We start from the raw sequence: 144,179 nt of genomic DNA, 5'->3' as shown, positions 1-144,179 counted from the left end.
TCTTCCTGGAGCTTCTCAACACCCTGATAGACATGACCACTAAAGACCTGGCCTCAATGGAGCGGGCCAAGTATGAGACACTGATAACCATCCATGTTCACCAGAGGGACATCTTTGATGACCTGGTGAGTGGACTGGAATCACAAACTGACTCAGTGGCTAAAATAGTCTTTCAACCCCAAAGGTCCCTTTCAGTATATAAACTGAAGGTAATAATAGCTGTTGTGTAACATATTTGTGAACTTTTGGCAAACTGTTCCACCAAATATTTTCTGATTAGGGCATGGTAGAGTGAGAATTTCAATTTGAGTTTCCCCTGGTATTCAAATCACATTTGACAAATCATTTGCGGTTTTAGGAATTTCATAGGCTTTGGCAATGCTTTGTTTCCAGAATGGTTTCTCTTTCCCCCTGCTCTCCCCTCAGTGTCGGCTGCATATCAAAAGCCCTACAGACTTTGAGTGGCTGAAGCAGTGTCGTTTCTACTTCAATGAGGACTCTGACAAAATGATCATCAACATGACTGACGTAGGCTTCATCTATCAGAATGAGTTCCTGGGCTGCACTGACAGACTGGTCATCACCCCTCTCACTGACAGGTAAGGACTAACTAGTCATCACCCCTCTCACTGACAGGTAAGGACTAACTACTCATCACCACTCTCACTGACAGGTAAGGACTAACTAGTCATCACCCCTCTCACTGACAGGTAAGGACTAACTAGTCATCACCCTTCTCACTGACAGGTAAGGACTAACTAGTCATCACCATTCTCACTGACAGGTAAGGACTAACTAGTCATCACCCCTCTCACTGACAGGTAAGGACTAACTAGTCATCACCCCTCTCACTGACAGGTAAGGACTAACTAGTCATCACCCCTCTCACTGACAGGTAAGGACTAACTAGTCATCACCCCTCTCACTGACAGGTAAGGACTAACTAGTCATCACCCCTCTCACTGACAGGTAAGGACTAAGAAGTGGCTCCACCTCCACTCTAATAGCTTAACCAGTTATCATGCATTTTGGGCTAAAAGTGCACCATTCACTTGTGGCACTAAAAATGTACAGTTTTTTTTGACAAACTATTGCCAGGAAACACTAGAGTGCAGTGTTGCACACACATTGCAGTAACCAGTCTACCATTACCACAGCCCAGCCTAACTATTTAGTGCCCACAAGTGTATGGTGTATCACATTGAATATCTTTGGGTGATTATCCTTGATATATATTTTCCTTGGTGTGTGTTTGTCCCAGGTGCTACATCACACTGGCCCAGGCTCTGGGGATGAGTATGGGAGGAGCCCCAGCCGGCCCTGCAGGGACAGGGAAGACTGAGACCACTAAAGACATGGGCCGCTGCCTGGGGAAGTACGTGGTGGTCTTCAACTGCTCCGACCAGATGGACTTCAGAGGACTGGGGAGGATCTTTAAAGGTAGGAGCTTCTACTCATATTGCCTGGTCCCAAATACACGTGTGCTCTCTTGCCAACTCCTGTTACATTTGCATGACAATGACCATAGGAGTTGGATATATGTATATGATTTTGGGGGATTATAGGCTATATAAGATGTCACTCATATTACTGTGAAGTGAATGATGATCTCAACCTGAACCTAATGAACAGTGTAATGTTGTGTGTCTTTGTGTTGATGTGCAGGTCAGGCTCTTGGGGTTGTTTTGAATGAGGAGTTTAATGTGAAGAGTGATGTGTAATGTTGTGTTGATGTGCAGGTCAGGCTCTTGGGGTTGTTTTGAATGAGGAGTTTAATGTGAAGAGTGATGTGTAATGTTGTGTTGATTGACAGGTCAGGCTCTTGGGGTTGTTTTGAATGAGGAGTTTAATGTGAAGAGTGATGTGTAATGTTGTGTTGATTGACAGGTCAGGCTCTTGGGGTTGTTTTGAATGAGGAGTTTAATGTGAAGAGTGATGTGTAATGTTGTGTTGATTGACAGGTCAGGCTCTTGGGGTTGTTTTGAATGAGGAGTTTAATGTGAAGAGTGATGTGTAATGTTGTGTTGATTGACAGGCCTAGCCCAGTCGGGCTCGTGGGGCTGTTTTGATGAGTTCAACCGTATTGACCTATCAGTGCTCTCCGTGGCGGCCCAGCAGATCGCCATCGTGCTTACCTGCAAGAAGGAGCGCCGCAAGAACTTCATCTTCACCGACGGAGACAACGTGGAAATGAATCCCGAATTCGGCATCTTCCTGACTATGGTTATTATTATTATTAGCAGTCTATAAACTACTCACTGTAGAAACCCCTTCACAAACGCTTTGTCAAGTGGAGCATTCATTTAAAGTACTTCTGAAAGGAATAGTGAATTCTTGTCTTAAAGAAGATTAACTGAAACTAGTCCGAATCAGACAAGGTTTATTATTACTTTGAGGATGTTAGTCATAGACTTTGTTTTGCATTTTCATAACATCAATCATCTGCAGTACACTATGTTCATGGCAGGTCATCATTGTAAATAAGAAATTATTCTTAACAGACTCACCTGGTTAAATAAAGATTTGATTATTAAGTGTTTTTGCCCCCCATTAGAACCCGGGCTACGCAGGTCGTCAGGAGCTTCCAGAGAACCTGAAGATCAACTTCCGCTCGGTGGCCATGATGGTCCCAGACCGTCAGATCATCATCCGGGTCAAGCTGGCCAGCTGTGGCTTCATAGACAACATAGAGCTGGCCAGGAAGTTTTTCACCCTCTACAAACTGTGTGAGGAGCAGCTCTCCAAGCAGGTCAGCTATGAAATGAAATGTAACTACTGTAGATATTTCACTGAGAGCTGAACATGCGAAGATATACGTTTAATGTAGTTCCATATAAGTAAACAATCAAGTCAAGTGAAATGTTATTTAACGTGTATCATCACAGTCGCAAATCAATTTTTTTAACCCCAATTTTGTGGTATCCAATTGGTAGTTGCAGTCTTGTCTCATTGCTGCAACTCCCGTACGGACTCGGGAGAGGCGAAGGTCGAGAGCCGTGCGTTCTCTGAAACACAACCCAGACAAGCCGCACCGCTTCTTGACACAATGCCCACTTAACCCAGAAGCAGCCGCACCAATGTGTCGGAGGAAACACCGTACACCTGGTGACCGTGTCAGCGTGCACTGCACCCGATCCGCCACAGGAGTCGCTAGTGCTCGATGGGACAAGGACATCCCTGCCGGCCAAACCCTCCCCTAACCCGGAAAATGACAATTGTGCACCGCCCCATGGGTCTCCCGGTCGCGGCTGTATGTGACAGAGCCTGGACTCAAACCCAGAATCTCTAGTGGCACAGATAGCACTACGCCTTAGACCACTGCACCACTCGGGAGGCCTCAAATCACTTTATAGGGAATTAATATACCACCTGTCAGGTGGATAGATTATCTTGGCAAAGGTGAAATGGTCACTAACAGGGATGTAAACAAATGTGTGCTCAAATGGGAGAGAAATACGTTTTTTTGTGTGTATGGACAATTTCTGAGATCTTTTATTTCAGCTCATGAAACATGGAACCAACACTTTACATGTTGCGTTTATATTTTTTGTTCAGTATAAAAACAACCAAACTGTCCATGTATGTGTTGATTATGATCTTTGTGTAGTTCATAGTTCTATTTCCATACAGTTCATGTTGGGTTCACTCTCTGTTTTTAAGGTGCATTACGACTTTGGACTCCGAAACATTTTGTCAGTTCTGCGAACACTGGGGGCGGTGAAACGAGCGAACCCCAACGACACAGAATCTACCATCGTCATGAGGGTTCTCAGAGATATGAACCTGTCCAAGCTGGTGAGTACAGTCACTTAGATATACAGGACATTCTCCTCAAAATCAACTGCCATTTTAGAAAAGCCATTTTTTTAAGCACCATTAAGTGTTACAGATTGTTATTTTTTTCATATACTATTCTATAATACATGAATAATGATTTCATCTTCAGTGAGGTGCAATACAACACAAGTGGTATCATGGTTAACTTCACTTACATAATACTATTTGTGTTGACAGATAGATGAAGACGAACCGTTGTTCCTCAGCCTGATAGAGGACCTCTTCCCCGGGATCCAGCTAGATAAAGCAGGCTACCCAGAGCTGGAGACAGCTATCGACAAACAGGTGAGAGGACATTTTATATAAGATAATCCCTTTACAGTTAGTTAGACTTCAGTGACACAGAGAATTTTCTATCTACATGTAGTTTCTCACAACCCTCCTCCTCACACTGCTTATCTTCTCTCCTGTCTCTTCTCCTTTCCCCTACAGTACATTTGACATTTTAGCCATTTAGCTCTTATACAGGGCGACTTACATGAGCAATTAGGGTTAAGTGCCTTGCTCAAGGGCACATTGACATATTTTTCACCTAGTCACCTCAGGGATGCGAACCAGCGACGTTTTGGTTACTGCCCCAACGGTCTTAAGCGCAAGGCTACATGCCGCTCCTACAGTAAAATACAGAGTTTAAGGGATGAATCTCGTCTTGGTATTAGCCTTAATACCATAGTAGCATAAAACCTTTTTTCGATCTATATGTGAGGTAAGGATTTATTTGTGTTAACATGAAGAGTTCACCTCACTCTTCCATTGTTCTCCATATTGTAGGTGGAGGAGTCTGGTCTCAAAACATGAAGAGTTCCCCTCACTCTCTTCCATTATTCTCCATATTGTAGGTGGAGGAGTCTGGTCTCAAAACATGAAGAGTTTCTCTTATCCCTATGTGTTCCATACTGTAGGTGGCAGAGGCAGGTCTGATCAGCCATCCTCCATGGAAGCTGAAGGTGATTCAGCTGTTTGAGACCCAGAGGGTCCGCCATGGCATGATGGCCCTGGGGCCCAGCGGAGCAGGGAAAACCACCTGCATTCACACCCTGATGAGATCCATGACAGGTGAGAAACATCCCCATCAAAACACTGGACTTATTTGACCTTATTTGCTACCTCATGGCAGTCATACTAAACTAAAATGCACAGACATTAACATGCACTAGAAAAAAATTTAAAGTCGTGTTAAGTTAATTTGTCTGTGTGTTTGCACCCACAGACTGCGGTCAGCCACACAGAGAGATGCGTATGAACCCCAAAGCGATCACCGCCCCTCAGATGTTTGGCCGTCTAGATGTAGCTACCAATGACTGGACTGACGGCATCTTCTCTACCCTGTGGAGGAAGACCCTGAGAGCCAAGAAAGGTGAGACAGACACCTCTTATTTCATATTTTTATATCTTGTGTGTTTTTGTTCTACCTTGTTATTGTGAGTATTGCATTGTTATTGATTACTGCATTGTTGGGGTTAGAGCTTGCGAGAAATGCATTTCACTGTACTTGAAAGAAATACGCATGCAAAGTTACTCATGCATTACACCTGCTAGAGCATGAACCCACATATAGTGCATCCCGTATAGTCTCTATGGAATTCATATAGAACAATGGGGCAGACCATTTTCCCCCATCTCTATTTCCATGTGTTTTCAATATTCTCATATCTTTCTATTCATTTCTCTATCTTTTTACTAAAAGTGATTTTCTAATACTTTTCTCTGACCTCCATAGTTGATTTTGATTAGTTTAATAAGCAGACTGGTTCTAATGTCTCTCTCCTCTGCAGGGGAGCACATCTGGATAGTACTAGATGGACCAGTAGATGCTATCTGGATAGAGAACCTCAACTCTGTACTGGATGACAACAGGACTCTGACCCTGGCCAATGGAGACAGGATCCCCATGGCTCCCAACTGCAAGATTGTTTTTGAGCCTCACAACATCGACAACGCCTCGCCTGCCACCGTGTCTCGTAATGGAATGGTGTTCATGAGCTCTTCTGTGCTCAACTGGAGCCCCATTCTGGAGGTGGGCACAGGAACATTCGCTCACTCTTTATCAGTGGATGAAAATGTGTGAGTGCGTGTGTGTGTGTGTGTGTGTGTGTGTGTGTGTGTGTGTGTGTGTGTGTGTGTGTGTGTGTGTGTGTGTGTGTGTGTGTGTGTGTGTGTGTGTGTGTGTGTGTGTGTGTGTGTGTGTGTGTGTGTGTGTGTGTGTGTGTGTGTGTGTATATGCATGTGTGTATGTTTTTCTGTGTGTCTGCATATTTGTGTGTGTGTGTGTGTCTTTGTCTACATGTATACATGTGTGTTTGTCCCCATGCAGGGCTGGCTGAAGAAGCGTTCCCGTCAGGAGGGAGAGATGCTGAGAGAGCTGTTCTCCTCTTCCTTCCCAGAGCTCTACCGGTTCACTGTTCACTGTCTGGAGTACAAGATTGACATGCTGGAGGCCTTCGTCATCATGCAGAGCATCAACATGCTGCAGGGCCTCATCCCCGCCAAGGTAGGCACCTGAAACCTCCATACTCCAACCATATTAAAAACCCTGCAGAAGGGGGATAATATCCGTACATCACTGAGCTCTATGAATACTGTTGAAGTGAATTGCCCCACATTCCTCATAGAAGCAAAATGGAATGTTCTAATGCCTAACTAATTGAATTCATCCTGTCATTGTGATTCCTGAAGCACTCTGATTTTCAATTACTGTTGGACTATAACTCTCTGGACTCTGCATCTATAGTGGCTTGCGAAAGTATTCACCTCCTTGGCATTTTTCCTATTTCGATGCCTTACAACCTGGATTTAAAATAGATTTTTTTGTGGGTTTGAATCATTTGATTTACACAACATGCCCACCACTTTGAAGATGCAAAATATTTTTTATTGTGTGACAATAAATAAGACAAAAAAACAGAAAACTTGAGCATGCGCAACTATTCACCCCCCCAAAGTCGATACTTTATAAAGCTACCGTTCGCAGCAATTACAGCTGCAAATCTCTTGAGGTATGTATCTATAAGCTTACACATCTAGCCACTGGGATTCTTGCCCATTCTTAAAGGCAAAACTGCTCCAGCTCCTTCAAGTTGGATGGGTTCCGCTGGTGTACAGCAATCTTTAAGTCCTACAACAGATTCTCAGTTGGATTGAGTTCTGGGCTTTGACTAGGCCATTCCAAAACATTTAAATGTTTCCCCTAAAATCACTTGATCTAGTATGCTTAAGGTCATTGTCCTGATGGAAGGTGAACCTCCGTCCCAGTCTCAAATCTCTGAAAGACTGACACAGGTTTCCCTCAAGAATTTCCCTGTATTTAGCGCCATCCACCGTTCCTTCCATTCTGACCAGTTTCCCAGTCCCTGCCGATGGAAAAACATCCCCACGGCATGATGCTGCCACCACCATGCTTCACAGTGGGGATAGGGTTCTCGGGGTGATGAGAGGTGTTGGATTTGCACCAGACATAGCGTTTTCCTTGATGGCCAAAAAGCTCAATTTTAGTCTCATCTGACCAGAGTACCTTCTTCCATATGTTTGGGGAGTCTCTCACCTGCCTTTTGGTGAACACCAAACGGGTTTGCTTATTTCTTTCTTTAAGCAATAGCTTTTTTCTGGCCACTCTTCCGTAAAGCCCAGCTCTGTGGAGTGTACCGCTTAAAGTGGTCTGTGGGACAAATACTCCAATCTCTGCTGTGAAGCTTTGCAGCTCCTTCAGGGTTATTTTTGCTCTCTTTGTTGCCTCTCTGATTAATGCCCTCCTTGCCTGGTTAGTTTTGGTGGGTGGCCCTCTCTTTGCAGGTTTGTTGTGGTGCCATATTCTTTCCATTTTTTAATAATGGATTTAATGGTGCTCTTTGGGATGTTCAAAGTTTCAAATATTTTTTATAACCCAACCCTGATCTGTACTTCTCCACAACTTTGTCCCTGACTTGTTTGGAGAGCTCTTTGGTCTTCATGGTGCTTCTTGCTTGGTGGTGCCCCTTGCTTAGTGGTGTTGCAGACTCTGGGGCCTTTCAGAACAGGTGTATATATACAGAGATCATGTGACAGATCATGTGACACTTAGATTGCACACAGGTGGACTTTATTTAACTAATTATGTGACTTCTGAAGGTAGTTGGTTGCACCAGATCTTATTTTCGGGGCTTCATAGCAAAGGGGGTGAATATATATGTACGCCCCACTTTTCGTTTTTTTCAAATGATTTGAAACAAGTAATTTTTTTCATTTCTCTTCACCAATTTGGACTATTTTGTGTATGTCCATTACATGAAATCCAAATAAAAATATATTTAAATTACAGGTTGTAATGCAACAAAATAGGAAAAATGCCAAGGGGGATGAATACTTTCGCAAGGCACTGTATGTGAGGGTGGAATTCCATTTCCCTTTACTGTAGGTGACTGATTCATTTGAGTGCCAAGTATGTAGATAAAGCTGTAGAAGGGTTTTGGTACAGTATGTTGTGTTGATAGGGACTTTTGTTGTGTTCCAGGAGCAGTGTGGGGAGGTGTCCAGGCAGCATGTGGAGCGTCTCTATGTGTTTGCTCTCATGTGGAGCATCGGAGCTTTACTGGAGCTGGAAGACAGGAGGAAGATGGAGAGCTGGCTCCGTGGCAACGACAACATCCATCTGGACCTCCCAGATATACCATCAGACAGCGAGGACACCATGTTCGACTACCACGTCACTACAGACGGTAAGGGGTAGATGTTCAGTAGACAGACTCCACAAAATCACAACACACACTCAGTCCTCTTTTTACTGTTATGGAAGATGCAGTGAACAAAAATATAAACACAACATGTAAAGTGTTGGTCCCATGTTTCATGAGCTGAAATAAAAGATCCCAGTGATGTTTCATATGCACAAAAATCTTAAGTTTACATCTCTGTTAGTGAGCATTTCTCCTTTGCCAAGATAATCCATCCACCTGACAGTTGTGGCATATCAAGAAGCTGAATAAAGAGCATGATCCTTACACAGGTGCACCTTGTGCTGGGTACAATAAAAGGCCACTCTAAAATGTGCAGTTTTATCACACAACACAATGCCACCGATGTCTCAAATTTTGAGGGAGTGTGCAATTGGCATGCTGACTGCAGGAATGCCAGAGCTGCCAGAGAATTGAATGTTCATACCATACTGTACCATAAGCTGCCTCAAACGTCATTTTAGAGAATTTGGCAGTACGTCCAACTGGCCTCCCAACCATATACCACGTGTAACCACGCCAGCGCAGGGCCTCCTCATCCGTCTTCTTCACCTGCGGGATCGTCTGAGACCAGCCACCTGGACAGCTGATAAAACTGTGGGTTTGCACAACCTAAGAATTTCTGCATAAACAGTCAGTAATCATCCCAGGGAAGCTCATCTGCATGCTCGCTGTCCTCACCAGGGTCTTGACATGACTGCAGTTTGGCGCCGTAACCGAGTTCAGTGGACAAATGCTCACCTTCGGTGGCCACTGGCACACTGGAGAAGTGTGCTCTTCACGGATGAATCCCGGTTTCAACCCTACCGGGTAGATGGCAGACAGCGTGTATGGCGTTGTGTGGGCGAGCCATGTCAACGTCGTGAACAGAGTGCCCAATTGTGGCAGTGGGCTTATAGTATGGGCAGGGATAAGCTACGGACAACGAACACAATTGCATTTTATCGATGGCGATTTGAATCCACAGAGATACTGTGACGAGATCCTGAGGCCCATTGTCGTGCCATTCATCTGCTGCCATCACCCCTTGTTTCAGCATGATAATGCATGACCCTATGTCGAAAGGATCTGTACAACATTCCTGGAAGCTGAAAATGGCCCAGTTCTTCCATGGCCTGCATACTCACTAGACATGTCACCCATTGAGAAAGTTTGGGATGCTCTGGATCGACGTGTACAACAGCGTGTTCCAGTTCCCGCCAGCAACTTCACACAGCCATTGAAGATGAGTGGGACAACATTCCACAGGCCACAATCAACAGCCTGATCAACTCTATGCAAATGAGATACTGTATGTCGCTCCGCATCTGGTCACCAGATTCTGACTGGTTTTCTGATCCACGCCCCTCCTTTTTTTTAAGGTATCTGTTACCAACAGATATATATCTGTATTCCCAGTCATGTGAAATCCATAGATTAGGGCCTACTGAATGTATTTCAACTGACTGATTTCCTTATATGAACTGTAACTCAGGAAAATCTTTGAAATTGTTGCATGTGTTTATGTTTTTGTTCAGTGTAGATCATAAGATCATATTGATCTTTCACAGTGCTCTTGCTCAATTAAAAATATCACCATCAGATCTCTCATTAAACCATCAATATGCGTTAAATTCACCTGCACAGCTGATGTTGGTGTTACCTTAGTCCTGCTTACTACCAGTCTTTCATGATATGTTCACCCTCCGGTGGGTATTATCATCAGAAAAATGTTGTCCTTTTTGAACAGACTAAGGGTCATTTATCTATTTGACAGTCATTCCGTACAACTGAACTAAAGTATTTCCAGCTGAGGACATCGTGGATGGTGTTCATGATGCTCATATTATTTGTATTTCAATTACTTATTCTTGTATGTCCTCCTGTGTGTGCAGGTCAGTGGGTCCACTGGAACACACGGGTAGAGGAGTACGTCTACCCATCAGACCTCACCCCAGAGTACGGATCCATCCTGGTCCCCAACGTAGACAATGTCCGCACTGACTACCTCATCCAGACCATCGCCAAACAGGGCAAGGTGGGTGTCCATATTCACAAAGGGACTCAGAGTAGTAGTGCTGATCTAGGATCAAGTCCCCTTTGTACACTATACAAAAGTATGTGGACACCCCTTCAAATAGGTGGATCCGGCTATTTCAGCCACACCCATTGTTGACAGGTGTATAAAATTGAGCACACAGCCATGAAATCTCCATCGACAAACATTGGCAGTAAAATGGCCTTACGGAAGAGCACAGTGACTTTCAACGTGGCACCGCCATAGGATGCCACCTTTCCAACAAGTCAGTTCGTCAAATGTCCGGTCAACTGAAAGGGCTGTTATTGTGAAGTGGAAATGTCTAGGAGCAACAATGGCACAGCCACGAAGTGGTAGGCCACATAAGCTCACAGAACGGGACCGGCACGTGCTGAAGCTCATAAATATTGTCTGTCCTCTGTTGCAACACTCACTACTGAGTTCCAAACTGCCTCTGGAACCAATGTCAGCACAATAACTTAGTTGGGAACTTCATGAAATGGTATTCCTTGGCCAAGCAGTGTTGTAAAGCTCGCCGCCAGTGGAAAGGCGTCACCATCTGGCAGTCAGACAGACTATTCTGGGTTTGGCCGAATGCATCGTGCCAACTGTAAAGTTTGGTGGAGGAGGAATATTGGTCTGGGGCTGTTTTTCATGGTTCGGGCTAGACCCCTTAGTTCCAGTGAGGGGAAATCTTAACGCTACAGTATACAATGACATTCTAGACGATTCTGTGCTTCCAACTTTGTGGCAACAGTTTGGGGAAGACCCTTTCCTGTTTCAGCATGACAATGCCCTCGTGCACAAAGCGAGGTCCATACAGAAATGGTTTGTTGAGATCGGTGTTGAAGTAGTTGACTGGGCTACATGGAGCACTAACCTCAACCCCATCGATCACCCTTGGGATGAATTGAAATGCCGACTGTGAGCAAGGCCTAATCGCCCAACATCAGTGCCCGACCTCACTAATGCTCTTGTAGCTGAAATCCCTGCAGCAATGTTCCAACATCTAGTGGAAAGCCTTCCCAGAAGAGTGGAGGCTGTTATAGCAGCAAAGGGGAACCAACTCCATATTAATGCCCATGATTTCGGAAGGAAATGTTCAATGAGCAGGTGCCCACATACTTTTGGTCATGTAGTGTATATACAGTACATTCTGAAAGTATTCAGACCCCTTACCTTTTTCACATTCTGTTACGTTACAGCCTTATTCTAAAATATATCAAATGCATTGTTTTCCTCATCAATCTACATACAATACCGCGTAATGACAAAGCGAAAAGAGGTTTTTAGAAATGTTTAGAAATGTATTAAAACAATAAAACAGAAATACCTATATTTACATAAGTATTCAGACCCTTTGCTATGAGACTCGAAATTGAGCTCAAGTGCATCTTGTTTCCATTGATCATCCTTTCGATTTTTCTACAACTGATTGGAGTCTGTCCACCTGTGGTAAATTTAATTGATTGGACATGATTTGGAAACGCACACATCTGTCTATATAAGGTCCCACAAAAACTAAGCCATGAGGTCGAAGGAATTGTCCGTAGAGCTCAGAGACAGGATTGTGTCAAGGTACAGGTCTGGAGAAGGGTACCAAAAAATGTCTGCAGCATTGAAGGTCCCCAAGAACACAGTGGCCTCCATCATTCTTAAATAAAAAAGTTTGGAACTGCCAAGACTCTTCCTAGAGCTGGCCACCCGGCCAAACTGATCAATTAGGGGAGAAGGCCCATGATCAGGGAGGTGACCAAGACCCCGATGCTCACTGACAGAGCTCCAGAGTTCCTCTGTGGAGATGGGATAATCTTCCAGAAGGACAACCATCTCTGCAGCACTCCACCAATCAGGCCTTTATGGTAGAGTGGCCAGACGGAAGCCACTCCTCAGTAAAAGGCACATGACAGCCCGCTTGGAGTTTGCCAAAAGGCACCTAAAGGACTCTCAGACCATGACAAACAAGATTTTCTGGTCTGATGAAACCAAGATTGAACTCTGGCTCCATCCCTACGGTGAAGCATGGTGGTTGCAGCATCATGCTGTGGGGATGTTTTTCACCGGCAGGGACTAGGAGACTCGTCAGGATCGAGGGAACGATGAACAGAGCAAAGTACAGAGAGATCCTGTGCTCAGAGTGCTCAGGACCTCAGACCTAAGACCACACAGCCAAGACCACACAGCCATGACAACGCAGGTGTCGCTTCGGTACATGTCTCTGAATGTCCTTGAGTGGCCCAGCCAGAGCCCGGACTTGAACACGATCGATCATCTTTGGAGAGACGTGAAAATAGCTGTGCAGCGACGCTCCCCATCCAACCTGACAGAGCTTGAGAGGATCTGCGGACAAGAATGGGAGAAACTCCCGAAATACAGGTGTGCCAAGCTTGTAGCGTCATACCCAAGAAGACTCAAGGCTATAATCGCTGCCAAAGTTGCTTCAACAAAGTACTGAGTAAAGGGTCTGAATACTTAAGTAAATTTGATATATCAGTTTTCATTTTTAATACATTTGCAAAAAAAATCGAAACTGTTTTTGCTTTGTTATTATGGGGTATTGTGTCCCTTTTATATTAAGGCTGTAACGTAACAAAATGTGAATCAAGTCAAGGGGTCTGAATACTTTCCGAAAGCACTGTATATTCTTATTATAATCTAAACTGATCCTATATTAGCAATCCTGTTCTGAGTGGACACGTATTGTTAATTAGGCTTGTACGTGGAGGATAAATTACCCCCTAGCCATGTGATCTTGGTCAGATCCTCAAGAGTAATTCCTTCCTCGTTTTGTCGCAGGCTGTGTTGTTGATCGGAGAGCAAGGCACAGCCAAGACTGTCATCATCAAGGGATACATGTCAAAGTACGACCCCGAAACTCACATGGCCAAGAGTCTCAACTTCTCCTCCGCCACAACTCCACTCATGTTCCAGGTATTACACCTCCAAAACAACACCACACACTTTCTGCTCTTTACTCTAACTTTTCAAATTTTAGATGGGTAGGACTTTCTAAGATCAGTTGTGAATGAATGAAAATGTTTTCCAGTCACTTTTCAGTAAGTTTATCTGACTACTTCAGGTCTATGCGCCATTTATTTACAGTAACAATACTACAAATGTGTGTTTTGTTCTCTTATTCACTGTCTGTAAAGATGAAACGGCCAATCTTTCTTTCCTTCTCTCCAGCGGACTGTGGAGAGCTATGTGGACAAGCGGATGGGCACCACCTATGGCCCTCCTGCAGGGAAGAAGATGTCCATCTTTGTGGACGACATCAACATGCCAGTCATCAACGAATGGGGAGATCAGGTCGGACTCAAACTCAGCACTCTTTAAATCACCATAACGAAAGCCCAAAAATTACAGTTTTCCCATTTGTTTTCCTGGGAAACCTTACCATATGAAATTGCAATGAATTTTTCAATTTCATAGATTAGATTAAACCATATGAAATTCCAGATTATTCAGCCATTTTACCTAATAATTTGACTCACCCTGCTTTAGGTTACCAATGAGATAGTCCGCCAGCTGATGGAACAGAACGGGTTCTTCAATCTGGAGAAGCCGGGGGAGTTCACCAATGTAGTGGACATCCAGTTCCTGGCAGCGATGATCCACCCAGGGGGAGGCCGTAACGACATCCCCCAGAGACTGAAGAGGCAGTTCTCCATCTTCAACTGCACCCTGCCCTCCAACGCATCCATCGACAAGATATTTGGTGGGTTTGGCTCCTTTAAAAACTCTAGAATTCCATCTCTGTGGAGACTCTATGGTTTATCTTCTTGATCAGTTTCCCTCTCCCCCTCTAGCATATTTAAAAAAGAAATTGTATGAATACCATGTAATTTGAGTTACCTGTACTACTTCTCATCCATTTACACTGGGCTTGTTTGAATTTTGACTATATTAGATATCTATATATACATATATAATAACACCATTATATCTCTCAACAAAAAACACAATTTTCTTTCACTTATTTACCTCAATGCTTCGACCACCTTCACGTCGTCAACCCCTTTTCCCCTCATCTCATTCCTTTCCCTGACCAGGAGTCATCGGGACAGGACACTACTGTGCCCGGCGAGGCTTCACAGAAGAGGTGCGTGGAACTGTGGCCAAGCTGGTGCCGCTGACCCGTCGGCTGTGGCAAATGACCAAGGTCAAGATGCTGCCCACTCCGGCCAAGTTCCACTACATCTTCAACCTCAGAGACTTGTCCAGAGTCTGGCAGGGCATGCTCAACCCAACCGCTGAGGTGGTCAACTCTCTTACTGTGAGTCCATAAAAAATTACCCTTACCCTTACCCTAATTCTAAACCTAACCCTTACTGTAACCTTAGCAAGCAGCTGCTTATCACCAGATAGTTTGTTGATAATTTGACATGCTCTACAGATGGACTATCCGGACTATCCAAATAAAGTGTGACTGAATTTCCTTTTGAAAGACATTAACATAATCAATCAATCAGTCAATCCAATACAACTAGAGGAATAAATATCAAAAGGCTTCTCACTGGATCCAAAGGTCTGAATGAACTGAGAAAAATAGCTATGACTTCTGTCCTAAGTTACATTAACATTCTAGACATTTAATCAGCAGTCGTTCTGTGAATGTAGACTTAACATTTCCATGAGATAAAGTTTGTTTTATTTTGACCCTGTATGCTGTAGGTGTTGCTTCAGCTGTGGAAGCATGAGTGTAAGCGTGTGATCGCAGACCGGTTTACCATGCCAGAAGATGTAACCTGGTTCGACAGGGCCCTGGCCAAGCTAGTAGAGGAGGAGCTAGGAGAGGAAGAGAGGGCTGTGGTCGACTTCGGAGTAGACGGCTACTTTGTTGACTTCCTAAGAGATGCTCCTGAAGCTACAGGTATAGCCAGAGCACCAGGTACTGTATAGCCTCTTCACATACATACACTGTATCTATCACATGATCCTGCATGAGATAAGTCATTTACAGTTTCTGAACCCATATTGTATATATTAAATATGTGCTGTATTTTTCTACCCTGTATTAAGGATTCAAACAGTACATTCTAAGATGGTGTGTTTAGCTTTATTATTATGTTGTATACATTGCAGTTTAAAATTGCAGGGTATGTGAATAAATACAATAATTATAAGGATATTAAATGAATATATATATATATATATATTCATATTCATATATATATATATATATACAAAAGAAACGTTTTATTTACATTCACATTTCTTAAATATTGCCAAATCAACCAAACTAGCTACGTGCTACATTAGCAGAGAGTTGGATCATTTGAATGAATAATCTGGTATTGACAATGACAAAAAATTATTTCCCACCAGGTGAGGAGCCAGAGGATACAGACTTTGAGATGCCCAAAGTGTATGAGCCCATCGAGTCGCTTGAGAGCCTGATGGACAGGCTCAACATGTTTCTTGGCCAGTACAACGAGAGCATCAGAGGAGCTGGCATGGACATGGTGTTCTTCAGAGATGCTATGATACACCTTGTCAAGGTAGAGGGAAACTGTCATTATGTTCCCATTTAGGTGTTCATGAGCAAGTATTACCACCTTTGTCATGCATTATAGTGCATTGTGTATAGATCATAAGTTATTTTAAAACATGCTTAAATCACATTACAAAGAGGGTGTTCATAAAAAGTATGACTAAACATTCACATTGGAAGCTTTTGAAAGGCTTAGCTATCGTAAAGTCAGTCCCCAATGAGTGTACGCATCAAATCACTTGATATAAGAACGGAAAAGGTCTCTCCCACTCTAACACTCCGCCTGTCTGTCTGTCTGTAGATCTCCAGGATCATCCGCACCCCCAGAGGGAATGCCCTTCTGGTAGGAGTGGGGGGATCAGGCAAGCAGAGCCTGACTAAACTGGCTTCCTTCATCGCCGGCTACAAGACCTTTCAGATCACACTAACACGGTACAGACACACCCTCCAATGTCTATACTAGTATACTACTACATACTTCATACTAAGTAGTATGCTAGGAAGGGCATTGGAACAGACACACGGTCTCATATAGTCCGTCTACAACTGTAACAGGTGTTTATCATGTATTGAATGTGGTCATGCAGTTATGTTGTCCTCCTGTAGATGGTAGCTTTGCTTGCATTTCTGCAAGTGCACAGTGACTCTCTGCTAATTTGTCTTTCCTCGATTCCTCACGCCCCTGTTTTCGCCTCCTTCTCGAAACGCATTAGAGGAATGGAGGAAATACTCATTGAGAAAGAGCTGAGAAAGATAGAAAAATATGTATTTTCACTCCTTTGCTATCACCTGTAACATCCCTGTGTTCTGTCCTCAGTTCGTACAACACTGCTAACCTGATGGAGGATCTGAAGGGTCTGTACAGGACAGCAGGCCAGCAGGGAAAAGGCATCAGCTTCATCTTCACTGATAACGAGATCAAGGACGAGTCTTTCCTGGAGTACATGAATAATGTGTTATCATCTGGGGAGGTCAGCACGTTGATCACATGAACACACGTAAAACATTAGAGCATTTTCAACAAGTTGTGTCAATCTGTGTTTCAGAAAAGAATATTGCACTCCATTATAACTTGGATAACTGTTGTTATATATTGTGCTGGTTTATCAGGTGTCGAACTTGTTTGCTCGAGACGAAATTGACGAGATCATCAGTGACCTCATACCAGTCATGAAAAGAGAGTTTCCTCGGCGACCACCGACCAATGAGAACCTCCATGACTATTTCATGAGCAGGGTCAGACAGAACCTACACGTGGTTCTCTGCTTCTCTCCTGTTGGGGAAAAGTTCCGGAACAGAGCCCTGAAGTTCCCTGCCCTCATCTCCGGCTGCACCATGGACTGGTTCAGCCGCTGGCCCAAAGATGCTCTGATCGCAGGTGTGTGTGTGTGTGTGTGTGTGTGTGTGTGTGTGTGTGTGTGTGTGTGTGTGTGTGTGTGTGTGTGTGTGTGTGTGTGTGTGTGTGTGTGTGTGTGTGTGTGTGTGTGTGTGTGTGTGTGTGTGTGTGTGTGTGTGTCCGTTGGTGTCCGTTTGTGGGTATGCATGTGTTTTTGTCTCTGTGTATGCACACATACAGTATAAATGTATACTGCACACTTTAATAGTGATTTGCTTCAATCTCCAATCTGTTTACTCTCCAGTGTCAGAGCACTTCCTGTCCACCTATGACATTGACTGTTCGACCGTGGTGAAGGGGGAGGTGGTGCAGTGTATGGGCTCCTTCCAGGACGGCGTGGCAGAGAAGTGTGTAGATTACTTCCAGAGGTACCGCCGCGCCACGCATGTCACTCCTAAGTCCTACCTCTCCTTCATCCAGGGATACAAGACCATCTATAAGGAGAAGCACTCTGAGGTGCAGACACTGGCACACAGGTAATTACAGTACTTCCTTACTCTCTTAATGCTCTTCGTTCCTATGTGGAACATACGGCTTCACAGTACACCATGGTCTAAAGAAATTGTAGATGGTTATCACAGGTTTTACCACAGCATGCTGTGTGTCTATCACGTGATTTAATATAATACTAGTATTATATAGTATTCTATATACCAATATATGGTGTATACTGTACTATATCGCTCTTTTAGTATTCTGCCTTTCAGCCATCCTTTTACTCATTAGACCGAACTTACCTGGTATACGGGTATAATACAATGATTTCTGATCCCATTCCGTTTCCCCATCAGGATGAACACAGGTCTTCAGAAGCTGAGGGAGGCCTCTGTGTCTGTAGCATTACTCAGCAAAGAGCTGGAGGTCAAAGAGAAGGAGCTGCAGATCGCCCACGAGAAGGCAGACATGGTGTGTGTGTGTGTGTGTCTGTTTGGTGTATGCTACTCCTCTATCTCTTGTTTCCCAGCAACAGACTTACCAAATACCAATACCAGAACTTTGAAGTGTACATATACTGAACAAAAATATAAACGCAACATTCAAAGAGTTTACTAAGTTACAGTTCATATAAGGAAATCAGTAAATTTGGAGAGCATTGGCCCACCCACTGGGGAGCCAGGCCCAGCCAATCAGAATTAGTTTTTCCCCACAAAAGGGCTTTATTACAGATATAAATACTCCCCCCCCCCACTTCCCACCCCCTCAGAAGAATCTGGATGTGGCGGTCCTGGGCTGGAGTGGTTAAGATTGTGAGGCCGGTTGGACGTACTGCCAAATTCTCTAAAAGGCAGCTTATGTAGAGAAATGAACATTCAATTCTCTGGCAACAGCTCTGGTGGACATTCCTGCAGTCAGCATGCCAATTGCACACTCCCTCAAAACTTGAGACATCGGTGGCATTGTTGTATGACAAAACTGCACATTTTAAAGTGGCCTTTTATTGTCCCCAGCACAAGGTGCACCTGTTTGATCATGCTGTTTAATCAGCTTCTTGGTGTGCCACACCTGTCAGGTGGATGGATTAACTTGGCAAAGGAGAAATGTTTACTAACATAGATGTAAACAAATTTGTGCTCAACATTTTTGAGAAATACGTTTGTTGTGCGTATGGATAAAAAAAAAAAAATCTTTATTTCAGTTCATAAAACATGGGACCAACACTCTTCATATTGCATATTAACTGTTGCTTTATGCAAACCAAAAGATGCACCTCACTTCCTGTCTCTCTTGTGATGGTTTGTTGTGTCTCAGGTGTTGAAGGTGGTGACAGTGAAGGCCCAGGCAGCAGAGAAGGTCAAGGTGGAGGTCCAGAAGGTCAAGGATAAGGCTCAAGCCATAGTGGACAGCATCTCTGTGGACAAGGCCTTCGCTGAGGAGAAGCTGGAGGCTGCCAAGCCAGCCCTGGAGGAGGCTGAGGGTGCACTGCAGGTCAGTTGGGAGGGGGGGGGGGGGGGTCTTGTCCCTCAACATCAGGGGTTGGCAACATACGAGCCCATTCATAGTGGCCCAGGGGGGGTTGGAGTAAAAACATGTTTTATGATTATCTTGGGTTAAAAAACACTCCAGGCCACTCTTGAATGTCAAACAATATAGAAAGTATGTACAAAATATAATGGACTAGTATGTTTTCAATAACTGCCCATTTTTAAATTGCCCTCGGCTGAATTTTGAAATCCCGACGTGGCCCTCGAGCTGAAATGATTGCCCACCCCTCCCCTCCTCAACATGGTAGTTCTCTCTCTGTACATCAGGTGAGAATATTTAATGAACGCTCCCTCAGTTACTCATGTCGTTGTATTCCTTCCTCATGTATTCATCAGACCATCAAGCCGTCGGACATTGCCACGGTGCGGACCCTGGGTCGGCCTCCCCACCTCATCATGAGGATCATGGACTGTGTTCTGCTGCTGTTCCAGAGGAGGGTGAACACGGTGAAGATCGACCCGGAGAAGAACTGCACCATGCCCTCCTGGCAGGAGTCCCTCAAACTCATGACTGCTGGGAACTTCCTGGGCAGTCTGCAGGTAGGAAACAGATGGCCAGCATCTAAGTAATATTGCTTAGATAAGCAAATCAAGTATTACAGTATGCAGGTACAACATCTACATCCTGTAACCAGACTACACTGTGCATTTCTACAGTAACATACTAAAATATAGACTCTACACTATAATAGGTACAGTTGAATTTAGAAGTTTACATACACCTTAGCCAAATACATTTTTCACAGATCTTGACATTTAATCCAAGTAAAAATTCCCTGTCTTGGGTCAGTTAGGATCACCACTTTATTTTATGAATGTGAAATGTCAGAATAATAGTAGAGAGAATTATTTATTTCAGCTTTTATTTCTTTCATCACATTCCCAGTGGGTCAGAAGTTTACATACACTCAATTAGTATTTGGTAGCATTGCCTTTAAATAGTTTAACTTGGGTCAAACATTTCGGGTAGGCTTCCACAAGCTTCCCACAATAAGTTGGGTGAATTTTGGCCCATTCCTCCTGACAGAGCTGGTGTAAATGAGTCAGGTATGTAGGCCTCCTTGCTCGCACATGCTTTTTCAGTTCTGACCACAAATTTTCTATAGGATTGAGGTCAGGGCTTTGTGATGGCCACTCCAGTACCTTGACTTTGTTGTCCTTAAGCCATTTTGCCACAACTTTGGAAGTATGCTTGGGGTCATTGTCCATTTGGAAGACCCGTTTGCGATCAAGCTTTAACTTCCTGACTGATGTCTTGTGATGTTGCTTCAATATATTCACATAATTTTCCTACCTCATGATGCCATCTATTTTGTGAAGTGCACCAGTCCCTCTTGCAGCAAAGCACCCCCACAACATGATGCTGCCACCCCCAGGCTTCACGGTTCGGATGGTGTTCTTCGGCTTGCAAGCCTCCCCCTTTTTCCTCCAAACATAACGATGGTCATTATGGCCAAACAGTAATATATTTTTTCATCAGACCAGAGGGCATTTCTCCAAAAAGTACGATCTTTGTCCCCATGCACAGTTGCAAACCGTAGTCTGGCTTTTTTATGGCGGTTTTGAAGCAGTGGCTTCTTCCTTGCTGAGCGGCCTTTCAGCTTATGTCAATATAGGACTTGTTTTACTGTGGATATAGATACCTTTGTACCTGTTTCCTCCAGCATCTTCACAAGGTCCTTTGCTGTTGTTCTGGGATTGATTTGCACATTTCGCACCAAAGCACATTTCGCACCAAAGTAGCAGACAGAACGCGTCTCCTTCCTGAGCGGTATGACGGCTGCGTGGTCCCATGGTGTTTATAATGGCATACTATTGTTTGTACAGATGAACGTGGTACCTTCAGGCATTTGGAAATTGCTCCCAAGGATGAACCAGACTTGTGGAGGTCTACAATTGTTTTGGCTGATTTCTTTTGATTTTCCCATGATGTCAAGCAAAGAGGCACTGAGTTTTAAGGTAGACCTTGAAATACATCCACAGGTACACCTCCAATTGACTCAAATTATGTCAATTAGTCTATCAGAAGCTTCTAAAGCCATGACATCATTTTATGGAATTTTTCAAGCTTTTTAAAGGCACAGTCAACTTAGTGTATGTAAACCTCTGACCCACTGGAATTGTGATACAGTGAAATAATCTATCTGTAAACAATTGTTGAAAAAATTACTTGTGTCATGCACAAAGTAGATGTCCTAACCGACTTGAGAAAAACTATAGTTTGTTAACAAGAAATTTGTGGGGTGGTTGAAAAACAAGTTTTAATGACTCCAACCTAAGTGTATGTAAACTTCCGCCAACTGTACTTATGACCAGGAAATCAACTTCAGTGGTGATGCAATGGCAGCTTGCTTTGAGATCTCCGGCTCTGTTGTCTCTCTCTAACAGCAATTCCCCAAAGACAGTATCAATGAGGAGATGGTGGAGCTACTGCTGCCCTACTTCGACATGCCAGACTACACCCTGGAGACGGCCAAGCGCGTGTGTGGAAACGTGGCTGGTCTGGCCTCCTGGACCAAAGCCATGGCCTCCTTCTTCTCCATCAACAAGGAGGTGCTCCCATTAAAGGTGGGCCTAACCCCGGTGGTGTTGTGTAACACCACCCGCCTCTCTGATAACCTTTGACATGTGTACCACAAACTTGCTAATTGATTTCTTGTTTCCAGTACATTTTGTTGTCCCCGAGTGTCCAGTTAATATTTGATACTGTATTTCCTCTTAGGCTAACCTGGCAGTGCAGCAGAACCGGCTGTCCATGGCCAACATAGACCTGCAGGCGGCCCAGGCAGAGTTGGATGACAAGCAGGCAGAGCTGGATGTGGTCCAAGCAGAATATGAGCAGGCCATGATGGAGAAACAGGTACTGAACACCTCTCGCCTTACATTAAAAAATAAATAAAAAGATGATGTTAAAAACATATATATTCTCTCTCTCTCTCTGCCTCTCTCTCTCAGACACTGTTGGAGGATGCTGAACGCTGCAGACACAAGATGCAGACAGCCTCTAGCCTCATCAGTGGTCTGGCTGGAGAGAAAGAGCGCTGGACAGAGCAGAGCAAAGAGTTTTCCGCCCAGACCAAGCGCCTTGTAGGTGGGTTCATTCAACCCTTTTTTCTCCACCTATTTTACAGTAATAACAGGACTAATTTTCCCAAAGCTTCGTATTACCTTTTGTCCATTGTCTACAATTCTCTACATCTTATTTTTTTGGGGAGATGCTCCGGTTGCTTCTGTACCATATTTTTCAATGTGTATTAGTATTTTATCTGTAGTTATGCTATACAGTAGAATGGAGGCATGAACCAACCTATGTGTGCTTACTTCCTGGTTCAGGTGACGTCTTATTGGCCACGGCCTTTCTGTCCTACTCCGGCCCCTTCAACCAGGAGTTCCGGAACCTTCTCCTGACCGACTGGCAGAGGGAGATGAAGACCAGACACATCCCGTTCGGGAACAACCTCAACCTGACCGAGATGCTGATTGACGCACCCACGGTCAGCGAGTGGAACCTTCAGGGCCTGCCCAACGATGACCTATCCATCCAGAATGGAATCATCATCACCAAGGCCTCACGCTTCCCTCTCCTCATAGACCCTCAGACCCAGGGCAAGATCTGGATAAAAAATAAAGAATCCATGAATGAGCTGCAGGTTGGGCTGCATTCATTTTCCACACTATTCTCTCCCATAACTATGCCCTCCCATTGTCCAGCCGATAGATTTTGTATGTTTCCAAACAGCGGTTACACTAGCCTTGGGCCTAACTAACCTTTGGATCTGTCAGATCTTTCTTCTTGGTAAAGAAACTCTGTGTAATACTGTGTCAGTAATGATACATTTCTGTGGTTCCCAGATCACCTCCCTGAACCACAAGTACTTCAGGAACCACCTGGAGGACAGCCTGTCGCTGGGGCGCCCCCTACTGATCGAGGACGTAGGGGAAGAGCTGGACCCGGCACTGGACAACGTACTGGAGAAAAACTTCATCAAGACGGGCTCCACTTATAAGGTATGTACTATTATCCTAACCACATTGTCAATCATCACATTATCAAATGAAACACATTATCGTTATGGGGTTATCTCTGGGGCTATTCTCTCTAATATAATACATCGAGAGCAAAATGTGTCAAAATGTTGTTATTGACATAACCTTGTTCGGTTCAATGTTCTCTAGCTATATAGTACTGTAAATACACCATTTCATGTTGTTAATTTCAAACGAATACAATATAAAAATCGCTGAGACAATTCAAACCAATGTGGGTTCAGAACTTTAAAGCCAATTATCTCAGAATCATCTTTTTACAGATAGAACCTTGTAGTCCCAAGCTCTCGACATTCATGTGGTCTATGTAGTTTTATTTACCCTTATAACAGTCACTGCTGGCAAACAATTGCTTGGTATGTTTTTCTGGTTGCAAACAACGTCAGGAAAATATGTCATTATCCCGTTCAGCAGGACTGAACGTTTTGGAACGTTCAGAGAGAAATAGGCTACAAAGATCAAACATGCCTCTCTGACATGTAGAATAAAGAATCACATCAACTCTATTCATGGAATTTCTATCTGCAACGTTCAAGAATGTTTGGCAACTGAACATGGCCTTGGTCTGCTTAATCTGGACAACGGCTTTTGTCACAATGGAGTGGTTTGGGAATGAATTCTGATGTAACCAGTGGAACCACATTGTCTTTCTCTCTTCATAACTGTCTTTCTCTCTTCATAATTGTCTTTCTCCCTTCATGGCTGTCTTTCTCTCTTCATAACTGTCTTTCTCTCTTCATAACTGTCTTTCTCCCTTCATGGCTGTCTTTCTCTCTTCATAACTGTCTTTCTTCCTGCACCAGGTGAAAGTGGGAGACAAGGAGGTGGATGTGATGAGGGGGTTCCGTCTTTATGTGACCACTAAGCTCCCCAACCCTGCGTACACCCCAGAGATCAGCGCCCGCACCTCAATCATAGACTTCACTGTCACCATGAGGGGTCTGGAGGACCAGCTGCTGGGACGGGTCATCCTCACTGAGAAACAGGTCAGGAACCACGTCCAATCATATGCTTATGAAATCATGGATAAAAACATTTGAATGTATCAACAAAAGGTCATTTTGTTGTAGTTGTTTAATAGTGAGCCTTTATTAGAATTGTACATAATGACTGTGACCACCCATTTTGAAATGCACTTAATCAAATGAACACAGAGAGCATGAACCCAGCCAGGTCTGTATGCAGAGAAATGTTAATATGACCTGAAAAATGACCCCCAAAATCAGTGTCTGTCTGAATGGTGTGCCTGTTTATCTCTTGCTGTTGGTCTGAAATCAAATCAAATGTTATTAGTCACATGCGCCGAATACAACAGGTGTTTCACCTTACAGTGAAATGCTTACTTTTGAGCCCCTAACCAACAATGCAGTTTAAAAAAAATACGGATAAGAATAAGAGATAAAAGTAACAAGTAATTTAAGAGCAGCAGTAAAATAACAATAGCGAGACTATATACAGGGGGGTACCGAGACAGAGTCAATGTGCGGGGGCACCGGTTAGTTGAGGTAGTATGTACATGTAGGTAGAGTTATTAAAGTGAATAAGCATAGATGACAACAGAGAGTAGCAGTGGTGTAAAGAGGAGGGGGGGGGGGGGGGCAATGCAAATAGTCTGGGTAGCCATTTGACCTGATGTTCAGGAGTCTTAGGGCTTGGGGGTAGAAGCTGTTTAGAAGCCTCTTGGAACTAGACTTGGCGCTTCGGTACTGCTTGCTGTGTGTTAGCAGAGAGAACAGTCTATAACTAGGGTGGTTGGAGTCTTTGACAATTTTTAGGGCCTTCCTCTGACACCGCCTGATATAGAGGCCCTGGATGGCAGGAAGCTTGGCGATGTACTGGGACGTTCGCACCACCCTCTGTAGTGCCTTGCGGTCGGAGGCCGAGCAGTTTCCATACCAGGCAGTGATGCAACCAGTCAAGATGCTCTCAATGGTGCAGCTGTAGAACCTTTTGAGGATCTGAGGACCCATGCCAAATCTTTTCAGTTTCCTGAGAGGGAACAGGTTTTGTCGTGCCCTCCTCACGACTGTCTTGGTGTTTTTGGACCATGTTAGTTTGTTGGTGATGTGGACACCAAGGAACTTGAAGCTCTCAACCTGCTCCTCTGCAGCCCCGTCAATGAGAATGGGGGCGTGCTCGGTCCTCTTTTTCCTGTAGTCCACAATCATCTCCTTTGTCTTGATCACGTTGAGAGAGGTTGTTGTCCTGGCACCACACGGCCAGGTCTCTGACCTCCTCCCTATAGGATGTCTCGTCGCTGTCGGTGATCAGGCCTACCACTGTTGTGTCATCGGCAAATTTAATGATAGTGCTGGAGTCGTGCCTGGCCGTGCAGTCATGAGTGAACAGGGAGTACAGGAGGGGACTGAGCACGCACCCCTGAGGGGCCCCTGTGTTGAGGATTAGTGTGACGGATGGGTTGTTACCTACCCTTACCACCTGGGGGCGGCCCGTCAAGAAGTCCAGAATCCAGTTGCAGAGGGAGGTGTTTAGTCCCAGGGTCCTTAGCTTATTGATGAGCTTTGAGGGCACTATGGTGTTGAAAGCTGAGCTGTAGTCAATGAATAGCATTCTCACATAGGTGTTCCTTTTGTCCAGGTGGGAACTCTCCTGTTCTGAGCTGTGTCTGACCGGTGTTTCTGCCTGTTGGAGAAGGAGTATACGGACCTGCTGGAGGAATGTGACGGCCAACAAGGACATTAGTGTATGTGTCTGAACAGTGCTCTTATCTATCCCTGTTATATCTAGGAGTTGGAGAAGGAGCGCACAGACCTGCTGGAAGATGTAACGGCCAACAAGAGGAAGATGAAAGAGCTGGAGGACAACCTGCTGTATCGTCTGACCTCTACGCAGGGTTCCCTGGTGGACGACGAGAGCCTCATCATCGTCCTGGGCAACACCAAGCGCACCGCCGAGGACGTCACACAGAAGCTACAGATCTCAGCCGAGACCGAGATCCAGATCAACACCGCTAGAGAGGAGTACAGACCTGGTGAGTTGGTTGTACTGTGGTTAGGGTAGAGTTATTCTCAGTACAGACCTGGTGAGTTGGTTGTACTGTGGTTAGGGTAGAGTTATTCTCAGTACAGACCTGGTGAGTTGGTTGTACTGTGGTTAGGGTAGAGTTATTCTCAGTACAGACCTGGTGAGTTGGTTGTACTGTGGTTAGGGTAGAGTTATTCTCAGTACAGACCTGGTGAGTTGGTTGTACTGTGGTTAGGGTAGAGTTATTCTCAGTACAGACCTGGTGAGTTGGTTGTACTGTGGTTAGGGAAGAGTTATTCTCAGTACAGACCTGGTGAGTTGGTTGTACTGTGGTTAGGGAAGAGTTATTCTCAGTACAGACCTGGTGAGTTGGGTGGGTTGTACTGTACCGGTTTGTTTTAGAGTAAGGGTCAAAACATTTTGGGCTCTTTATTGATTGGCTGACCAACCAATCACAGTGCTCTGGTGGATAGCGACAGGCACTAACCACCTTGTGTTGACTGTTCTTCAGGAGCAATCTGTTCCTCACACTTTTCCAGTGGCAAGTTTGTTTGAGCAGAAATGGATGTATGATAATATAGAATGAGCATTGTCTGTCACTCACTGTCAGCCTGTGTGTTATTGTGCTGTTACAGTGGCCACCAGAGGCAGCATCCTGTACTTCCTCATCACTGAGATGTCCATGGTTAACGTCATGTACCAAACGTCACTACGACAGTTCTTGGGAATCTTTGACCTCTCTCTGGCCAGGTACAGTAGTAATACACTTTGTCTTATACTGAATAACATGTATTTGTATTTATGTATTTCATTCAAATTGTTGGTCCTCAGATGTGGTTCAGTCATTTTATGTGACCATTGAATTGAATGAATATGTAATCAACGATTTTTGAATTGACACTAAGGGATTTGTGCTTTTGCATAGTTTTTTGTGTAGTTGTAGGAGTTGCCTGATTCTTGAAGTATCATATCTGAAACCATAGAAACAGTTATATTTTAATATTAACATAATAACCACCACACTATGACTTCTGAACAGATCAACCAAAAGTCCAATTACCAGCAAGCGAATAGCGAACATCATTGAGCATATGACCTTTGAAGTGCACAAGTACGCAGCCAGGGGTCTGTATGAGGAGCACAAATTCCTGTTTACCCTCCTGCTGACGCTGAAGATCGACATGCAGAGTAACCGCGTGAAACACGCCGAGTTCCTCACCCTCATTAAAGGTGTGAAACAATTTAATTCCACCAATCTGTAGTCCAAAGTTACTGAAATGTTGAATAGCAAAATGTTGTTCATTGCTCACAGACCATTGAACATCCTCTGTCTGTCCTCTGCAGGGGGTGCCTCTCTGGATCTGAAGGCTTGCCCCCATAAGCCTGCCAAATGGATCTTAGACATGACTTGGCTCAATCTGGTGGAGCTCAGTAAACTGTGGCAGTTCTCTGATATCCTTGATCAGGTGTGTTCCCCATGCGGTGCTTCCTTACGCTGCTACTTAATGTTGTCACACTCTCTAATACCCTCCCTCAATAAGTCTGTTTCATGGCCCCCTCAATAAGTCTGTTTCATGGCCCCCTCAATAAGTCTGTTTCATGGCCCCCTCAATAAGTCTGTTCATGGCCCCCTCAATAAGTCTGTTTCATGGCCCCCTCAATAAGTCTGTTTCATGGCCCCCTCACCCCGGTAAACCCCCTTATTCATTGTAGTGCTCCTCTATGATTACAGTGCTCCTTTTACTCCTCTGAGTTCTGTCACATATGGCATTGAACTAGTCATTGTACTGAGCTGTGTGTGTGTCTGTGTGTCCAGATCTGTCGTAATGAGAAGCAGTGGAAGGCATGGTTTGATAAGGAGGCCCCTGAGGAGGAGGTGATCCCTAATGCCTATGACCAGACCCTGGACTGTTTCCACCACCTGCTGCTCATACGCTCCTGGTGCCCAGACAGGACCATCGCACAGGTACACCGGTAACTCTCATTGAATGATTAAGTAATTAATCAATCAATCCAAGACATAATACTTTATGAAATGTCTACGCTTTTTGGTATTTTCATCAAAGCTTTGGACTGAGTTTTAGAGTGTATTTCTACTGCATATTGCTTGAATCTAGTAGCAGGTGACTTTTTAACTCATGCTTTACCTGTTATCCTCCAGGCCCGTAAGTACATCATGGACTCGATGGGAGAGAAGTATGCAGAGGGAGTGATCCTGGACCTAGAGAAGACGTGGGAGGAGTCAGACCCCCGGACCCCGCTCATCTGCTTCCTGTCCATGGGCTCAGACCCCACCGACTCCATCATCGTCCTGGGGAAGAGGCTGAAGATAGAGACGCGCTATGTCTCCATGGGCCAGGGACAGGAAGTCCACGCACGCAAGCTGCTCCAGCAGAACATGGCCAACGTGAGTCCTGAACACAGCATTACAGTACACACTGACTGGACTCCTAACAGGCAAGTTAGAATTATCCTCGTCCACAGGCTATTGCGCTTAGTGAAGAAGTCTGGTGAGCAAAACTATTTTATTAAGGATCAGCATTCTGCCATGAATTGTGGTCCATGTCATCTCATTTGTAATCAAATTGGGAATTAAAATAGCGATAGGGATGGAATATGAATTGAAATTGAACCACGGTGTTAATGAAAATGGATGTGATTGATTTAGACCGTATTAGACTGTATTACAAATTAAATGGACTAACACCACATGCATCTCCCTCACATTATTAATTTCATTACATAATGACATTAGTAATTAATTACTCTCCCAATATGGACAACTATGTAACTATGTATTATTTTAATTTTAATTTATCCCGAATGCACACACAGGGAGGCTGGGCCTTGCTCCAGAACTGCCACCTGGGCCTGGACTTCATGGATGAGCTGATGGATACTGTGACAGAGACAGACACCATTCATGAGACCTTCCGCCTGTGGATTACTACAGAGGTCCAAAAACACTTCCCCATCACACTGCTGCAGATGTCCATCAAGTTCACTAATGAGCCTCCACAGGGACTGAAGGCAGGGCTGAAGAGGACTTATGGAGGTGGGTCACACCACAGTTCACACATACATATCCATGCATGTCTACGCACCTACACAAACAAACACACACATACACCCCCGTTTCTTCCGGTTAACCCTAAACAACAACCCTAGCCTTAACCCTTAATCTAGCTTCATGTCCAAATTAGGTTCAACCCTAGCCTCAACTACAACCTTAATCCTAACCCTAGCATCATGTCCACATCCCAGTTGAACCCTAACCCTAAATTCATGTCCATATCCCGGTTCAACCTTAGCCTCAACCACAACCCTAATCCTAACCCTAGCTTCTTGTTTGTTGCTCCAGGCATTAACCAGGACCTGCTGGATGTCAGTAACATGGTCCAGTGGAGGCCCATGCTGTATGGGGTGGTGTTCCTCCACTCTACGGTACAGGAGAGGCGTAAATTCGGCCCCCTGGGCTGGAACATCCCCTACGAGTTCAACCAGGCTGACTTCAACGCCACCGTGCAGTTTGTTCAGAACCACCTGGACGACATGGACATCAAGAAGGTAGGTGCAGAGACAAGAAGCTCCTGCTGTAACTAAGTAAAGATCTATCTTTACTTCTACTGTTAGTACTGCTACCTGTCTTCCTATGTAAGATGTGTCTGTTCCTGTGATGATGGTAGTCTGACGTCTCCCCAGGGTGTATCCTGGAATACAGTGCGCTACATGATCGGGGAGATCCAGTATGGCGGTAGGGTGACAGACGACTATGACAAGCGTCTGCTCAACACCTTCGCCAAGGTCTGGTTCAGTGAAAACATGTTTGGACCTGACTTCTATTTCTACAAAGGCTACAGCATTCCCAAGTGTACCAACGTGGACCAATATCTGACATACATTCAGGTCAGTTCATTTTTCACACTCAAAGTCTCTCCTGCAGTTTACAGTGCTGTGTAACATTATATTGAATTAATGTAGTCAGACTGCATGAAGATGTGTGCTGTATACATTATGATTGGCATTGAGGCATTTGATAACACTTCCTATGAAAAACTTGTTCATAATGCATTATAAGGAGGTATCCACAATGCATTACACGTTTTACTGTAGTTTGGTAATGCACAGACATGCGGACTCTAATCCTAATTTATGTGTTTTCCTCTGCAGGGCCTACCGGCTTACGACACTCCAGAGGTGTTTGGCCTGCACCCCAATGCTGACATAACGTACCAGAGCAAGCTGGCCAAAGACGTCCTGGACACCATCCTGTCCATCCAGCCTAAGGACAGCTCCAGTGGTGGAGGGGAGACCAGGGAGGCCATTGTGGCCAGGCTAGCTGACGACATGCTGGAGAAACTACCTCCAGACTACGTACCGTTTGAAGTGAGTAGCACTGGTCTGGAGTTAGCTAACCCTAATGGAAATAATCACCCACGATTAATACAGTGCTGGCCATTAAAAATATTATTTCCCATAATACCTTGCTGCAGCAAGGTAGATCGTTAAAAAACTCTCACAGGGTGACGGCAAGTCATCTAACAATAACCCATGCAATAAAATGTATTTCTAAAATATGCCCCATAGTGTCACGTTCATTGAAAGGATCGGACCAAGACGCAGCGTGCATAGAGTTCCACATTCTTTAATAGTGAAACTTACAACAAAACAACAAAGAATCTAACAAAAATGCAGTATTGCAGTGCACAAGGCAACTATGCAAAAACAAGATCCCACAACACAAATGAGGAAATGGCTACCTAAATATGATCCCCAATCAGAGACAACGATAAACAGCTGTCTCTGATTGGGAACCATATCAGGCCAACATAGACATACAACACCCCTAGACATACAAAAACCCTAGACATACAAAAACCCTAGACATACAAAACAAGCGTACCCACCCTAGTCACACCCTGACCTAACCAAAATATATAGAAAAACATCTAAGGTCAGGGCGTGACAGTACCCCCCCCAATGGTGCAGACTCCCGGCCGCAAACCTGAACCTATAGGGGAGGTGTCCGGGTGGGCATCTACCCTTGGTGGCAGCTCCAGTTCTGGACGCAGCCCCCCCACCTTACGCTGATCCCTCCGCTTTTGTGGAACCAGACCGTGGATCATCGCCGGAGGCTCTGGACTGCAGCTCGTCGCTAGAGGCCCCGGACTGGGGACCGTCACTGGAGACCCCGGACTGGGGACCGTCGCTGGAGACCCCGGACTGGGGACCCCGGACTGGGGACCGTCGCTGGAGACTCCGGACTGGGGACTGTCGCTGGAGGCTCCGGACTGGGGATCGTCCCTGGAGGTTCCGGACTGGGGATCATCCCTGGAGGTTCCGGACTGTGAAACGTCATAGGAGGTTCCAGACTGTGAAACATCGCCGGAAGCTCTGAACTGGGAACTGTCGCCGGAAGCTCTGGACTGGGAACTGTCGCCGGAAGCTCTGGACTGAGAACTGTCGCAGGAAGCTCTGGACTGGGAACTGTCGCCGGAAGCTCTGGACTGGAAACTGTCGCCGGAAGCTCTGGACTGGAAACTGTCACCGGAAGCTCTGGACTGTGGAGGCACACTGGAGGCCTGATGCGTGGGACCGGTACCGTTGGCACCGGGCTGATGACACGCATCTCAGGGCGAGTGCGGGGAAGAGGCACAGGACATACTGGACTGTGGATGCGCACTGGAGACCTGATGCGTGGGACCGGTACAGGTGGCACCGGGCTGATGACACGCACCTCAGGGCGAGTGCGGAGAGGAGGCACAGGACGTACTGGACTGTGGAGGCGCACTGGAGACCTGATGCGTGGGACCGGTACAGGTGGCACCGGGCTGATGACACGCACCTCAGGGCGAGTGCGGAGAGGAGGCACAGGACGTACTGGACTGTGGAGGCGCACTGGAGACCTGATGTGTGGGACCGGTACAGGTGGCACCGGGCTGATGACACGCACCTCAGGGCGAGTGCGGGGAAGAGGCACAGGACATACTGGACTGTGGATGCGCACTGGAGACCTGATGCGTGGGACTGGTGGCACCGGGCTGATGACAAACACCTCAGGGCGAGTGCGGAGAATAGGCACAGGACGTACTGGACTGTGGAGGCGCACTGGAGGTCTGGAGCGTAGAGCTGGCACAATGCGTCCTGGCTGGATGCTCACTTTAGCTCGATAAGTGCGGGGCGTTGGCACAGGACGCACTGGGCTGTGAAGGCGTACTGGCGATACAGTACGTAGAGCCGGCGCAGGATATCCTGGTCCGAAGAGGTGTACTGGAGACCAGGAGCGCTGAGCCGGCACAACCCGTCCTGGCTGGATGCCCACTCTAGCGCGGCAAATGCGGGGAGCTGGAATAAAGCGCACCGGGCTATGAAGGCAAACTGGAGACACTGTGCGCATCACTGCATAACGCGGTGCCTGACCAGTCACACGCTCCCCACGGTAAGTACGGGGAGTTGGCTCAGGTCTAAACCCTACCTCCGGCAATCTCCCCGTGTGCCCCCCGGGGGGGGGGGGGCTGTCTCTCGGGCTTCCGTGCTAGCCGTGTCCCCTCGTATCGTTGCCTTTCCTCTTTCGCTGCCTCCGCCTGCTTCCATGGCAGGGGCTTGTCCCCTGACATTACCTCCTCCTAGGTCCAGGATGTCCTCCACTCTCTTTTCTCCCGGGCCCAGGATCCCTGCTCCTCTTGAACACGCTGCTTGGTCCGTTGGTGGTGGGATCTTCTGTCACGTTCATTGAAAGAATCGGACCAAGGCGCAGCGTGCGTAGAGTTCCACATTCTTTAATAGTGAAACTTACAACAAAACAACAAAGAATCTAACAAACGTGCAGTATTGCAGTGCACAAGGCAACTATGCAAAAACAAGATCCCACAACACAAATGAGGAAAATGGCTACCTAAATATGATCCCCAATCAGAGACAACGATAAACAGCTGTCTCTGATTGGGAACCATATCAGGCCAACATAGACATACAAAAACCCCTAGACATACAAAAACCATAGACATACAAAAACTAGCGTACCCACCCTAGTCACACCCTGACCTAACCAAAATATATAGAAAAACAGATATCTAAGGTCAGGGCGTGACACATAGTGCAGTGAAATCCACTTGAAGTGAATGTTTTTACTGCAATACAGGTTCACTTTTTAATGTTTAGAACTGTGTTATGCATTTGCATTCCAATATGTTAAGAATCAAATCAAATAAACATTTATTTAAAGCGTAATTTCACAAGAACATGTTTTCAATATATCCAGGTGAGAGAGAGGCTCCAGAAGATGGGTCTGCTCCAGCCCATGAACATCTTCCTGCGTCAGGAGATAGACCGCATGCAGAGGGTCATCGTGCTGGTCAGGAACACGCTGACCGACCTCAAACTGGCCATCGACGGCACCATCATCATGAGTGAGAACTTACGGGACGCGCTGGACTGCATGTATGACGCACGCATCCCCTCACGTTGGAAGAAGGTACGTTTATTACTGCCACTGGATACACATATATTCAGTTTTCTACTTATCTATTCCGTGTTCTATTTCTACTTCTGTATTCCTGTGTTCTAGGCGTCATGGGCCTCCAGCACTCTAGGGTTCTGGTTTACTGAGTTGCTGGATAGAAACCGTCAGTTCCAGGCGTGGATCTTTGAAGGACGGCCCAACTGTTTCTGGATGACAGGGTTCTTTAACCCACAGGGCTTCCTGACCGCCATGAGACAGGTACAGACGGCACATTCACACATTCTAATTATATTTAGAGGTTGCACACACCACACAGTCATAGTTGATCATGATGCTACAAAGACAAAGCCAGTCTATGTAACTCTGTTTTTGTGTGTGTAGGAGATCACTCGTGCAAACAAGGGCTGGGCCCTAGACCGTATGGTGCTGTGCAACGAGGTGACCAAGTGGATGAAGGATGACATCACCCAGCCGCCCTCTGAGGGGGTGTATGTGTACGGCCTCTATCTGGAGGGGGCCGGCTGGGACAGGAGGAACTGCAAACTCATCGACTCCAAACCCAAAGTGTTGTTTGAGATGATGCCTGTAGTCAGGATGTATGCTGAAAACAATGGTGAGTGCTGTAGTCAGTATTTACTGTAACTTCCTGGAGACTCATTGAACAGTATCTCAATCAGCTGCTTGTTCTTTTCATCGATACATTATATGTTGAACATGTCAGTAGAAATTATCTAACTTTTAGGTTCAATGGTTACGGTATGTCAGACCTACTGAATGGACAACATGCAGTGAAAAAGAAACTCATGTTATCATCATGTATAAGTAATGGATTTGTATCATTGCTTTGGTCATTTCAGGTGTCAAGGATGCCCGGTTATACTCCTGTCCCATATATAAGAAGCCTGTAAGGATGGACCTGAATTACATTGCTACTGTGGAACTGAGGACTGCTCCACCGCCTGAGTACTGGATACTACGTGGTGTGGCCCTGCTGTGTGAAGTCAAATAACCCACTTCTATATTGTATAATAAGCCTATATTTTGAAGAGTTGTGTTTCAGTGGTTAAAGGGGCAATCTTTCAAACAACAACAAAGTTGACACCCCACCACTGTTTTGTTAAACAGCTGAAGGATGTGGCTGGAGAAATGTAACCACTCTCAAATGTAAGTCTAAAAATGGATGTACCCTTTAAGGATTAAATGAGGGAAGTGTCTTCATTTAGATTAGAGTGGTAGGCTTCCGTAATAAAGTTTCACCTATCACTGGGTTGCAGGAATAATTGAAAAATAAAGTTGCACACTATCTATACTCCCAATTATTTCATATCTGAACTATTTTGGATGTGTGTTTACTTATTTATTTTACTTGAAGGAATCATTTTAAATGTCCTTCTTTTTGTACTCACCATAATATGGTTGTTACTACACTAATAAACAGTTGAAGTCGGAAGTTTACATACACCTTAGCCAAATACATTTAAACTCAGTTTTTCACAAATCCTGACATTTAATCCTAGTAACAATTCCCTGTCTCAGGTCAGTTAGGATCACCACTTTATTTTAAGAATGTGAAATCTCAGAATAATAGTAGAGAGAATGATTTATTTCATCTTTAATTTCTTTCATCACATTCCCAGTGGGTCAGAAGTTTACATACACTCAATTAGTATTTGGTAGCATTTCCTTTAAATTGTTTAACTTGGGTCAAACATTTTGGGTAGCCTTCCACAAGCTTCCCACAATAAGTTGGGTGAATTTTGGCCCATTCCTCCTGACAGAGCTGGTGTAACTGAGTCAGGTTTGTAGGCTTCCTTGCTCGCACATGCTTTTTCAGTTCTGCCCACAAATGTTCTATAGGATTGAGGTCAGGGCTTTGTGATGGCCACTCCAATACTTTGACTTTGTTGTCCTTAAGCCATTTTGCCACAACTTTGGAAGTATGCTTGGGGTCATTGTCCATTTGGAAGACCCATTTGTGACCAAGCTTTAACTTCCTGATTGATGTCTTGAGATGTTGCTTCAATATATCCACATAATTTTCCTACCTCATGATGCCATCTATTTTGTGAAGTGCACCAGTCCCTCCTGCAGCAAAGCACCCCCACAACATGATGCTGCCACTCCGTGCTTCACGGGTGGGCTTCGACTTGCAAGCCTCCCCCTTTTTCCTCCAAACGTAACGATGGTCATTATCAGACCAGAGGACATTTCTCCAAAAAGTACGATCTTTGTCCCCATGTGCAGTTGCAAACCATAGTCTGGATTTTTTTATGGTGGTTTTGGAGCAGTGGCTTCTTCCTTGCTGAGCGGCCTTTCAGGTTATGTCGATATTGGACTCGTTTTACTGTGGATATAGATACTTTTGTACCTGTTTCCTCCAGCATCTTCACAAGTTCCTTTTCTGTTGTTCTGGGATTGATTTGCACTTTGGCACCAAAGTACGTTCATCACTAGGAGACAGAACACGTCTCCTTCCTGAGCGGTATGATGGCTTCGTGGTCCCATGGTGTTTATACTTGCGTACTATTGTTTGTACAGATGAACGTAGTACCTTCAGGCGTTTGGAAATTGCTCCCACGGATGAACCAGACTTGTGGAGGTCTACAATTTTTTTTTCTGAGGTCTTGACTGATTTCTTTTGATTTTCCCATGATGTCAAGCAAAGCGACACTGAGTTTGAAGGTAGGCCTTGAAATGCATCCATAGGTACACCTCCGATAGGCTAATTGACATCGTTTGAGTCAATCAGAAGCTTCTAAAGCCATGACATCCTTTTCTGGAATTTTCCAAGCTGTTTAAAGGCAAACCTCTTTGGGCTAGGTGGAGCGCTAGTGACCCACCTCCCCAAAATCCGCTGAAATTGCAGAGCGCCAAATTCAAAATACAAAAATTGTAATATTAAACATTCATGAAAATACAAGTGTCATACATAATTTAAAAGCGTAACTTCTTGTTAATCCAGCCGCTTTGTCAGATTTCAAAAAGGCTTTATGGCGAAAGCATACCTTGCGATTATCTGAGGACAGCGCCCTGCATACAAAATCATTAACATTTTCCAAACCAGCAGAGGCATCACAAAAGTCAGAAAGAGCGATAAAATAAATCAGTTACCTTTGAAGATATTCCTCTGTTTGCAATCCCAAGGGTCCCAGCTACACAACAAACGGTCGTTTAGTTGGCACGTTTGATTCAGTAATCCACCCGTTCCAGTCGTTCAACATGCAGACAAAGCAATCCCAAAGGTTACTAATAAACTTTGTCCAAACAAGTCAAACAATGTTTCTAATCAATCCTCAAGTACCCTAACATGTAAATAAAGACGGAGACGGAGAATAGTATGTTTGATACCGGAGATAAATAACGAAGTGGGCGCCCGCATCCACGCGCGCCACAAGACTACAGTCCAAATGAGAGCCACCTTTAAAAACTACAAATTCTTGGACATTTTTCAAAAAACAAGCCTGAAACCCTTTCTAAAGACTGTTGACATCTAGTGGAAGCCATAGGAACTGCAATATGGGAGGATTTCCTTTGAATATCCCATAGACAAGTGTTTGAATGGGTGGTGACCTCAAAAAAATAAATCTGGATGGATTCTCTTCGAGTTTTTGCCTGCCATATCAGTTCTGTTATACTCACATACATTATTTTAACAGTTTTAGAAACTTCAGAGTGTCGTCTATCCAATACTACCATATGTATGCATATCCTAGATTCTGGACCTGAGTAACAGGCAGTTTACTTTGGGCATGTCAGTCATCTGAACTTCCAAATACTGCCCCCTAGCCCTAAGAAGATTTATTAAAGGCACAGTCCCCTTAGTGTATGTAAACTTCTGACCCACTGGAATTGTAATACAGTGAATTATAAGTGAAATAATCTGTAAACAATTGTTGGAGAAATTACTTGTGTCATGCACAAAGTAGATGTCCTAACCGACTTGCCAAAACTATAGTTTGTTAACAAGAAATTTGTGGAGTGGTTGAAAAACGAGTTTTAATGACTGATGTGGATACTGAAACACACCTCAAACATGTTAACTTATTACAAGCGTACATAGTAAGACGTTGAAACACAGTTTAAGAGGATTAATTCATTAACTTCATGTTAGATTGTTTCTTACTCTGAAAGTAGTCTATGAGCTAGGATAAACACAGTTGCCCCATCACTCCTATTGGTTTTTATCTAGCCGTGGTTAAAGTTAGCTGAAATTTGTCGTGGCTGTTTAAAGAAATACGAGACATGGATTACAGTTTTTCCTGGCTCATATAAATGTATCCTTTAAATGGGTCCCAAAACACATCCAGTGAAAACTAGCACACGTGAACACTCACAACTGTAATAAGATATCAATTAATTTAGCTGTCTTCCCAAATGTCCTGCAGTCAGATCAGTGAGTCACACATCAACCAGAGAGAAAGGAGGAAGGACAGAGAGGTTGCAGTCTCTTGCTCCCCTCCTGCCCCACCCCATCCCTCTGTGGTCTTTTCTCTGCCCTGTTGGACTCATCCACCTGAATACTGTCCTCATCCTCCTCTTGCTGAATGCTCTCTTTCCACCTGACTTCTTTGGCACAGATGTATCAGTGCACACCTCTTGGTTACGGATGGTATAGACGACAGGGTTGATGCACCATGAGTAACACAAAAAATATGTTGAGACAAGTGAAGGGGCAGAGTTTGCTCGTGTAGTTGCAGACGGGTTAGACAGTAGATTATTGGCACCAGCTACAGTAGAAACATACAGAGGTAGAAGGTTACAGTTCTACAAGCACAGTGGTTGTCTTGTTGGGAGGGCCACAACAGCACTGCGTGCCTCATTGTACATACGCCCAAAACAGAGGCAAGTAATTCAGATTGAAAGAGTTAGGGTGATGCCGGGAGGGCCATGGAACAGTACTTCTTGCACAGGACTAAAGCTCACAGATCCTCTCACAATTCTAGACTCACATAGCAGCCCTGCAGTGGCTCTATTAAATGCACCATGTGTGTCCCATGTTGAGCTGGACCAAGTGATAATTACCAGCAATGGCACTCAGTACCCAGACTAGCCCCAAGGCAAGCCATACATGCCTAGAAGTCATTATGCTCAGGTAGAGGATGCTGTGGCAAATAAAGACATATCTTTCTATTTCCATGAGGGCCAGAGTCATCTGAGCGCTCCAAAGGATGGTACACATAATACTAAATTGTTCCATTCACCACCCCCTGATAATCACAGTATGTTGGAGCAGAACAGAGTGCAAAACAATGAATGCTTCAATGAAGCTATGCAAAAGACCACATATCATCTGAAAATGTAACAAAGTCTAGAACGGCTGCCAGAAGTGCTCTTTAAGTGTCACCAATCGAATGAGTAGGTAGCTGTTCATCACCAGAGAGAAGAGAAAAAGAACAACTAAAAATCAGAAAGATATATTTTTTCCCTGAAGCGATGTGCTGGAAAAAACAGGCAGACAGATCCGGCATGTCATGCTCCTCTTGAAAAGTTGTCTGGTTCAGAAGGTGAGGTTTAGAGAGAGCATTCAGTACTGTTTAACTTTGTTGAAGCCATGGTGCTGATCAGATGTAGTAGTACGAGTAGCAGAAGCAGTCCCTGGATCTAGGAGGGATAGCTCAGAGCCTTTTCTCTTCTATCTACACTCTACAGACTCATTTAGGTGTCTCCTCTACATTTTATACCTTTTATACACGTTGTATGCAGCTGTGTGGTTGAAGGATACTTATAACCAGTCTAAACACTTACCAAAGGTCACCTACTAAGAGTGGGCTGGAGGTTACATTTTTTGTGGCATATTTTTAGTTTAAGTAATTTACAACTGCAGTGGAATAGAGAAAAGTGATAGTGCTATACATTATAATGGGCAGTGGTGGAAAATGTACCCAACTGTCATACTTGAGTAAAAGTAAAGATAACTTAATAGAACATGACTCAAGTAAAAGTCACACAGTAAAATTCTATTTAGGTGAAAGTCTTAAAGTATTTGGTTTAAAATATACTTAAGTATCAAACGTAAAAGTATAAATAATTTCAAATTCCTTATATTAAGAAAACCAGATGGTACCATTTTCTTGTTTTTTTTATTTCCGGAAAGCCAGTGGCACACTCCAACACTCAGACATCATTTACAGATAGCCAGGGGAACACTCTAACACTCAGACATCATTTACAGATAGCCAGGGGAACACTCCAACACTCAGACATCATTTACAGATAGCCAGGGGAACACTCTAACACTCAGACATCATTTACAGATAGCCAGGGGAACACTCCAACACTCAGACATCATTTACAGATAGCCAGGGGAACACTCCAACACTCAGACATCATTTACAGATAGCCAGGGGAACACTCCAACACTCAGACATCATTTACAGATAGCCAGGGGAACACTCTAACACTCAGACATCATTTACAGATAGCCAGGGGAACACTCCAACACTCAGACATCATTTACAGATAGCCAGGGGAACACTCTAACACTCAGACATCATTTACAGATAGCCAGGGGAACACTCCAACACTCAGACATCATTTACAGATAGCCAGGGGAACACTCTAACACTCAGACATCATTTACAGATAACCAGGGGAACACTCTAACACTCAGACATCATTTACAGATAGCCAGGGGAACACTCCAACACTCAGACATCATTTACAGATAGCCAGGGGAACACTCCAACACTCAGACATCATTTACAGATAGCCAGGGGAACACTCCAACACTCAGACATCATTTACAGATAGCCAGGGGAACACTCCAACACTCAGACATAATTTACAGATAGCCAGGGGAACACTCCAACACTCAGACATCATTTACAGATAGCCAGGGGAACACTCCAACACTCAGACATCATTTACAGATAGCCAGGGGAACACTCCAACACTCAGACATCATTTACAGATAGCCAGGGGAACACTCTAACACTCAGACATCATTTACAGATAGCCAGGGGAACACTCCAACACTCAGACATCATTTACAGATAGCCAGGGGAACGCTCTAACACTCAGACATCATTTACAGATAGCCAGGGGAACACTCCAACACTCAGACATCATTTACAGATAGCCAGGGGAACACTCTAACACTCAGACATCATTTACAAACAAAGCATATGTGTTTAGTGAGTCTGCCAGATCAGAGGCAGTAGGGATGACCAGGGATGTGCGGTTGATAAGTGCATGAATTTGACTGTTTTCCTGTCCTGCTAAACATTCAAAATGTAACGAGTACTTTTGGGTGTCAAGGAAAATATATGGAATAAAAAGTAAGTAATGTACTGAAGTAAAAGGGGTCAAAAATATAAATAGTAAAGTAAATGAAGTAGTACTTTAATGTATTTTTACTTTAGTACTTTACATCACTGATAATGAGCCCCTAGGGCTATCAGAAAATTGCTTTGAAACCATATCGTGAAGAGGTCTGCCTAACAGTATTTTGCCTAATGAATGTGATGGAAGAATAGACAGGGGGACACTTGAAAATGTTCCAGACAGTAATTGGCCTAATAAATGTGATGGGGTTCGTGACACCTTAACTGTTACAACAGGTGGTCCAAACCGCTTGACAAGGTCGCTATAGGTCACTATTGTTGGGTTATTAAGGTCATTAACCCCTTCCTTTGAGAGATCGTGTCCCCAGGCTTCTCTATACCAAGTCCCTCATGTGTACACACGTCCCTCCTCCTCTTGACTGCCCTGCCAACCCTACTTGGCAGGGCAGTCAACCCTACCAACCCTCCAAACCCCCTCAATACAATTCTAAGATTTGAATCTGTAACCAAATTAAGCATATTCATTCATATTAATGGTTATATTAAATATTACACATGACTTGAGTCAAATGTAAGTAAAACTAGAAAAGGTCAATTTTCTGAAGAAAATGTGTGTGCTCTATAGTCTACAATAGTGAATAGGAGCAAACACGAATCTCACACACCAAGTATCCATCCATGAGTGTTCTGGTCTCCCTGCATGGACCTGTAGTAGAGACATCTACTCCAGAGGTACTTGCTTAGGTCACAACATATGATGAGCTGTTTGGGCAATATGGCAGAACTCTCATGTCCTGTGGCTGGATCCCTCAATACTGGCTCTGAAAAACATTGTCACATTGGCTGCCACCCAGAGCCATAGAGACCTACAAAGATATCATGGGGGAAAGAAAAGATAAACTCTGTGGGAAAAGTGTTGCTTCTGTTATACTCAGGCTGTTGCCATGGTAACAGTGGGGCTTGTCAACAACAGGCGGGTTTTGTTTTAGTAAAGAGATTAACGGTAGCAAGCAGACTATCAAAGGGATATTAGCTAGCTGATGAGATCAAATGGCTGATAAAAGTGGTTTGGAGAAACTGGACTTTGGTGCATTAAGCATCGCGCAACAACAGCAACTCCGACAATTTAAGGTAAGTTAGCTAGCTAACACTTTAGCTACTGTAGGTAGTTAACGTCGTTCGCTCCATGAGTGCTCTTTGGCTTCCCCAACAACATTTAGTTAGCTAACGTTAGTTCTATCGATAGAATCAGGAATTAATATACAATAGGATTTCTTGTTCTATCACTGCATTATTTTTACATTCATCCAGCTAATAGTTAGCTAGCAGAAATTCCTCGGTTAAAGATAGGCTCAGCAATGACAAACATTACGTGGGGTAACTTTGAATCTGCTATTGCCATTGCCATTGCCCACTTGGCTTTTCCCAATATCATGAGGCATGGGAAAGAGTAGAATGGACAGTAAAGTTAATGGACATTCACCTTTATACTTCCCCTGGACAAGCAAAGCCAACAATGTATATTAGACAGATCTTGAAGTATGATGTTAGGTTGTCTGTCGAATAAAATGGAAATTCAGATGTCTTCCCTCGCTTTCATCAGTCTTGACAGATTAGAATTGTCCCTTTGTCCTCTGCAGAGCCATTCGCTAATTCAGTATTTTTTTATAGATCATTACGAGAATCAACAATGAAAAATATTTGAGAGAGCATCCAGAGACGGAGGTCTTAATAAGCAACTTCTTAAGGTTTGTTAATTGGCTGGCACTGACTGACGGTATATTTTCAGACATATTATTCTCCATCTCCATTAGGGCTCTCAAGCGCTCCAGCTCCAGACATCAATAACAAATAGAATTATATTTCATACTTAGCTACAGTAATGCAGTCTAACTGGCCAATTGCTTGGGTACCTGCTTCTTGTTTTTTTACAGAGATGTATTTCTCAAAAGACCCACAGACATTCGAGAGTATGCAGCAGGTGGGTTCAATCAACACAAACTGACACACACACACACACACCAATATACAGACAGGGACAGTCCTTGACATAGAACTAACATGATATTTTCTCTCTTTCAGATTACTTCACCAACCCAAACCTTTGTTTGATCATTGGCTCCAAACTGCAGGGCGATCCTGCCGACACAGGCACAGACTGAATCCTTACCGGATTGTTTGGCAGTTCAACTGTTATTGAAGTGTAAAGCTGTAACAAGCCTCTTTCTCTGTGTCCTGTACGTCCAGGGTATTGACTAGTTATTTGTTTCAAAGTAACATGATGTAAAAATATAAAACATATAAAGTGGGAATGTACTGGCACCCAGGCAGATGTTCTTAATGAGCATCATTACAACAGGTTAGTTACAGGGCTAAAGGAGGATGTTTTATACCCCTGGTTGAGAGGAAAATATAGAGGATTTCTAGGCCTATAGGGTGGAGTGGACAGCCTCTTTACAGGAGTTATCAGGGTAAAGTCTAAACGGGATCATTGGGACGTCCCAACTCTGACCTTACCCCACTGGAAGTTTAAATATTAAACGGTTAAGGTTACAAGGATTGCCGATAGCACTAACCGCTTTCTCAAGCCTCAGAGTTCCCCCTTCTGGACGCTTATGTACTTCCGTTTCCGTTAACTCCCCAACTCATCAGATGAAACAAAAAAAACATTTAAGCAAGATGAGAAAATGTGACCACAGCAATACTGACCACACAGTTTAAATGTTTAATGAATTTAAAATCATCAAGTAACCAGTGCATCAGGCTTTGCTGTACAAACATACATAGCGTAGTAAAAACAGGTCAAATCCATCTCTCACAAAGATGACAAAATCATTCAGAATTCTGTTTGATTCACATTTTAAAATCTGACACGCTACAAAAATAGGCACATCTGGTTTAACAATTAAGTGATTGTATAGAGAAGAAGACCCTGAAGTTGTATAAAAACCTAGACCCTGACAATATTGGACATTTCAACAGTAGGCCTACGTAGTACATTCTGTAACCAACATACTGTGGTAGAGCATGTGAATAGAGATGTTAAATCCTGAGTGAACAGGCACAAATCATCAATGTTTAGACATGTCAATGTTAAAAGGTAACATAGATTTCCTTTTTATGTATACACAAGATTGTCAGTAACTTACATTGTTTGATTTTTGTTCAGGCAATTGATTGCCCATCTCTTATGGCTTGTATTGGGCTCCGGAAATCCAGAATTGTATCTTAGACACAGATCTAGGATCAGATTACATTATGTAAAATCTTAAACATAATCCTTAGGGAGTAAAACACACAACTGACCTTCCACCAGTGTCTATAGGCAACATCATCCTACTGCCTTTAGCTCAGAGTAGTGTACTACTACTAGTCTCCTGACCCCAGCTACATTACACAGTATGATGGAGCTATCAATACACACTGATCTGATCCAAGGTCAGTGTTGCGTTATCCCCTAATGGTAATGGTTAGGATTCAAAGGGGGTAAACTGGCCCTGGATCTGTGCCTATTAAACAATCTCACACACACATACTGTACTTTAACCACACCATGCAAAGGAGTTTCAACCAACCGCGATACAAGTTAGGTGTTGTTTTATGTTGTGTCTGACTTGCACAGCATTTTAACAGTAAAGCGGACCCCCCTTTAAAAGACATGATTCCCATTATTAGAACCCAATATATACGCTCACTTTAGTCACAATGTCAAATTCTAGATTGGAGACACTGATTGAACAGCAATGACTACAACCATCACACACTGCAGCCATCCCACAGACACACACATCCAGTGTCCGATGTTCTTCACGTACAAACAAGTTTAGTCCCACACACACTTCCAATGTCTCCCGTCTTCACACAAACATGGCCTGGGACACAAAGCTGTCTCCACGAGATGCTCCGGTGGCAGGGGGGTGGTCCTCCTCGTTGTCCTGGTAATCATTGGCCTTGTACTGATTGGGGGCGTACATGGGCGGGACTTCGTTCAGCCTGGGTTCATCCCAGCCAGAGGGGGCGCCAGTGTAGCGCAACGCCGCATCACGATTGTATTCCTCATCACTGTACATGCGTCCAAGTCCTGGTGGGAAAAATAATCATACAAAATAATCTGAATAATCATATAAAAATAAGGAGAACCAATGCAGTCTTCATAGTATTCTAGTGACCCTTGCATTAGCGAACAAACTGACAGAGCAACAAATCAAATCAAATTTATTTGTCACATACACATGGTTAGCAGGTGTTAATGCGAGTGTAGCGAAATGCTTGTGCTTCTAGTTCCGGCCATGCAGTAATATAACACAGTAATCTAACAATTTCACAACAACTACCTGTAAAAGGAATGAATACGAATATGTACATAAAAATATATGAATGAGTGATGGCCGAACGGCATAGGCAAGATGCAGTAGATGGTATAGAGTACAGTACATACATATGAGATGAGTAATGTAGGGTATGAAAACATATGAAGTGGCATTGTTTAAAGTGGCTAGTGATACATTTAATTACATCAAGATGGCAAGATGCAGTAGATGGTATAGCGTACAGTATATACATATGAGATGAGTAATGTAGGGTAAGTAAATATTATATAATATAAAGTGGCTAGTGATAAATTGATTACATCCATTTTTCCATTATTAAAGTAGCTGGAGTTGAGTCAGTATGTTGGCAGCAGGTCTTGAACCCAGGTCTTCTAGCCAATGGACAAACGTGCAAACCACTGCTCCAATAGAGTTAAATCACAGGGGGAAATTGTAACTAGCTTACCAAGGCAATGGTTTCTACAGTATTAAAAATACTTGTTTCTATCTATAGCATATTCAGTGTAACAGCTTCTATCCACATAGCAGCCCTCCATACCCTTCAGTTTCCTACAGGTTCTCATGTTTGTGTTCTGGTAAATAGGGCAATCATGTTGAGTAACTGATCAATTAATGATCAGAAGTAGATGTTAAATTATTTATTTATTTTTGTTTCATGAATCCTTTACCAGGATGTATTATGAATGATATAGATAATGAACTAAGAGTTGGGTTGAGACACTTTATAAGCCAAAGCTACAGAGCTTAATGTATCCCGATAGTCAAAAATGGCTTCCTCTCCTGGTCTCCAGTCACTCCATCTTCACTGATAGGAAAACACAGGCCAGCTGGAAGCAATATCAAGGAGGCCAGCTGGGAATTTGCTTTCACCCATCCAGGTCTATTTATGTCTGAAGATTGAGGAAAGGATTCGGGAGAGAAGGACTATTGAGAGATTCACCCCATGTATGGCTGTGTTCTTACCGTGCTGGGCTCGGCATCCTGGGGAGCGTAGTACAGGTGGTGCACGGATCTGTCCATGCTCTCCGCAGGGTCTCGACTGGTGTTCAGCTGCAGATGCGCGCACACAGACAGGATTATTCTCGTCTACTCATAAACCAATTTCAGATGGACGCTTTCCTAATCTGCAAAATCTTTTAACAAAGTTGATAAAAACATGTTGTGGTATTGTAAAATACAAATTGAGGGGCCATATAGAGATATATAAACATCTCCCATCACAGCAAGTCTAAAAGTGTTATGGCTGACCAGCATCCCTCACCCTATCAGTAGAGCTGCTGCTGCTGGTGGTCTGCTGCTTCTTAGGGGGAGGGGGCTTGTACTTGGGTGGACCACTGAGAAAGAGAGAAAGGGAGGAATAAAATTTTTTTATTCCATTGTGCTGGTTGCGTTTTTTACGGACCAAGACCACAACACTGTCGATAACGGCCAGCAGCAGAACCACTGATCCCTCCTATAACACCGCTTGTAGTGGGATCCTTCACTGGCAGTCGAGTGCCTGCAGAGAGAGAGAGAGGGATGAGAGAAAAAGTGAGATAGGAAGGAAGACAAAGAATAGAAGGGAGGTTTAAGGGGACAAGTTACAGAGAGAAAAGAGAGCGAGAACAACAACAGAGTAGTGATAACATTCACGTGCTGTAGTCCCACATGCACAGGAATAACTACAGTGCATTTCAATACATATCGTTTCATTTGTGGTGAAAGGTTCTGAAAGCGGAATTCAAAATGTAATCCCCAAGTATGAAGTAGGCCTAACTACAGTCAATGGTGTGTGTGTGTGTGTGTGTGTGAGACAGAGGTGCAAAGAAAGTGTGTGTGGATGAGAGGTATAGAGAAAGTGTGGACGTGTGTGAGAGAGCAAGCCGAGATGCAGAGAAAGTGTGTCTGCCTTTACAGAAGAAAGTTCTACATTAGTGTAGACTATAGTCACATGGGGAGGCAGACAATCAGACATAGTGACTGTAGTACCTTTCTCTAATGAAGCATGACCACTAGTACCAATACTAACAATAAGATTATACACAAGACAGAAGTACACACACGGTGTGACCCATCTCATTATTCTCCCCATCATTGCACAGGGGATTATGCTAATGAGGGAGTGTTAAATGGCAATGAGGAGCTCAGCTAATTGGAGGAGAGTTACACAGGGAAAGTAATTGGTTGTCCCATGATTGAATGTTGTTAGGCTTACAATTATGGCTGTGGTACTGATGACCTTATAGCAACGCTCTGTAATGTAAACAATGGAGCATCCAATGACCTTTTCACATGTAAAAAGCAGTTGTTTTCAATTAGACCACAACATGTAAATAAAATACAAACGCTTTGGATTCCCACTAAAACAGTCAATAATAAATGAATAATAAAACGATCTCAAGAGTAGTTTACCCTGACATTTATAAAGTCATTATTGTTCAGAACATGGCATGTTTAATGTGTCTAGTTTAATAGGTCTTATGAGACAGAAAGATTTACAACATGGCAGTAGTCCAGTTATAGGACTTAGAAGGGAGTGTTACGAGGTGATTTTGATGTAATACAGCCGGTTGTCCACATGGCGGTGCTGTGTCTCCATAACAGCAGCTCTGAAGTACTAATAATCGTCACTACCTCTGTTCCGTCCTCTCTTTGCTCTTCATCACTCCCGTGGTCGTCGACTATGTATCTAGCTATATCCATGCTCCCTTGTTGTCTATAGTGCTTTCTTGCTCCATCTTAACTCAACCATCCATATCTTTTTTTATCCCTCACTTGTCCTCCAATCCCCCCTTCCCCGATACATGTGCGAATATTGTACTATAAATTGTGCCTTCCTGTATTATTCCGATGCTAAAATGTTTATTCTATTCTACTGAGCCGTTTACTTTATGTTCCTATTCATATATTTGATTTCTTATTGTTGTTGCTTTGTCAAGAAGGAACCTGCAAGTAACAATTTAGTTGGACGATATACAGCATACCATGTGTATTCTGTACATACTTTTCCTCCCTCTCTCCATAAAACTCAATAGTCCAAAGTGATTTCCTCCCCTCCTCTCCTTTCCTTTTTACTGATAGGGAATAAACTGGGCCGGTGACAGCTTTATCTGGAAAGCATAATTTATTAGGGTACTTTCTTTTCAGATCAGTTCAGATAAAGGAGAGGAAGCCACTTTAGAGTATTGAGATGCAGCCGCTGTCTGAGTAACTCCAGCAGTGGTGAATAGAGATCATGCCCTCTGTATCTGTGGTGGATTCCAGCCATGTCTCGTTCTAATGAAATCTCCCAGACAGCCCGAGCATGTCCGCTGTGTCTCAGCTGGCGCCGTGCTCCGCTGCCCTCCGACAAGGACGGACTGGGCTCCGTGAATTTAGCCAAACGGATGCGCGCGCACACACACACACACAGAGCAGAGTCCAGCTGGCAGGGCCATCTTGTATACTATCCAATATCCCCGTCACTCACACCAACATTTATACACACCCACAATTCTCTGTGGTGTGCTGCACACCCATACCCACTCACTCACACCCCCATACCTTCCCACTCACTCACACCCCCATACCTTCCCACTCACTCACACCCCCATCCACAGATTGAGACAGGGTTTAGCCACTCTGTGTATTCTCAAGAATTCTACCTGTATTCTCAATGTGAGGTATGGTCTAAAATACTGCTAGAGTTTTAAAATATAAAAAAATACTGCCAAAGTTCTACAACACTAGAGCACTGCCGCATAAGATAGCTGGTGCATAATTAAGCGGTCTCCAGGTGATTGCTGGCCTGCCCGTTTACCTCTCTCGGTGCGGCCTGCCCGTTTACCTCTCTCGGTGCGGCCTGCCCGTTTACCTCTCTCGGTGCGGCCTGCCCGTTTACCTCTCTCGGTGCGGCCTGCCCGTTTACCTCTCTCGGTGCGGCCTGCCCGTTTTCCTCTCTCGGTGCGGCCTGCCCGTTTTCCTCTCTCGGTGCGGCCTGCCCGTTTTCCTCTCTCGGTGCGGCCTGCCCGTTTTCCTCTCTCGGTGCGGCCTGCCCGTTTACGTCTCTCGGTGCGGCCTGCCCGTTTACCTCTCTCGGTGCGGCCTGCCCGTTTACCTCTCTCGGTGCGGCCTGCCCGTTTACCTCTCTCGGTGCGGCCTGCCCGTTTTCCTCTCTCGGTGCGGCCTGCCCGTTTACCTCTCTCGGTGCGGCCTGCCCGTTTTCCTCTCTCGGTGCGGCCTGCCCGTTTACCTCTCTCGGTGCGGCCTGCCCGTTTACCTCTCTCGGTGCGGCCTGCCCGTTTACCTCTCTCGGTGCGGCCTGCCCGTTTACCTCTCTCGGTGCGGCCTGCCCGTTTACCTCTCTCGGTGCGGCCTGCCCGTTTACCTCTCTCGGTGCGGCCTGCCCGTTTACCTCTCTCGGTGCGGCCTGCCCGTTTACCTCTCTCGGTGCGGCCTGCCCGTTTACCTCTCTCGGTGCGGCCTGCCCGTTTACCTCTCTCGGTGCGGCCTGCCCGTTTACCTCTCTCGGTGCGGCCTGCCCGTTTTCCTCTCTCGGTGCGGCCTGCCCGTTTACCTCTCTCGGTGATACAGGTCTACCTCTTAACATGCTTCCCCAGCCAACAGGCCCATATGACCTCGGCTGGCTGACCTGCCCTAGCTGCACTATGCTGCACTTATCCCTGCCTCTCCCTTCTCCCATCCTGCTATCCTCCACTGCTGCCTTCGTTTGGGATACGCTCGTTTATCACTCCTTAATATGTCAGCCCAAATCTGTAGCGTCTCCAGCTCTGCATCTTTAATCTCCTAACGAGCAGAGATAAGCCTGTTTTATTACCCTCCCTGCCCTCACACACATCTCCGCTCCCGGAGCAACACATTTATTATACCTCAGCTAGAAAAGTCATTGACCCAAACAGATTAAAGGGTCATTCATCATTGGCCAAACAATCCAATTGTTGCTGATCATAAAATCCATCTGTATTGTTTTTTTGTTGACTTTTTAAGTTTGCGCATCAACGGACACATGAGACAAACACGGTTACATTGACCCCAGATGATGGGGTTACAGATTAGGTCTAGACGGATTGATCAGCACTGATAGAGATGAGGATGAGGATGAAGAGAGAGCTGAAGTAATCCCATTGCTCAGTCAGGGAGAGGAGAAGTCTAGCCCTTAGATCCTAAAGGCTTAACAGTGGTACATTACCAACATCCATTCAGCCCAACACACACACCTCGCTCCCTAGCGACCCTGTATCCTGGTAACCAGGCGCCGCATACATAATCACACATATTGGAGGTGTACGGGGGGCGGGGGGGGGGGGGGGGTAGATAAGGACAAGGGCATACAATGATAGAAGAGAGGATGAATGGGAGAGATGGGGTGATGGAGAGGAATTCAGATCACTTTGGGAACTGCCTCTTCAAGTATGCTAGTCTTATATTACTGCTGCTAATTATAAACACACTATACACAATATAACCACCACCACGTGGACTGCTGTTGGCTGCTGCCTGCTTGGGCCTGGTGCTGTACTGAAGCTGTAGTCTGTCAGACAGGCCCAGTATTAATCTAGGGTGACTCCAGAGCTGGCCCCATGCATTTACACTGGGATTAAACGGATGTCAGGGACACCAAGCCTGTGTCTGTGTGTGTCTGTGTATGTGTGTGTGTGTAACAGCAGGAAAGACAGTGTGTATGCATACAATTGAGTGTGGGTGTGTGAGTGTTTGACGTTGATCTCCCCCTCTCTCTGCAGGGAGACCGTGTGCTTCCTGCCATGGTGCATTAAGGCACCGACAGGCACCCTGGGAGAAGGCAGGGTATCTCTCTCTCTCCAACATACCCTCTCTCTCTGACAAGGACGCGGCCCCCCTATCGCTGTCTCTGCGTCAATATTTACAGTCCACTTTACACTGGCACAGCGGTGGTTGGATCCAGTCCGGCCTGCTGCATTAGCCAAATGTAGCTGTCCAGTCCGGCTGAGAAGGACCAATAGGGATAGGAATAGGCAGGCTGTAGTAGTCCAAAGACAATATACACCAACCCACAATCACACCAAATAGCTGTTCATCCCAGCAACAGAGAACATACACAGGTTGCAGCTGGCAGGTCCATAACAAGGCATGCACACACAGTCTAGTCCGGATAACTAGGAGTTGTACTATAAGAACCCAGGTCACTGCAGGTAGCTAGCGTGTCATAATGTGAACTGTCCCTAACCTCCGCATCCCTCCCTGGGGCCTGGTCTGTCACCCATTGGTCTGTTTACCTGCCCTGTGACCTTCTGCCTGGGAGAACATCCCCTTCATTAACTACTGGAGCACTACTCCGCCATGCACAGAGGGATCACAGCCCAGGGCGCAGCCTCCTACTGAGGGGATTGAGGTGAGACAAACTAACATTTACACTACGGTTTCCTCTACTAACACATAAAAAGAGATGTTCTGAAATGGCATCTGTGCTAGTCTCAGGTGAGGCTGTGTTAGGTCAAAGCAATATCGAGGAGGATGCCTTGCAAGAATTTAATATCACTTATAGCTATCTTTGTTCAACGTCAGTAGAGATGGAGGACAGAGAGGAGATGACTTCAGGCTACTGAGATGTATCCTCTCGGCCACAGCAGGCGGCTAATTGGGGGGCCATCTCCAGTAGACTACCTCGAATAAGAGACTGATTAACAGAACGGGGAGCCGTAATGGCCCCGCTCTCCTTTTCATCCGAAGCCCCTCAAGAGAATCTGCACAGCCAGAATGGCACAGGCCCGGGCTCTAGCTCTGCATTTAAACTCTCATTAAGACAATTCTCCTCTGCCATGGTGAACTATTGGGCATAAAAACAATGGAATAGAATAGGCAATGAGGGTAAGATTTTGTATGTCGAAAATAAGGACTTATCGTTATGTGGCGAGCTACCGTGACTAGGTTTAGTTTGTTGTTGATTATGCAGGGTTACAGTGCAAGTAACATACACATTCAAGTATGCACACGTTATTTGCATGGACATCTAATGGGCCTGTGGGCATATGGGTGTGGAATCCCGATGCAAACCAGAACCACAGTTATATATAGTTCCTCTCACGTCTACTGTGTTCCCTGGGAGGTGTTCGAGGTTGTGGGAGCCTTGTGCTGATCATACATGGAAGTCACAGGATGTTGATGGGACCTTCATTGGGGAGAACAGGCTCGTGGTAATTACTGGAGCGGCATCAGTGGAATGGTATCAAACACATGGTTTCCATGGTTTCCAGGTGTTTGATGCCATTCCATTTGCTCCGTTCCGGACATTATTATGAGCCGTCCTCCCCACAGCAGCCTCCTGTGATGGAACTCATTACCACCTACTATGGTGTTGCTATAGATGTGCTCTTCACAGCGTCTGTCCTTAACACTAACATTACACATAGCACACTATAAATGCATGCACACATTTAGTGTTACAAAAACACAATCATACAGGCTGACACACACACATACTGTATGCATAGTAATAACCACATCTACACATGCACACCCACCCCCGCATGTCACATATGAAGAATATCAAACTGCTGTACATGCATCAAAAGGCATTACCGACAATATCCTCCAGACAGACAACCCCATGAGCACATAATGATCCTTCCTACAGCATCTAACACACCGCATCAAGTCTGTCTCTCTCAGATAATCATTTTTATGTCACAATTCATCAGAATCTCAATATACAGTTCGCTATATCATGCTCCTCCATCTCTCCCACCTCTCAGTGTGTGTGTGTGTGTGTGTGTGTGTGTCAGAGATAGACAGTTCAATAGCAACGGCAAAGTATAAAGTGGGTGAGTGGACATAAATAAATTGCAGTGGGCGAGCAACAGAGTGTGTGAGGTAATCAATAGGTAGCAGTGAAGGACACTTGGTGCAGTGTGGAACAGCAGGCCAGCCCTGCGTGAAAGACATGACACAAACACTGGTTGCGCGTTACAATGACACTCAACATGACAGTCAACACAATACAGAAAGACACACATACACCGAGTGTACAAAACATTAGGAACACCCGCTCTTTCCATGACAGACCGACCAGCTGAATCGAGTAGATGAAGTGGAAGAGACAGCTTAAAGAAGGATTTTAAGCCTCGAGACATGTGTCATTCAGAGGGTGAATGAGCAAGACAAAATATTGAAGTGCCTTTGAACGGAGTATGGTAGTGGGTGCCAGGTGCACAGGTTTGAGTGTCAAACTGCAACGCTGCTGGTTATTTTTCACATTATAATCATTTTACTGTAGATACCAGTCAGTGTGTGTGAGTGCATGCCAGTCAATTTAAGTGTTCACCAGAGCACACTAAGTCATTGTGTGTGTGTGTGTGTGTGTGTGTGTGTGTGTGTGTGTGTGTGTGTGTGTGTGTGTGTGTGTGTGTGTGTGTGTGTGTGTGTGTGTGTGTGTGTGTGTGTACAGTAACAGACTACAATCCTCATTGTAAGTGCTTATGTACACACACGTCATTCAGAGCTGTGTTGATGGGAGTCATATCAGTGTTCCCTGAGGAGACACTACACTACCTCTTAAACACCCAGCACAGCACACGGCTCTACATATTTAATACAGAGCTCAGAGGACAGAAGAGTGGAAGAAGGGAGAAGAGGGAGAGAGGATTGATTTCTTGCCAGCTTTACTGCCCAATCCTCCTGAAGTAGTTAGTGTGTGTGTACGCTTCTGCACAAGTGTGTGTCAGACCGCGTTAGACACGGCAAGAGGAGGGAACACACATACGGAGAGACAGGAGTGTGTGTGGGGAAGAAAGGTACCTGTGTAACAACACAGAGTCAGAAGGATGGAACAGAGCTGATGTGAGTGTTTTTGATCTGCTGCTAAGGGAATGGAGGCTACTCAATGTGAAGGATGAGGCAGAAATAGCAGCTATTACACACCTAGATGGGCAGTGACTTCCTTTCTACTCCAACTGTCTTCGCCTGGGCCGGTATTCTGTCTGTTCTCAACATCTCACAACGCTCAACTTTCTTTTGGTCTATGTACCAGGGTTGGGGTAACTTCCATTTCAATTCAATCATTGAAAAGTTTCCATTCACTTTCTATGAGAAGTTTGCAGTTCTTGAATTTCAGTTCACTTCCTGGATTGACTGCATTGAAACTGAATTGATCCCAACCCTGCTGTGTACACAGTAGCAGTCACCTGAACAGGAGCAGATCATGGCATTGTTCTCTGTGTAATCTATCAATGGCTTGTTGATGTTCAACACTTCCTGCAGGCGACACACACACACACACAGCGGTTTCAGATGTGTATCAGATAGACGTGTATCAGATAGACGTGTATCAGATAGACGTGTATCAGATAGACGTGTATCAGATAGATGTGTCTACTCTAGGTGAGACATACCCATCTTTCTTCTAGACACAGACACACCTGTTAGACCTGTATCAGGTGCCTCGGTCTCTGCTCTACCAGCTCAACTGGAGGTGAACAACACCGGTCTCTGAGACACCTGTATTAGGACCATCAGTGTTTCCTCTAGGTCATTGCTATCATTGCTATGCAGACGACACACAATTAATCTTCTCCTTTCCCCCTTCTGATGACCAGGTGGCGAATCGCATCTCTGCATGTCTGGCAGACATATCAGTGTGGATGACGGATCACCACCTCAAGCTGAACCTCGGCAAGACGGAGCTGCTCTTCCTCCCGGGGAAGGACTGCCCGTTCCATGATCTCGCCATCACGGTTGACAACTCCATTGTGTCCTCCTCCCAGAGCGCTAAGAACCTTGGCGTGATCCTGGACAACACCCTGTCGTTCTCAGCTAACATCAAGGCGGTGGCCCGTTCCTGTAGGTTCATGCTCTACAACATCCGCAGAGTACGACCCTGCCTCACACAGGAAGCGGCGCAGGTCCTAATCCAGGCACTTGTCATCTCCCGTCTGGATTACTGCAACTCGCTGTTGGCTGGGCTCCCTGCCTGTGCCATTAAACCCCTACAACTCATCCAGAACGCCGCAGCCCGTCTGGTGTTCAACCTTCCCAAGTTCTCTCACGTCACCCCGCTCCTCCACTCTCTCCACTGGCTTCCAGTTGAAGCTCGCATCCGCTACAAGACCATGGTGCTTGCCTACGGAGCTGTGAGGGGAACGGCACCTCAGTACCTTCAGGCTCTGATCAGGCCCTACACCCAAACAAGGGCACTGCGTTCATCCACCTCTGGCCTGCTCGCCTCCCTACCACTGAGGAAGTACAGTTCCCGCTCAGCCTAGTCAAAACTGTTCGCTGCTCTGGCACCCCAATGGTGGAACAAACTCCCTCACGACGCCAGGACAGCGGAGTCAATCACCACCTTCCGGAGACACCTGAAACCCCACCTCTTTAAGGAATACCTAGGATAGGATAAAGCCCCCCCCCCCCCCTTAAAAGATTTAGATGCATTATTGTAAAGTGGCTGTTCCACTGGATGTCATAAGGTGAATGCACCAATTTGTAAGTCGCTCTGGATAAGAGCATCTGCTAAATGACTTAAATGTTAAATGTAAATGTAGGTGACAGAACTGTCTAGCAGGTAGCAGCAGCCAGGTAGCAAGAGTGACAGGAGCCTGACTGTCTGACTGACTAGCCAAGATAAAAGCTCAACCCCTTCCTCTGAAACACACCTGTCAGTAGACCATTAAGCAATATTAGGCTGGTTGACTTAGCATACATGCCATAGACAACAGTGTCCACTGTCACAAATAAAATGCCACCAACCCGTTTGACAGAAAGACACTCTCCCTTCACCCTCTGCTATATGACACCAAGGAATGTTCACCTGCACCAAAGCCCATCATCGCATTATCTTCACTCACTCCAACTCATTCTTTCTCTTTTTTCACGCACCAAACCTCAAGCTCCTTTAAAAAACGACTGCCATCATACCAGACTTAACACAGGTCCACCGCCTGAAGGAAAAGGGTGGTACTGAAAACTGAGGAAAAATATGACTGAAATAAGAATTCCAAAATGCCTGGCTGATTAAAAATGTGAATTAAACAAAACACTGGGGGGGTAAAGTCTTTCAGAATACAGAATGAAAGAGAACAAAGGTTATACGAGTCTAATTATTAATCTATCGGTCTACAGATCTACAGTCGTCTATCCATTGTATAGTGGAAGAGCATCTCTAGTGACCAGTAACTTGGGTAAATGCATACTGTGTGTGTGTGACATGTCTTGGAAGTGACATGCTCTCCCCACCGCCTGCAGGAACATGTGTGTATATACACGCTTGTGTGTAACATGCCTCTGCTGTATGGATCATGAATATTATTCATAAGGCTGAATGTCAACATTGATGAATCATTTTGCTGTAAAATGTCACCAAACACCAGTGTGTGTGTGTGTGTGTGTGTGTGTGTGTGTGTGTGTGTGTGTGTGTGTGTGTGTGTGTGTGTGTGTGTGTGTGTGTGTGTGTGTGTCTCGCAGCTCCACCGCAAGACGGGGTGGCAGGCTAGCTATGACCCTGGTTGTCATCACTGTACAAAAACATTACTACCACAAATAGAGACAGGAGGGATGGAGGGAGAGAAGAGAGGAGGGTGGATAGGGAGAGGAGGGGGGAGTCAGTGAAGGAGACAGGGTGGACAGGACAGCCAGAGCTATAGGGGACAGGCATGGCGACTTAGCCTCAGAGACAGGCTATAGGCCTGGATACTGTACAGCACCTCAAGTTGCAGAGAGCCCAGTGAAACTAGTCTCTGGATATTAGATGATGTCAGCAGAGAGTTCAACACAGTAGTATCAACCCACACAACTCCCTGGCAAGACACACAACTCCCTGGCAAAGACACACAACTCCCTGGCAAAGACACACAACTCCCTGACAAAGACACACACAACTCCCTGGCAAAGACACACACAACTCCCTGGCAAAGACACACACAACTCCCTGGCAAAGACACACACAACTCCCTGGCAAAGACACACAACTCCCTGGCAAAGACACACACAACTCCCTGACAAAGACACACACAACTCCCTGGCAAAGACACACACAACTCCCTGGCAAAGACACACACAACTCCCTGGCAAAGACACACACAACTCCCTGACAAAGACACACACAACTCCCTGGCAAAGACACACACAACTCCCTGGCAAAGACACACACAACTCCCTGGCAAAGACACACACAACTCCCTGGCAAAGACACACACAACTCCCTGGCAAAGACACACACAACTCCCTGGCAAAGACACACACAACTCCCTGGCAAAGACACACACAACTCCCTGACAAAGACACACACAACTCCCTGACAAAGACACACACAACTCCCTGGCAAAGACACACACAACTCCCTGGCAAAGACACACACAACTCCCTGGCAAAGACACACACAACTCCCTGGCAAAGACACACACAACTCCCTGACAAAGACACACACAACTCCCTGGCAAAGACACACACAACTCCCTGGCAAAGACACACACAACTCCCTGGCAAAGACACACACAACTCCCTGGCAAAGACACACACAACTCCCTGGCAAAGACACACACAACTCCCTGGCAAAGACACACACAACTCCCTGGCAAAGACACACACAACTCCCTGGCAAAGACACACACAACTCCCTGGCAAAGACACACACAACTCCCTGGCAAAGACACACACAACTCCCTGGCAAAGACACACACAACTCCCTGGCAAAGACACACACAACTCCCTGGCAAAGACACACACAACTCCCTGGCAAAGACACACACAACTCCCTGGCAAAGACACACACAACTCCCTGGCAAAGACACACACAACTCCCTGGCAAAGACACACACAACTCCCTGGCAAAGACACACACAACTCCCTGGCAAAGACACACACAACTCCCTGGCAAAGACACACACAACTCCCTGGCAAAGACACACACAACTCCCTGGCAAAGACACACACAACTCCCTGGCAAAGACACACACAACTCCCTGGCAAAGACACACACAACTCCCTGACAAAGACACACACAACTCCCTGACAAAGACAAACACAACTCCCTGACAAAGACACACACAACTCCCTGACAAAGACACACAACTCCCTGACAGACACACAACTCCCTGACAGACACACAACTCCCTGACAGACACACAACTCCCTGACAGACACACAACTCCCTGACAGACACACAACTCCCTGACAGACACACAACTCCCTGACAAAAGCTCCAGTAGATGTTACATAACGGAGATTTTCTTGTTGCATTTTAAAAGCCCTGCTCCATCCCACCATGCCTGTGACCTTTAAGGTTGAGAGAGTGTAATGAGGAGTGGGGCTATACACTACAGTCAGGCTCAGGGCCCATGGATGAAGGACAAGGAAGGAGGGAAGGAATGAAGGAGGGAGGGAGGGAGGGAAGGAATGAAGGAGGGAGGGAGGGAAGGAAGGATGGAGGCTGTGTCATCTCTGCTCCCTCTGGCTCTTCCAGCTGTTGTTCTCTTTCCCCTCTCGCGTTTTCTCCTCCATCACTTTTCATCTGCACTCATCTTTCACCCCTAACCACTTGTGCCCCTACTCCCTCCTTCCCTCCCATCGCGCTCTTTTTCGCTCTCTCCTCCACACAAATGACTCAGTGGAACCGGTCAACTGTTACAAAACTCCCCCTGCAGCTCAACCTGCCTAATACAAAGCCTGGCTCATCAAGTCAAATAGACTGCCTACACACAATGGGAGCAGACACACACACACAAACACACAGTACTGAATGCAGCACACACACCCCCACACAGTACTGAATGCAGCAGCCACGCCCCCCCCCACAGTACTGAACGCAGCAGCCACGCACACACACACACACCCCCCACACACACAGTAATGAACGCAGCAGCCAAGCACCCCCCCCCCACACACACAGTACTGAACGCAACAGCCAAGCACCCCCCCTCCCACACACAGTACTGAACGCAGCAGCCAAGCACCCCCCCCCCCCACACACAGTACTGAACGCAGCAGCCACGCACACACACCCCCCACACACAGTACTGAACGCAGCAGCCAAGCACACACACACCCCACACAGTACTGAACGCAGCAGCCACCCCCCCCCCCCCCCCACACAGTACTGAACGCAGCAGCCAAGCACCCCCCCCCCCCCCCCCACATAGTACTGAACGCAGCAGCCACGCACACACACACACACACACACACACACAGTAATGAACGCAGCAGCCAAGCACCCCCCCCCCACACACACAGTACTGAACGCAGCAGCCAAGCCCCCCCCCCCCCCCCCACACACACAGTACTGAACGCAGCAGCCAAGCACCCCCCCCCCCCCCCCCCCTCCACACAGTACTGAACGCAGCAGCCACGCACACACCCCCCCCACACACAGTACTGAACGCAGCAGCCAAGCACACACACACCCCCACACAGTACTGAACGCAGCAGCCAAGCACACCCCCCCCCCCCACATAGTACTGAACGCAGCAGCCACGCACCCTCCCCCCCACACACAGTACTGAACGCAGCAGCCAAGCACACCCCCCCCCCCCACATAGTACTGAACGCAGCAGCCACGCACCCTCCCCCCCACACACAGTACTGAACGCAGCAGCCACGCACCCTCCCCCCCACACAGTACTGAACGCAGCAGCCAAGCACCCTCCCCCCCACACACAGTACTGAACGCAGCAGCCAAGCACCCCCCCCCCCACACACAGTACTGAACGCAGCAGCCAAGCACCCCCCCCCCCCCACACACACAGTACTGAACGCAGCAGCCAAGCACACACACACCCCACACAGTACTGAACGCAGCAGCCAAGCACGCACACACCCCTCACACAGTACTGAACGCAGCAGCCAAGCACACCCCCCCCCCCCCACAGTACTGAATGCAGCACACACACACCCCCCACACACAGTACTGAACGCAGCAGCCAAGCACCCCCCCCCCCACACACACAGTACTGAACGCAGCAGCCAAGCACCCCCCCCCCCACACACAGTACTGAACGCAGCAGCCAAGCACCCCCCCCCACACACAGTACTGAACGCAACAGCCACGCACACACCCCCCACCCCACACACAGTACTGAACGCAGCAGCCAAGCACACACACCCCCACACAGTACTGAACGCAGCAGCCAAGCACATACACACCCCCACACAGTACTGAACGCAACAGCCACGCACACACCCCCCACCCCACACACAGTACTGAACGCAGCAGCCAAGCACACACACCCCCACACAGTACTGAACGCAACAGCCACGCACACACCCCCCACACCCCACACAGTACTGAACGCAGCAGCCAAGCACATACACACCCCCACACAGTACTGAACGCAGCAGCCAAGCACATACACACCCCCACACAGTACTGAACGCAGCAGCCAAGCACATACACACCCCCACACAGTACTGAACGCAGCAGCCAAGCACCCCCCCCCCCCCCCACATAGTACTGAACGCAGCAGCCACGCACCCCCCCCCCCCCACACACACAGTACTGAACGCAGCAGCCAAGCACACACACCCCCACACAGTACTGAACGCAGCAGCCAAGCACCCCCCCCCCCCACATAGTACTGAACGCAGCAGCCAAGCACACACACACCCCCACATAGTACTGAACGCAGCAGCCACGCACACCCCCCCCCCCCCACACAGTACTGAACGCAGCAGCCAAGCACACACACACCCCCACGCAGTACTGAACGCAGCAGCCAAGCACACACACACCCACACACAGTACTGAACGCAGCAGCCAAGCACACACACACCCCCACGCAGTACTGAACGCAGCAGCCAAGCACACACACACCCCACACAGTACTGAACGCAGCAGCCAAGCACACACACCCCCACACAGTACTGAACGCAGCAGCCAAGCACCCCCCCCCCCCACATAGTACTGAACGCAGCAGCCAAGCACACACACACCCCCACATAGTACTGAACGCAGCAGCCACGCACACCCCCCCCCCCCACACAGTACTGAACGCAGCAGCCAAGCACACACACACCCCCACACAGTACTGAACGCAGCAGCCAAGCACCCCCCCCCCCCCCCCACACACAGTACTGAACGCAGCAGCCAAGCACCCCCCCCCCCCCCCCACACACAGTACTGAACGCAGCAGCCAAGCACACACACACCCCCACACAGTACTGAACGCAGCAGCCAAGCACCCCCCCCCCCCCCCCACACACAGTAATGAACGCAGCAGCCAAGCACCCCCCCCCCCCACACACACAGTACTGAACGCAGCAGCCAAGCACCCCCCCCCACACACAGTACTGAACGCAGCAGCCAAGCACCCCCCCCCCCCCCCCCCCCCACACACAGTACTGAACGCAGCAGCCACGCACACACCCCCCCCACACAGTACTGAACGCAGCAGCCAAGCACACACACACCCCCACACAGTACTGAACGCAGCAGCCAAGCACACACACACCCCCACACAGTACTGAACGCAGCAGCCAAGCACACCCCTCCCCCCCCCCACATAGTACTGAACGCAGCAGCCACGCACCCCCCCCACACAGTACTGAACGCAGCAGCCAAGCACCCCCCCCCCCACACAGTACTGAACGCAGCAGCCAAGCACCCCCCCCCCACATAGTACTGAACGCAGCAGCCAAGCACCCCCCCCCCCACACAGTACTGAACGCAGCAGCCAAGCACCCCCCCCCCCCCCACATAGTACTGAACGCAGCAGCCAAGCACCCCCCCCACACAGTACTGAACGCAGCAGCCAAGCACACACACACCCCCACACAGTACTGAACGCAGCAGCCAAGCACACACACACCCCACACAGTACTGAACGCAGCAGCCAAGCACCCCCCCCCCCACACACAGTACTGAACGCAGCAGCCAAGCACACACACACCCCCACGCAGTACTGAACGCAGCAGCCAAGCACACACACCCCCCACACAGTACTGAACGCAGCACACCCCCCCCCCCCCCACATTACTGAATGCAGCACACACACCCCCCCCACACACACAGTACTGAACGCAGCAGCCAAGCACCCCCCCCCACACACAGTACTGAACGCAGCAGCCAAGCACCCCCCCCCCCCCCCCACACACAGTACTGAACGCAGCAGCCAAGCACCCCCCCCCACACACAGTACTGAACGCAGCAGCCAAGCACCCCCCCCCCCCCCCCACACACAGTACTGAACGCAGCAGCCACGCACACACCCCCCCCACACAGTACTGAACGCAGCAGCCAAGCACACACACACCCCCACACAGTACTGAACGCAGCAGCCAAGCACACCCCCCCCCCCCCCACATAGTACTGAACGCAGCAGCCACGCACCCCCCCCCACACAGTACTGAACGCAGCAGCCAAGCACCCCCCCCCCCCACACAGTACTGAACGCAGCAGCCAAGCACCCCCCCCCCACATAGTACTGAACGCAGCAGCCAAGCACCCCCCCCCCACACAGTACTGAACGCAGCAGCCAAGCACCCCCCCCCCCCCCCCCACATAGTACTGAACGCAGCAGCCAAGCACACACACACCCCCACACAGTACTGAACGCAGCAGCCAAGCACCCCCCCCCCCCCCACACAGTACTGAACGCAGCAGCCACGCACACACCCCCCACCCCACACACAGTACTGAACGCAGCAGCCAAGCACACACACACCCCCACACAGTACTGAACGCAGCAGCCAAGCACACACACACCCCCACACAGTACTGAACGCAGCAGCCAAGCACACCCCTCCCCCCCCCACATAGTACTGAACGCAGCAGCCACGCACCCCCCCCCACAAAGTACTGAACGCAGCAGCCAAGCACCCCCCCCCCCCACACACAGTACTGAACGCAACAGCCACGCACACACCCCCCACCCCACACACAGTACTGAACGCAGCAGCCAAGCACACACCCCCCACCCCACACACAGTACTGAACGCAGCAGCCAAGCACACACACCCCCACACAGTACTGAACGCAGCAGCCAAGCACACACACACCCCCACACAGTACTGAACGCAGCAGCCAAGCACACACACACCCCCACACAGTACTGAACGCAGCAGCCAAGCACACACACACCCCCCACACAGTACTGAACGCAGCAGCCAAGCACACACACCCCCCACACAGTACTGAACGCAGCACACCCCCCCCCCCCCACATTACTGAATGCAGCACACACACCCCCCCCACACACACAGTACTGAACGCAGCAGCCACGCACACACACACACACACAGTAATGAACGCAGCAGCCAAGCACCCCCCCCCACACACAGTACTGAACGCAGCAGCCAAGCACCCCCCCCCCCCCCCCCCACACACAGTACTGAACGCAGCAGCCACGCACACACCCCCCCCCACACAGTACTGAACGCAGCAGCCAAGCACACACACACCCCCACACAGTACTGAACGCAGCAGCCAAGCACACCCCTCCCCCCCCCCACATAGTACTGAACGCAGCAGCCACGCACCCCCTCCACACTGTACTGAACGCAGCAGCCAAGCACCCCCCCCCCCCACACAGTACTGAACGCAGCAGCCAAGCACCCCCCCCCCACATAGTACTGAACGCAGCAGCCAAGCACCCCCCCCCCCACACAGTACTGAACGCAGCAGCCAAGCACCCCCCCCCCCCCCCCCACATAGTACTGAACGCAGCAGCCAAGCACACACACACCCCCACACAGTACTGAACGCAGCAGCCAAGCACACCCCTCCCCCCCCACATAGTACTGAACGCAGCAGCCACGCACCCCCCCCCCCACACAGTACTGAACGCAGCAGCCAAGCACCCCCCCCCCCACACAGTACTGAACGCAGCAGCCAAGCACCCCCCCCCACACAGTACTGAACGCAGCAGCCAAGCACACACACACCCCCACACAGTACTGAACGCAGCAGCCAAGCACACCCCCACACACAGTAATGAACGCAGCAGCCAAGCACCCTCCCCCCCCACACACAGTACTGAACGCAGCAGCCAAGCACCCCCCCCCCCACACACAGTACTGAACGCAACAGCCACGCACACACCCCCCACCCCACACACAGTACTGAACGCAGCAGCCAAGCACACACAGTACTGAACAGTACTGAACGCAGCAGCCAAGCACACACACACCCCCACACAGTACTGAACGCAGCAGCCAAGCACACACACACCCCCACACAGTACTGAACGCAGCAGCCAAGCACCCCCCCCCCCCCCCCCCACATAGTACTGAACGCAGCAGCCACGCACCCCCCCCCCCCACACACACACAGTACTGAACGCAGCAGCCAAGCACCCCCCCCCCACACACAGTACTGAACGCAGCAGCCAAGCACCCCCCCCCCCACACAGTACTGAACGCAGCAGCCAAGCACCCCCCCACACAGTACTGAACGCAGCAGCCAAGCACCCCCCCCCCCCCACATAGTACTGAACGCAGCAGCCAAGCACACACACACCCCCACACAGTACTGAACGCAGCAGCCAAGCACACCCCTCCCCCCCCCACATAGTACTGAACGCAGCAGCCACGCACCCCCCCCCCCCACACAGTACTGAACGCAGCAGCCAAGCACCCCCCCCCCACACAGTACTGAACGCAGCAGCCAAGCACCCCCCCCCCCCACACAGTACTGAACGCAGCAGCCAAGCACACACACACCCCCACACAGTACTGAACGCAGCAGCCAAGCACACACACACCCCCACACAGTACTGAACGCAGCAGCCAAGCACACACACCCCCACACACAGTAATGAACGCAGCAGCCAAGCACACACACACCCCCACACAGTACTGAACGCAGCAGCCAAGCACACCCCCACACACAGTAATGAACGCAGCAGCCAAGCACCCTCCCCCCCACACACAGTACTGAACGCAGCAGCCAAGCACCCCCCCCCCACACACAGTACTGAACGCAGCAGCCAAGCACCCCCCCCCCCCACACACAGTACTGAACGCAACAGCCACGCACACACCCCCCACCCCACACACAGTACTGAACGCAGCAGCCAAGCACCCCCCCCCCACACAGTACTGAACGCAGCAGCCAAGCACACACACACCCCACACAGTACTGAACGCAGCAGCCAAGCACACACACACCCCCACACAGTACTGAACGCAGCAGCCAAGCACACACACACCCCCACATAGTACTGAACGCAGCAGCCACGCACCCCCCCCCCCCCCCACACACACACAGTACTGAACGCAGCAGCCAAGCACCCCCCCCCCCACACACAGTACTGAACGCAGCAGCCAAGCACCCCCCCCCCCACACAGTACTGAACGCAGCAGCCAAGCACCCCCCCACACAGTACTGAACGCAGCAGCCAAGCACCCCCCCCCCCACATAGTACTGAACGCAGCAGCCAAGCACACACACACCCCCACACAGTACTGAACGCAGCAGCCAAGCACACACACACCCCCACACAGTACTGAACGCAGCAGCAAAGCACACACACCCCCCCCACAGTACTGAACGCAGCAGCAAAGCACACCCCCCCCCCCCCCCACATAGTACTGAACGCAGCAGCCAAGCACACACACACCACACACACAGTACTGAACGCAGCAGCCAAGCACACACACACCCCCACACAGTACTGAACGCAGCAGCCAAGCACACCCCCCCCCCCCCCCACATAGTACTGAACGCAGCAGCCACGCACCCCCCCCCCCCCACACACACACAGTACTGAACGCAGCAGCCAAGCACCCCCCCCCCCACACACAGTACTGAACGCAGCAGCCAAGCACCCCCCCCCCCCCACACAGTACTGAACGCAGCAGCCAAGCACCCCCCCCCCCCCCACACAGTACTGAACGCAGCAGCCAAGCACCCCCCCCCCCACACACAGTACTGAACGCAGCAGCCAAGCACCCCCCCCCCACACACAGTACTGAACGCAGCAGCCAAGCACCCCCCCCCACACACAGTACTGAACGCAGCAGCCACGCACCCCCCCTCACACACACAGTACTGAACGCAGCAGCCAAGCACCCCCCCCCCCCCCCACAGTACTGAATGCAGCACACACACCCCCCACACACAGTACTGAACGCAGCAGCCACGCACACACACACACACACACACACAGTAATGAACGCAGCAGCCAAGCACCCCCCCCCCCCACACACACACAGTACTGAACGCAGCAGCCAAGCACCCCCCCCCCCACACACAGTACTGAACGCAGCAGCCAAGCACCCCCCCCCCCACACACAGTACTGAACGCAGCAGCCAAGCACACACACACAGTACTGAACGCAGCATCACGCACACACACCCCCCACACAGTACTGAACGCAGCAGCCAAGCACCCCCCCCCCACATAGTACTGAACGCAGCAGCCAAGCACCCCCCCCCCCACACAGTACTGAACGCAGCAGCCAAGCACCCCCCCCCCCCACACACAGTACTGAACGCAGCAGCCAAGCACCCCCCCCCCCCCACACACAGTACTGAACGCAGCAGCCAAGCACCCCCCACCCCCCCCCCCCCCACACACAGTACTGAACGCAGCAGCCAAGCACACACACACAGTACTGAACGCAGCAGCCACGCACCCCCCCCCCCCCCCCCCCACACAGTACTGAACGCAGCAGCCACGCACACCCCCCCCCCCCCCCACCTACAGTACTGAACGCAGCAGCCAAGCACACACACACCCCCACACAGTACTGAACGCAGCAGCCAAGCACACACACACCCCCACACAGTACTGAACGCAGCAGCCACGCACACACACACACACACACACAGTAATGAACGCAGCAGCCAAGCACCCCCCCCCCCCACACACACAGTACTGAACGCAGCAGCCAAGCACCCCCCCCCCACACACAGTACTGAACGCAGCAGCCAAGCACACACACACAGTACTGAACGCAGCAGCCAAGCACCCCCCCCACATAGTACTGAACGCAGCAGCCACGCACCCCCCCCCCCCCCCCCCCCACATAGTACTGAACGCAGCAGCCACGCACCCCCCCCCCCCCCCCCCCCCCACATAGTACTGAACGCAGCAGCCAAGCACACACACACCCCCACACAGTACTGAACGCAGCAGCCAAGCACACCCCCCCGCCCCACACAGTACTGAACGCAGCATCACGCACACCCCCCACACAGTACTGAATGCATCACACACACCCCCCACACACAGTACTGAACGCAGCAGCCACGCACCCCCCCCCCCCACACACACAGTACTGAACGCAGCAGCCAAGCACCCCCCCCCCCACACACACAGTACTGAACGCAGCAGCCAAGCACCCCCCCCCCCACACACACACACACACACACACAGTAATGAACGCAGCAGCCAAGCACCCCCCCCCCCCCACACACACAGTACTGAACGCAGCAGCCAAGCACCCCCCCCCCCACACACAGTACTGAACGCAGCAGCCAAGCACCCCCCCCCCCACACACAGTACTGAACGCAGCAGCCAAGCACACACACACAGTACTGAACGCAGCAGCCAAGCACCCCCCTCCACACAGTACTGAACGCAGCATCACGCACACACACCCCCCACACACAGTACTGAACGCAGCAGCCAAGCACACACACACCCCCACACAGTACTGAACGCAGCAGCCAAGCACCCCCCCCCCCCACACACACAGTACTGAACGCAGCAGCCAAGCACCCCCCCCCCACACACAGTACTGAACGCAGCAGCCAAGCACACACACACAGTACTGAACGCAGCAGCCAAGCACACACACACAGTACTGAACGCAGCAGCCAAGCACCCCCCCCACATAGTACTGAACGCAGCAGCCACGCACCCCCCCCCCCCCCCCCCCACATAGTACTGAACGCAGCAGCCACGCACCCCCCCCCCCCCCCCCCCCCACATAGTACTGAACGCAGCAGCCACGCACCCCCCCCCCCCACCCCCACACACAGTACTGAACACGGCAGCCACACACACACATTATACAAAATCCTCCAACCACATAAATTGTCACACAATCATGTGAACCACACATGCTACAAAAAGTACATCACATTACACCAGTAGCCATGCAGTGCCAAAGCCACACACACACCCCAACTTCACACACACTACAGAAGGCAACCTAATGCATTGTTCCACAGACACTGTGAACAGTGATTAACTAGGGAAGAGGAGAGCTGAGAGAGACTGATATAAAAGACATATTACCACACTGGGACAGCAGCAGTGTAGAGGGCCCTAAGCAGGATAAACGACCACAGACAACCTGGCCACAGACGTGATAGGCTACGCACGCAGAGAAAACCTCCGACACTAGACTGACCATGTAGCACAGAAACAGATCTAGAAATGGAACAGGTCCGTACATCACATGGCCTGTGTCCCAAATTCGCAACCTATTCGCTATGTAGTGCACTACTTTAGACCAGAAATGGGCTCTGGTCAAAAGTAGTGCACTACATAGGGAATAGAGGGCCATTTTGGCCGCATCCCTGGTGTGGGCCTATGGAGGATAAAGGACAGGAGAAAAGCTTATAGAGATAAATTGTAGAATAGAGGCATGGGGCTACAGATGATTGAAGACTAGAGACTCCCAGACCAGACACACACTAAAGTACAGCTAAACCAATATAGTGCTGCTACGCCCAAGGAGCCATAGGTGGTAAAAGATGAGCTCTAATATCGCTCTGTGTGTGTGTGTGTGTTACTAAGGCCCAGGCTGCTCATTGCTCTCGTATGTCACACACACTGCTCTCGTGTCAGACACTCCTCTGCACATGGACATGAATCAGGCCTCTCCATGGAGCCGACCCACAGCACCATATTTGTGCCCCTGTCACTGTGCACCTGTCACTGTGGCCCTGTCACTGTGCACCTGTCACTGTGGCCCTGCAGTGTGTTAAGAGCAGGGCTCAGCAGGTAGGCTAAGACTCAGCAGACAGGTAGATACACCACACAGTTCAATACCTTCAGCTCCCCTCTGTTCTGCCCTCTAGACAACGTCTGGCTTGCAACAGAGAAGCTCAATAAGTTGAAAGGGGAAGGAACTCCTTTCCTCACAGAATAGATTGTGATCTGATGGGCTGCAGGTAACATTGGGGGGTTGTCAGTCTCCTGTGGTAACCAGATCAGAGAAACAGGGAGAGAGATATAAGGGGAGGAAGAGAGACTGTGTCTCTGAGCAGTGAGGTGGGATGTCAGATTCTCACTATCCATCTCCCTTCTTTATTATGAGAGAGTGACAGAGAGTGACAGAGAGAAAGGTAAAAAAAAGGAGGGACAGAATAAAAGAGTAAGCAGAGAGAGAGCGAGAGAGAGTGATGGAGATGGATGTCTGATAGAGAGAAGAAAAAGAGGTGTTTAGATGGAGAGACAAAGGTGAATGGAAGAGATAATACAGAGTGTGTGTAGAAGTGTCAAGAGAAGTTGCCTCACACACAGACATAGCTGTGTGAAGTAGTCACAGTACTTTCCACAACCTGACTCTATTTGATGTCAGACAAAGAGAACAGAAATAGACTTCACTCCTACAGAGAGACGAGACCACACAGTCACTGAATAAAATCACTCTGGACTACCTCAGAGAGATGACACAGAATCTCTATCCAGTGTGTGAGAGCTGCATGTACAGCGTCACAAACACACCAGTTGATTCACTCTAGACCTGACAAGAGTCCAATAAAAATATCAAATGAGTTATCCTGACCAACCTAGAGCCAGAGTATTTCTGTTTGTTTCTGCTCTTCTCTTGGTCTGTCTGTCGTGAGAGCACGATTGAGAGCCTGTTGAGACGGTGAGTGCCCGAGCCAAACACATCTATTCTTAGGAGCGGAGCAGGGGTAACCATTCTCATATGGATAAAGATCCGACTGACTGACTGTAGGTCAGTGCTGCCAGCTAATCAGGACCCTGAAAATGTATTATTATTATTCTGTGTGCTTCAGGGAGAGGTTTAGTTGCAGGTACATCCCAGCATGGGAACTTGATGCACGCACGCACACACACACACGCACGCACACACGCACGCACACCTCTCATCTGCAGCTGCCGTCTGTTTTTGCAGGTGGTGGTTGAGGTCACTGCACCACTGAGTGGGACATATAGAGAGAACACACACATACACTGATCTCACAGAATCTAAACGAACACAGCTGCACTAACCCCATGCCCCCCCTCGTCTAATCCTACTCCCCCCGTTCCTCTCCTCTCCTCACCCCAAACCAACCCACTCCTAAACCTACATCCTCTATCACCTCCCCCATACACTATACTGAAACCCATCACCCTGCAACAACCCCCCCCCCTCCCCCCGCTTCTCCTCCACAGTCCTCCTCCCAAACACACACTGTAATGTGGAAGATGCATTCAACTGGATCTACATTCATCTATCTACCCCCCTCCACCTCAACCCTGTCAGATGCCCCCTCCCCACCCCTACTGCTCTGGTGGCAGTGGGCCAACCATGCAGCACCCCTGGGAGCCCTGCTACCCACAATCCCCTGCTCCCTGTCTGCCGTCAGCTCCAGCCCGGTCAGCATCAGGACAGGAAGAGTAAACTCCTTGGGACGCTAGGGGATACGGGGGGATACAGGGGCATCCACCCCATCCCCACGACAGCAGACCAGGGGTTGAGTGTGTGTGTGTGTGTACAAAATGTAGCTTAATAAAACCCTGAGAAGAGTCAACATTATAACTTACTGATAAAGAGGAACAATACCATTTCCTGTGTCTGTTATGCTAAAGAGTAGTCTCAGTAATCTCAAGAGTTCAAGTATGTTCTGCTTTAGTGTACTTGACATTGACAAGAATATGTTGTAGTAGTATGGAATGCAGACATATTGCAGACAGTCAGGTACCCAGGCTAGGCCAAGAGAAGCCATCATTTTACAAACAGCAGGGAGTAGAAGATCAAATACAGCACATGGAAAAAGTGCTCTGTAATGTGTCAAATATTGTCATTGGTGTGCAGCACCCAGCTCATACATAGTATTTGGTTTAAAAAATATATATTTAAAAAAAATTGAAAAATAGTAAAAAAAAAAAATGAATACACCGTAAATCTGTGGCTCTGGATTGGAGAAAGTCAAACAGAATCTACACAAAGCATGTGATGAGGCCAAAAGGAGTTTCCATTCACATTTAAAAAAGGTCAGAACCAGGCTGGCTACTCATATAGGTCATTGAAGAGATGCCCCCATGGGTCAGCCCATCATACTGTGATTCACTCATCAGGCCAGCTATCACACTCTGGGATCGTTGAGTCAGGCCTGGAGCCTAAGGGTGAGGGGTTAAACGGAGACAGGAGGCGGTAGGCTAGCTTCTATTCATCCATCAGCAGACTAGAACAGGTTAAAGTGTGTGTTAAGGCTGTGTGTTAATCTATACACTACTGTATGGACTGGACAGTAGCTCAGACAATTAGAAGCCATGGACAGTATAAACGTTGAATGCTGCAGGGTAAACAGGCGTACACACAGATATGTATACATATGTGTCTACCAACTCCGATGTCCACACACACAGGTCTCCTCACACACACACACACACACACAGGTCTCCTCACACACACACACGCACACAGGTCTCCTCACACACACAGCACCCCCCTCAGGCCATCATACCAGACACAGAAACAAACTATCCCACTTTGCTGGAGTCTAAACACACAAATATGCGGTTACAGTACATTCTGCCGTGCACAAACACAGAAACACACACGATTATTCCTAACCGAGTCCGACAGAGACACAAAAACAATGTCTGCCTCATCCTCCCGTCACAGGGAGCCAGAACAGGGCCACCATGACAGTGCCCCGGGTATCACTACAATATAACTACAGCGGATTGACACTGGACTGGTACAGCACTACGTTAGAACAGGGATTGGACAACATTGAGAGCTTGGCCCCGCACTGTCAGTTTGTCTTCAAATCTAGATGATGTGGTTTTTGGTTTAACAGCCAGGTTTTGGTTTAAGGGGTCACTACTCTTAAACTATTCAATATTTCTGTTGAGCGCAACACAGTCTGGGTGTACCCCTCTCAGGTGTTTCAGGTGATGCCACCATTTCTGTTCTGTTGTGAAAGGAAGTCTTTAGCATTCAGCCAGGAGCCCAGAGAAGAGAGTGAGTGTCGTCTTCTCATTGTTCCAGCCTCAAACTCAAAGCAATTAGTGGAGCCAGATGGCTGTCTGGACTCTGAATAAATAGTTTGAGCATTCGCGGAAAAACCCCATAGACGACACACACACAGACCTGTGGCAATGAGTCAAGACACGGAAGATACGGACCTAAAGAACCAAATTGGTTCTAGCAGAGACTACAGGGCAGAAAAACATTCAAACCTTCACACAATGAATCCATTTTGACTTAATCTCTGCACTGTATTACTGTGGGGAGTGAAGGTCACACGGTTTTAGTGATAAAATGATGGGCGCATGCAAGCACCTCCCACTTTTTTGACCAAACCAGTCTGGTTGAGTCAGAGGGTTCAAAGAATGCAGCCCTTGAGAGCTGGTCTAATTACCTAGTTGCAGCCAGCATGCACATTCCCCAACTGATAAACTCTCCCTCTGGCTGCAGAGTAACACTAAAGCAACACCACATTCCTAAGCCATTACACACAGTATCGGTATGTTTCCTTGACTCTCCCACTCTTGTCCAAACTACCCGTTACCACAGCAGCGGGGTCACTCCAGCCAACCAGATGACATATGCAAATCAAACAAACAAACAAACAAACGGGGGGAGGGGCTTGGGTGTGTGAGTTTTTTTATTTTACCTTTATTTAACTAGGCAAGTCAGTTAAGAACAAATTCTTATTTTCAATGACGGCCAAGGAAGTGGGCGAACTGCCTGTTCAAGGGCAGAACGACAGATTTGTACCTTGTCAGCTCGGGGATTTGAACTTGCAACCTTTCGGTTACTAGTCCAACGCTCTAACCACTAGGTGTGAGTGAAACGTGAGCTAACACAATTCACCTACAGTGGCCTCTCACCCCCTCTAACCTTCATGTTGATTCCCATAGCCTATGTTATCAGCACTCTGTTGACAATGAACAGTTTTATCACAACCGAAACGAGACAAACAGCAAGACTCAGCACCCTCCATGGTGTGCCAACATGTGACACTAGCCAACAGAGGATATTGATAATAAATATACCCAGATATCTACATTCAATTATTATGTATATTCCTTCTATGTACATAATGCACAGCAACAAGGTCATCATTTCAAAAATCAAGAAAACTTTAATTGCAACCAAATAGAAAAAAAATTATACAAAAAATAGAAAGACATGACAAATAGTGACAAATTCTAAAATGATTCTTTAAAAAATAAAATAAACAAGTTCATAGAATGGTGAATAAAAAGCACATTTTGTGGTGAGATTGTTTCGAGTGTGCACCGTGCACCATTTTGTGCAGTAAAAGCACATTAAGCCTGTTTTGGCGTAGTAATCACAGCAAAGCAATCGAGAAATAAAGCACTCCAAAAACATAATTGATAAATCACTGCAATAAGAGATAAAAAGATAAGGACTAAGCATTGATACAGAAGAGAATAAATCCTTCATGCTTGCCACTGAGAAATAGAACACGTGACACCATAAATTAGTAATTCTTTATTTTTCTTTCCGCTAGATACTGTATTTATATATTTATACTATGTACACGTCAGGGGAGAGCGATCGAGACGACAAGGAAGCTAAGGCTTCGATTAGTCATCAGTGTTTAGAGCCAGAGGAGGACGATGTGGATTATCAACAACAACTAAATAACAACCTAAAGCTGTGTTAGCTGCAGGTCAGGAACATTACATCAACTCTCTAAAAGCATTTCTATATTAAAACCTTTGTGCCAGGCAGTACAAATGGAGGTCAAGAGAAGTACATTCCCAGAAAACATTTACTTAAAAAAAACGAAATGTTGTAAAAGACTGAAGACATAGTTGGATAGTGATTTTCTAGAAGCATTTTACTTCGGGACCAGTCAGTGGAGGTCAAGTTTGGCCAATTGGGTATTTTATTTTGGGAAAGCTGTAAAACGTAGCACTCACAGAGAGAGAGCAACAGTACAGATGATTCTCAGAAAGTGTTCTTAGAACACATTCTCCTTTAAATCCCTGACATTGGGCAAGAGGAGTGTGTGTGTGGCTCTCTCCCAGTCTCTGGAGAACAGAAGGGTATGTGAATGTGCTGACAGAGTTCTGACCACTGAGCTTAGTTGGGATCACTGAGTGTTTGTGTGCGTTTGGGAAAGTGTCTCTCCTACTAGTTCCCTCTTTCTGTGTGTGTGTGTGTGTGTGTGTGTGTGTGTGTGTGTGTGTGTGTGTGTGTGTGAGAGCGAGATCAGGCTGCAGTGGACAGTGTACAGTAATGTCTCCTCTAACTCCCTATGCTAAGAGACAGAGGGGGCAGGAAATGGGGGTTACATTAGGGTTACACACCCTGTGGCACTGACAGATGTCCCAAAGCCCCTGAGCCACACACACAGCGCTGACTCAGAAACCACACACAGAGCGCTGACTCAGAAACCACACACAGAGCGCTGACTCAGAAACCACACACAGAGCGCTGACTCAGAAACCACACACAGAGCGCTGACTCAGAAACCACACACACAGCCCTGACTCAGAAACCACACACACAGCCCTGACTCAGAAACCACACACAGAGCGCTGACTCAGAAACCACACACAGCACTGACTCAGAAACCACACACAGCACTGACTCTGTGGGAGCTAGTCTATCTGATAAATAGTGAGTGTGTTTATGGGTGAAGGGGCAGGTATCTTAAGTATGCTGATTGAGTTTAGTGAACCTGCCAATCCAGTTATTTCAGTCATCAGCCTACTGAAAAACTCATAAGTTTACAAGTATCAACTATTGTTCTTGAGATGAACTAGATTCACCAGTATTTAATAGCTGAAGATGTGCATCATATACATCCTACACCTTTTCATTGAGGGTTGTCTATTCAAGCAGTTACATTCTGAGTACAGTATTATTGGCTCCGATGGAACTTTGACCATGGCCAAACCAGGAAGTGAGTTCCACACGACAACACCGACTCTATACAGAAGTTATTTACACGTATAAATATCCACATTTTTTCCACAGGAGTTCGACAAGAAAAATAAAGATCCATACATATATACTATACAGATACCTCACACCAAAAAATACATACAACTTTCTCCCTTCCCTCCCTCCCTCCCTCCCTCTTCACATTACAAACAGAAGGACATTATCAATATTTCTCCAAAGACACACTTTATCACCTTCATACAAATATAACTAGTGGGCATATCCTGTTTTGGTGTTACACACAAGTGCAAAGATGGGAGATACGTGTTTGTTAGTGGTCATGATAAGTAGTTCACTACAGGCCTTTACGCCGACCTTGTTTAGGAGCACGTGTGGCTAAGTTGAAAAATGTAGGTGCACACAAAGAAATTTAGGAACACAGTGAAAAATATTTGAGGTAATAAAGCTAGAATTAAAAACTGTTCTCAGCACACTGGGGCTCCTAAATAAAAACGAAATGTCGCACAGCAAAATATTTAGGCGCATATGTGAGTAAAATGGTTGCACTGTAGAACCCTGCTCTAGGCAAGTGTACTATATCTATAATGTGTATGTAAGTCAGAGTTTTGGCCTATACTGAGGCCATAATGCTATTGACAGACTTAGGCTATCGTGTTATCAAGTGCTGATGGTTAGGCGAGTCGCACAGTGGGTCAGTATCTATCCCTTCCTCTCTGTCTCCCCCCTCTCCGTTCCTTTCTGTCCCCCACACCAAGGTCAACCTCCACCACAAGAGTTAACGTCATCCTGGAACACTACTACACGTCGCTCTCACCAGAGTGTGTGTAATATGTGTGTTTCTCTGTGAACCCTATGGGTTAAAGTTAAAGGGCCCTATTAGAGGTGCGTCCCACAGGCACCCTCCACGTCCTCAGCGGTAAAACGCACATCGTTTGACCCCATGACCTCTGGCTGGCTGTGACCCAGAAACAGACCCAGGCTTAACGGGCCAATCAGGTGCCTCACCTGGTGAGGGCGGCCAAGGAAACCCCACTGATTAACCAGGAAACACGATGAATCACAGGGGAGTCATGAGCTAGGAGTTGTTAAGGGGCGGATTCAGATCTGGGGTATTGAGGGTAGGAAACTAAGGCTCTTCAGGAAGAAAGCTGGTCATAGCCTTCCAGTGGTCATCTGTTTGCCTCTAGTGATGTATAATAGTTGTACATGGTGATATTGGCTTGAACAGCCCTCGACTGTCTTGTTAGAAAGACAAATTAGTCACTAAACTATCAGACTCCAGTCTGTCTGAATCATGAAGGATTATACCCAGACCTCTGCTAGTCAATATAGGTCCTATAATAGGTCATACACCCCCTGTGTATGCACAGAATCAATCAATTCATTTGACTTAATTTATATCTTAATTGGCTACAGATGCAAATATGCCATCATATATTTGGATTTCTATATACCTTGTGATTGTATAGATTGACAGAGCAACATATACAATGGGATAATAGGAAAAGCCGAGATGTACAGTGAGCAGGGCCATGGCTGTCTGAGTCAGGTCTGGCAGGAGGAAGGGGATACAGTACAGTAAGTGGGGTGTTTGACACGTAGGGAGGGAGCCATGCAATAGTCCCTCTGCTCTCCCTGTGTCCTTGACCTCCACACAGCCCTGTGTAAATCACACACACACACACAGGGTAGAGAGAGGTGATGGAGAAAGACTGGGGGAGGAGAGACTGAGGGAGACAAGGAGAGAGATGATGGAGAAAGACAGAGGTAAGAGACAGGGTAAGGAGGGAGAACGGAGGAGAGGGAGAACGGAGGAGAGCGAGGAGGGAGAGAAAATGTCCACGTCATACCATCTAAGCGGCGGTAATTTGGTGTGTGTGGGCTAAGATGAGCAGTGACTTCACGGCTCATTAGCAATCAAACTCTTCGTGTCAGGAACACCACAAGAAGAGAGGGATCAAACAGAGGAGAGGGAGAACAGCCCTGCTGTTTGAGCCTTTTCTTTTTCTCCCTCTCTCAATTCATCCTAATCCCTCTCTCCCCGTCTCTCCGGAGATGAGAACAGCTGTACCGTTCCCTCTATCCATTCCCTCCCTCCTATCCCTCTATCAATCCCCCTTTCATGCACTCTTCATCTAGATGACTACCCCTCCTTCAGTAAGTTGTTTATCATTTCAGAATGTCCCAAACTAAATTCTGCACATACTTCCAGTTGATGGCACAATAGCTGAGAGAAAATGAGGTAGAAAGAGGAGGACTACTGCAACATACAGACACAAGAGAGTTTGACATTTTACTTAACGACAACTACATCGACCACTTCCCCTGCCAAACTTCCCGTTCCCTCCCCCAGTACTGTCACATACAGCAGAAACAAGGCTACTGTAGCCGGAACAAACGTTGTCTCACAGGAGAGAGACGAGAATAGCAGGGAGCAGATACCATCGTGACACCCCTTACATTGCTACTGTGCATTTAGTGGAGATAAGAGTGAATATTTTAGTGAGGAGTTTCTCTAGCTAGCGAGGGAACGGCTGCACGGAGATGCCATTTTACCCACAAGTACCTACTACAATGTGTCTCTCTGGAGGCTTCAATCTCCAAGGTCCCTAAACTAAATAAATGAGGAACACAACAGACAACAGAGCAGCGATGTGAAAAAGATAGTTTCAGGATTTCTTTCATTGTTTTGGTAGATAGACATCAAGTGATCCACTTTTCATATTGGGACCAGAGAAAAATACTTGTTTTATCAATGCACCAGTCCTCCATCTTGTTTCTGTACATTCCCTCCCTCAGCCACTTCAGTTCATCTTGTTTCTGTACATTCCCTCCCTCAGCCACTTCATTCAGTTCATCTTGTTTCTGTACATTCCCTCCCTCAGCCACTTCACTCAGTTCATCTTGTTTCTGTACATTCCCTCCCTCAGCCACCACTCAGTTCATCTTGTTTTTGTACATTCCCTCCCTCAGCCACTTCATCTTGCTCTCTCTATGGGCTGCATTTGTGGTCGTTGTTAATATATTTCAAATGATCCAACAGAGGAGTACCCAACACCACCAACTCCTTTAGAAGGAGGACATTTTCATTCTTCCATCCCGCTTTCCTTCCTCCTCCTCCTCTTCCTCTGCCCGTTCTCTCTACACGTACACGGCTGTCCGTGAGATGACCGACCCGTCGCGCTGAGACTCCATGTCGTCGTCAAGGTAACCGCTCATGATTCCGTCCTGGTCATGTGGTGGGCGGAGCTGCAGGATGGGCCCACCCCCTCCAAAGTGGTCGTAACTCTCCTCGTCGTCCTCCAGCTGGTCAAACTTCCTTCGCTCTGCCTCGTCCAGCTCGCCACTCAGCAGGATGTCCTGTGCTGTGGGCGCCGTGGCAACCCCCCCCTCACCACGCCCCCCCAGATGCAGTGGCACGTGTTGATTGGCCTTGCCAGACAGGCCATCATGGGCGGAGCCCTCCTTGTAGACGTAGATGGGGCTGTTGTTGTTGCCGCCCGCCCCGTTGCCCCCGGCGCCAGCACCAGTCCCGTTCTTGCTCCCCTTCTTGCCGGCGCCGAAGAGACGCGACTTTATGTCGTAGGAGCTGTGGTTTGGGTTGCCACGGTAACCCTGCTGTTGCCGGCGGCTCCGGGTGACCAGGACGGCAATAAGGGCGGCGACGAGGAGGAGGGCCAGAAGGGAGCCAATTACAGCACCTGCCACCACAGCCGTGTTGGAGGGGACCACAGAGGGTTCTGTAGGAAGGAGGGAGGGAAGGGAGAGGAGAGAAGAAGAGGATGAGACCGGTGGAGGAAAGCAGATTGAAAAAGAAAGCAGATGGAGGGAAAATAAAGAAAGAGGACAAGAGGGAGGAGGGAGGGCGAGAAGAAGAGGGGTTGGATGATGTCAGTAGTCTGCACTGTATTCCATGTGATGTGTTCTTGCATGTGGGAGTGAGGGTGCCGAGGCTTTAACAGCAGTGTTTAACGTCACTGGCATTTCCTACTCTCCCTCTGAGCTGCTCTTGTCCCCATTCCCTCACAAACGCCCTAATAACGTCAGAGCAACATTTCAACAAGGTCTCTGCAACATCAAGGCAACGTGCCAATGACATCTCCTCCTAAACAGTGTGAGGGCAGTGTGCGGGTTCTCTTTAGTCTCAACCCCCTCACCCATAAAATAGCAGAACGACTGAGCAAAAACAAAAAGACATCCTCTGGAGTCCAGAGGGCAAGAACAGGTGGAGGCCATGCAGGAGGACAGGAGGATGATAAATGGATGGAGGGATGCAGCCAGGGATGAAGGAGAAGAGGAGTAGGATGCAGGGTGGTGGTGACTGACAGAGCGAGACAGCAGAATGACAACTCCTGCTTCAAGCTACTATAATGCAGAACAGGGGACAGTCTGTCTGCCCTCTCTCTCCCCTAGCTACTGAACACCAAGCTCTGTTGTATAAGCCCCGGACGGCGCGCATTTTCCCTCATACCTAGTTTGGTCCTATTAAAAGGCTCATGACTCCAGACACACCAGCTGGCGAAATTGCTAGTTATTTGCTACCACTCTCTACTACTTTCTTCTTAGCCATCTCTCCCATCCTCCTCCCCTCTATCTACTACACCTTCCTTTTCTCCCACCCCCCACCCCACCCCCACACAGTAGCTAAACCTTTCCATTGATACATGACAGTGAGACTTGGTCCTCTAATCCATCCTATAATAAAAACACAGGAACTGCATTTACACCTCTGTCTCCAGTGGACCCAGAAGACCTAGAGCCTCAGTACCTAGAGGTGCTAAAGGATAGAGTAGGTACAGGGGTCCCCTAAACACTGATACAGGGTCAGGTGCCACATCCATCAAGACTGTCTCAGAGTAAGAGTGCTGATCTAAGATCAGTCCCCCCTGTCCATGTAATCTATATCATTATGATTTATAAGGCAAAACTGATCCTTGATCAGCAGTAAGAGACGCTTTATTAATACAGGCCCTGATATTTTCTAATCTTCCCCATGGTTAAAGGTTGGTTAATTAATCTGGTACTAGATATGTGGTTCGGGGCAAAAAGGTTGGTGTCTGGTCTGGGTGATACAGCAGAGGACAGTAGAGCGCTAGTAGAGCACTAGAGCAGAGGACGCTAGAGCGCTAGAGCAGAGGGAGCTAGAGCGTTGGACGCTAGAGTGCTAGAGCAGAGGGCGCTAGAGCAGAGGACGGTAGAGCTCTAGAGCAGAGGGCGCTAGAGCAGAGGAAGCTAGAGCGCTAGAGCTGAGGACGCTAGAGCAGAGGACGCTAGAGCGCTAGAGCAGAGGGCGCTAGAGCAGAGGACGCTAGAGCGCTAGAGCAGAGGGCGCTAGAGCAGAGGCCGCTAGAGCAGAGGCCGCTAGAGCAGAGGCCGCTAGAGCAGAGGGCGCTAGAGCAGAGGGCGCTAGAGCAGAGGGCGCTAGAGCAGAGGGCGCTAGACGGCAGAGCGCTAGCAGAGAACGGCAGAGCGCTAGCAGAGGGCGGCAGAGCGCTAGCAGAGAACGGCAGAGCGCTAGCAGAGAACGTCAGAGCGCTAGCAGAGGGCGGCAGAGCGCTAGTAGAGGACATCAGAGCGCTAGCAGAGCGCTAGTAGCGGACAGCAGAGCGCTAGCAGAGGACAGCAGAGCGCTAGCAGAGGACAGCAGAGCGCTAGCAGAGGACAGCAGAGCGCTAGCAGAGGACAGCAGAGCGCTAGCAGAGGACAGCAGAGCGCTAGCAGAGGACAGCAGTGTTGTGCCCCAAAGTTTCACTAAACAGCTTCCTGTAAGGGAAAGTTTCCTCTCCCACGGTGTTTGGCCTTTTAAACAGCATGGGACAAGCTCTCACCAGCATGATCACACACACAACATATGTTTTACTATCCTTGTGGGGACCTGAAATGGATTTCCATTCAACATCCTATTTTCCCTAACCCCTAAGCTTAAAATAGCTTTTGTCCTCATGGGGATGTGGGAAATCTCTCAACACACACACACACACACACACACACACACACACACACACACACACACACACACACACACACACACACACACACACACACACACACACACACACACACACACACACACACACACACACACACACACACACACACACACACAGGGGAGACGCTTCTCCCAGTCAGGCAGTAAACACACTGAGCACAACGCCTTGGGAAGAGCAGTACACAATCCTGTCAATGAAAAATGCTCTCATATCTCCCTCACTCTCACTGGACTGGCGCAACACAGTTTCTCTGGACCCCCGCCAGGTCAGCCCCTCCCCTCCCTCAAATATAATCGAACGCCTCAGCCAGAGAGCCACTCACAAAGTATAGACAACCAATCACTGTCCACGATGCTGAAAGGGTCTATACAGCTGCCTATCAAAACCATGATAGGCTTTCTGTGGTGTCAGGGAATGTAGCCTATTGCTTTACTGGATAAATGTAATCAGTAATTAAAAAGTTAGAAATTCAAACATTGCAGATGGTCAAATGCATGTTCAATACAACAGCATACTAAATCAGCAACCAATTGATGTATTATTTTGATGCACAACTGTCCTGTATATCCTACCTGAACGTGCATGACATGAGCCATTCCTCAGGCTCTCTCCCAGCTTGGATAGAAAGGTGTTGTGTGTAAGACCAGTCTATTAATGCCAATCTCACTTTTTTTCTATGTAGAGGCCTATAGCAGCTACAGTATGCGGCTGCGTCGGCTCGCATTTTTGTGTGCAAATGTTTACCACGGCCTGTAGGTCCAGGTTACAGGCCCGACTGTTTTCTATACTGAGTATTGACAACACAGACAGTCCATTGCGCTGCACACAATTTAAACTTAGTCTTGAATGACGCATGTCAAGATATACCAGCGATAAGGGACTGTTGAAATTGCAACCACACAACTCAAATGCCGGTTCACCAGTATGAATAGAATCACAAAGTGCTTGCTTGGTTTGAGCTCTCAAGAACTGTTGTCCGCTGAAGATAATAATCTCTTTGCATCTGTTTATTGGCTGTCCAGTATCCAGACAACCTGTCCCAGAGCGTCCTATTCAGTTCATCTCTTTCCGTAACCTGTTGAGTCCGGCAATTAAGGAGAATGCGAGAGCCTCAATTAAAGATGTTGCAGAACTGCTAGATTTGAAGCACCACTCCCTTCTGCCCAGTTCCCCTCGTCTTGCTCCGGAAATCAAGCGGTTTATAACCATCCCTGTAACTGTCGCTTCTGCAGAGAGATGGTTTTCTAAACTAAAACTCATAAAGACCTACTTAAGAAGCATTAGGCTCTCGATCCGACATACGTTTTTTAAACTCCTGAGTAAGCTCCACTGCACTGGCGCCGTCGTAGCCTTGACAACGGCATTTGTTCACTGATATCCCCTTATACTTTCAATCAGTTCAGGCCTGAGGCACTTTGATCAGTCACATTCCTGAAGCCCAAGAAACAAATGCTTAGCCTCATAGTACATTAAAAAGATTCGTAATGGCTTTTTAGAGGGTTACTATCACAATTATTTATGTCAAGACAGGTGCATGGGACCAACGACAGAAACATCCCCAGAAACAACACTATGCATCGCTCCAGCACAAAAACCACTGGCTGAGGAAAATGATGCTTTTTATAGATTGCGTCATGCACGACCATAAGCTCCAAGTAACCGCAAATAATGAGAGAGATGGTGCGGAAATAATGCCTGCTGCCGCCCGCCTCCCAAAGACATGCAGCAGCCCCCCACCACACACACACACACAATGGTGCATGGGCATATATTACATTACATCATGGGAGAAGACTGATTGGTTGGTTTCGGGCTGGTTTCTTCACAGAGAGAGAGATGGTTAGCAGCAGTACTGAATGTGACTTATTGAAAGGTCTGGATCAGACTATTTATACATATCTCTGGTCTTGATCATGTCTTACTGAGGGGTGGAGGGATGGCAGAGGACAGTCAGGCCTGGAGGCTGGAGAGGAACAGACTTCATCCTCTCTGTAGCATGGCCAAAGAGTGACAGACCGGGAGGGAAACAGAAGGAAGCAGATGCATCTTCTGAAGGGGGGCTGACACCACATGTGAAATATGAAGGATGCAGGTTAACTCATTAAGAGTTAAGAGTTTTGACGTGATACCATTGCAGGGACACGGAAAAGAAAAAGGTTTGTCTTCTGAGCGAGTGGGGAAGGATTTTGATGTGACACCAGTGCAAGGCAATATTGGAGAGACCAGGTCTGGAGACAGTGGTGATGGCAGAAAATGGGTTAGCCAACTGTGGCGGAGCAGGATCCAGTACAGGATCAAGGGAGCTAAGCAGTGATTAAGAGAGCCGGTATTTAAGAGAAGGAGAAACCAGCTCAACAAGATGAGAGACAGCGATAGGGAGAGGGTAAGGGGGGGATGAGAGAGAGAGAGAGACAGCGATAGAGAGAGAGATAGAGAGAGAGCGATAGAGAGAGAGATAGAGAGAGAGCGATAGAGAGAGCAATAGAGAGAGAGAGCGATAGACAGAAAGAGCGATAGAGAGAGCGATAGAGAGAGCGATAGAGAGAGCGATAGAGAGAGCGATAGAGAGAGCGATAGAGAGAGCGATAGAGAGAGCGATAGAGAGAGAGAGAGCGATAGAGAGAGAGAGAGAGAGCGATAGAGAGAGAGAGAGCGATAGAGAGAGAGAGAGAGATAGAGAGAGAGAGAGCGATAGAGAGAGAGCGATAGAGACGGAGAGAGAGAGCGATAGAGAGCGAGAGAGAGAGCGATAGAGAGCGAGAGAGAGAGCGATAGAGAGCGAGAGAGAGAGCGATAGAGAGCGAGAGAGAGAGCGATAGAGAGCGATAGAGAGAGCGATAGAGAGAGCGATAGAGAGAGCGATAGAGAGAGCGATAGAGAGAGCGATAGAGAGAGCGATAGAGAGAGCGATAGAGAGAGCGATAGAGAGAGCGATAGAGAGAGCGATAGAGAGAGCGATAGAGAGAGCGATAGAGAGAGCGATAGAGAGAGCGATAGAGAGAGCGATAGAGAGAGCGATAGAGAGAGCGATAGAGAGAGCGATAGAGAGAGCGATAGAGAGAGCGATAGAGAGAGCGATAGAGAGAGCGATAGAGAGAGCGATAGAGAGAGCGATAGAGAGAGAGAGAGCGATAGAGAGAGAGAGAGAGAGCGATAGAGAGAGAGAGAGAGATAGAGAGAGAGAGAGAGAGCGATAGAGCGATAGAGAGAGAGCGATAGAGAGCGAGAGAGAGAGCGATAGAGAGCGATAGAGAGCGAGAGAGAGAGCGATAGAGAGCGAGAGAGAGAGCGATAGAGAGCGATAGAGAGAGCGATAGAGAGAGCGATAGAGAGAGCGATAGAGAGAGCGATAGAGAGAGCGATAGAGAGAGCGATAGAGAGAGCGATAGAGAGAGCGATAGAGAGAGCGATAGAGAGAGCGATAGAGAGAGCGATAGAGAGAGCGAGAGAGCGATAGAGAGAGCGAGAGAGCGATAGAGAGAGCGAGAGAGCGATAGAGAGAGCGAGAGAGCGATAGAGAGAGCGATAGAGCGATAGAGAGAGCGATAGAGCGATAGAGAGAGAGAGAGAGCGATAGAGAGAGAGAGAGAGCGAGAGAGAGAGAGAGCGATAGAGAGAGAGAGAGAGCGAGATAGAGAGAGAGAGAGCGCGATAGAGAGAGAGAGAGCGCGATAGAGAGAGAGAGAGCGCGATAGAGAGAGAGAGAGAGCGCGATAGAGAGAGAGAGCGCGATAGAGAGAGAGAGAGAGCGCGATAGAGAGAGAGAGCGAGAGAGAGAGCGATAGAGAGAGAGAGCGATAGAGAGAGAGAGCGATAGAGAGCGAGAGAGCGAGAGAGAGCGAGAGAGCGAGAGAAAGGAAGGAAGGGAGAGAGAGAATGGGATGAGAGAGAGAGGGGGGAGAGTGGACAGAGGAAGAGTGAGAGACGGGGTGAGAGGGAGATAATGTTAACACATGTTTCCCATGCCAATAAAGCCCCTTGAATTGAATTGAATTGAATTGATAGAGGGGAAAGGGAGACTGGCTCAGTGCTGTGAGCTGGTATTTGAGAAAGACAGAGAGAAGAGAGGGGGTCTCAGAGAGGGCTAACGGCATGTCTCTCCACTGAGCACAGATCAGTACAGTGTTGTAGGAGCCTGATAGAGGCCAGTTATAGAGGATCGGACCAGGGGCAGGGACACAGACAGACAAGAGAGACAGGTCCCAGGTCAGCTCGTAACTCTGTGCAGGGCTCTCTGCGTCAGTTGTCACACAACTGGGGACAGGACAGGCGCAGCAGCAGGACAGGAGCCTGCTCCAGCCTGGTCCAGACGCTGGCCATTTCACAGCCACGGCCCCTGTCAGCCCTGGTTGGACACAGCTCCACTGCATTAGCACTCCATCTGTATTCACACTACCTCTCTCTCCGTCTCAGTCTTTCTCTGTGTGGGCCTGCACTCAGTTCATTCATCCCCCTTTTTACTGTCTTTCTCACTGAGGGGGAATGACAGGAGAAAAGAAGAGAGGAAGGAGATGACTGGACAGGACAAGGGAAGCGAGGGAGTAGGTCGTTCTGCCCCTGAGCAAGGCAGTTAACCCACTGCTCCCCAATGACGTGGATGTCGATTAAGGCAGCCCCCTGCACTTCTCTTCAGAGGGGTTGGGTTAAATGTGGAATTCACATTTCAGTTGAATTCATTCAGTTGTACAACTGACTAGGCATCCCCCTTTCCCTGTAGCAGGAGAGTACAAGGACTAGATGAAGGGGGAGGGAGGAAGAGGACAGAGGGAGTTAAGAGGGAAAGAATTTAGGGGTGATGGACCAAAGAGGAGAGAGAGGGAGGACAGGAAATCATTCTGGGAGACAGGAAAGGACAGCAGAGTTTATAGGAGACAGGATGATGAGGGGGAGGACAGAAGAGAGGGAGTTAAGAAGGAGAAGCAGCCAGGCGCTGAAGCAGCAGAGGCCGACTGATCGGCTCAGAAAGGATAGAGTGAGACTACAACACTACATACTCACAGCACCGCCAGCCTGCTCGCTCTCTCACACACACTAAATCAGAGAGAGCGAGAGAGAAAATGGAGGGGGTGATAGTGGTAGAGAAGAAGCAGTGCCATAGATTCCCATAGGGGTTTTAAATGGCAGCATCCTGTTCCCCTCTCACCCCCCTCTTTACTCTAAAAGCAGACACCCTCTACCAACCCTTCCCCTCCATCTCACTCGTTCAATCACCCCTTTTTATCCTCTCTACCTCCCTCCCTCCCCCCAGCCACCTACCCTGTACCCATACCCAGCCCTGTACCCATACCCAGCCCTGTACCCATACCCAGCCCTGTACCCATAGCCAGCCCTGTACCCATAGCCAGCCCTGTACCCATAGCCAGCCCTTTACCCATAGCCAGCCCTTTACCCATAGCCAGCCCTTTACCCATAGCCAGCCCTGTAATACCCTGTGGGCCTGCATGGGGACGTCCGTTATGTTCCAGAGAGATGCTAGTGGCCCATCAGAGAGAACACATTAGTAGCATAGAGAGGCGAGGGACGGAGCGAGGGAGGGACGGAGCGAGGGAGGGACGGAGCGAGGGAGGGACGGAGCGAGGGAGGGACGGAGCGAGGGAGGGACGGAGCGAGGGAGGGACGGAGCGAGGGAGGGACGGAGCGAGGGAGGGACGGAGCGAGGGAGGGACGGAGCGAGGGAGGGACGGAGCGAGGGAGGGACGGAGCGAGGGAGGGACAGAGCGAGGGAGGGACGGAGCGAGGGAGGGACGGAGCGAGGGAGGGACGGAGCGAGGGAGGGACGGAGCGAGGGAGGGACGGAGCGAGGGAGGGACGGAGCGAGGGAGGGACGGAGCGAGGGAGGGACGGAGCGAGGGAGGGACGGAGCGAGGGAGGGAGGTGCCTTTTAAAACACATTCACCAGTGAATTGCACTTTTTCTCCATTTGTCCTGCATTCCCCCGCGTCAGCACAAAACAACTTCAGGTAAAGTGCAGATCAGGGGGGCAGATGTATTTTTTATAAGAGAGAGAGAGAGAGCAAGGTGGAACTCGTGGAGGGGGAGCTAAATCTGTAGAGGGATGGAGGGATATTTATTTAAACGGCGCGGTCGACCGAACAGCTCTTTCAAGTGGTGTAGTGGTTGTCTAGTCACAGTACACAACAAGGAGATAGCAAGGTTGAGTTCAGTCCAACGCAAACCGTACCCTCAAACAAACCCTGCCAGTGTGTGGAGACCTGAAACGGTCTCTGATGATGATGCAATCCATTCTACCAGTAGATGAACAGACGAGTAGAGCTCAAACATCACAGCTAGGATCCATAGATATGAACAGAATGAGAGGATTGCATGCAAACAAGGAGGGATGGGTGATAAAGTTTCAAAGGGTAGAGGATGGATAGATGGAAAACCCTAACGGAGGAAGAGGCCCAGTAAACTGCCCCCCAACCACTAACCCCAGGAACAGAGCATGCTTCTCTCCCTGACTACAGACAAGCATCGCCACACCCTCTGTGTGTGTGTGTGTGTGGTAAGTGTGTTTTCAGGTGTGTGTCCAGGTGTGTTTGTAGCATAGCATGCACATGTGTATGATTACAGTCATTTCAGGTGTGTGTGGACTCACCTCTGACCATAACAGTGACCTGGTCCTTGCCGGTGCCCAGGCGGTTGTTGACCTCGCAGACGAAGGTTGTGTTGGCCTGCTCGTCCACCTTCAGCACGGTCAGAACGTTTTCTTTTACCTGCACTGTGTCTGGCATCTGACCGGACATACTGGGGGTAGAGGGAGAGGAGGAGAGGGTGGAAAACATCAGTATTGGAACATGGCCCAGATCTCCCTACTTTCAACTTTCACCTTTTCATACCTATAAAGACTTAATACAGGTAAGTGATTATGGAGGAGGCAGTCAGGCCACTGCAGGCTTGTTGTTTCTACTGGGGTTAAACTCCACTATGGAAAGTTACACTTCATCTCTCCATCATCAAGATAAGAGGCCAGTGGCTGTCGAGTTGATCCTTATTATCATAATACTATCTGTGGTTTATAGTGGCCTGTGGATAGACTGATAATTAAAGAAGGAGAGAGACCGATACACAGACTGACAAAGAGACAGGCCGACGGACAGACACTCACGTTTTCCATGTGATGGTGGTAGGGATGGGGTTGGCAGTAGCCTGACAGGTCAGAGCCACGTTGGTCCGACCCACGTACCAGTTATTATCATAGCCCACGATGGTCACCTGTGGGGGGTCTGAGAGAGAGAGGTTAATTAGTGGGACTTCCTACACACAGAAAATAATTGTATTTGGATGCATATGCAACATTAAAGAAGGTCTGACAATACGGTCTGCATGAGTGTGTGTGTGTGTGTGTGTGTGTGTGTGTATGTGTGTGTGTGATACGTGTGTGCAGTGGCCTTACACTCGACGGCCAGTTTCATCAGGAAGCTCTCAGGCTTGGCCTGGGTCCTATGGGACACCAAACAGCTGATGTCTTTGCCGTTGTCTGCTGCTGTGGGAACCAGCATGTACTGGCTAGTTATCGTCACGGTGTTGTCAGCGCCCGCCGTAGAGGCGGAGGTAGCATTGCCGTTGACAGCCGTCACCCATGCGATCTGGGCAGCAGGGCGACCGTCGGTCGACTCACAGCGGGCCACGACAACTGGCTGGGCTCCCGCGGTGACAGTGGAGGCTATCACTGTTACCCCGGAGGCAGCGTTCCTGGGTTTGGCTGATGAAGGGATGGAGGGAATAATAATTAATGAATACCAATATTGATAAACGACTAGACCGGCGAAAACAAGACAGACTATCTGTTTGTTTCCCCCCCCCTTCTCTCTCTCTCCCCATGGCTGTTGAATGTGAATAGAGCAATCAGGACAAGAGCTGACACCAAGCATGACAAGCAGCCGGATCAATAAACGCCCGAGGGGAGAGAGGGGAGAGCTGCGTCCAGGTTAGAGCAATGGTTCTAACCCATTAACAGAAACACAATTGATCTGACAATACCACTTATAATAGCAATTAAGCTGCATAGACAGGATTTTAACCTGTAGGGTAGAGGTCAGATGGGATGGGGGTAGAGGTCGGATGGGATGGGGGTAGAGGTCGGATGGGATGGGGGTAGAGGTCAGATGGGATGGGGGTAGAGGTCAGATGGGATGGGGGTAGAGGTCAGATGGGATGGGGGTAGAGGTCGGATGGGATGGGGGTAGAGGTCGGATGGGATGGGGGTAGAGGTCGGATAGGATGGGGGTAGAGGTCGGATGGGATGGGGGTAGAGGTCGGATGGGATGGGGGTAGAGGTCGGATGGGATGGGGGTAGAGGTCGGATGGGATGGGGTAGAGGTCGGATGGGATGGGGGTAGAGGTCGGATGGGATGGGGGTAGAGGTCGGATGGGATGGGGGTAGAGGTCGGATGGGATGGGGTAGAGGTCGGATGGGATGGGGTAGAGGTCGGATGGGATGGGGGTAGAGGTCGGATGGGATGGGGGTAGAGGTCGGATGGGATGGGGGTAGAGGTCGGATGGGATGGGGGTAGAGGTCGGATGGGATGGGGTAGAGGTCGGATGGGATGGGGGTAGAGGTCGGATGGGATGGGGTAGAGGTCGGATGGGATGGGGTAGAGGTCGGATGGGATGGGGGTAGAGGGAGGCACAAGAGCACTCACAGATACATAATAGAACATGGACACACACACACTAGAGAAACCGAGAACACACACACATCCAAAAGAAAGACACACACATATGGTCCTACCTAGCATGACGAGGGAGGTGACACCCTGTTCATTGCCGCTGGGGTAGGTGGCGTATTCACAGATGTATTTCCCCTCGTCAGTCATCTTGACGTCTGAGATCTGGATGGAGGGGTTGTTGAGGGAGGGGGGTACCGTCGTGAAGCGGACCCGCCCCTTCAGGGGCGATGTGGGGTAACTTGCCCCAAAGTTAGGGTGGTACACGGCGATGTTGAGCCGCTCGCCCTCCTTCGGCTCATAGATCCAGGACACCTACGTAGTAGAGTCAAGTTCATTCATTCAACTATTACACAACCTGTCAAATGGGGAAAAGGGGTCAATAAAAAACAGCGACTCTTAATCTTTTCTTTGTGAACATGTATTACTATCTACCAGACGTATGGACTCGAGTCACAAATATGATGACTTGCAACTCGACTTTGACTTTAACTCCAATGACTCGTGACTTGACCTTGAGCCTTATGACTCAAACTGACCTGATACCCTCCCCAAACTGACCTGATACCCTCCCCAAACTGACCTGATACCCTCCCCAAACTGACCTGATACCCTCCCCAAACTGACCTGATACCCTCCCCAAACTGACCTGATACCCTCCCCAAACTGACCTGATACCCTCCCCAAGCACAAATATTAAAAATGATGCTATTAAAAAAGTGTGCAGCGCATCAACTCTTCATTTAACGGATTACAGTTTGAATCGGACAGCAGCCAATCAAATTGTGGCAGCTGAGAAAAAGTTGCGTGTGGCAGTGCAGAGGAACGTCGGCGGGTGAATTCAGACGGAGCCCTTGGAAAGATGATACCCAAAATTATTATTTTCGGATATGAAGACGACATTGTATCAACAAAAAACGGATTGCAACTTGCACAATATGCGGGAAGTAAATGACAGACGGAGGCGCAACAACTTCCAACTTTGTTCGACATTTGAAGCTGCACAAAGAACGGTAAGTCGTGGCTAATATAGCCGACAGGTATATATTTTATTACTTTACTAGTGTATCATGTAGTCTAACGTAACATTAAGTCAACAAGCCTCCATACAGTCAGTCAGTGTGGGAACATGATCATTGCACCCAAGATTGAGCTACAACTGGCTAGGCAGTTGGTAGCCTAAATCCTGCCTGATGTTACTGCTGTTCCTAAAACCATTGACATACGTTAGCCTACTGTAACCACACAGAGAGAGAGTGTGTGTGTGTGTGTGTGTGTGTGTGTGTGTGTGTGTGTGTGTGTGAGAAGGTTGGGCGATTGTGTACAAGCCTACTACGCCCGATTGCGCCCCATAGCGATCCTTGATAGTCGATCACCATTGGGGGGGGGGGGGGGGGGGGGGTTCTTATGGCTACCAATGTATTTCCAAGGAAATATAACGTTTATTTGTAAAGTAATAAATATATAGATATTTTTAAAAGCATTCATGATTTGCGTAAATGTCATATGCTAACTTACTCTTGTTAAAAATATGAAATGGTATTACATTTGGTGAAGAGCACATTATGACTTGTTTGGGACTTGAGACTTGACTCGGACTTGCCTGTCTTGACTTGGGACTTGACACTTACTTGTGACTTGTAAAACAATGACTTGGTCCACCTCTGCTATCTACACTATGGTAGATAAAAGACCCTCCATGTACAGTGTGCACGTAAACTTGGATGATCAGGGACAAAATGTCTTAATAATAATTTTATCTTGTTAATGGTCATGGACGTAAATTGTTATGACGGTAAAAGCCACGAGTCCAGACATTAGTTACTGTATGTGTGTCTGATCATTTAAGACTTTCTTCTGACACTGACCTGTGTGAGCTGTATCCCTCCAGCATCTGCGAAGGCACACCTCAGGTTGACCGCCTGGCTGGGGTAGGACATCACTTCCGGTTCCACCTTCACCTGCTGAGACACAGTCCCTGGGAGGAAGAGGAGAGGACGTTAGTGCACCTTCCTGTTTTCCCCTCCCTGTTCTTTGTCAGGGGCCATGAAGGAAAGGGGAGTAGGAGAGGAAGCTTGTTGAGACTATTGGGACCAGGCCCCAGCCTGCCTGATGAGAAGAAGAGGCGTGTTGGGACTATTGGGACCAGGCCCCAGTCTGCCTGATGAGGATAGGAGGCATGTTGGGACCAGTCCACAGCCCCAGTCTGCCTGATGAGGAAAGGAAGCTTGTTGGGTCTATTGGGACCAGGCCCCAGCCCCAGTCTGCCTGATGAGGAGAGGAAGCTTGTTGGGACTATTGGGACCAGGCCCCAGTCTGCCTGATGAGGAGAGGAAGCTTGTTGGGACTATTGGGACCAGGCCCCAGCCTGCCTGATGAGGAGAGGAAGCTTGTTGGGACTATTGGGACCAGGCCCCAGTCTGCCTGATGACAGATTGTAGTTCTGTGAAATGGTCTGGTACACCATTAAGACTACCTACAGTAAGCAAGTAGGTCAAAGCTCCAGGAGTCTGCTAGAGGGGTGTGTGTGCGCCTCCCCCATTCTAGCGATGAGTGGAGGAAACAGGACATGTAGTGAAGAGGAAAAAGCCCAGTACGCTCCACACCGGTCATAAATCATTTGGATGGCTTATGCTTTTCTAGAACCAGCCATTTACTCTGGGCTCACACACACACACACACACACACACACACACACACACACACACACACTGTGTACAGGGATTGGTGTGTGTTTGTGTACATGTTTTCCTACATTATCAGGACCACAACGTCCTGACAAGTCACCAGAAGGTGTCTTTCGTGCATGTCTGCGTGAGAATGTAATTAACTGTATGAATGAGTGTGCGTCGGTGTGTCTGTCCGGTCTACCTGTTCTACGTAAAAACAAATTATCTGCTGCGACACACCTGTCAATGTTTACCAACATTTCAATCTCTCTGTGTGTGTTCCCATATTGTGTAGCCACACTTCTTAATATGATGCACACACAGAAGTGATTGATACTGAAATTAATTTTAGCATCATAACTGGTTCTACTGGTTTGTCCATCCTCTCTGAGTGGAGAAACAGAAACATACAGACAGGGAGAAACATGAGTGGAGAAACAGAGACATACAGACAGGGAGAGAGACAGAAAGAGACAGATGGGGAGAGAGAAAGAGAGAGAGACAGACAGGGAGAGAGAGAGAGAGAAAGAGAGACAGAAAGAGATGGAGAGTGAGAAAGAAGAGAGCAAAGAAAACAATCAAGGCATTTCCTAGAATTACCCACCATCTCTCCCAGCACTGATCCAATGTCAGACTCCAACCACAAAATAACCCTTCTGCAACCACAGAACCTCTTTACAACCACCCACCCACCTGGAGACTCTGCTGCCAGGATTAAAACAGAGCCAGAAGCACTGGTATTCCCCTCATAGTATTAACAGCATTAGGTTGATGAAAGCATGGGGCCAAAGGGAGTTTCCGCCATATTCCTTCACAGATAAGGTTCCTTTCTTATACTGACAAATCAATGAGGGGGAGTGAGGTGAATGAGTCAGTGCACAGAGTGAAGGGTTCAGAATCTGAGCGTGTTCTAGCTGGATCCTGGTGCCTCTCCAGATCTTGTGACCTGTGTGTATATTGTGTCCTAGTGTAGGGGTCTACTGCGTTGTGATCTAGGTGTTTGGAGTGTTTGTGAGGGATCAGGCAGTAGCCTCACTTCAATCCACCTGCAGCAGATAGACCAACTATAGATTAGCTCTGGGACCTGCTCAGCTCTAGTGAGGGAAGGAGGGAGGCATGGAGGGCTATTGAATCCCAGGATTGCTCGTCTCCACTGGGGAGTATGAATTGAGTCAACCTTGCACGCCACAGGTCATTACACAGACCTGTATTGATAAGCATGCACACATAGTACGCAAGCACACAATACACGCACACTCGACACACACACACACACACACACACACACACACACTAATGTTTAATCCCGGGAAGGCAGGCAGGCAGAAAGCCCAGAGGGACAGGGCTGAGGAAAGCCTGCCTGCTGTCAGTCACAGGCAGAGCAATAAGAGGAAAACCAACCCAGTTTAACTCTCTCTAAGCCAAGATGAGAGGAGGATGAGAGGAGAGGAATGGTTTGAGACATTCGACCCCCCAGGGATATAAAATATAACCCACCCTCTGAAATGACTAACCCCCCGGGGGTTGTAGACTATCATTAGAAGAGCATGGGTTGACTAGGATATTTATGGTGTGTGTGTGTGTGTGTGTGTGTGCGCTGTGTCGCTAAGGTAAGGATGCCTTAAACAGATAACTAATATTAAAAACTATAAAATACAGAGAAGAGTGAAGTGGACAAATGAAAATAGAATGAGGAGGGGAGAGGGATTTGGAGATGAGAAGATTAAAGGGAGACAGAGCGAGAAAGAAAGAAGATTGAAGGGTAGAGAAAACCGAGAGCGAGAGGAGTCTGTAACCAACAAGATCCTGAACATATTCTACCCCCAAGCCATAAAACAGTGTGTTAAATATACTGAACCAAAATATAAAAATGCAACACGCAACAATTTCAGAGATTTTACTGAGTTACAGTTCATATAAGGAAATCAGTTAATTGAAATAAATTCATTTGGACCTAATCTATGGATTTCACATGACTGGTCAGGAGGGCAACCTTGGGATCCAGGACCAACCAATCAGAATGAGTTTTCCCACAATAGGGCTTTATTACAGACAGAAATACTCCTTAGCTTCATCAGCTGTCCGGGTGGCTGGTCTGAGACGATCCTGCAGGTGAAGAAGCCGGATGTGAAGGTCCTGGGCTGGAGTGGTTACACATGGTCTACAATTTTGAGGCCAGTAGGACATACTGCCAAATTCTCCAAAACGACATTGGAGACAGCTTATGGTAGAGAAATTAACATTCAGTTCTCTAGCAACAGCTCTGGTGGCCATTCCTGCAGTCAGCATACCAATTGCACACTCCCTCAAAACATTAGTGGCATTGCTTTGTGTGACAAAACTGTGTAATGATCATGCTGTTTAATCAGCTTCGTAATATGCCACACCTATCAGGTGGATCGATTATCTTGAAAAAGGACAAATGCTCAAACAAGGATATAAACAAATATTAGGCCACAAAATTTGAGAGAACTAAGCTTTTTGTGCGTATGGAGAAATTCTGGGATCTTTTATTTTAGCTCATAAAAAACATGGGACCAACACTTTACATGTTGCGTTTATATTTTTGTTCAATATATTTAACCAATAGCTAGATGGAGTTATTGTATTGACCTTTTTTTGCACAAACTCTTGACTCATCACATACGCTGCTGTTACCGTTTAGTCTATCCTGTTGCCTAGTCACGTTTTCTATTATTATTTGTCTTTTCTCCCTCTCTGCATTGTTGGGAAGGGCCTGTTAGTAAGCATTTCACCGCTAGTCTACACCTGTTGGTTACCAAGCATGTGGCAAATAACATTTGATTTGAGACGGTTGAAGGGTAGAGGAAACAGACAGAGAGAGGAGACGGTTGAAGGGTAGAGGAAACAGACAGAGAGAGGAGACGGTTGAAGGGTAGAGGAAACAGACAGAGAGAGGAGACGGTTGAAGGGTAGAGGAAACAGACAGAGAGAGGAGACGGTTGAAGGGTAGAGGAAACAGACAGAGAGAGGAGACGGTTGAAGGGTAGAGGAAACAGACAGAGAGAGGAGACGGTTGAAGGGTAGAGGAAACAGACAGAGAGGTGAGACGGTTGAAGGGTAGAGGAAACAGACAGAGAGAGGAGACGGTTGAAGGGTAGAGGAAACAGACAGAGAGAGGAGACGGTTGAAGGGTAGAGGAAACAGACAGAGAGAGGAGACGGTTGAAGGGTAGAGGAAACAGACAGAGAGAGGAGACGGTTGAAGGGTAGAGGAAACAGACAGAGAGGTGAGACGGTTGAAGGGTAGAGGAAACAGACAGAGAGAGGAGACGGTTGAAGGGTAGAGGAAACAGACAGAGAGAGGAGACGGTTGAAGGGTAGAGGAAACAGACAGAGAGGAGACGGTTGAAGGGTAGAGGAAACAGACAGAGAGAGGAGACGGTTGAAGGGTAGAGGAAACAGACAGAGGAGACGGTTGAAGGGTAGAGGAAACAGACAGAGAGAGGAGACGGTTGAAGGGTAGAGGAAACAGACAGAGAGAGGAGACGGTTGAAGGGTAGAGGAAACAGACAGAGAGGTGAGACGGTTGAAGGGTAGAGGAAACAGACAGAGAGAGGAGACGGTTGAAGGGTAGAGGAAACAGACAGAGAGGTGAGACGGTTGAAGGGTAGAGGAAACAGACAGAGAGAGGAGACGGTTGAAGGGTAGAGGAAACAGACAGAGAGAGGAGACGGTTGAAGGGTAGAGGAAACAGACAGAGAGAGGAGACGGTTGAAGGGTAGAGGAAACAGACAGAGAGGTGAGACGGTTGAAGGGTAGAGGAAACAGACAGAGAGGTGAGACGGTTGAAGGGTAGAGGAAACAGACAGAGGTGAGACGGTTGAAGGGTAGAGGAAACAGACAGAGAGAGGAGACGGTTGAAGGGTAGAGGAAACAGACAGAGAGAGGAGACGGTTGAAGGGTAGAGGAAACAGACAGAGAGAGGAGACGGTTGAAGGGTAGAGGAAACAGACAGAGAGAGGAGACGGTTGAAGGGTAGAGGAAACAGACAGAGAGAGGAGACGGTTGAAGGGTAGAGGAAACAGACAGAGAGAGGAGACGGTTGAAGGGTAGAGGAAACAGACAGAGAGGTGAGACGGTTGAAGGGTAGAGGAAACAGACAGAGAGAGGAGACGGTTGAAGGGTAGAAGAAACAGACAGAGAGGTGAGACGGTTGAAGGGTAGAGGAAACAGACAGAGAGAGGAGAGACGGTTGAAGGGTAGAGGAAACAGACAGAGAGAGGAGACGGTTGAAGGGTAGAGGAAACAGACAGAGAGAGGAGACGGTTGAAGGGTAGAGGAAACAGACAGAGAGAGGAGACGGTTGAAGGGTAGAGGAAACAGACAGAGAGAGGAGACGGTTGAAGGGTAGAGGAAACAGACAGAGAGGTGAGACGGTTGAAGGGTAGAGGAAACAGACAGAGAGGTGAGACGGTTGAAGGGTAGAGGAAACAGACAGAGAGAGGAGACGGTTGAAGGGTAGAGGAAACAGACAGAGAGAGGAGACGGTTGAAGGGTAGAGGAAACAGACAGAGAGAGGAGACGGTTGAAGGGTAGAGGAAACAGACAGAGAGAGGAGGCGGTTGAAGGGTAGAGGAAACAGACAGAGAGAGGAGACGGTTGAAGGGTAGAGGAAACAGACAGAGAGAGGAGACGGTTGAAGGGTAGAGGAAACAGACAGAGAGAGGAGACGGTTGAAGGGTAGAGGAAACAGACAGAGAGAAGAGACGGTTGAAGGGTAGAGGAAACAGACAGAGAGAGGAGACGGTTGAAGGGTAGAGGAAACAGACAGAGAGAGGAGACGGTTGAAGGGTAGAGGAAACAGACAGAGAGAGGAGACGGTTGAAGGGTAGAGGAAACAGACAGAGAGAGGAGACGGTTGAAGGGTAGAGGAAACAGACAGAGAGAGGAGACGGTTGAAGGGTAGAGGAAACAGACAGAGAGAGGAGACGGTTGAAGGGTAGAGGAAACAGACAGAGAGAGGAGACGGTTGAAGGGTAGAGGAAACAGACAGAGAGAGGAGACGGTTGAAGGGTAGAGGAAACAGACAGAGAGGAGACGGTTGAAGGGTAGAGGAAACAGACAGAGAGGAGACGGTTGAAGGGTAGAGGAAACAGACAGAGAGAGGAGACGGTTGAAGGGTAGAGGAAACAGACAGAGAGAGGAGACGGTTGAAGGGTAGAGGAAACAGACAGAGAGAGGAGACGGTTGAAGGGTAGAGGAAACAGACAGAGAGAGGAGACGGTTGAAGGGTAGAGGAAACAGACAGAGAGGAGACGGTTGAAGGGTAGAGGAAACAGACAGAGAGAGGAGACGGTTGAAGGGTAGAGGAAACAGACAGAGAGAGGAGACGGTTGAAGGGTAGAGGAAACAGACAGAGAGAGGAGACGGTTGAAGGGTAGAGGAAACAGACAGAGAGAGGAGACGGTTGAAGGGTAGAGGAAACAGACAGAGAGAGGAGACGGTTGAAGGGTAGAGGAAACAGACAGAGAGAGGAGACGGTTGAAGGGTAGAGGAAACAGACAGAGAGAGGAGACGGTTGAAGGGTAGAGGAAACAGACAGAGAGGGGAGACGGTTGAAGGGTAGAGGAAACAGACAGAGAGAGGAGACGGTTGAAGGGTAGAGGAAACAGACAGAGAGAGGAGACGGTTGAAGGGTAGAGGAAACAGACAGAGAGGTGACGGTTGAAGGGTAGAGGAAACAGACAGAGAGAGGAGACGGTTGAAGGGTAGAGGAAACAGACAGAGAGAGGAGACGGTTGAAGGGTAGAGGAAACAGACAGAGAGAGGAGACGGTTGAAGGGTAGAGGAAACAGACAGAGAGGTGACGGTTGAAGGGTAGAGGAAACAGACAAAGAGGAGACGGTTGAAGGGTAGAGGAAACAGACAGAGAGGTGACGGTTGAAGGGTAGGATGGAGAGGGAGGAGACAAAGAGAAGGTTGCAGGGGAGGAGAGAGAGAACAGAAGCTGTGTGTCAGTCAGTGCTGCTCTACTTTACTGTGCTCAGTTTAACGCCTAAAGGATGGGTGACACACAACACGCCAACCAACACACACATCAACACGTACACAGATTTGGCATCTAAAAGTAGCACATCACTGTTCAAGTCAGCATCCTAAGTACTGTCACCAATCATTATGTCTCTCCCTCTCACACACCCTGAGAGCAGTACCACCCCTGCCATATTAACCCCGTCCTCTCTGAGCTCTGCATGACATCTACATATTTCCCACCATGCCTTTGATGAAGGGAAAACGGATGGGAAAGAGGAGGTGTGCCGGGAGGATGGAAGGATGAGACAGCTAGGAGATGTCAAAGTGATGCAGGATGAGTGGACAGCAAGCAAGAGAGCGAGAGAGAGGGAGGGAAGGAGACAGCAGGGTGAGTGACCGGTGAAGGAAGAGAGCGAGAGAGAGGGAGGGAAGGAGACAGCAGGGTGAGTGACCGGTGAAGGAAGAGAGCGAGAGAGAGGGAGGGAAGGAGACAGCAGGGTGAGTGACCGGTGAAGGAAGAGAGCGAGAGAGAGGGAGGGAAGGAGACAGCAGGGTGAGTGACCGGTGAAGGAAGAGATATGAGGGAGAAATGGAGAAAACAGGGACAAGCAATGGAGGGGGGGGGGGGGGGGTAAGAGTGAGAAACTGAGACAGACCTCAAGAGAAGAGGAAGAGGAAACAAATTTGATGAGCAACATCTGAGGGGCACAGGGAGAAAGAGAAAGAGAGCAGGAGACAGACAGTGAAAGTGAGATAAATAAAGTAGGAGAGATGTTTAGACAGAGGAAAAGTAGAGAATGAGAGAGAGCACAGGAGAGGGAATCGGTGCATGGAGAACGGAATGACAGAAGGAAAGAGGAGAAGGGAGAGAGGGAGGTGTGGAGCAGTAGAGGAGAGCAAAGGTAGACTACACACACACACTTGACCTTGAGAGAAAATGAGGACTGTCTCAGAATAGAGGGCAGAGGAACAGTGGGAGTATGACACCACCCCCCCCCCCATTTGAACGGCCGTGGCCTTAAAGGGAACATACGCCTATTACCCTTTCCCTGCTTCCCTCCCTCCCCGTCTGTCCGCTTAGCTCCCCGTCTGTCTGTCCGCTTAGCTCCCCGTCTGTCTGTCCGCTTAGCTCCCTGTCGGTCTGCCCGTCTGTCTGCATAGCTCCCCGTCTGCCTGCTTAGCTCCCTGTCGGTCTGCCCGTCTGTCTGCTTAGCTCCCCGTCGGTCTGCCCACTTAGCTCCCCGTCTGCCCGCTTAGCTCCCCGTCGGTCTGCCCGTCTGCCCGCTTAGCTCCCCGTCGATCTGCCCGTCTGCCCGCTTAGCTCCCCGTCGGTCTGCCCGTCTGTCCGCTTAGCTCCCCGTCGGTCTGCCCGTCTGCCCGCTTAGCTCCCCGTCGGTCTGCCCGTCTGTCCGCTTAGCTCCCCGTCGGTCCGCTTAGCTCCCCGTCGGTCCGCTTAGCTCCCCGTCGGTCCGCTTAGCTCCCCGTCGGTCTGCCCGTCTGTCCGCTTAGCTCCCCGTCGGTCTGCCCGTCTGTCCGCTTAGCTCCCCGTCGGTCTGCCCGTCTGCCCGCTTAGCTCCCCGTCGGTCTGCCCGTCTGCCCGCTTAGCTCCCCGTCGGTCTGCCCGTCTGCCCGCTTAGCTCCCCGTCGATCTGCCCGTCTGTCCGCTTAGCTCCCCGTCGGTCTGCCCGTCTGTCCGCTTAGCTCCCCGTCTGTCTGTCCGCTTAGCTCCCCGTCTGTCTGTCCGCTTAGCTCCCCGTCTGTCTGTCCGCTTAGCTCCCCGTCTGTCTGTCCGCTTAGCTCCCCGTCTGTCTGTCCGCTTAGCTCCCCGTCTGTCTGTCCGCTTAGCTCCCCGTCTGTCTGTCCGCTTAGCTCCCCGTCTGTCTGTCCGCTTAGCTCCCCGTCTGTCTGTCCGCTTAGCTCCCCGTCTGTCTGTCCGCTTAGCTCCCCGTCTGTCTGTCCGCTTAGCTCCCCGTCTGTCTGTCCGCTTAGCTCCCCGTCTGTCTGTCCGCTTAGCTCCCCGTCTGTCTGTCCGCTTAGCTCCCCGTCTGTCTGTCCGCTTAGCTCCCCGTCTGTCTGTCCGCTTAGCTCCCCGTCGATCTGCCCGTCTGCCCGCTTAGCTCCCCGTCGATCTGCCCGTCTGCCCGCTTAGCTCCCCGTCGATCTGCCCGTCTGCCCGCTTAGCTCCCCGTCGATCTGCCCGTCTGCCCGCTTAGCTCCCCGTCGATCTGCCCGTCTGTCCGCTTAGCTCCCCGTCGGTCTCCCCGTCCGTCGGTCCGCTTAGCTCCCCGTCCGTCGGTCCGCTTAGCTCCCCGTCCGTCGGTCCGCTTAGCTCCCCGTCCGTCGGTCCGCTTAGCTCCCCGTCCGTCGGTCCGCTTAGCTCCCCGTCCGTCGGTCCGCTTAGCTCCCCGTCCGTCGGTCCGCTTAGCTCCCCGTCCGTCGGTCCGCTTAGCTCCCCGTCCGTCGGTCCGCTTAGCTCCCCGTCCGTCGGTCCGCTTAGCTCCCCGTCCGTCGGTCCGCTTAGCTCCCCGTCCGTCGGTCCGCTTAGCTCCCCGTCCGTCGGTCCGCTTAGCTCCCCGTCCGTCGGTCCGCTTAGCTCCCTGTCGGTCTGCCCGTCTGTCCGCTTAGCTCCCTGTCGGTCTGCCCGTCTGTCTGCTTAGCTCCCCGTCGGTCTGCCCGTCTGTCTGCTTAGCTCCCCGTCGGTCTGCTTAGCTCCCTGTCGGTCTGCCCGTCTGTCTGCTTAGCTCCCCGTCGGTCTGCCCATCTGCCCGCTTAGCTCCCCGTCGGTCTGCCCGTCTGCCCGCTTAGCTCCCCGTCGGTCTGCCCGTCTGCCCACTTAGCTCCCCGTCGGTCTGCCCGTCTGTCCGCTTAGCTCCCCGTCGATCTGCCCGTCTGCCCACTTAGCTCCCCGTCGGTCTGCCCGTCTGTCTGCTTAGCTCCCCGTCTGTCTGCTTAGCTCCCCGTCTGTCTGCCCGTCTGTCTGCTTAGCTCCCCGTCTGTCTGCTTAGCTCCCCGTCTGTCTGCTTAGCTCCCCGTCTGTCTGCTTAGCTCCCCGTCTGTCTGCTTAGCTCCCCGTCTGTCTGCTTAGCTCCCCGTCGGTCTGCCCGTCTGTCTGCTTAGCTCCCCGTCGGTCTGCCCGTCTGTCTGCTTAGCTCCCCGTCGGTCTGCCCGTCTGTCTGCTTAGCTCCCCGTCGGTCTGTCTGCTGCTTACCTGAATCAGTGTGTGACTGAGTGAGGGAGTGAGGCTGATGGCTAATGGTTCTCTTGTCCTCTGTCTGATGGTCACTGATGCAGCACAGTCCATCTCCAGCCCCAAAGAGGCCAGTTATTTACAGAGTAACACCACATCCCCAGTACTCACTAGACCATCTACTGGCCAAAACAAGCATTCCGCCTACTGTCTAATACCATGCAGGCTTAACCCTCAAACAGTATTGCCTGCTGGTCTCAAGTCCTGTTCAGTTGAGAGGAAACTGAAAACATTTGGAAATTGAGTAAAGCAGGGAGGTTCAACCTGCATGTGTCCAATAAGAACAACGAGTTGTTTTCCACTGCTAAACATTGTGCTGTGATGTATCCTACTGAGAATGGCCTTGTACATTAGCCCCTGTGCTACCCTGTTCTCCCCAGAGCTCTGTGGTGGTCCATTTGTTCAATCATCCTGGACCTTGATTTATTTCATTAGCTACATTATCTGCTGCACTCCCTCTGGTATTCAACCAAACACATTTAGTCTTATCTCCTCAGTGTGATCCTGTGGGCTGGCCACTGAGCTTGGAGCCAAATAACCTGCATCTGCGCAAGTACTCTGACTGCCATTGTGTCACTGACATCCGTCCCAGATGGCACCCTAGTCCCGATATAGTGTGTGTTTAGAGCCCTGTGGGCCGTAATCAAACATAGTGCACTACTTAGGCAATAGGGTACTATTTGGAAGAATGCTTGTGACTGGGCTAATAAAGTAGTCTAATAAGTAGTTGCTGCTGTAGGCTGTGTGGTGGCGAGGGAGAACATACATTAGCCTTTGTGCCTTCTGGTCTAGGAGAATAACAGCCTTGATACAGGCTACAGTGGTAGAATCTACAGTAACTGTGTATAATGGCGGGCATTTGCCCTCTAAACTACACACTCTTCTCTCAAAGTAACAGCAGAATTGGGATGCTGTGTAGTCTGTACAGCATCTCTACTTGAAGTGCCTCATCTGTAAAAAACATACTTTGCTCTTTAGACAAGCATAACAACCTGTACTGTAGACAATAAGTAATAACTTTAGTTGACTGTTTATTCAGCAAATTAAACATCCACCTGAAATATCCCCTTATTCAACTACATTGTTAGACTCGTTCAATGACATTCATATTTCAAAAAGAGGGAACATGTCTACACACACAGTTTGGTACGCAGGGAGCAGAGTGTTGCGTAGTAAGGCTTACATGCTGACCAGACCAGACTCGTCACGTGTGCAAGCGTAGCAAAAATGTACACATACATGTTATTCAATCATCGTAGCCAGGCGCTAAAATAGAACTTGGTTCCATTTGTGACGCTTGACACGCTGCAAGTCCCACCTCTCCCATCTCCTCATTGGTTTTTAGGAGCATATACCCACGTGGGTGATTGAAAGATGAACTGAGGTCCACACTCCAGTCGATGGTGGTAATGCACCTTAAAGTTGGTTGCCATAAAGTCCAAAGAAGAAGCCTGAAGGAGGAGAGATTACTAGAAACACACTTTTACCCTCTTATCTGTGGATTAATTGTCAGAGTAGAGGACCTTGTGCATTTCAGGTAAAATAACAACCCAATGTTTATATCCCAGGACAAATTAGCTAGCAACAGCAAGCTGGCTAGTTAAAATGGCATCAATGTTTAATGCTTTTCGACCTGCCCCCAAATTATTATAGTTGGTTCAGAGTTAGTTTTGATATTTCAACCTGCGTGTCCTGATCGCATCTGGTGTGGGTGGACAGAATCAACATGTGCGCGTGTTGGAATATATACACAGTGAATAACCAGTGCAGAGTGGATGTGCAGGAGTACGAGGTAATTGAGGTAGATATGTACATATAAGTAGGGGGTAAAGTGACTAGGAAACAGGATAGACAATACACAGTAGCAACAGCGTATGTGGTGAGTGTGAAAGTGTGTGTGTGTGTGTGTGTGTGTGTGTGGCATCAGTATGCATGCGTGCGTATGTTGTGTATGTGGGCGTGTGTGTGTGTGTGTGTGTGTGTGTTCCTCCTGTCTGTTTGCATACCAAAGCTTGTTTGCTTACATGCTTTGTATTAGAATTTGTTCTGGAGGGAGTATGTTAATATTTACGCACAAAAGTCAAGTTTGTTCCTTAATTACACAAAAACTAGTTAATTTAAATAGTTAGAGGCATACTACCTGAAAGTAAAACTAGACAGTGACCCTACCTGTACTCTCAGGTCACTGACGCGTACTGTATATGACTGAGTGTGAGAACTACTACAGCAGGATCTGACAGTGGCCTCCAGTCCCTTAACTACAGGGGCCCAGCAGGATCTGACAGGGGCCTCCAGTCCCTTTACTACAGGGGCCCAGCAGGATCTGACAGGGGCTTCCAGTCCCTTTACTACAGGGACCCAGCAGGATCTGACAGTGGCCTCCAGTCCCTTTACTACAGGGGCCCAGCATGATCTGACAGGGGCTTCCAGTCCCTTTACTACAGGGACCCCAGCAGGATCTGACAGACTAAATGTATTACATGCTGTATCTCAGTGGATTTCCACCCTTCCCCCCTCTCGTTCCTCCCTTGCTCTCTCTCCCCCCCCCCCGTCTCTCCCTCTCTACCCCCTCCCCTCCTTCTCAACAGGTATGCACATACCAGAGAACAGAAGGTCAATTCTGGTCCAGTGAGTTTGTGTGGATCGAGTGATCGTTATAGGAGCAGACTTTGAATAAGACTCCACCCCAAATGACACCCTATTCCCTAAATACAGTAGGGTACTACTTTTGACCAGGGCTCATAGGGCATGCATCATATGACTGAGTGCAGCCATACAGTAGCTGAATTTAGTTGCAACAGTAGTGCACTAAATGTCCAGAGTAGCGTAGTCTCCTAAGGGGTATACCTACTAACATACAGTACTGAACATTGACATGGTTTTGTACCATTCTGTACAGTACATTCTACATAATTTAAGAGGCACAGGCAAAGCAAAAGCCCAGTACTCAACTAAACAAAAAACAAGCGGGCGCACACACACCCAAGCGGTCACACGGCGAGGCCCACAGGCTGAATTATTCATTTCCTGGTGAAAAAGAGCACAGCGGTCTCCTCTTCTCATACCTCCATTATTGATAAAGAGAAACATTTACACTGGGGGGGGGCACAAGAATGAGCGAGCGAACAATATAAAGAAAGAGGATGGGTTTGTGACTCCAGAGAGACTACAGGAGGATGCACATGTGGTTGTGTTGTGGGCCTTCGTCTGGTTGTTGGCCTGTTCAGGCCCCATAAAGACAACACATGGTTGTTCACACAGAACAGAGAGGACACTGCTCTCCTCAGCCAAATATACTGCTGCTACTGCATGACTCTGTCTCTCTGCAGTTATACTGCTACAGTCTCGATGGATGCGTGGGCGCGGGTCAAACGTAGTGCACTATAAAGGGAATAGGGTGGCATTTGGGATAAAACCGACTGCTACAGTACAGTCCACCTCTTCTCTTCAGTCCAGGTCCTCTCACTCTCACGTTTTATCCTTCTAGCTTTGGTCTATCCTTGTTCATCTGGTTCTGGCCTAGTCTTCTCACTCCACCTCATTCCAACCAATACCTCCCCAGGGAGATCCTAGCTAATACAACCCAGACCTCAGATCAATGTCAGAGGAAACTTCAGGATCAGTTCCTCAAAAACTTCCCTGATCTCCATTCTTAGTTTTAGCCTTGTCCGACACCTCTTTAGCGAGTCTAGTAGGCTGCCAGCTTCAGCAGAAAAACACAGGTTCCCCGACATCTCTCTCACCCGATCTGTCTGTCTGCCATTATCTCACCTCAGCCCCAGAATAGTTTCCATCAACTATACAGGTCTAGGATCACAGGGAGTGGCAGGTGATCAGGTAGACACACTCTGCACCAGACAGGTATTCCTCCAAAAGGTTTTTAAGTTATGGACATAAATAAATATACACAATTGCAACTTTATCGCGTGCTGGCCTCTTGTACTACTCAAAACTGTCTGCATTCTATGTGGGTATGTGTGAACGAGTCCATCACTCCTGTGCAGTGTAACAATGTGTCTATAACAAGGGGATATGTCTGGTTACAGTAGGTGTGAGCTTCTGATTCATCTGCTGTATAAAATCACTAATCTTTTAGTGAAAGATTCCATGACAACACCTCGGTTTACACCTCATCAACAACACAAACACAGCTGTGTTGCCGCACTCCCATCAGTTACATTCAACTTTAATTCACCTTGGGCTGTTTCCCCAGCTGCTTTGTCAAAGCTGTCACTCAAACCTAATTACACACGCCCATTGGGTCGTCGTCATGACTTGTAAGAGTCCGCTCCCTAATCAAAGAGACCAATCCAATTTCTGATACTTTTAGAGGATTAATGAAGATGACTTCAAGGTTTTACTGTTAACCTACAAAGCGTTACATGGGCTTGCACCTACCTATCTTTCCGAGTTGGTCCTGCCGTACATACCTACACGTACGCTACGGTCACAAGACGCAGGCCTCCTAATTGTCCCTAGAATTTCTAAGCAAACAGCTGGAGGCAGGGCTTTCTCCTATAGAGCTCAATTTTTATGGAATGGTCTGCCTACCCATGTGAGAGACGGTCTCAACCTTTAAGTCTTTATTGAAGACTCATCTCTTCAGTAGGTCCTATGATTGAGTGTAGTCTGGCCCAGGAGTGTGAAGGTGAACAGAAAGGCTCTGGAGCAACGAGCCGCCCTTGCTGTCTCTGCCTGGCCAGTTCCCCTCTCTCCACTGGGATTCTCTGCCTCTAACCCTATTACAGGGGCTGAGTCACTGGCTTACTGGTGCTCTTTCATGCCGTCCCTAGGAGGGGTGCATCACTTGAGTGGGTTGAGTCACTGACGTGATCTTCCTGTCTGGGTTGGCGCCCTCCCCCCCTTGGGTTGTGCCGTGGCGGAGATCTTTGTGGGCTATACTCGGCCTTGTCTCAGGATGGTAAGTTGGTGGTTGAAGAGGTCCCTCTAGTGGTGTGGGGGCTGTGCCTTGGGAAAGTGGGTGGGGTTATATCCTTCCTGTTTGGCCCTGTCCGGGGGTATCATCAGATGGGGCCACAGTGTCTCCTGACCCCTCCTCTCTCAGCCTCCAGTATTTATGCTGCATTAGTTTATGTGTCGGGGGGCTAGGGTCAGTTTGTTATATCTGGAGTACTTCTGTCTTATCCGGTGTCCTGTGTGAATTTAAGTATGCTCTCTCTAATTCTCTCTTTCTCTCTCTCTCTCTCTCTCGGAGGACCTGAGCCCTAGGACCATACCTCAGGACGACCTGACATGATGACTCCTTGCTGTCCCCAGTCCACCTGGCCGTGCTGCTGCTCCAGTTTCAACTGTTCTGCCTGCGGCTATGGAACCCTGAGCTGTTCACCGGACCTGCTACCTGTCCCAGACCTGCTGTTTTCAACTCTCTAGAAACCGCAGGAGCGGTAGAGATACGCTTAATGATCGGCTATGAAAAGCCAACTGACATTTACTCCTGAGGTGCTGCACCCTCGACAACTACTGTGATTATTATTATTTGACCATGCTGGTCATTTATGAACATTTGAACATCTTGGCCATGTTCTGTTATACTCTCCACCATGTTCTGTTATAATCTCCACCCGGCACAGCCAGGAGAGGACTGGCCACCCCTCATAGCCTGGTTCCTCTCTAGGTTTCTTCCTAGGTTTTGGCCTTTCTAGGGAGTTTTTCCTAGCCACCGTGCTTCTACACCTGCATTGCTTGCTGTTTGGGGTTTTAGGCTGGGTTTCTGTACAGCACTTTGAGATATCAGCTGATGTACGAAGGGCTATATAAATAAATTTGATTTGATTAAAATAGTGTATGTCAGAGGTAGGGCAACCCTGGTCCTGGAAGACAACCCTGGTCCTGGAAGACAACCCTGGTCCTGGAAGACAACCCTGGTCCTGGAAGACAACCCTGGTCCTGGAAGACAACCCTGGTTCTGGAAGACAACCCTGGTTCTGGAAGACAACCCTGGTCCTGGAAGCTATAGGCTCTTCATGTTTTTGATTTAACCGACCTGGAAGACCAGGTGTCTTGAATTTAGGCTGAACTGAACTGATCAATCAGCTCAGTTGGTCAGGGCTGCGTTCAGTATACAAAAACATAATATAAGGTTATATTGAACTGAAACGGTGCGGTACTGACCAACCAGTTAAACAGGGAGGAGCTGGGTTGTGAGTATAAAACTCACCACTGCCCTTTAAATATGTCACTCATTACTTCAATCCACGACCCGGCACACCTTCCGAACGGAGAAAACCTCTCTCAGAGTCCGTATAAGAACATACATGAAGATTTTGGGAAAACGTGTCGTTCAGTAGAAACCGTTCCACAACATAGAAAATGTTCAAGCTAACTAAACGCACCCCTGGTGTGGTGCCTAGTTGGAACAAAATCCTGCAGTACCTGCGGCACACAAGTAACAGGATTACCTACCCCTGGTGTATGTGATATGTAGAGTGCATTAAACCACAATCTGTCTGACTGGATCAGGACTCATGCATCCAACCAATATGGCTGGCTAACAGAACGCTGACTGAGGGACAGGGTAGTGAACGCTTAGTCAGATATCAGCTGATTGTCAACATCAGAACAGCGGAGGATGACTCTGGCCTAAATTAGAAAGCTAGCCCGTTGGAATGAATCACTGCTGACAAGCAAGGGAGGAGAGAAGAGAAGGGAGACACAGACATAATGTGAGACACACCAAGAGGCTGAGCGTGAGCGACAGAAAGGGGTAGAAAGAGTCTTTGTGAAGGAAGTAACAGAACAGTTCCATTGTCCTGCTGTTCCTCTCAGGTCTGTTAGGACCGGTAGACGGATGGGTTTCCTCCTGCTATTGTTCCCATTCTGAATAGGTGGCGGGCTATATGAAACCCAGCGCTCTAACACACGCCTCCCATAGGCTCTCACCTCACTGGAGGTAAAGAAGAAGAAGGATGGGATAAGAGAGAGAACACAGCCTTCCTTCCTGTGTGATCATGAACTGGATTTAAATAGAAGCTTTAGTTTAACATTGTAAGAGAGAATGGTGTGAACCAACCAACAGCACGGTCCTATAGCGCTTTCAATCAAACACCTCTAACAAACACCTCTAACAAACACCGCAGATAATATTCTAATTTTTGGTGATTTTAATATTGATATGGAAAAGTCCACAGACCCACTCCAAAAGGCTTTCGGAGCCATCATCGACTCAGTGGGTTTTGTCCAACATGTCTCTGGACCTACTCACTGCCACAGTCATACTCTGGACCTAGTTCTGTCCCATGGAATAAATGTTGTAGATCTTAATGTTTTTCCTCATAATCCTGGACTATCGGACCACCATTTTATTACGTTTGAAATCGCAACAAATAATCTGCTCAGACTCCAACCAAGGAGCATCAAAAGTCGTGCTATAAATTCTCAGACAACACAAAAATTCCTTGATGCCCTTCCAGACTCCTTCTGCCTACCCAAGGACGTTAGAGGACAAAAATCAGTTAACCACCTAACTGAGGAACTCAATTTAACCTTGCGTAATACCCTAGATGCAGTCGCACCGCTAAAAACAAAAAACATTTGTCATAAGAAACTAGCTCCCTGGTATACAGAAAATACCCGAGCTCTGAAGCAAGCTTCCAGAAAATTGGAATGGAAATGGCGCCACACCAAACTGGAAGTCTTCCGACTAGCTCGGAAAGACAGTACCGTGCAGTATCGAAGAGCCCTCACTGCTGCTCGATCATCCTACTTTTCCAACTTAATTGAGGAAAATAAGAACAATCCCCAAAAAATATTTTTGATACCGTTGCAAAGCTAACTAAAAAGCAGCATTCCCAAGAGAGGATGGCTTTCCCTTCAGCAGTAATAAATTCATGAACTTCTTTGAGGAAAAGATCATGATCATTAGAAAGCAAATTACGGACTCCTCTTTGAATCTGCGTATTCCTCCAGGGCTTAGCTGTCCTGGATCTGCACAGCTCTGCCAGGGCCTGGGATCGGGAGAGACACTTAAGTGTTTTAGTACTATATCTCTTGACACAATGATGAAAATAATCATGGCCTCTAAACCTTCAAGCTGCATACTGGATCCTATTCCTACTAAACTACTGAAAGAGCTGCTTCCTGTGCTTGGCCCTCCTATGTTGAACATAATGAACGGCTCTCTATCCACCGGATGTGTACCAAACTCACTAAAAGTGGCAGAAAATAAAGCCTCTCTTGAAAAAGCCAAACCTTGACCCAGAAAATATTTAAAAAAAAAATAATAATAAAAAAAAATAATAAAAAAAATAAAAAATAAAAAAAAATCGGCCTAAATCGAATCTTCCATTCCTCTCAAAAAATTGAGAAAAAGCTGTTGCGCAGCAACTCACTGCCTTCCTGAAGACAAACAATGTATACGAAATGCTTCAGTCTGGTTTTAGACCCCATCATAGCACTGAGACTGCACTTGTGAAGGTGGTAAATGACCTTTTAATGGCGTCAGACCGAGGCTCTGCATCTGTCCTCGTGCTACTAGACCTTAGTGCTGCCTTTGACACCATCGATCACCAAATTCTTTTGGGGAGACTGGAAACCCAAATTGGTCTACACGGACAAGTTCTGGCATGGTTTAGATCTTATCTGTCGGAAAGATATCAGTTTGTCTATGTGAATGGTTTTTCCTCTGATAAATCAACTGTACATTTCGGTGTTCCTCAAGGTTCCGTTTTAGGACCACTATTGTTTTCACTATATATTTTACCTCTTGGGGATGTTTTCGAAAACAAGTTAACTTTCACTGCTATGCGGATGACACACAGCTGTACATTTCAATGAAACATGGTGAAGCCCCAAAATTTCCCTCGCTAGAAGCCTGTGTTCCAGACATAAGGAAGTGGATGGCTGAAAACTTTCTACTCTTAAACTCGGACAAAACAGAGATGCTTGTTCTAGGTCCCAAGAAACAAAGAGATCTTCTGTTAAATCTGACAATTCATCTTGATGGTTGTAAAGTCGTCTCAAATAAAACTGTGAAGGACCTCTGCGTTACTCTTGACCCTGATCTCTCTTTTGACGAACATATCAAGACTGTTTCAAGGACAGCTTTTTTCCATCTACGTAACATTGCAAAAATCAGACATTTTCTGTCCAAAAATGATGCAGAAAAATTCATCCATGCATTTGTTACTTCTATGCTAGACTACTGCAATGCTATACTTTCCGGCTACCCGGATAAAGCACTAAATAAACTTCAGTTAGTGCTAAATACGGCTGCTAGAATCCTGACTAGAACCAAGAAATTTGATCATATTACTCCAGTGCTAGCTTCCCTACACTGGCTTCCTGTTAAGGCAAGGGCTGATTTCAAGGTTCTGCTGTTAACCTATAAAGCGTTACATGGGCTTGCTCCTACCTATCTTTCCGAGTTGGTCCTGCCGTACATACCTACACGTACGCTACGGTCACAAGACGCAGGCCTCCTAATTGTCCCTAGAATTTCTACGCAAACAGCTGGAGGCAGGGCTTTCTCCTATAGATCTCCATTTTTATGGAATGGTCTGCCTACCCATGTGAGAGACGCAGACTCGGTCTCAACCTTTAAGTCTTTACTGAAGACTTATCTCTTCAGTAGGTCATATGATTGAGTGTAGTCTGGCCCAGGAGTGTGAAGGTGAACGGAAAGGCTCTGGAGCAACGAACCGCCCTTGCTGTCTCTGCCTGGCCGGTTCCCCTCCACTGGGATTCTCTACCTCTAACCCTATTGTCACGACTTCAACCGAGGCAGGCTCTCCTTCCCGTTCGGGTGGCGTTCGGCGGTCGTCGTCACCGGCCTATTAGCTGCCACTGATCCTTTTCTCCCCCTCCCTATGTGTTTATTGGGTTCACCTGTTTTGTATTAGGGTTAATTAGTGGGGCTTATTAGTCAGCCGGCCCGCACGTTTCTTTGTGCGGGATTGTTTGTTAGTAAGTGGTGTTTGTTTCGTGCATCGTGTTTGCTGGACTATGTTTGTTTTCCCCCGTGTCTGGGGTTGTTTAAGGAGTACACCCAGTGGGTTAGTAGGGTGGCCTAGTTTTCTCCGTGTTCATTAAAGAACATTTGTTATTGCACCTGCTGTTTCCTGCGCTTGACTTCACACTCCGACACCCAGGCCGTACACCTATTACAGGGGCTGAGTCACTGGCTTACTGGTGCTCTTTCATGCCGTCCCTAGGAGGGGTGCGTCACTTGAGTGGGTTGAGTTACTGACGTGATCTTCCTGTCTGGGTTGGCGCCCCCCCTTGGCTTGTGCTGTGGTGGAGATCTTTGTGGGCTATACTCGGCCTTGTCTCAGGATTATAAGTTGGTGGCTGAAGATATCCCTCTAGTGGTGCAGGGGCTGTGCTTTGGCAAAGTGGGTGGGGTTATATCCTTCCTGTTTGGCCCTGTCCGGGGGTATCATCGGATGGGGCCACAGTGTCTCCTGACCCCTCCTGTCTCAGCCTCCAGTATTTATGCTGCAGTAGTTTGTGTCGGGGGGCTAGGGCCAGTTGGTTATATCTGGAGTACTTCTCCTGTCTTATCCAGTGTCCTGTGTGAATTTAAGTATGCTCTCTCTAATTCTCTCCTTCTCTCTTTCTTTCTCTCTCTCGGAGGAACTGAGCCCTAGGACCATACGTCAGGACTACCGGGCATGATGACTCCTTGCTGTCCCCAGGCCACCTGGCCTTGCTGCTGTCCCAGTTTCAACTGTTCTGCCTGCGGTTATAGAACCCCATCCTGTCCCAGACCTGCTGTCTTCAACTCTTAATTATCAGCTATGAAAAGCCAACTGACATTTATTCCTGATTATTATTTGACCATGCTTGTCATTTATGAACATTTTAACATCTTGGCCATGTTCTGTTATAATCTCCACCCGGCACAGCCAGAAGAGGACTGGCCACCCCTCATAGCCTGGTTCCTCTCTAGGTTTCTTCCTAGGTTTTGGCCTTTCTAGGGAGTTTTTCCTAGCCAACGTGCTTCTACACCTGCATTGCTTGCTGTTTGTGGTTTTAGGCTGGGTTTCTGTACAGCACTTCGAGATATTAGCTGATGTACGAAGGGCTATATAAAATAAACTTGATTGATTGACCTCTACAGCACAAATAGGGAGTTGGTATATTACCTATGTCACCATGGTGACTGGCGCTGTGAACACTGTGTCCATCGTGAGCTAGCAGGTTTAAACAGTGTTAATAGTAAAGTGGTCCAAACGTTATTACATCACTGAGGGTTTATTAAAGCAACAATCATTGAGTGGACATTTACCTGCCTCTCTTTGGGCTTTGCACACTGATCTAAGGCAATGGTAGCTCTCTGAAGATCACACAGGAACAATAGTGCACACGATTACACAGTCACACATCATCAGGCAGGAAGAGTCACCCATCTCCCAGTCATTACAGTTGGAAAGGGCTGCCTTTGTTGACTGTCTATTCTGTTAAGATAGAATGATGGATATAGAGATGGAGGAGGGGAGAGATAGGACATAGTCCCTAAATAGACCCTCTCTCATGGCCCTCCAAGTCCCAGTCATGCTCTGATGCCCTACTACAACAGGGGCCCATAATCAGACTGTAATCAGTAACACAGACAGAGAAACAAGCAATTGAGGCTGTATTCTGTTGTAGCCTAATTTGACTGTGTTCTCCACATTTCACTGTTTCTCATTTCTGTTCAAAAGGGAAAAGATGTTCACCGTTCCCCCCCAAACCAAGACCTGAAACTATTCATTCAGTTATCACAACGTGTTCTAATTTTGTTCACTGGTATCAAAGTTCACAGTTCTGATTTGGGCCAGAGGACTTCTTTCAAAAAAGGGATGCAAGGGGAATTTGTAAATCACACACACACTTTCATCTGGAGCTGTAACATACAGAGTCCAGTAGAATGGGTGGATTTAGTTCCCATCCAGTGGACTACATTCCTTACTAAGCAACACGCTGGTATTTTAGGAGAATTTCCTGTTTCAGTGTAATGGTCAAATTCCAACAAAGTGCAGCTGCGAAAACTGAAACCTGCCCAAAACGTCACCCTCAAACCAAGATTGTCGGTCGTGAAAGTTAATGTCTTACCGTATTTGTGTGGGTAAAAATGAACCACTGGTCTTTTAGGAGAATTTCCTGTTTCAGCGTGACGGTCAAATTCCAACTGTAGAAACTGAACCCTGCCCATAACGTTACCATCAAACCAAAACTGCCGGGAGTGAAAGTGAAAGTCTTACTCAGTAAACATTGTACTCTGTATTTGCGTTGGTAAAAATAAACCACAGTAACAGGCAGCTTTTTTCTGCTGAGTCAACATGGAAACGAACAATGTCTTCTAGTGTGAGAACTCTGTTATGACTGACAGGTTAATAGATCTTCCTCCCGTCTTCCTCCCCTCTCCAGGTGTGGGATGTTGGGAATGAAAGGACACCTGGGCTGCTACCTACCTGAGGGCAGTGCTGCTGTGCTGTAACACACAAACCAAGTATCACATCAAACGCTAGCTGGCTAATCACACACACTAGCTAATGAGTCAGATCCTCAAAGGAGAGCCAGGAATTGACTGATCCTTCCTTTGAATCTCCACCAGCCCAGGCAGGAATATTCAGATGAACAGCAGCTCTACAGAGAGAGGGAGAGGTTGAAGGTCATAGGAAACCTGGAACCAGCTTGTCTTGTGAAATCTGATCTAATAGTATGAGGACAAAGTGCTGTTCCATATCTCTGTTCTCCACATGAGCAAAGTAGCACACACACAGGAAGGGTAGAAGCTTTATCTCTGCATCCTTTCAATTAGACTGCTTGTTGCGGATTTGAGTGACGGTTAAATCCCAGCTCCTGTGATATTCCGGAGCCGCCGTTCCTGCCTGGCGTTCCAGGGAGCAGCGTTGATTAGGAGCGGATCTGCCACGTTGATCCCAGATTTCCACCGCAGATCAGATCAGAGCCCCATCCATCAGCATAGAGGGAGGAGGTCAGAGGAACTAATTACACACGTGGCAGCTAGTCTCTCACATACACACCCCTAAGCCCGGGCAATGCCCCCAGTGCTCCAGACATCAGAATGACACGACCCCCCTCCTTTTCAGAGAGCAAGAGAAATACACATAACCTTCAATGAGTTTCTCAGGTACTGTAAGGAACCCAATACACATAACCTTCAATGAGTTTCTCAGGTACTGTAAGGAACCAATACACACTCTACACACTCACAGCTGACGTGATGACATGTCTATCAATGTCTAGTTCAGGCCAATACAAGCCCCTCAATACTACAGTATAGTCAACAGCAGTCAATACTACAATATAGTCAACAGCAGTCAATACTACAATATAGTCAACAGCAGTCAATACTACAGTATAGTCAACAGCAGTCAATACTACAGTATAGTCAACAGCAGTCAATACTACAGTATAGTCATCAGCAGTCAATACTACAATATAGTCAACAGCAGTCAATACTACAGTATAGTCAACAGCAGTCAATACTACAGTATAGTCAACAGCAGTCAATACTACAGTATAGTCAACAGCAGTCAATACTACAGTATAGTCATCAGCAGTCAATACTACAGTATAGTCATCAGCAGTCAATACTACAATATAGTCAACAGCAGTCAATACTACAATATAGTCAACAGCAGTCAATATCAATCAATCAAGTTTATTTTATATAGCCCTTCGTACATCAGCTAATATCTCGAAGTGCTGTACAGAAATAGTACTACAGTATAGTCAACAGCAGTCAATACTACAGTATAGTCAACAGCAGTCAATACTACAGTATAGTCAACGGCAGTCATTAGCTTTATGTGACCGGCAGTCAATCCTCCAACATCCTGCTCCATTCAGTCAGACTGGACATAGACTGGCCCCTTGTTCAGATCACAACCCAGTTGTGCTTTCAACCTAGCCAACAGAATTAGAGGGGAATGAGAGACAGTGAGAGAAATAGATGGAGACAGAGAGAGATGCTCCAGAGTTGAGCAACAGCTGCTGAGCATCACATCTGTTCAGAGCAGAGTCATCAGCAAACAGACTGAAACAGACCCCACGGAGCACTGCCATAGGGAGAGAAAGAGAGAGAGAGAGAGAGAGAGAGAGAGGGATGATGAGAGAGCGAGAGGAGGGAAATAGCATAGATGGAGATAAAGCCACAGCAACAACCAGCTACTCTGAAATGGTACAGGAATCTAGAAGCACATGTTCTCTTCCTGCCTCTGCCTTCCTCAGCCCTTCACATCCCCCTCTCCCTTCCTTCCTCCATCCCTCGCTTTCTGAGACTGACAGAACAACAGGAGCCTGTGAGAGTGGAGATGAAAGGCTGGGGGCGGGGCGTGTGTGTGTTTGTGTGTGTGTTCTCATGAATGAATGACCCCTTGTTGAAAACCCCTCACACACTGCCCTGTCCTCGACACAATGGCTAAAACCATAAACCACGGGCCAAGAGGTCACACTGTGTTAGAGAAGGGGAAAATCTATAGAGTTACATATCAGGATATTATTTTTAACGTTATATCGTATTGACGGCAGTTGGCTACACCAAGACTCCAGTATTTGTATAAACTTGTTCACCATCTTGTTAAATAGGGCGCCAAATTGTTTTCAGCACTTTCATTTCTGGGCGGCAGGTAGCCTAGTGGTTAGAGCGTTGGTAAGTAACCGAAAGGTTGCAAGATCGAATCCCCGAGCTGACAAGATAAAAATCTGTCATTCTGCCCACTGAACAAGGCAGAGTTAACCCACTGTTCCTAGGCCGTCATTGAAAATAAGAATTTGTTCTTAATTGACTTGTCTGGTTAAATAAAGGTGAAATTAAAACATTTATTTCCACGACTGATCCAAACTCATTTTCTCATGGCTCTCGCTCGTCTCTCTGCAGCAGACATATGGTGAGCAATGTTTGGAACATCGAATCAGCACCAAAGTATCGTGATCATATCTTATTGTGAGGTCCCTGCTAATTCCCAGCCCTACTGTGTGTGTCCTTACTGTCCCCCATCTCATGGGTGGTATTACCAAGTAAACCCCACTTCACCTCTAACAAACGTGTCTAATCTCATTTTAGTGCAGGTGAAACTCATGGCCTCATCCCAGCTCAAGCAACAATACTGGGTGTACTGCGCTATAGCGGCCATTCCACCTGGAGGAACAGAACACAGTACTAGGAGAGGAACTCACTGTCCAGTCAGGACTGCATGCCAAATGGCACCCTATTCCCTTTATAGTGCACTACTTTTGACAAGGGCCCCACATGTCTATGGCCAGAGTCTGACAGAGGGCAGTTCTGTAGCAGTGTGCTCTACTGTACATCACATGTCATTTGACAGCAAAGGGAGAGAACAGAGTAGTTTATGTTGCTATCTCTCCATGGTCCCTGAGCACAGAGCAGACTTTATGGATAGCTCTCCATGGTCCCTGAGCACAGAGCAGACTTTATGGATAGCTCTCCATGGTCCCTGAGCACACTTTATGGATAGCTCTCCATGGTCCCTGAGCACAGAGCAGACTTTATGGATAGCTCTCCATGGTCCCTGAGCACAGAGCAGACTTTATGGATAGCTCTCCATGGTCCCTGAGCACAGAGCAGACTTTATGGATAGCTCTCCATGGTCCCTGAGCACAGAGCAGACTTTATGGATAGCTCTCCATGGTCCCTGAGCACAGAGCAGACTTTATGGATAGCTCTCCATGGTCCCTGAGCACAGAGCAGACTTTATGGATAGCTCTCCATGGTCCCTGAGCACAGAGCAGACTTTATGGATAGCTCTCCATGGTCCCTGAGCACAGAGCAGACTTTATGGATAGCTCTCCATGGTCCCTGAGCACAGAGCAGACTTTATGGATAGCTCTCCATGGTCCCTGAGCACAGAGCAGACTTTATGGATAGCTCTCCATGGTCCCTGAGCACAGAGCAGACTTTATGGATAGCTCTCCATGGTCCCTGAGCACAGAGCAGACTTTATGGATAGCTCTCCATGGTCCCTGAGCACAGAGCAGACTTTATGGATAGCTCTCCATGGTCCCTGAGCACAGAGCAGACTTTATGGATAGCTCTCCATGGTCCCTGAGCACAGAGCAGACTTTATGGATAGCTCTCCATGGTCCCTGAGCACAGAGCAGACTTTATGGATAGCTCTCCATGGTCCCTGAGCACAGAGCAGACTTTATGGATAGCTCTCCATGGTCCCTGAGCACAGAGCAGACTTTATGGATAGCTCTCCATGGTCCCTGAGCACAGAACAGAGCAGACTTTGTTGATGTCTCTCCATGGTCCCTGAGCACAGCACAGAGCAGACTTTGTTGATGTCTCTCCGTGGTCCCTGAGCAGAGCAGACTTTATGTTCTATAGTGGGGTAAACAATTGCACTCCTTTGAGCTCTTCAGCTCTCCTCCTCCCCTCTTATCTCTCTCCCTCTTCTCATCCCCCGCCACAAATAACAATCTACCCCACACAGCAGGCACTTCCAAATATTTACTCAGTTCTGTTCTGAATACAAAGGCCATTCTCCCACTGCCTCAGATGTCCCTCACACACACTTTTCTGGAGACACAGAGACACACACTCGTGTACCTGCTCTCCACTAGTGATGGGGGGGGGGGGGTTCGATGCGGTTACCTATCGGAATATAATTTGACAAGATCTTAATATTATTTTTGTGCTAGTTGTCTGTACCTGCACCAAAACTCCAGTATTTTTCCTCCATAGTTTGTTCTCCATCTTCTTTTTAAATTGGAAACCAATTTCTTTTCAGCACCTTTATTTCCATGACTGATCAAAACTTGTTTTCTCATGGCTCTCTCTTGTCCCTCTGCAGCAGACATATGGTGAGCAATATGTTTGGAACATCAAAAATAAATAAATACATAATCACACTATCAAATTGCAATACATATAGAATCGCGAGAATCGCAATACACAGTGTTTCGGCACGTAAGTATCATGATAATATCGTATTGTGAGGTCCCTGGCAATTCCCAGCCCTACACTCCACACACGTTAGAATTACTGTTTCTCTAGACTCTCTCCTGCTGATCACCTCCGACTGCTCTACCGCTCTGTAACCGCTCTCTAACGAGGAGGACTGCAGGTACAGTACAGTTCGCCCCTTTGGCTTGTGTGTGTGTGTGTGTGTGTGTGTGTGTGTGTGTGTGTGTGTGTGTGTGTGTGTGTGTGTGTGTGTGTGTGTGTGTGTGTGTTGCTCGCTCTCCCACACAGACACTTCTAATTTCTTAGTGTTCACACCTTTGTCCTCCATCTTTTCCTGTGTAGTTTGTGCCCTCCCTTTGTCTCTCTCATCATCCATCTTCACCTCTCTCCTCCCTCTCTCTTTGACCCCTCTTCACTCACCTCCCATCTCTTTTCCCTTCCTCGCTCACACTCCGTCACCCCGCCTCCTCCCCCTCTCTGACAGTCTCTGTGGTTCCACAGGCTGCACCTGTGTCTCATTAACGCCGCTGACGGTGTTGAAACGAGCTTCCCTTTCTCCTCTTCCCTATCCCTCTCTCCTCTCGTCTCTCGTCTCCCCTTTAGCTACTGCCAAGGCACATTTATCTCTGTGTGCTGAACAATTATCTACCTCTAGCTTTCCAATCCCTCACTTTATTTCTCTCTCTCCTTCTCCTGTCCGTTCAGCCATGGTAGACTGAGTTCAGATGGTTTCCTAGGTGGTCTGGTGGTGGTCAGGTTAGCTAGGTGGTCTGATGGTTGGGCTAGTTAGGTGGTTGGGATAGCTAGGTGGTCTGATGGTTGGGTTAGCTAGGTGGTCTGATGGTTGGGCTAGTTAGGTGGTTGGGTTAGCTAGGTGGTCTGATGGTTGGGCTAGTTAGGTGGTTGGGTTAGCTAGGTGGTCTGATGGTTGGGCTAGTTAGGTGGTTGGGATAGCTAGGTGGTCTGATGGTTGGGCTAGTTAGGTGGTTGGGTTAGCTAGGTGGTCTGGTGGTTGGGTTAGCTAGGGGTTCTGGTGGTTGGGTTAGTTAGGTGGTCTGGTGGTTGGGTTAGTTAGGTGGTCTGATGGTCGGGTTAGCTAGGTGGTCTGATGGTCGGGTTAGCTAGGTGGTCTGGTTAGCTAGGTGGTCTGGTTAGCTAGGTGATCTGGTGGTCGGGTTAGCTAGGTGGTTGGGTTAGCTAGGTGGTTGGGTTAGCTAGGTGGTCTGGTGGTTGGGTTAGCTAGGTGGTTGGGTTAGCTAGGTGGTCTGATGGTTGGGTTAGCTAGGTGGTCTGATGGTTGGGTTAGCTAGGTGGTTAGGTTAGCTAGGTGGTGGGTTAGCTAGGTGGTCTGATGGTCCGGTTAGCTAGGTGGTCTGGTGGTCGGGTTAGCTAGGTGGTCTGGTGGTCGGGTTAGCTAGGTGGTCTGGTGGTCGGGTTAGCTAGGTGGTCTGGTGGTCGGGTTAGCTGGGTGCTCTGGTGGTCGGGTTAGCTGGGTGCTCTGGTGGTCGGGTTAGCTGGGTGCTCTGGTGGTCGGGTTAGCTAGGGGTTCTGGTGGTCGGGTTAGCTAGGGGTTCTGGTGGTTGGGTTAGTTAGGTGGTCTGGTTAGCTAAGGGGTCTGGTGGTTGGGTTAGCTAGGTGGTCTGATGGTTGGGCTAGTTAGGTGGTTGGGTTAACTAGGTGGTCTGGTGGTTGGGTTAGCTAGGTGGTCGGGTGGTTGGGTTAGCTAGGTAGTCTGATAGTTGGGTTAGCTAGGTGGTCTGATGGTCGGGTTAGCTAGGTGGTCTGGTTAGCTAGGTGATCTGGTGGTCGGGTTAGCTAGGTTAGCTAGGTGGTTGGGTTAGCTAGGTGGTTGGGTTAGCTAGGTGGTCTGGTGGTTGGGTTAGCTAGGTGGTTGGGTTAACTAGGTGGTGGGTTAGCTAGGTGGTCTGATGGTCGGGTTAGCTAGGTGGTCTGGTAGTCGGCTTAGCTAGGTGCTCGGCTTAGCTAGGTGCTCGGCTTAGCTAGGTGCTCTGGTGGTCGGGTTCGCTAGGCGCTCTGGTGGTCGGGTTCGCTCGGCGCTCTGGTGGTCGGGTTCGCTCGGCGCTCTGGTGGTCGGGTTCGCTCGGCGCTCTGGTGGTCGGGTTCGCTCGGCGCTCTGGTGGTCGGGTTCGCTCGGCGCTCTGGTGGTCGGGTTCGCTCGGCGCTCTGGTGGTCGGCTTAGCTCGGCGCTCTGGTGGTCGGCTTAGCTCGGCGCTCTGGTGGTCGGCTTAGCTCGGCGCTCTGGTGGTCGGCTTAGCTCGGCGCTCTGGTGGTCGGCTTAGCTCGGCGCTCTGGTGGTCGGCTTAGCTCGGCGCTCTGGTGGTCGGCTTAGCTCGGCGCTCTGGTGGTCGGCTTAGCTCGGCGCTCTGGTGGTCGGCTTAGCTCGGCGCTCTGGTGGTCGGCTTAGCTCGGCGCTCTGGTGGTCGGCTTAGCTCGGCGCTCTGGTGGTCGGCTTAGCTCGGCGCTCTGGTGGTCGGCTTAGCTAGGCGCTCTGGTGGTCGGCTTAGCTAGGCGCTCTGGTGGTCGGCTTAGCTAGGCGCTCTGGTGGTCGGCTTAGCTAGGCGCTCTGGTGGTCGGCTTAGCTAGGCGCTCTGGTGGTCGGCTTAGCTAGGCGCTCTGGTGGTCGGCTTAGCTAGGCGCTCTGGTGGTCGGCTTAGCTAGGCGCTCTGGTGGTCGGCTTAGCTAGGCGCTCTGGTGGTCGGCTTAGCTAGGTGGTCGGCTTAGCTAGGTGGTCGGGTTAGCTAGGTGGTCGGGTTAGCTAGGTGGTCGGGTTAGCTAGGTGATCTGGTGGTCGGGTTAGCTAGGTGGTCGGCTTAGCTAGGTGCTCTGGTGGTCGGCTTAGCTAGGTGCTCTGGTGGTCGGCTTAGCTAGGTGCTCTGGTGGTCGGCTTAGCTAGGTGCTCTGGTGGTCGGCTTAGCTAGGTGCTCTGGTGGTCGGCTTAGCTAGGTGCTCTGGTGGTCGGCTTAGCTAGGTGCTCTGGTGGTCGGCTTAGCTAGGTGCTCTGGTGGTCGGCTTAGCTAGGTGCTCTGGTGGTCGGCTTAGCTAGGTGCTCTGGTGGTCGGCTTAGCTAGGTGCTCTGGTGGTCGGCTTAGCTAGGTGCTCTGGTGGTCGGCTTAGCTAGGTGCTCTGGTGGTCGGGTTAGCTAGGTGGACTGGTGGTCGGGTTAGCTAGGTGGACTGGTGGTCGGGTTAGCTAGGTGGACTGGTGGTCGGGTTAGCTAGGTGGACTGGTGGTCGGGTTAGCTAGGTGGACTGGTGGTCGGGTTAGCTAGGTGGACTGGTGGTCGGGTTAGCTAGGTGGACTGGTGGTCGGGTTAGCTAGGTGGACTGGTGGTCGGGTTAGCTAGGTGGACTGGTGGTCGGGTTAGCTAGGTGGACTGGTGGTCGGGTTAGCTAGGTGGACTGGTGGTCGGGTTAGCTAGGTGGACTGGTGGTCGGGTTAGCTAGGAGGACTGGTGGTCGGGTTAGCTAGGTGGACTGGTGGTCGGGTTAGCTAGGTGGACTGGTGGTCGGGTTAGCTAGGTGATCTGGTTAGCTAGGTGATCTGGTGGTCTGGTTAGCTAGGTGATCTGGTGGTCGGGTTAGCTAGGTGATCTGATGGTCGGGTTAGCTAGGTGATCTGATGGTCGGGTTAGCTAGGTGGTCTGATGGCCGGGTTAGCTAGGTGGTTGGCTTAGCTAGGTGCTCTGGTGGTCGGCTTAGCTAGGTGCTCTGGTGGTCGGCTTAGCTAGGTGCTCTGGTGGTCGGCTTAGCTAGGTGCTCTGGTGGTCGGCTTAGCTAGGTGCTCTGGTGGTCGGCTTAGCTAGGTGCTCTGGTGGTCGGCTTAGCTAGGTGCTCTGGTGGTCGGCTTAGCTAGGTGCTCTGGTGGTCGGCTTAGCTAGGTGCTCTGGTGGTCGGCTTAGCTAGGTGCTCTGGTGGTCGGCTTAGCTAGGTGCTCTGGTGGTCGGCTTAGCTAGGTGCTCTGGTGGTCGGCTTAGCTAGGTGCTCGGCTTAGCTAGGTGCTCGGCTTAGCTAGGTGCTCTGGTGGTCGGGTTCGCTAGGTGCTCTGGTGGTCGGGTCAGCTAGGTGGTCGGGTCAGCTAGGTGGTCTGGTGGTTGGGTTAGCTAGGTGTTCTGATGGTTGGGTTAGCTAGGTGGACTGATGGTTGGGTTAGCTAGGTGGACTGATGGTTGGGTTAGCTAGGTGGTCTGATGGTTGGGTTAGCTAGGTGGTCTGATGGTTGGGTTAGCTAGGTGGTTGGGTTACCTAGGTGGTCTGATGGTTGGGTTAGCAAGGTGGTTGGGTTACCTAGGTGGTCTGATGGTTGGGTTAGCTAGGTGGTTGGGTTAGCTAGGTGGTCTGATGGTTGGGTTAGCTAGGTGGTTGGGTTAGCTAGGTGGTCTGATGGTTGGGTTAGCTAGGTGGTTGGGTTAGCTAGGTGGTCTGATGGTTGGGTTAGCTAGGTGGTGGGTTAGCTAGGTGGTCTGAAGGTCGGCTTAGCTAGGTGCTCTGGTGGTCGGCTTAGCTAGGCGCTCTGGTGGTCGGCTTAGCTAGGCGCTCTGGTGGTCGGCTTAGCTAGGTGCTCTGGTGGTCGGGTTCGCTAGGTGCTCTGGTGGTCGGGTTCGCTAGGTGCTCTGGTGGTCGGGTTCGCTAGGTGCTCTGGTGGTTGGGTTAGCTAGGTGGTTGGGTTAGCTAGGTGGTTGGGTTAGCTAGGTGGTCTGATGGTTGGGTTAGCTAGGTGGTTGGGTTAGTTAGGTGGTGTGGTGGTTGGGTTAGCTAGGTGGTGTGGTGGTTGGGTTAGCTAGGTGGTCGGGTTAGCTAGGTGGTCTGGTGGTTGGGTTAGCTAGGTGGTCTGGTGGTTGGGTTAGCTAGGTGGTCTGATGGTTGGGTTAGCTAGGTGGTGGGTTAGCTAGGTGGTCTGAAGGTCGGCTTAGCTAGGTGCTCTGGTGGTCGGCTTAGCTAGGTGCTCTGGTGGTCGGCTTAGCTAGGTGCTCTGGTGGTCGGCTTAGCTAGGTGCTCTGGTGGTCGGCTTAGCTAGGTGCTCTGGTGGTCGGCTTAGCTAGGTGCTCTGGTGGTCGGCTTAGCTAGGTGCTCTGGTGGTCGGGTTCGCTAGGTGCTCTGGTGGTCGGGTTCGCTAGGTGCTCTGGTGGTTGGGTTAGCTAGGTGGTTGGGTTAGCTAGGTGGTCTGATGGTTGGGTTAGCTAGGTGGTTGGGTTAGTTAGGTGGTGTGGTGGTTGGGTTAGCTAGGTGGTGTGGTGGTTGGGTTAGCTAGGTGGTCGGGTTAGCTAGGTGGTCTGGTGGTTGGGTTAGCTAGGTGGTCTGGTGGTTGGGTTAGCTTGGTGGTCTGGTGGTTGGGTTAGCTAGGTGGTCTGGTGAGCTAGGTGGTTTGGTGGTTGGGTTAGCTAGGTGGTCTGGTGGTTGGGTTAGCTAGGTGTTCTGGTTGTTGGGTTAGCTAGGTGGTCTGGTGGTTGGGTTAGCTAGGTGGTCTGGTGGTTGGGTTAGTTAGGTGGTCTGGTGGTTGGGTTAGCTAGGTGGTCTGGTGAGCTAGGTGGTCTGGTGGTTGGGTTAGCTAGGTGGTCTGGTGGTTGGGTGCCTGGAGGAGGATGGAGGCCAAGCCTCTCCAGCTTTCAAAACATCTCCTGGTCTGGTGGTGCATTCAGCTTCAATCTCCTCTATCCATACATCTAGAATATTCAATCATACAACAGGCCTTGTTGCTCCTCTCCCAGCCTGATTCAGATGGGCTGGTATGGACAACAGAGAAAGTGCAGTACATACTGAAATCTAGAGAATGGTAGATGTATCATTGTATGGGGTTTGTTAACTCCAGCTACATTTGCATGGTAGGACAATGCCATCCCCTTCCTCAAACCACGACTCACATCATTTACACTGAGTATACATAACATTGAAGAACACCTGCTCTTTCCATGACATAGACTGACCAGGTGAACGCTATGATGCCACCTGTTAAATCCACTTAAATTCAGTGTAGATGAAGGGGAGGAGACCGGTTAAATAAGGATTTTAAAGCCTTATTTAATATACCTAGAGACATGGATTGTGTATGTGTGCCATTCAGAGGGAGAGATTTGAGGACAAAGGATTTAAGTGCCTTTGAACGGGGTATAGTAGTAAGTTCCAGGCGCACCGTTTGAGTGTAAAGAACTGCAACGTTGCTGGGTTTTTCACTCTCAACAGTGTCTATCAAGAATAGCCCACCACCCAAATGACATCCAACCAACTTGGCACAACTGTGGGAAGCATTGGAGTCAACATGGGCCAGCATCCATGTGGAACGCTTGACACCTTGTAGAGTCCATACCCCGACAAATTGAGGCTGTTCTGAGGGCAAAAGGGGGTGTACCTCAATATTAAGAAGTTAGGTGTTCCTAATGTTTTGTACCCTCAGTGTACAGCCGTTTAGCACAGAGGGTGGTCGTCTCACATTCACTAACACCACTAACTCTGATTACACCAAAGATACAGTCCTTATGAACAACTGACTATTACAACACTGGGACATACAAACAAGCTGAGTAGTGTTAGTTCACCTTCCCACGCTGTGAATATTAATTTGTTCTCATTATGTCGCTAAGCTGCGGTTGTCACATTGGACACTGCATAATTCAACAAGGGGACGAGACATGTACAGAAGAGGAGAGAGGAGCTGTGGATGGGAATACACGTTCAACTATAGAAGTGTGAATCTAAGTCTCATTACTATACTACAGTCTCTAAAATGAGCTCCAACTCCAGATATCTGCCTTATAAAGGCCAGTTCATACTCTAGTTACAACATTTGGCACTTTGGCAGTAGTATGAAATCAGCTTAAGTCCTAAGAGAGGACTTGAGAAAGTGTCAATCTTAGAATACTGAAACGGAACTGAACTAATTAATTGATGACATTGACAGAACACTAAAAAGACTCAACGAACACAGGAAGCCATTAGCCAAGTCATTAGTCAGGTTTAGATTGACAGAACTGTTCAGCGTCTGTTCACATCCTGCCAGCCACCAGACCCCGCCATCCATGCATCCCTCCATATATACCTTCATTCATCTATCACTCCCTGTGCATGTAAATAAATATAGGCAGAGTGGGAAACAAACAGACAGACACACAGACACACAGACAGACAGACAGACAGACAGACAGACAGACAGACAGACAGACAGACAGACAGACAGACAGACAGACAGAAAGTAGGCCAGAAATGGAGAGAAATAAGAGGAGAGGGGAAGACAGATAGCGAGAGGAAAGAAGAGTTGAGCTGGGAACAGGAAGGAAGATGACAGTGGTTGAGGGGAGAGATGGAGTCAGCTGGAAGGAATGAGGGGGGAGAGATAGAGGAAGAGAGGGAGCGAGGGAGGGAGCGTGGAAGGGACCTGTCTGGTGCAGGGAAGAAAGCCAAAGGATTGAGGAAAAGGGAGGATGGCAGAGAGGAGGGTTATAGCTAGGGAAGACATCAATAATCTATGGCGGATAAAGCTATTCCGTGTTGAACGGAGGAGAGAAAGAACGAGAAAACGAGAGCGAGAATGAGAGAGATGCAAAAGTTGGTAGGTGGGGCCTTGGGTACATCTATTTAAAAGAGAAATTAAAAGACGCTTGTGTTCGTTTAGAGAGCAGGGCACCCCCCCCCAAACACTCCCTAGGCGATGTCTATTTAAATGTGGGTTTAAAAATCAGAGAGTGTTACAGCTCTAATCACGGCTGGCTGGCGTCACAGCACATTCCCTCTCTCGCTCTACCTTCCTCCAACGCCCAAAGCCCTCACCCGTCGCTCAGCATGAACACACACTCAAACTGAACACAAACACACACCAAGCCCCCCTAGAAGGGCTATTGCACGACAGAGCTGAATTCATGAATCACTGAAAGACGAATCCGCTGCGAGCGAGTGAACGTAGGGAGGAGAGGAGGAGGAGTGAGAAAGGAGAGGGAGGATTGTTTCCTATAAAAAAGACACTAAAAGTTAAGCAGATATCAGGAAATTGCCCCTAGCTGCCTACAAGGACAGAACCCCCAGGAGGGTTCCCAGTGACCTGCCTGGCTCTGCACACACACACACACACACACACACACACACACACACACACACACACACACACACACACACACACACAGCCCGTAAATAGCTAAGAAAGCCAGTCGACAACCATGAAGGAGATACACAATACCAACACAGGAACTAAATAAACCAACACACACAAACCAAAGTAGTGCTACCACTAACTAGCCACTTTCTACACATGTTCCTCCAACTTCCCTTTCCAACTTCCCTTTCCAACTTCCCTTTCCAACTTCCCTTTCCAACTTCCCTTTCCAACTTCCCTTTCCAACTTCCCTTTCCAACTTCCCTTTCCAACTTCCCTTTCCAACTTCCCTTTCCAACTTCCCTTTCCAACTTCCCTTTCCAACTTCCCTTTCCAACTTCCATTTCCAACTTCCATTTCCAACTTCCATTTCCAACTTCCATTTCCAACTTCCATTTCCAACTTCCATTTCCAACTTCCATTTCCAACTTCCATTTCCAACTTCCATTTCCAACTTCCATTTCCAACTTCCATTTCCAACTTCCATTTCCAACTTCCGCCATCATCCAGAAGGCGAGGTCAGTACAGATGCATCAAAGCTGGGACTGAAAAACAGCTTCTATCTCAAGGCCATCAGACTGTGTTAATAGCCATCACTAACACAGACTTAAAATCATTGGACACCTTAATAAATGGAACACTAGTCACTTTAATAATGTTTACATATCTTGCGTTACTCATCTCATATGTATATACTGCATTCTATATTATTCTACTGTATCTTGGTCTATGCCGCTCTGAGATTGCTTGTCCATATATTTATATATTCTTAAATCCATCCTTTACTTAGATGTATGTGTATTGGGTATTTGTTGTGACATTGTTAGAAATGACTTGTTAGATATTGTTGCACTGACAGAACTCGCAATAACATCTGCTAACCATGTGTATGTGACCGATAACATCTGCTAACCATGTGTATGTGACCGATAACATCTGCTAACCATGTGTATGTGACCGATAACATCTGCTAACCATGTGTATGTGACCGATAACATCTGCTAACCATGTGTATGTGACCGATAACATCTGCTAACCATGTGTATGTGACCGATAACATCTGCTAACCATGTGTATGTGACCGATAACATCTGCTAACCATGTGTATGTGACCGATAACATCTGCTAACCATGTGTATGTGACCGATAACATCTGCTAACCATGTGTATGTGACCGATAACATCTGCTAACCATGTGTATGTGACCGATAACATCTGCTAACCATGTGTATGTGACCGATAACATCTGCTAACCATGTGTATGTGACCGATAACATCTGCTAACCATGTGTATGTGACCGATAACATCTGCTAACCATGTGTATGTGACCGATAACATCTGCTTCCACCTCTACGCAGACGACACCATTCTGTATACTTCCGGCCCTTCCCTGGACACTGTGCTATCTAACCTCCAAATGAGCTTCAATGCCATACAACACTCCTTCCGTGGCCTCCAACTGCTCTTAAATGCTAGTAAAACCAAATGCATGCTTTTCAACCGTTCGCTGCCTGCACCCGCACGCCCGACTAGCATCACCACCCTGGACGGTTCCGACCTAGAATATGTGGACATCTATAAGTACCTAGGTGTCTGGCTAGACTGCAAACTCTCCTTCCAGACTCATATCAAACATCTCCAATCCAAAATCAAATCTAGAGTCGGCTTTCTATTCCGGAACAAAGCCTCCTTCACTCACGCCGCCAAACTTACCCTAGTAAAACTGACTATCCTACCGATCCTCGACTTCGGCGATGTCATCTACAAAATAGCTTCCAATACTCTACTTAGCAAACTGGATGCAGTTTATCACAGTGCCATCCGTTTTGTTACTAAAGCACCTTATACGACCCACCACTGCGACCTGTATGCCCTAGTCGGCTGGCCCTCGCTACATGTTCGTCGTCAGACCCACTGGCTGCAGGTCATCTACAAGGCTATGCTAGGTAAAGTGCCGCCTTATCTCAGTTCACTGGTCACGATGGCTACACCCACCCGTAGCACGCGCTCCAGCAGGTGTATCTCACTGATCATCCCTAAAGCCAAAACCTCATTTGGACGCCTTTCCTTCCAGTTCTCTGCTGCCTGCGACTGGAACGAATTGCAAAAATCTCTGAAGTTGGAGACTTTTATCTCCCTCAACAACTTTAAAAATCTGCTATCCGAGCAGCTAACCGATCGCTGCAGCTGTACATAGTCCATCTGTAAACTACCCACCCAATTTACCTACCTCACCCCCATACTGCTTTTATTTATTTACTTTTCTGCTCTTTTGCACACCAGTATCTCTTCTTGCACATGATCATCTGATGATTTATCACTCCAGTGTTAATCTGCTAAATTGTAATTATTCGATTTATTGCCTACCTCATGCCTTTTGCACACATTGTATATAGATTCTCTTTTTCCTACCATGTTATTGACTTGTTTATTGTTTACTCCATGTGTAACTCTGTGTTGTTGTCTGTTCACACTGCTATGCTTTATCTTGGCCAGGTCGCAGTTGCAAATGAGAACTTGTTCTCAACTAGCCTACCTGGTTAAATAAAGGTGAAATAAAAAAAAATAAAAGAAAATAACCATGTGTATGTGACCGATAACATCTGCTAACCACATTTATGTGACCAATAACATCTGCTAACCATGTGTATGTGACCAATAACATCTGCTAACCATGTGTATGTGACCGATAACATCTGCTAACCATGTGTATGTGACCAATAACATCTGCTAACCATGTGTATGTGACCGATAACATCTGCTAACCATGTGTATGTGACCGATAACATCTGCTAACCACATTTGTGACCAATAACATCTGCTAACCACATTTATGTGACCAATAACATTTTATTTGAGAGAGAGGCTGACTATTGTTTGGAGCTCCGCCTTTCCTCAGGGGAGCTGGGTAGTCAGACAGATCTGTCCATTCACACAGACTGGACAGGAAGGGGGGGAGCTGGGTAGTCAGACAGATCTGTCCATTCACACAGACTGGACAGGAAGGGGGGGAGCTGGGTAGTCAGACAGATCTGTCCATTCACACAGACTGGACAGGAAGGGGGGGAGCTGGGTAGTCAGACAGATCTGTCCATTCACACAGACTGGACAGGAAGGGGGGGAGCTGGGTAGTCAGACAGATCTGTCCATTCACACAGACTGGACAGGAAGGGGGGGAGCTGGGTAGTCAGACAGATCTGTCCATTCACACAGACTGGACAGGAAGGGGGGGAGCTGGGTAGTCAGACAGATCTGTCCATTCACACAGACTGGACAGGAAGGGGGGGAGCTGGGTAGTCAGACAGATTTGTCCATTCACAGACTGGACAGGAAGGGGGGGAGCTGGGTAGTCAGACAGATTTGTCCATTCACACAGACTGGACAGGAAGGGGGGGGGGGGGGGGGGGGGGAGCTGGGTAGTCAGATAGATCTGTCCATTCACACAGACTGGACAGGAAGGGGGGGGGGGGGGGGGGGGGAGCTGGGTAGTCAGACAGATATGTCCATTCACACAGACTGGACAGGAAGGGGGGGAGCTGGGTAGGTAGACAGCTCTGTCCAGTCACAGGAAGGGGGAGGAGGGGAAGGGGGTGGCTGGCCAGGAAGAGGTGGGGAGGGGTGAGCTGGCAAGGTAGAGGGGGGGCTCCAAGGTACAGGCTGCTCAGTGGTGCTCTAGTGGCCCTGGGGGAGGGAAGGATAAGGAAGGGGAAACCGGGAAAGTTATGGGAGGGAAGGGAGGAACTGGGGACTTCACTAGGAACACAATGACAGTCCTGTTTCAATAACAGTAGTATATAATTTACCCACCAACGCCTGGCTGGCCCACAGTACAACAGCAACTTGATATGAATAGAAGTAACTCACATCAAGGCAAGGCATGGTACTGTTCTTCCTCAATTCCCCAAACCCAACCTGCTGTAGAACCCAAGCATGGTACATTTAGGGGAAGTGACCTGGCTAGACTTCACATCTGTGTATTGTACTCTATAGCCCTTGTAACAGTAGTGTCAATCACAGATGATTGAGTGTGGCCACAGCATCTCTGTGGGACAAGTTAGTCCTGATAAAACCATACCTCTCTCCCTCGCACAACCTCCCTCTCTCCCTCGCACAACCTCCCTCTCTCCCTCGCACAACCTCCCTCTCTCCCTCGCACAACCTCCCTCTCTCCCTCGCACAACCTCCCTCTCTCCCTCGCACAACCTCCCTCTCTCCCTCGCACAACCTCCCTCTCTCCCTCGCACAACCTCCCTCCCTCCCTCGCACAACCTCCCTCCCTCCCTCGCACAACCTCCCTCCCTCCCTCGCACAACCTCCCTCCCTCCCTCGCACAACCTCCCTCCCTCGCACAACCTCCCTCCCTCGCACAACCTCCCTCCCTCGCACAACCTCCCTCCCTCGCACAACCTCCCTCCCTCGCACAACCTCCCTCCCTCGCACAACCTCCCTCCCTCGCACAACCTCTCTCCCTCGCACAACCTCTCTCCCTCGCACAACCTCTCTCCCTCAGCAATCTGTGATTCAGCCCACCAGTGAGCCTGAGGTTCTGTGGGGAAAAAAGTGTGTGTGTGTGTTGGAGGGACAGCTGAGTGCCATTCTGCAGCCAGGGTGAGGGAGGGAGGAGGGAGAGGGCCTGAGATGATCGTTGGGAAACGTTGTTGTACTGTCGCAGCAACTTAACCTTCAAAAACTGCCTTCTGGGACGGGAGGGAGGGAGGGAGAGAGAGAGAGAGAGAGAGAGAGAGAGGGAGGGAGGGGAAAGGAACATTGTTAGGAGACTGCAATAGAGGCAGCAATACACCATGATGATAGGAAAGGCACCATTACAAAACAGTGAGGGAAAAGAAGCAGCAAGGAGAATAGTTTGTACTGGCAGACTTAAAGAGAAACTTCAAGGTTGATGTAGGTGAAACAGACAGAGGGAATAAGACAGAGAGAGAGAGCGAGAGAAAGAAGGGAACCAAAGACATTCAAATTACAACAGGAGAAACAAGGGATGAGGAGAAGGGACGGAAGGAGAGGGGGACACGGACTATAAGACAGGCGCTTACTGAACAGACGGATCAATTACGAGGACCAAATTACAGAGAGGAGGAAGTTAAGAAGCTACTCAGAGGAAATCAACAGACAGACAGAGAGAGAAGGGAAGATAGCGAGACATGGAGGAGGAAGGAAGATAAGGAGGGATGGAGAGTGTGAGACATGGAGAAAGAAAAGCAGAGAGAGAGGGTGGGATAGAGCTACAGGAGGTAGATTGGATTCATTAGTTAGAGGGCTGTCAGAGAGCAGAGGGATAAAGGAATAGGACTGAGTCAGAGACCCCACTGTGGCTGTGTAAGAAAGATGGGATCAGCTATAGTGTGTGTGTGTGGGGGGGCTCATTCAACACAAAATTCTATTTAGATGAAGTGCCAAGACTATCTGTAGTAAACAAACACTTTGGTACACCCTGTTGACACAACCCAGTGAGAGGAAAAGGCCAACCTGTCACTCCAGTCTCCTCCTGTTCTGCTTTCTACCAGTCCTGGTGGCTGCAATGAATCTCAATGGTGATCATTCAGATAGGCTAGTCTTCTGTAGAAACTCAGGTTGAAAAAGGTCATCATGAGGTTTGCTTTGAGTGGCAGTTGCATAACTACACTATAATTGACAGAGGTTACATCTCATATGGCTCCTTATTCCCTATATTGTGCACACTTGACTAGGACCCATAGGGCTCTGGATAAAATGAGTGCACTATATATGGAGCCTTTTAGGATGCACCCAGAACAAGCCAAACAGAGCTGGTAAGGTTGACAGCTGTGGGCATCAGTGTGTTGTGACTAATCAGAAATGCAGTCTGCCGACGGCCATCTTCCCTTGAAGGTTTCTGAGATTCAGAAGAACATGGGGAAATAGAAGACTGAACACACTGTAATATCTCTGTTTTATCTTGAACAATTTAAACATGACTGAATGTTCTGTTCCAGCTCCACTCTTATCTCTGATAAAATGTCCCACGCTAAATAAACTCCCACTTCACTGCCTAAATGTCTTCCCTGGCTGTAGCCCAGTAATACGGTACGTCCTCTCTCCTGCTCTAAATAACTACTTCCCACAAATCTAAAAGCATTGGATTGGTGGAGGCATAGGCTAGTGGGAGTGTACACCATATTTGTAATACCAGTCATTTCCATTTCAAATCAGGGAAGTGAACAAATGTACACTTTGGGAAGAACGAGAGAACTGGGACATTAAATTCTTCACCATCAACAGCCCATAGTAGCATGTGATGATGTGGTTGGGTCTTAGGCGTGTCACCCTAAACAAGGTCCTGTCACAACTAAGCAACTATCCTCCCCCAGCCCCTCCCTCCTGCCTGCCTGTCTGTCTGCCTGCCTGTCTGTCTGTGTCTAGACAGGCTGGTAAGTGTGAATTTGACATGACCTTCTCAAAGTGAGCTGTACGGAGATGCAGAGAAAGGCCAACTGGGGGTGTAGAAGTGAAAGAGACAGATTGTGACGTCACAATAAACATACAACACACTAAGAAAAAACAGAAAGATGTGAAAAAAAGTGTGAGAGAATGGGAGAGCAAGAGGTGGTAACTGTCAAACTGACGTGGACACACACACAGAGAGGAAGAGAGATAGGAGTTTGACGGAGCTGTCAGTGCGAAACCTAAATGTTTTCAATAACACATAAGGACACTGCATCCTTCCCTGATCAATACAGGATCAATAACACAAACCACACTCTCCATCTGGACACATTAAGGTGACTGCCAATGACAACGGAAACATGCGCGTGTCCGTGTGTGAAGCTAGGACAATGTCAAGGGCCTCTGTGCTCAGTGCCATACAGATCTGCTGAGCGCACCACAGAGGATTGTACACATGGAGAGAGACGGGAGAGGGAGAGACAAGAGGAGAGAGAAAAGTGAGGAGAAAGACAGAAGATGTTAAAGAGAGAAAGGTTAGACATAATTGGCCCAACTCCATCAGTGATAGCTGGATCTGTCACTGTTAAAGTGTCAGAGAGAGGGATGATGCTAAACTAGAAATGAGCAGATCCTGCCTCCCTATCTCTCTCTCTCCTCCAAATCCCCTTATCCCTGCGCCAAGTTGCCACTGAGGAATGTAAAAGTATGATGTCATCTCCACTCTGCTCCCCCACTAAAGCTGCCCCCCTTCATTCCAACTGTACCCACCCCTCTCAGCCCCCTTAACCAGCAGCCTAGTTCTAGCGCCTTGGTTGGTGGTTTGGGTCCAGTGGTGTAAAGTACTTAAGTAAACATACTTGAAAGAACTACTTAAGTAGTTTTTTGGGGTATCTGTACTTTATTTATATTTTTGACTTTAACTTATTACTCAATACATTTTCCCTTACACCCAAAAGTACTCATTACATTTTGAATGCTTAGCAGGAGTGGAAAATTGTCTAATTCACACACTTATCAAGAGAACATCCCTGGTCATCCCTACTGTCTCTGATCTGGTGGACTCACTAAATACATGCTTCATGTTGAAATTATTTCTACTTTTAATAATTAAAACAAAATACTTTTAGACTTTTACTCAAGTAGGATTTTACTGGGCGACTTTCACTTTTGTCATTTTCTATTAAAAGGCATCTTTACTTTCACTCAAATATGACAATTCGGTACTTCACCACTGTTTGGGTGACCGTTTCATTGGGCACAGCAGGAGTCTTGGTAACTGGTACTGTGAAACCGTTGCTGCAGTGTCATGCCATGTCCTATTCAGGGGCTGCTCCTAGACTCAGTCTTTCTTGATGGGGGTGTGACCACTGTAGCTGGGTAATCATCTGGGACTGTGTCAAAGAGAATCTCCTACACCCAACATAGCAAGCTAAACACGGATTCTCTAAGGTACTGTGTTGAGTGTACAGAGGCAGGCAGGGAAACAGAAACTGGAGTGTGTGCAAATGTGTTGCTGTGACGAAGACATTTTTGATAGAGGAATGGATGATAAGGAGCACTATCAGCATTTCAACTGATTCATACCATATCCAGCCTTGATAACATCTACAGACGGGTTTTTGTTTGTGTGTGTGTGTGTGTGTGTGTGTGTCCTGCTCTAGTTGGAATCCAACCTGACCTCAATGACCTCAGCGGAGCTATGATTTTGTGAACCCTTCCACTCCCATTCATCTTAATGGCATTTGGCATTCCTTAAAAGGGGGGGGGGGGATTTCTACTTCTCCCTTTGATTGGATGGGATGGCCTCCAATCTGGCAACCCTGCCAGGAAAACAAACACTCCCAGTGGAGGATCTCTGTATGACCTCATCGTGTGCCACCATGTTTGCTCCCAGCGTGCATTGGGAGCAGAGCCTGGGGGGGACGGGGACTGTGGTTCCCACAGAACTTAAATGTATGTAGTTTTTGGGGGGGGCTGAGTCATTCGAGGAAAGATGCCCATGATCCATCCATCATTAGTTATTTAACACCCTCTGAAAGATGCTTTGAAAGGACGTGTCAGTTGAATTAATATGTAGAGATAAAGGAGGCTATTCTCCGACGACTGTGGTAGACAGGAAGGAACACCACTACATCCTGAAAAAAGCACCCGGCAAACTGCCTCACACATACACACATCTGACAACTGGTTATTGAGATGCCAACTGACTCTCAGCATTAGGGAATCCCCAGACAAAAAAAGGCATCTTGGTCGACCGAGAGTAGTCACACACAGTCAAACGTTTCAGGCTACTAATTCTATCAGATCCTCAAATGGGCACATTTATAGGCCGACATCTGCATGCAGGCCAGGTAGCCTAGGCCTACATCTGCATGCAGGCCAGGTAGCCTAGGCCTACATCTGCATGCAGGCCAGGTAGCCTAGGCCTACATCTGCATGCAGGCCAGGTAGCCTAGGCCTACATCTGCATGCAGGCCAGGTAGCCTAGGCCTACTTCTATGCACAATCAGGTGCATGTCCTTACTCAACATTGACAGGAGCGCTCCAAACAAAAGACAACGAATAAATTGACAACTCATAAATGGAATGAAATAAACCAAAACTTTCTCACAAGTGTAGCCTAGGTTGTGCGCTCTACAAACAATGTGTCCACTCCTCCGATGACAAGACTGTAGTAATAATAATATATATTGAATGCATTAACAGAAATTACCATAACCAAACAAACATTGTAGATTAGAAATTATGGGAATTAACGGTAAATATACTGGTGACACTGGTGTGCCATCCCTGCAGCCTCCGCAATGGACTAGTCCACTGAGACAGGCGTGGATGAGACAGCAGTCTCGTGTACCATCTTTTTTGTCTTTTTACATATGTGCCACTGCTTGTCGGAAGAAAATAAATAAAAATACACAGCATAGCCTCAGGTTACACACCCTCATTTATCACTAGCTAGCGGTGTGTCGACTACTATTGCTCCTGCCTCCCAGTCCAAAAGCAAAACAATTCAGTGACACAAGAACTGCTGCTGATCGACCAAACTCTCCATCTATACATCTCACTCTCTATACATCTCTCTCCCCTTCGCTCTCTATACATCTCTCTCCCCTTCGCTCTCTATACATCTCTCTCCCCTTCGCTCTCTATACATCTCTCTCCCCTTCGCTCTCTATACATCTCTCTCCCCTTCGCTCTCTATACATCTCTCTCTATACATCTCTCTCCTACGCTCTCTCTATACATCTCTCTCCCCATCTCTCTCCCCACATCTCTCTCCCCTCATCTCTCTCCCCTCATCTCTCTCCCCTCATCTCTCTCCCCTCATCTCTCTCCCCTCATCTCTCTCCCCTCATCTCTCTCCCCTCATCTCTCTCCCCTTCGCTCTCTATACATCTCTCTCTATACATCTCTCTCCTACGCTCTCTCTATACATCTCTCTCCCCATCTCTCTCCCCACATCTCTCTCCCCTCATCTCTCTCCCCTCATCTCTCTCCCCTCATCTCTCTCCCCTCATCTCTCTCCCCTCATCTCTCTCCCCTTCGCTCTCTATACATCTCTCTCTATACATCTCTCTCCTACGCTCTCTCTATACATCTCTCTCCACATCTCTCTCCCCACATCTCTCTCCCCTCATCTCTCTCCCCTCATCTCTCTCCCCTCATCTCTCTCCCCTCATCTCTCTCCCCTCATCTCTCTCCCCTCATCTCTCTCCCCTCATCTCTCTCCCCTTTGCTCTCTATACATCTCTCTCCCCTTTGCTCTCTATACATCTCTCTCCCCTTCGCTCTCTATACATCTCTCTCCTACGCTCTCTCTATACATCTCTCTCCCCTTCGCTCTCTCTACATCTCCCTATACATCTCTCTGCCCTTCTCCCTCCATCTCTCTGCCCTTCTCCCTCCATCTCTCTGCCCTTCTCCCTCCATCTCTCTGCCCTTCTCCCTCCATCTCTCTGCCCTTCTCCCTCCATCTCTCTGCCCTTCTCCCTCCATCTCTCTGCCCTTCTCCCTCCATCTCTCTGCCCTTCTCCCTCCATCTCTCTGCCCTTCTCCCTCCATCTCTCTGCCCTTCTCCCTCCATCTCTCTGCCCTTCTCCCTCCATCTCTCTGCCCTTCTCCCTCCATCTCTCTGCCCTTCTCCCTCCATCTCTCTGCCCTTCTCCCTCCATCTCTCTGCCCTTCTCCCTCCATCTCTCTGCCCTTCTCCCTCCATCTCTCTGCCCTTCTCCCTCCATCTCTCTGCCCTTCTCCCTCCATCTCTCTGCCCTTCTCCCTCCATCTCTCTGCCCTTCTCCCTCCATCTCTCTGCCCTTCTCCCTCCATCTCTCTGCCCTTCTCCCTCCATCTCTCTGCCCTTCACCCTCCATCTCTCTGCCCTTCACCCTCCATCTCTCTGCCCTTCACCCTCCATCTCTCTGCCCTTCACCCTCCATCTCTCTGCCCTTCACCCTCCATCTCTCTGCCCTTCACCCTCCCTATACATCTCTCTCCCCTTCACTCTCTCACCATTCTCCCTCTATACATCTCTCTCCCCTTCTCCCTCCCTATACATCTCTCTCCCTATACATCTCTCTCCCCATACATCACTCTCCCCATACATCACTCTCCCCATACATCACTCTCCCCTTCTCCCTCCCTATACATCTCTCTCCCCTTCACTCTCTCTAACCATTCTCCCTCTTTACATCTCTCTCCCATTCTCCCTCCCTATACATCTCTCTCCCATTCTCCCTCCCTATACATCTCTCCCCCCTTCACTCTCTCCCTAGATCTATCCATCTTGTCTAATGATGTTTGTTAAATCAACAACAACCTAGTCTGCCTTTGATTTTAAGGAAATGTGAATACATAGAGAAAATAACCATTGTCTCTCCACATACATTGATTATAGACACACGCATCAATAAACTCTATGGCTTGACTTACTGTAGTTGGTCTTTTCATTCTATGTGGAATGTAGTTCATTGACGAACTGTTATAAACTGCCATAAAATGAGGATTGAATTAGAATTCCATGGAGGCAGCAGAGTCAGGGCCACCATCCATGCACACACACTTAGTATTACTTTCCCCGACTCCATTGGGCTGTAAATTAAAAACACACATTTATGTCTGAATCAACTGAGGTTTACTGGTGATGAGGGCAACTATTGCTCTACGCTCTAAACAGGCCCTGCAGTGTGTGTGTGTGTGTGTGTGTGTGTGTGTGTGTGTGTGTGTGTGTGTGTGTGTGAGAGACAGGGCCAGTGATGAAGCCATACTAAAAGCAGCCAAAGCAAGGCTAACGAACACACACACACACACCTGACCTTTTCCCAATCCCCATGGCATTTGCAGCTCTAGAGCGGAGGGGCAAGGACACCTCATTAACATAACACCTCGAAGCATACAGACATTCATTGAAAAGTTCACACATTCAAAAAAAAGTTGCTTTTCCAATTTGAAATAAGACTAGTCTATTTCTGCAGTGTTTTTTTTGCTGTGTTTGTCTGGGAAGAAACATTGATTTAGATAAGAATGTTTCAATTATAGTCTCCCATCCACCCAAAAAACACATTCTACATTCTTTCATCCGTGGAATTACACATCTTTCTCTCTCACCCCCTTCTCCCTCCCCCTCTCAGACACCCATAAACAGCGTGGCCTTGAGGACAGAGCGAGGGGGAGAGGACAGAGCGGGGGGGGGGGGGCAGAGTGTGTTTGAATAAACCAATAACTAACGTCGCTCAAACAAAAGCGCTGGACAGGAACATGAACGATGGTATAAAATAAAAGACAAGAGAACAAGGCCCCCTGTATGTACTGGGTCTGGCAGGCGGGGGAAGAAGCTCAAGTGGTGGTGGCGGGGAGGACGGGACGGGACGGGGGGGGGGGGGGGGTGGTGGGGGTCTGAACCAGTTGTTCATTCAGTCCTATAAACCAATGACCTACCAACCATCAACGGACTGACTTCGAACACAATCCTCAGCCTGCACTGTCTCAGCATCATTCTAAAGAAGCCACCTGTTCCCAAATGGCTGAAGAGACCCATCAGGAAGATCTCAAGTGTCTTCACTGCTGGTCACTGCACAAAGTCATTTGGCCTAATGTCACATTTCTCTCTTCTTCCAACAACGTGTGACTGTAGGCTGCTCTCTCCCCTGACCCTGCCAGCCCACCAGTCACTCTCACACGCACACCAACGCGGTTTACTCAGCCGTAAAGACGACGTAACCAGTCACAGCTGACCCCATAGCCCTATTTCAATATAAAACATCACCATGGCAACAGGGTTCAAGCCCTCCTGACCCACATAGGGCCTCCACCTCGTTAGGGGGTATTACAGTGTCATTTTAGGGCTCAAAGTGGAATCCCATCCATTCTCTCGAGATAACTTAATTTTCTACGACATGTCTTTTATTGATTTTCATACTATAGAAGCCTACCTTAATTCAAAACAAATTAAACTCACTGTTATTACATTGTAAGCTGGGTTATGAGACTATATTAAATTGAAATTGATGAGAACTGAACTAAGCCTACCTTCCTCTACTAAGCTATTGAAACTCTTTTTGGTCATTTCCTTATAAACAAGATTTTCTTGGCTTAGCAGAGAACAAAAAAAAAATCAAAAACCATTCTCCCACAAACAAGGCCTGAACATTGTCGTGTAAGAAAGAGGCTCTTTCTGTAAAATCAGTAAAGTGAAGAGGGAGATGTTTACACTTGAACTGGTTAAACCAGGATTTTCCCTGATAAATATGCAGAAACCTTTTTGTTTGCCACCGTTTTCCTTCCCCCTAAGTGCACTAGATGTTCTGTAAAATGGATTTGGGCTAAAAAGGTCCACTCCATAAATAAATCAGAAAAGAAAATACATTTCTGGGCCGGATGATGATATTATTATTTTTGTGTTATGTACAACAATGCTCCCAAGTGACACAGCAGTCTAAGGCACTGCATTTCAGTGCTAGAGGCATCACTACAGACCCTGGTTCGATCCCGGGCTGTATCACAACCGGCCGTGATTGGGAGTCCAATAGGGCGGCACACAAATGGACCAGCGCTGTACGGGTTAGGGTTTGGCCCGGTTAGGCCGTCATTGTAAAATAAGAATTTGTTCTTAAATAAAATAAAAATGAAATCAACTACAGCAGGCAGTACAGTAGGCCTCGGTTAGGCCACTACCCTCTCTTTCTGTGGCACTAAAGTTTGCTGAGACAGTGTTGACTTTTTTATCCATGGGAAAGGAAAAAATAAAGAGGTCTGGGTTAAATTGCCACCACAAATAAATTAATATAGAGATTTAAATTTGTTTGGGCCAACTTGCCTGATCACTCTGCAAGTGTAAGAAGAGAATCTGCACACCTGAGCGCGAAGCCTAACACACATGAATAAATTAACCTTCTGAATACAGCAAATACATTAGCAACATCTTTTGATCTTTATATGCAAGTGTGACGCCAAAAGTGGGCACAGTTGAGAAGTTAAATATAGCTTAGCGGGAAATTTGTTGAAACAAAACAAATAGGTTAGGCTACTGTCCCCACCTTTTGATGGAGTAGAACTAGTTGATAATCGTACTGTAAGCACAGGCAGAGCCATGTATTTAGAGAGTTGGGCCAATGCAGTTTTTGCATGTTTTTCCACAAAATATATTTCGTATTTTTATTCCTGATTTTTCAGGGGGTGCTACAGCACCTCTACTTCCTATTATGCATCCAGGTACTTTTTTGCAGGTCCTGGAGTTCTAGGTGAAATCATGCCAAATAACAAATAAAAACACCGCACACTGCTGTTCAGGTGATTGATTTTATTTCTTTAATCACCTGGGATTATTTCTTTAATCACATCATATTTCTTTAATCACATGAACAGCAGTGTTTTCCTTTTTATTAGCCATGTTAGCTCCCCATTGAAATGACATGGGGAATAGTGTTTTTAAAGACTACAAAACTGAATGTCTACAACGAGCATTATGATGCATTTACATAACATGACATTATTCTATGGCAGCCAAGTTAGCTCAAAATACACAAAAAAATAAAAAATAATGCAAGATTTGAGTTATTAGTCCACTGTTGATGCAGTCCCAAAATGTTTTGCATGTCAGAAGTAAAGTAATCAAGATATTGGACTTTCAAGATGCAGTGTCACCAGCCACATCATCATGCAGATGCAAAATACATCATATGATGCAAGACGGATCATCATGGTTATGTGGCCCGTGACACTTTGCTTTTTGAAAGTCCAATATCTTAAACTTGACTGCTGACATGCAAAACATTTAGAAAAATACCAAAATATAGCTTGAATGGATTTTTCCTTTAACATTATATGGTGAATATTTAAACAATACTATGCAACTGTATGTCTAGAATTAAAACAATATTCAATATTCTCAGTTGGTCTAACTAATTATAAACTGGATGGTTCGAGCCCTGAATGCTGATTGGCTGAAGCCTGTGGTATATCAGGCTGTATACCACGGGTATGACATGTATTTTTACTGCTCTAATTACGTTGGTAACCAGTTTATAATAGCAATAAAGCACCTCGGTTTTTTTTTTTGTATGGCCAATATACCACGGCTGCCTGCTATGGCGGACGCACGGTCTACTCAGCATGTAAGGGCTGTATCCAGGCACTCCGCGTTGAGAAATAATAACAGCCCTTAGCCGTGGTATTTTGGACATATACCACACCCCTCGGGCCTTATTGCTTAAATATATGGCTCTGGGCACAGGTGTTAATTAAAAATGCACAGGCCACAAGGACGCTATCAAGTGCGATACTGGAGCCTCAATCACCTTTTGTTGTTGGTGGCAACTAGGCTACACCCTGTTGCTGCACTGTTTACATTAAAAGCTATTTCTAACCCAATGTATGTGTTGTGAACTGGAACTAATCGAGGATGACGTGTCGGACAGAGGAAATAAAAGGCGCAGGGGGACGTAAGGAATTGAAGGAGAAGCGTGGTCCTGGGGAAAGAGGATCAAGGACACGCAACAGCGCTAGGGTTGTATTTGGAACAGAACAAGTGACAATGCACCTGCTGGCACCAAAGAGAAACATATACTTCGATTGCCAACAGCCACACCTTAAGAGCAAAAACACCGCGTAGCCTACTTTACGCCGAAACTCTGGTTACCGAATGAGATAGTGTCACGGTCAGAAAATAGTCTAGTCAAATTAGTTGAGGGACACAAGTAGACTTTGTTTATTCATAATTTATTTCACGACCGTAAGAAGGAAAATGTTAGCGTGAAAAAAACGTTAAGACCTAGTGTACACCTGCACGTTGATTGGATCGAAACTGAAACCTCCCCGCCAAGTGACACAACCAAACGATCCGTGGTTAGAGTATAGGATAACAACCTAGGCTGCTGTTGAATTTCTATGATGGTTTTTGAAATATGTTCTTCTTACCTTGAAAAGTCAGCAACGTGACCACGCTGAACAGTCCGATCATTTTTGCGAAGTCATGCCAATTTCGAGCGTCTTCTCTCGCCATGCTGTCTGTGCTCTGATTTTAAATTAATCTTATGTCGTTGATAAAAACAACCTCTATCCGTGTCTTTTCCCGGTTTGAACTTAATCGTGAACTAATCAGAAGTGAGTTTTCAAACGTCCTTCACTGACTGCGCGTCTTTCGGAGCCTGTTAAAAACAATACAAATCCTGTCCAAGCGATGCTGACAAGAAACTCACAAATGTATATTTCTCCCTTAGCTAAATAGGTGTTTTGTGGATTGGACTGCGTGCGCTCTACCAACTATTTCCACACTGCGGAGAGATCGCTACTGGGTGACTGGGTGTGATGTCATAGACTATCCCTAGGCAACGTCACAGTTCCTTGAATTCAAACGATATGTGACTGGCGTTTAGAAACTCCCAAAAGGATGAAAATATTGAGGAATTATACTTTTTAACAGATTGTGTTATCCAAAACGGAAACCTTGTTGATTTCCAGCACTGACTGGACAACACAGTTAATAGGGCGCACACCTACATTGTTTAGCCTCAAGGCGTGCTGTCTTGCCTGTATTTTACAAAAAATAAACTAGACATATTCGTCAATGTACCCTCTTCAGTTTTCTACTGTCTTTTTATTGGAAATAAAAACATTTCGATGGAGGATGCTACAAACTTCAAGTTTTGATTTAGAAAAAAAAATATCTACCCGTAATGTGTAGGCTAATTTATGGGAAAGTACACCCTCTCCAATATTTTACACTGATTAGGTCAATTGTAATACATGTTCCATTCAATTATCGAATTCTAGGCACAGCAGCCCAGCAGTGGTGGAATGAGGCAAATGGATGATTATTGCGCCCTCTGCTGTTTAGCTCTAACGTCCCACAATCATGGCACAGCCTACTAAAGTGTCACAATAAAATAACCACTGGAACGAACGTTACAATCCAATAACCACTAACACGATGTCACAATCAAAATCTTTGACGCAGATGTCACAATCAACCACTGATGAAGACTTGAGATGATGACACTCAGGTGTGATTCTAAAGACCTTGATTAGCTGTATTAAAACAGGGCTGGAACTAAAGCTTGCACACCCAGATCAGATCTCTAGGTCGGGGTTAGTCACCCCTGCACACACTAATCCAAAAACAACATTTTCTTATTGTCCACCAAAGCAACATAGGAAAGCCTTATTATCCTCCAGCTTTAAGGCTAATCTGTAAACCC

At 48.0% G+C, this 144,179-nt stretch overlaps 3 protein-coding genes across 4 annotated transcripts in view; 2 read left to right on the top strand and 1 right to left on the bottom strand.

Annotated features, from left to right (window-relative positions):
- Positions 1-35,233, top strand: part of LOC129837441 (dynein axonemal heavy chain 5-like) — a 70,463-nt gene extending 35,230 nt beyond the window's left edge. For both annotated transcript variants that reach the window (XM_055903596.1, XM_055903595.1), the window contains 46 exons: positions 1-125; positions 427-599; positions 1,262-1,440; positions 2,036-2,223; positions 2,555-2,749; positions 3,661-3,795; positions 4,015-4,122; positions 4,740-4,893; positions 5,048-5,194; positions 5,613-5,854; positions 6,152-6,328; positions 8,324-8,528; positions 10,418-10,560; positions 13,357-13,491; positions 13,747-13,869; positions 14,065-14,278; positions 14,613-14,836; positions 15,235-15,433; positions 15,889-16,061; positions 16,356-16,486; positions 16,872-17,025; positions 17,165-17,432; positions 17,695-17,926; positions 18,242-18,356; positions 19,200-19,376; positions 19,769-19,972; positions 21,821-22,000; positions 22,155-22,292; positions 22,388-22,523; positions 22,766-23,082; positions 23,285-23,440; positions 24,283-24,465; positions 26,228-26,471; positions 27,100-27,214; positions 27,504-27,694; positions 27,809-27,930; positions 28,281-28,430; positions 28,626-28,871; positions 29,300-29,519; positions 29,826-30,031; positions 30,167-30,370; positions 30,635-30,850; positions 33,726-33,938; positions 34,032-34,184; positions 34,308-34,539; positions 34,784-35,233. The exon at positions 1-125 is cut by the window's left edge and continues 100 nt beyond it. In XM_055903596.1, coding sequence (XP_055759571.1) covers positions 1-125; positions 427-599; positions 1,262-1,440; positions 2,036-2,223; positions 2,555-2,749; positions 3,661-3,795; positions 4,015-4,122; positions 4,740-4,893; positions 5,048-5,194; positions 5,613-5,854; positions 6,152-6,328; positions 8,324-8,528; positions 10,418-10,560; positions 13,357-13,491; positions 13,747-13,869; positions 14,065-14,278; positions 14,613-14,836; positions 15,235-15,433; positions 15,889-16,061; positions 16,356-16,486; positions 16,872-17,025; positions 17,165-17,432; positions 17,695-17,926; positions 18,242-18,356; positions 19,200-19,376; positions 19,769-19,972; positions 21,821-22,000; positions 22,155-22,292; positions 22,388-22,523; positions 22,766-23,082; positions 23,285-23,440; positions 24,283-24,465; positions 26,228-26,471; positions 27,100-27,214; positions 27,504-27,694; positions 27,809-27,930; positions 28,281-28,430; positions 28,626-28,871; positions 29,300-29,519; positions 29,826-30,031; positions 30,167-30,370; positions 30,635-30,850; positions 33,726-33,938; positions 34,032-34,184; positions 34,308-34,539; positions 34,784-34,935 — 8,294 coding nt within the window. In that variant the 3' untranslated portion in view covers positions 34,936-35,233. The remainder of the gene's footprint in view (positions 126-426; positions 600-1,261; positions 1,441-2,035; positions 2,224-2,554; positions 2,750-3,660; positions 3,796-4,014; positions 4,123-4,739; positions 4,894-5,047; positions 5,195-5,612; positions 5,855-6,151; positions 6,329-8,323; positions 8,529-10,417; positions 10,561-13,356; positions 13,492-13,746; positions 13,870-14,064; positions 14,279-14,612; positions 14,837-15,234; positions 15,434-15,888; positions 16,062-16,355; positions 16,487-16,871; positions 17,026-17,164; positions 17,433-17,694; positions 17,927-18,241; positions 18,357-19,199; positions 19,377-19,768; positions 19,973-21,820; positions 22,001-22,154; positions 22,293-22,387; positions 22,524-22,765; positions 23,083-23,284; positions 23,441-24,282; positions 24,466-26,227; positions 26,472-27,099; positions 27,215-27,503; positions 27,695-27,808; positions 27,931-28,280; positions 28,431-28,625; positions 28,872-29,299; positions 29,520-29,825; positions 30,032-30,166; positions 30,371-30,634; positions 30,851-33,725; positions 33,939-34,031; positions 34,185-34,307; positions 34,540-34,783) is intronic.
- A 6,814-nt stretch (positions 35,234-42,047) lies between these two features.
- LOC129837679 (RIIa domain-containing protein 1-like) lies at positions 42,048-46,919 on the top strand. The gene is made up of 4 exons (XM_055904030.1): positions 42,048-42,340; positions 42,881-42,957; positions 43,144-43,190; positions 43,292-46,919. The coding sequence occupies exons 1-4, from the start codon at positions 42,260-42,262 to the stop codon at positions 43,369-43,371; spliced, it is 285 nt and encodes a 94-aa protein (XP_055760005.1). The 5' UTR covers positions 42,048-42,259; the 3' UTR covers positions 43,372-46,919.
- Positions 46,920-73,683: 26,764 nt separating this feature from the next.
- On the bottom strand, positions 73,684-143,290 carry LOC129837678 (poliovirus receptor-like). Its single transcript, XM_055904029.1, has 7 exons — positions 142,900-143,290; positions 92,033-92,142; positions 90,230-90,479; positions 88,892-89,200; positions 88,604-88,721; positions 88,094-88,242; positions 73,684-79,245 (listed from the first exon to the last, which is right to left on the bottom strand). Exons 1-7 carry the CDS (start codon positions 142,982-142,984, stop codon positions 78,647-78,649), a joined length of 1,620 nt encoding a protein of 539 aa, XP_055760004.1. The 5' UTR covers positions 142,985-143,290; the 3' UTR covers positions 73,684-78,646.
- Positions 143,291-144,179: the final 889 nt, after the last annotated feature.

This window comes from Salvelinus fontinalis, chromosome 38, assembly GCF_029448725.1.
Source record: "Salvelinus fontinalis isolate EN_2023a chromosome 38, ASM2944872v1, whole genome shotgun sequence".
Lineage (NCBI taxonomy): Eukaryota > Metazoa > Chordata > Actinopteri > Salmoniformes > Salmonidae > Salvelinus > Salvelinus fontinalis.
The sequence above is the reverse complement of the archived record's forward strand: the minus strand, read 5'-3'. Positions and strand labels throughout refer to the sequence as shown.

Bases quoted from the DNA above. Each gene is read 5' to 3' on its own strand.
- LOC129837679 (XM_055904030.1), top strand. From the start codon at position 42,260: ATGGCTGATAAAAGTGGTTTGGAGAAACTGGACTTTGGTGCATTAAGC. The intron at 42,958-43,143 runs GTTTGTTAATTG...GTTTTTTTACAG, and splicing joins TTAATAAGCAACTTCTTAAG to AGATGTATTTCTCAAAAGAC. The intron at 43,191-43,291 runs GTGGGTTCAATC...TCTCTCTTTCAG, and splicing joins CATTCGAGAGTATGCAGCAG to ATTACTTCACCAACCCAAAC.
- LOC129837678 (XM_055904029.1), bottom strand. From the start codon at position 142,984: ATGGCGAGAGAAGACGCTCGAAATTGGCATGACTTCGCAAAAATGATC. The intron at 88,243-88,603 runs GTGAGTGTCTGT...CTCTACCCCCAG, and splicing joins ACCACCATCACATGGAAAAC to TATGTCCGGTCAGATGCCAG. The intron at 79,246-88,093 runs GTGAGTCCACAC...TCCTTCCTACAG, and splicing joins GGTCACTGTTATGGTCAGAG to AACCCTCTGTGGTCCCCTCC.